Here is a 144,179-nt window from a genome sequence, read left to right on the forward strand (position 1 = left end):
ACATCGAATGAAAAAGATTACGGTCTCATACTATGCAAATGCTTATGATATAGGTAGAGAAATTATTTATATAGTATCGGAATAGGGCACTTGACATATTTCATTATGCCTTTCACCACTACAAGATATGACCTCATATAGCATCTGATAGATCATAGTCTTCCCTTATGCTGCCAACAAAATTGTTCATTTCAAGATTATCTAAATACTTATATGCACATTTTTCACAGATAGAAACATTTATGAGTGTTTCCTTAGATACGAAGAATGAGGACACAAAATAGCATATATATGCCTCCTAGATATTGCATTTAATTTCTGCAGCTAGTGTGGCATCTCAATACTACAAAAAATGATGATGGGAGGTTCTGGAAATTCCTCATGGTTTTCTTGAGGTTCTTGTTTTCAGATATTTATTAAGAAGCATCAATTCTTGAATGCTCTAATTTAAGAAGAGGAGACGCTGGTATTGAATTATAAGTGAGCCCTTAATGGCCTATCATCACTTCATATCTTCCACAACCACGTAGTTGCCCAATATTTAGCTTGATGTGATCTTGGGACAGGTTCTATAGTTCTTTAGGAACAAAATACTTTGAAGGTGATCAGAGGCATTAGTTATATATAAAGACAACACACGCACCACTTAAGTGAGATAAAGCTTGTTTATCGATTCATAAAACTTTTTGTTAGCAATATATCACCTAACTAAGCAAATAAATCTATAATTACAATTAATAGAAATTCTTAAAAGAAATAATATATATATATATTTTATTCGGTATCAAAATAAATCTATTTTATCACAAAAGAAATCTATTGTAGCACAAAATAAATCTATTCATTTAATAAATTCAAATCATAAAATTGCAAATCCTACGGATCTACTAATATTAAATTTCAAACAAAAGTAAAAGGAAATAGTCTGATTGAAGGTAGGTCGAAGCGCATAGACGCTGTCCTAAAGAAGTATTTGTTCCCACGTACGGATCTCCCGGCAATCTTCCTTAGAGATATGACGACCCTAAACTTTTTCTTCGGTACGTCTCGAAAGAAGTCAAATCGAACCCGATCGGACTTGAAGAGCTAGTGAAGAACGAAACAAAAAGAACAAAATAAACTGAATATAATTGCAAAAATAAAAATTAGAAGTGGCTAAGAGGAAGAATTTTTCTTCAGAATTTTTTTCTGATATTTTTCTCTAATTTTTCTTCTTCCGAATAGGATGTAATAGAGGGTATTTATAGAAGTATTTGAGCAGGAGCTTTTTAGTCTTTTTGCAGGTGCGTCCGCGGTAATTTCGCAAACGCCTCAGCAGGCATTTTGCTAACTTCAAACGCGCATGCGGCCGAGTCTCGGGCTGCGTGCGCATTTAAATTTTTCCAACACTTTTAACAAAAATGACTTCAAGAAACCTCTCATCTTCTTTCATATTCATTAAATATTTAACTCCTTTTAGTAAATAATATCTTGGTAAACTTCATTAAAGATTCCCTAATGGGAATATTATCGAGTCTTCCAACATCAAATAGTAGCCAAAAACTGATTTTTTGCCAAACATAAATAAAGTTCATTTTCAATCTTCTGAGCCACTTGCACTGTCACAAATTCCTTATCATCTATTTGTTTCCAATTCGCAAGATGCCAAATCCTGCCAAAAATTTTTGTGTTATCAACAATCTATCGACAATTCATAATGTATTATTAGCTGATAAAATTTTTCTACATCGCCCGAGATAATAACCTTGGCTTACAAGAGCCGGTTATGATTTCTGATTGCGTCGGAGATACCTAGCAATGATGCTGAAAAAGAGAGAGAGAGAAAAAAAAAAAGAAAAATCTGGATTAAAAATATAGATTCTCAAGCAAATACAACTGGTATGATTTCACGTGCATGGTATGTGACAGAATTCTAGAAATGGGATAACGGCGTTACTGGACCTCGGTGCAACGGCTCGGTGTCTCGAACTTCCCGCCACGGGGTTCCTTCAAGGAAAAGAGAGAGACGGAGAGAGGGATAACGGCGTTATTTCTACTCGACGGTCCTCTTAGCGGTTCTCGTATCCATTTCTTGAAATCCCCTCAACCGTTTGCATTCCCCTCTCCCTTCTCCCTCTTCTGTAGCCCATAACCTGTTCCAGTATCATTCACGGTATGTCCCGTTCTCTTTTCTTTTGTCCAATTAAACACTTCTTAATCCTTTTTTAGTCTATATCAATGTCTTTCCAACTTGAATCGAGTCTATGCAACTATGGGCGGCCGCAGTTTAAATTTCAGTGACTGATTCTATTTTGTTTGCTCCATGGCCTGATATCTGATACCACCGTTTGTATTGCCCAAGATTTTGTATAGCAAAAGATTATGACCCCAAAACAGTGTATGCCAAAAAAGAATTGTTCCCAGAGTTGATTCTTGCTTTTAACACCCCTTTTCTAATAAAGTCCGGGTGGCTTTGCCTCCCCCTTCATCAAAAAAAAGATTCTTGCTTTTAACAAGGTGGAATGTCACTGTTGAGGACAATATGTTGATTGGATTTATCATACTTTTATATCATCAGCTTTATGTTGAATCTAGTGGAAGTTTGGATAATGTGTAATCTAAGATCTTTTCGCTTATAGTTTTCTTTCTCTCTCTTTCTTTCTTCTTTTTTAAAATTTTTACATACATTATGTATTTTGGGAGGATTGCTGCAATAAGGGGGGTTGTCTTACTAATTTGCATTGTCTCTGTCAACCTGTGGAGGAATATGGAGAGGACACCAGAATACATCTGTTGCTAAGAAAGGTTGCATGATCAGAAGAAGTGCAAGAAGAGAATGCATGATTGCTTTTCGTGATGGGGTCTGTAATCAGTACAGCTGCAAATGGCATCGGTTCTGCCCTTGGAAACGCATTCATAGCTCCCGTTAGGACGGTGTTTGGCGCGTCATGCGAGTAAGTATTCATATCTTTGTGGATTGAACAGGGCCAATTGCTGATTCCTCATGTCTTAGTATAGCTGAATTTTTTATCTAGTCTAATATGCATTGCTTCTCCTTTGGTGGTGTTACCAGGTTAGCTGTTTAAAGTAAATCTAGCAATGAGTAGGTGGCAGTGTGCAGTGTTTCTAGTTGGCTTTGTGTTTTTAAACCCTTGGAGGCATGTTAAATAGATACAAACCCAATCTTTTTAATGATAAATTCTTAACATATTTCAAAAGCAGACTGCTGCTAGTATTGATGGGTTTCTAAATAATCGTCAAGATTCTTATTTGATGACATAACTATAATCACTGTCAACTCCACCTTTACAGTAGAAAGCCACGTACATGGAAAAAAAGTGAATATGATTTACACTTGGAAGCTTTTAAGAATTATTAAAGCATTCTTGCTTTTGCCCTACTATCTTTCACCAGATTCCTTGGTAAGCTTGCTGAATGCAGAAATATTGCATTTGTGTGCCATCTCTATTTGCTTATGGTTGGTTACTGTGATTTTATTTTATTTTGATTGAAGAAAAAGAAGTGTTATCTTTTCCTGCCTGTTCAAATTGCATCATAGTTCTCTTAGCCATCTGGTTGTTTTGACTTGCATAAACATGTTCTCTAGTCATTCATATTTTGTGCTAAGTTATGAGATTTTACCTTTTTTTTCCATACCTGCTGCCAACTTCTATAGAGTTACTCTTGCCTGAAATTTCAGTTTAACAGTTCTCTTGCGACTTTTATGATGTTCCCCTCTGATATTCTGACCAAAAATAGATAACTTCTGATGTCTCTATGATTTGTAACTTCCGGCCATCACGTCGGACCTCTCATGGAAATCTCATTTATGCACTATTGAAGCTCAAGATTCACTGTTTAGTGACATGTAGACAATGACATTGTTGATCTGTTTGACTCTCTGTAGGGGCATTTGTTCAGGAACATGGGACATAGTCTGCTTTATTGAGCACCTATGTATATCCAGTCTGGTGAAACTGTTCATGGTCGCAGTCCTCACGTACATAAGTAAGCTTCCTGACTACCATAAATAGCATTTATATCATCATGTAGTTCTTTAAAAAAATTGGTTACAAAGTGTTTGTGATCAGGTTTAGGTAAGACAAACTATTATTGTCTTCATTCTTAGCCAGAAAAATTATTACCATAACCTCTTATTTAGTCAGTGCCTACAACTGATGTTGCTATACTCTCTGTTCAGTTCTGCTCTTCATCTACCTCCTATTTCAAGTGGGAATCATCCAATGCATAGGGAGAAGCCTCTGTAAGATGACATGGGCAGCGTGCGAGACCTATTGGACTGCATTGGGAGAAGTTAGTTGTTTCTTGTGGCACAAGCTGAAGAACACCAAGCGTGTGTATCGCCGCCGATTTGAAGGCATGGAAGAAGGATACAGTTCTAGCAGTGATGATGACTCCTTTGTGGAGAACTATGGAAGCATAAAAGTTACTAGGAAGCGAAGGTCGGCAAGGGAGAGAAGAAACCATCGTTTGCGAAAATCATTGTATCCTATAAGGCAGAGTTCAAAATTAAGAAGTTATGGGAGTGGTAGCCACCATCATGTGAAGTTGAAAACAAGAGAGGTCTCTGTACATGTCAAGGGTTCTAGGAGAATTGGGAACTCAAGGCAGCTTCATCTGACAAACATGTCCCACTACAATGGAAAGCAGCTCTTTAAGAGGGGAAGAAGATGGTGAAGAATATTTATGCTTCTAGCAACAGAAGTATATTTTCTTATTACAAACCATTGCTAATATGCTGTGGGCTGTCATTGTTCATGTACAATAAAAACTTGATTCTGCAATTCAGGACTGAATTCAGGAAAAGTCAGAACTAGACACATATAATGACATGTTTAGGTGAAGGGAGTGGACTACTATATATAGGAGATCATTTTCTAATTTATTATTCTATATCTAAACATATTTGTGGTCAAGTCACCTATTTTTCCTTTCTTCAGGACATAAACAAGCTGAATTTATCATGAGTTGCATTTTCATTTGGTCAGTGCCAGCTTCTTCTGAAGGACATCGTATGTCCAATCTTCTTCATTTGATCAGTATTGTTACTTGTCCTCTTTGAAGGGCACATCTTTAGAATTGTTTTGTCTCTTGAGATCAAAACTTGAATGGACCTATACTTGCACATTTAGTTTGTGGATGACATAGGTTTGTTCAAGATTTTTTCAAAAGTTATACAATTTTCAAATTTTGATAGAGTTTACTGTTATTTTTTTAATTTAGTAATAATTCGTCATAATTGGCACTTTTCTTTTTGCCATCCAAAGGTTAGTTTTCTGAAAATGATATGTTGCTCTTACAATTGAAGAAATGGAAACTGAAAGATGAAAGATATTAGTAATACAATGGTTCCTTTACTTATATCATCCATGATTCCCTTATTCTTTTCTAAAAGAATTCAATGCAAATGACCATATTCTCCTTTCTTTTCACCATTCTTATTACACCCTTTTCACTTTCAAAGATTCACATAGTTCCTCTGGTTTTACCATTACTTGTAACTATATTTTGAATCAAAGATGGTGTATTCTGCAGGTTAGATTCTATTTTTGTGCTGAAGATGAGTTTTAATCTATAATTTTTTTTCCTCAAAAACTTACAAGGGCAAAAGATAATTTATATTGGGTTTTTAAGCCATCAAATTTGTATAATGCAGAATTTGTAGTAGTTATCAAATTATCTTGAATGATAAATCTCAATTAATAAAACAAAAGATGAATTAGTTACTTTGGTTGAGAACCTATTAACAAAACAAATCCTTCTTCAAAGATTTGTATAGTATATATGGGAAGAAATTTATATTTATGGCATGACTTCACTCTTCTTCATCGCTACCCAAGATTTTCCTAGTTTTACATGTTCTTTTACTTGCTTGCTTATATGACCATTCTATTGTTTTTTCCTAATTGTGGTAGGATTGTTAAAAATGTATACATATACACCCATAGAGCGTGGACTTTGGAGAGGGGTTTGTCATTTATATAGATTTTGATGCATTTTCAGTTAAATAGAATATTCAGGGGAGGAGACTTAGCATTATGATTATTCATATATCTTGTATGTATAAGTGATTCTGATTAGTGATTGTGGCAAAAGATAGTAGGGTAGAGATTTTATGCATGCTATGGATCATCCATGGTCTTGATGAACAGTTTTTCAGTAGTCACTATCAAATGATGGGAGAGAAGATGGGCTCAAATGATCAATTGGATTTTTTGGAGTGGTAACCTGATGTGATTGTAATAAGCTGTTATGATTACCTATATTTTCTAATGGAGTATTAATAAAAAAATAAAAAAAAGTGAATGATGTAATATAATTTCCTTTATCTAAATTATCTTATATATAAACCAAAAAGAATATATTCATCAAAACAAAGAGTGCTTGACAAAATTGGGAATGCACAATTTGTAATTAATAAAATTTTGTGAAATTCTTGCCAACAATGCTCCATTTGATTAGAGGATAAAAATAATTATCCCTCATATGCCACATATAATATCCGTATGGTATTGAAAATCCTGCGAAAATATTCTTTGGTCATCTTTGCATATCGTTTATGGTTGAATATAAAAATATTGGCAAATGCTAGAAAATTTAAGATAAATCAATATTTCAAGTATTAAGGTATATCTCCAAATATTTGGAATTGGATAATTATATGGAGTCCGGTCACCCTCCCTTCATCAAAAGTAAAATATTAGTTTTTTGTGGTGGGCATATGTATGTTCATGTTTGCATGGACATATTTGTTGTTGACTCCTTGGATGAACATGTAACAACAGTTGATCCAATAATTTTGGAAGATCTGAAAAATTTCAAATTGGTCCATTGCTAGAAAGAAATGCAACTATCTTGAATTTACAAAGATGAAAATGAAATGGGCTCAAAATTCAGAAAACCCCTCCTTAATTAAACACTTATAATTCTTGGATATTAAGCTTATACAAAATTAGCTCTATGACTCTGCTTATGAATGTGATACATGACCAACACAAGAGTTTACAACTATTGAGATAAACCAAATATTCACTTGATCTTAACTAAGATGAAAGGTTGGGAAAACTTGATAAGAATCATGACATCTCAAAATATTGGCCAATCTATAGGGATTGAGATACAGAATATCAGCTAGACATGGTAAAAAGGAAGAATAATTGCAATTTTTAAGCAATGACTTTTGACATTTTAGAGTTAAAAAATATATTGAGATTGTAAAAGAATGATTGAAAGATCTCATGCAATATAATCAATATTGTAGTGGTTGATGTTGTTTGACTATGTTGTAATTTATATACTTTTGGGCAATATTGTAAATTTACAATACTCAGTTGGAGTATAAAAATAACAATGACTGACCCTCATGGGTATCAGAAAAATTGAGAGCTCTTTTGATCCTATGGTGCTTTGTTTTCTCTTCCATTGTAGTTATTATAGCCATTTGATCTAGCAACTCTTCTTTCTTGAACTTCTACTCCATGTCTTCCTCTTCCAATCTTCCTTATAGGTTCCTTCCATCTTCAACATTAAAAATTATTTCTCTATTGAACTCACCTCAACAAACTATGTGACATTAAAGATGTTTCAAACCTTTCTTTAACAACCAAAAGTTCTTAGCATGGTTGAAGGTCAAATCCCATGCCCAAAATCCTCACATCCTTAATTAACATGATCTTTCGAACCAGTGTGTATTATGGTATACAACTAGATCAATGTTACCCTCTCACCAACTTATCTTGAAATGCTTCTAAATTATGTATGTGATTCCTCTAGGGAATCTTTAGTTAACCCCTAGTAGAGTTGATTAGGAGCCTGGCTTGGGCACAAAAATATCAAATTTTAAATAGGCTCGGCCCAAAATATAACCCATGATTAGCTCTAACCCCTAGGCAACTCTTAATTGATCATGCATCACTTACCATGATGCATTTCAAGACTTCAAAAAAGAGTCTCTCTCCATAGAAGATTATTTCCAACAAATTCACTCCCTTACCCATTCTCTTCGAGCAATTAAAAAATTAGTTTCAAATGTAGATATGGTCACCCAAACTCTTCATGGTTTGCCTCCAAGCTATGCAACTTTTGCGTTAATTATGATTGCAAATTACCAATTATATTTATTCATCGCTCTTCATCCTTAACTTCCTCGTAAAGAAGACCAAGGCCCCATTTGGCATAGCTGTTGGGAGTAGAGCTTTTTGAAGTAGAACTTTTATAAAAAGCTATTTACTTTTTAATAACTATATTTCTAAAATGATGTAGAACTTTAATATGTGTAAGGTAAACAAACTGAAAAAGTAATTTTGGTATGACAAAATGACCATAAAGGACATTACATAGTATTATACAATAAAGCATAATAAAATATAATATATATTAATACATAAATATATGATATAGTATAATATTACTATAATATAATATAATTTGATATTATATAAATTTATATCAATGTATTATGATATAATATAATATTATATTAATTTATAGTATAATACAATAATAAATTTATAAAATATTATAATTATTATCATTGTATATTAATATTTTATTAATTTAATATTTTGAGAAACTAATTTTTGGAAAAAAATATAGAGGCACACAATTATACTTGCAAAAGTGAGATTTTACGATTCTTTTCTTTCAAATGCTTTTCTTGTTCCTGGTTTTTTACATTCTTGATGTAGTTGTAACAAAAATATAAGAAGCAACATTCACATTTGCTCAAATATGAAATAAAATAATCAACTCCTCAACAACTTTATAAAGAAAAGAAGTCATCGAGTTATAAGTAGAGAAGCAATATGATCACGCAGAATAGCCATCTCACGATTATCCATTATTTGGCTTTGGTTTGTACTAAGTTCTTTCCATGGTTCATTAATCTTTAGACAATCAAAAGAGAGTAGATTCTCATTATCATCATAAGGTTGAAACTCAAAATCTTTGATTGCATGATTTCTAATAAAATTATGAATATCTATGGAAGTCACCACAATTTGGACTTGTTTATGATAAGAAAAGTTGGGCATGGTACTCTATATTCTCCATCTACTTTTTCAACATCCAAATGTCCTCTTAATAGTGCATCTCAGGGACGAATGTGAATGTTAAAAAGATTTTATGTATATCTCTTGATTGACTTCTACGTCGAAAATCTGGTAAATGATACCTCTCCTTTTTGTAAGGCCACATATATCCTAGCATGTGAGGATATCCTGCATCCACCAAATAATATTTACCTGCATATATATATATATATATATATTAAAGTTAAAAATGTATACCTACGATCATAATATATTTAATTAATATGCATATGTCTACATTATAAGATATTTAATTAAAATGCATACCACTAGGTGGGCGTAGAAATTGGAGCTTTTTTCTGCATATAACATTGTTGCCCAAGGTGACAAGCCAAGAGGGGGGGTGAATTGGTTTCTTCTAAATTTTGGTGCTTTAATCGTTTTCTTAATTAAGTGCGGTGGATGCTTCCTTAAACTATTTGAATGATTTAAACTAGTGCAAAGATAGAAGATGATGCAAGAATAAACGTAAGCACAAGCACAACACAAACACAACAATATATAGTGGTTCGGTGCTCTCCTTAGCACCTACGTCTACTCCTCAAGCGTCCCCTTGGGAATTCACTATAATCCCGCGGATTACAGTTGGATTGTTTTCCGGGCTCACAATCCAAAAACCTTTGTTGGTTTTGCGGGCTCACCAACGAACCTATACACTTGGTTTTCCGGGTTCACCAAAAACCTTTGTTGGTTTTACGGGCTCACCAACGAACCTATGTTGGTTTTACGGGCTCACCAACGAACCTTTACACTTTGGTTTTCCGGGCTCACCAAAAACCTATGTTGGTTTTGCGGGCTCACCAACGAACCTTTACAAAGTGTTTAACAAATAAAAAGAAAAGATTCAAACTCCTAAATGAGCATATAAAACAATATGAACTACAAAGAAGAGTTAGAAAGTATTTATCGCTTTGAAGTGGCTTTGCTCTTCTTTGTCAAGGATGCTTCACTCTTCAAGGGAGGATGGAGCTCTTGATGCCTCTTTGAAACTGCTCAATCCCTTTCTTTGATTGTTGAATGAAGCTCTTGATGAAGCTTGCCTTGCTAGGGTTCTCTCTTGAATGCACTTGATGTATTTTCCCAAAAAGCTTGCTTCCTCTGATGAATACTCCCTCTTAAATACTTCTCCAACCTCCAAATAGTCCTTTCTGACCGTTGGATTGAAGAAACTAGCCGTTTATAGCCGTTGGGAGTCCAAAAAGCATTTCTGCACAACTAGCCGTTATGTTCAGCCCGTGTTTGGGTCGGGTCAACCTGTCCTTGGGTCGACCCAACCTTCACTTGGGTCGACTCAAACATTCCTTGGGTCGACCCTCTCAGAAACCACAGAAACCTCAATTTCAGCCTTCCTTCCCATGGGTCGACCCAACCATTCTTTGGGTCGACTCAAAGTTCACTTGGGTCGACTCAACTTCTTCTTGGGTCGACCCTCTCAGTAATTCCAGAGAACCATTTTCTGTCTGTCTTTCTGTCTTACCTTTGGGTCGACCCTCTCAGGGTTTGGGTCGACTCAAGCTTGGGTCGACTCAACCACTGTGTGGGTCGACCCTCTCAGTAAATCCAGAGAGCATTCTTCTGTTGTGTTTTGAGGTTCTTTGGAGGTTGGGTCGACTCATGCTTACCTTGGGTCGACCCAACTCACTGTTCATTTGTGCCATTTTTGCAGGAGTGTGCCAGATGACTTCTTGATGTACCGGGGTCGACCCAATCAACCTGTGGGTCGACTCAAACCACACTTTGCTGCATTCTCAAGGTTAGATTCATCCAAATGAATAAGGCCATTTATCCATTTTCAATTAAACAAATATACTGAGAGTAATGAACTTATAAATGAAGTATCAATTTAACTTATAGCATGCTCTAGATAATTGCTTGTTAATCATCAAAATAACACTATCATCCTCAATCTCCCCCTTTTTGATGATTACAAAATAAAGAGTATAAGCCTATTGATACTTGTCTTTAAAATCAGTTTATAAAAGGGATTAAACTGCTGAATTTCAGTTTTTCATATATACTTGTGAAATCTCCCCCTATATCATTTAAATGTTGCCAGTTTGACTCTTTGAATTGCTCTCCCTTTCATTTATAATTCATTAGCGATGAAACTTCAAAAATTTGAGATAATATGAGTTTCAGACTATGTATCGGGGTGCGAGAGGTGCGTGCCAAATTCTGAATTTATGTGTACCAAATTCTGAAATTTGATATAAATTTTTGAGTTGATCATTTTCATTGTTGCAAATTGCTCCCCCTTGGATGTATATGCTTTCCTATATGATTTTCAATTTGTTTTACAAATTATTTCTCTTTCTTTCTTTACTTCTCCTCTTATTACTCTTTCTTTACTTCTCCCCCTTTTTGTTACTCTATTTACTCTAAAGATATCTTTACTTCTCCCTTTACTTCTCCTAAGATACTCTTTCTTTACTTCTCCCCCAAGATGATCTTTGCTTCTCCTAAAGTACTCTTTCTTTACTTCTCAAATAAAATACTCTTTCTTTTCTTAAATTGATATACTCTTTCTTTTCTTCTCCCCCTTTTTGTTATCATCAAAAAAAAAATGTATATATGGGGAAAAGATGCAATAAATACCAAACTTCAAACTTCATTGATCAAAATAGGAACATTTTAGTATATCAAAAGCAAAAGCAAATACAATAGTCCTCAATCAAAGTTTAAAGAAGCATGATAACCACCAAATACATATGAGAACCAGATACATATCCTAGTCTCTAAACAAGATCGTGAGACTCTTCCGGATCGCTTGGCTACGGCTCTCTCGGGTCCCATTTCTCCAAGATTTTGAAGTAATCTACTGTTTGGAGATGATTGGAGAAGATTTGAGAGTGGAAAATAAGGTTTTCGGAAGAGGACAAAGGGTAAACAGTGCCCTAGATAGCTCACGGGTCCCCCTTTTAACAGTGGGATCCCGACGTTGGGTCAACTCAAGAATTTTCTTGGGTTGACTCAACGTTGGGTCGACCCTATTCTGGGTTGGGTTGACCCAAGTGCAGAATTTTTCTTTTCTCTTCCTTTTTGCTTCTAAAAATTTTCTTGCTTCCAATCCTTATAAATTCTTTCTGGGACAATGATACATGAGTAAGGAATCTATAGATAACAAGTTTGACTCATGTTTCATGGATTTTTAGAAATTGGAGGAATGTATCATGAGACTACTTGCTCCCTTTTATATTTCTTCAATAAAAAGGATCACATATACCTAATTCTCTCCTTAGCGTGCAGAATCTATCTTCACTCAAGGGTTTTGTGAATATGTCCGCTAATTGTTTTTCAGTGCATATATGCTCAATACATATGTTTCCATTTTGCACATGATCCCTAATAAAATGATATCTTATTTTTATGTGTTTGGCTTTAGGAATGAGATATTAAGGACGTAAGCCAGAAGTGATCTCTAAATGTAGATTCCAAAGATATTTTTCAAATCAAGTGTAGATGGAATCTTTTTCAAGTTATTTCAAGGAGTATCAAGAATAATATTCAAAGAAGGCACGAATGAAAACTCAACATCTTTATATATATATATATATATATATTAAGTATATAACAAGATGAGAGCAATCTAATTAATTTTCAGAGTATAGTATAAGAGCAAATAAAGATCAAAACTTATATACTCGAAAAACATAAGATTATGTTGAATCCTTAATTCTTAATGACTTCAAAGTTCTTTCATGATATAAAAGTATTGGGGCATATATACCAAAACATGAATTTATGCAGTGTAGGATATAAAATTCAAGGCTTTGAAAGTTCTTTTAGAGCTCTCTTAAAAACTTTCTTTTACTCCTTTAAAGATCATAGCATCAAAATCAATTAAAATGAATTGGCTCAGGATTGAAACACCAAAGTGCAAGCCAATAAGAACTCATAAGTAGATTCCAAGATAAATTTTCAAAACTAAGACAGATGGAATCCTTTTCAATTAAATTTTCAGAAATAAATGATTTACCGATGAATACAGATGGAAATCCAACTTTCAAAAGATATTCAATGAAGCACAAAGTTTAATACCACTTTACATTTAGTATTCTTTGTCTCATCTTTAGATGCGAATTTATACGATTAAGTTCTATATGATCTCTCACTCTGAAATTTTCTTTCTCCCCCTTAATTAATCATTCCATTTGAGAGTTTAGAGTTTGAAGATAATTTTCAATAAAGAGATTGAGTATTTAAAGCTCCCCCTCAAAAGATGCATTTTCTTTCAAACCTTTTTTTTTGTTCTTCTATAATATCAAGAATGTAGAGTGATCTAGAATTTTTCAAAATTTATAGCAATCACTCTTTTTAATCTTTCAAGAATAAATTATATTTCCTCTTATTTTTTTGAATATGTATGGAAATATTAATCAGAAAATAATTCTTTTGAAGCTCAAATTTCTTTCAAAAGTAATTACATTTTCTTTCCTATAAGAATTATTGAAGTGAGTTGAAATATTCTAAGCTTTAGGATCATTAACTCTCTTCTTAAAAATAGCTTTTCTTTTTAATGATAGAAGCATTTAATTATGTAGGAGTGTATATTCAAAATATTAATTTCTTAGTCATAGTTTTTCAGCAATGTATATATGAAGCACCATAAATCTTTTTAATATCAAAATAATATCATATGTTTAGAACCATTTATTTGCAATCAAGATCATTGAAAAACGCATCATTTAGACTAATTTTAATAAACTTATAAGATAGAAAATGATATGTTTCAGATGCGTATCGGAGCAAACAATCAAGGCATCAAAATTAATTCTATTTTTCTTAGACCGTAGTTTTCATCTAGGAATCATATTGAGTTATTCCTCAAAATGATGCAATCATTGAAGCATATAATGAAAGTTACAAAAATGCAATGATAGAAGCATTTTTTAAATTAAGTTTAAGCTTTTATACAAAATCAGATTCTGAATTTCATAAAAATTTTCAAGGAGGCTTTCAGGATTATAATTTGAGATATGCATCTTCTACATTGTAGCTCATCTTAAATTATTAAGATTGAAAATACATATTTCAAGAACATTAGAGCACATCCAGAATCTTTGTAATTCATATTGAATTTTGGTACAAATTGGAGGACATTATGTACTAATGTTAGACAAGATAAAAGATAAATCAGAATCAATTCATTTTGCCTAATTTGCAAATTCAAATTATTCTTTTCTTTTATTTTTCAAAATATATTCATTAAAACAAAATGATGTTGTTGTTGGTAATAACATATTTCAATCAAATTTTATAGGCATGAACCATTACAAGTTATATTTAGGAAAGATCTTTGTTATTTGAATATTGAAAACACATAATTCATAACATCATGTTACATGCAAAACATAATATGCATTATGTCATAACATCATGTATTAAAACATTAAGAGCAAGCATGTCAAGGATCAAAATTTATTCTTTTTAAATAAACTCTCCCTATTTATATATAATTCTACACTGATTTTATCCTAAAGGTGTGTTTTCAAGTGATCGAAACTTCATTTGGTTTTTCACAAGCTTTTTATATACTTTCATTTATCTTGTCATTCATTTCCTCATTTTTGAATTTCTTCCTTTAACCACTTAGTGAACATTCTAATCTTTATTTCTTTTGGTTTTACTTTTCTATGCTCTATACTCTATTTGCTCCCTATCCGGTGGAGTTGGAAGGGGCACGAGGTACTACCACTAGCCTCCCTCTTGTGCCGTCCCTAATATGCCCTACACCGAATAGTTGGGTCAAATAGTGTCGGGTACTACCACTAGCCTCCCCATTGACACCATCCCTATGATGAGCAATATAGAAGGGTTAAAATGTTCACTTCAAACTTTTCTTGTAATTAATTACGGATTTTATCTCTTCCAAAGAAATGTTCATATTAGTCTTACAAATGTGCCAAATATATTATGCTTGTTTTGCTTTTCCTAAAGATTGAAGCATTTGCCTTTACTTAGATTTTACTTCTTCTGAGCAATGTTCATTTTCTTTTTCTTTATCTCTCTCTCTTTTTGTCATTTTCAAGTAGTTACATGAAAGAGCAGAATAAAGAATTAATCTAATATGCTGCATATAAATATATATCATGCAAACAGCATTTTCATTATGCCCAATGATTCATAGCTTATCACAAGTTATTTTGAATTAGAAACTTGAGGCATAAACTTGTGTATTTCATGGTTATGCATTATACAGGCAAAAGTGAACTTCAATTTAATCATACCATGAAACAATTATCATTAGCATGAGAATGAAGCATGATATCAAGAAGATTAGCAATTAAATGTTTAATCATGCTACCATATAATTTCAGACTATTAATTTTGCTCAACTAACTCACAAGAGAAGGGTTTAGATTACCAATGCATTTAGCATTCTTCAAGCCAAATATCTTTTAAATTCTTTACATCCTTGGCTGAAGAAAATCTCTCTTTTTTTTGTTTGCAAGGGGATGTTTATTGTATCTTTCATCGAGGTGTCCTTCAAGCTGAAATTTCTTGCTCATAAGTCCTGTATCATTAGCTAAATCTTTTTCTTTTCTTGAAGGCAATTCATTAGGTTCTCTAGGATACAAAAACATTCATACAACATATTTCTTAACTAGATGACTCAACATGAGACATGATAATAATTGAATTTGAGTCACTTTACTCAAGAGATTGCCTAAATATAAGCAAGCACAAGTCACTTGAACTAAAGAGATAACTTCATTAAGTAAAATGGTTCAAGGACAAGCATGTGAGGCAATAGAAGGATTCATCAAGGTCAAATCAAAATTTTTTTATTTTCAGAATTAATTTAGCTTAGATTCTATTTGCTTAAGATAATTATCAATAAGATATACAAGTTGAGTTTTAATCAAATTATCTTAAACAGTTGTTTCTATCAAAAATTTTGATTATTATTTAGTTTTCAACACTAATAATCATGTTTCAGGGAGTTGAGCAATCTTCTTTTAGAGCAATTAGGATTTTATTTTGACTTATGAGTGATAGTTTAAAAGAATTAATATTCATGCTTTAAAAGATTTTTATGATCAAGTTAAGCATGACATGTTACAATTAATCAGTAGAATTTGAAATAATTTTAGAGAAAGATATTAATCATGGATACAATGATTATACTAAATGAAACACTTTAAAGATCAGATTTATTAATCTTAGATTTTTAGAATAGTCTTGAGAATTACTTATAAAGAAAAAAACAATCCATTGTTATAAAACTTTTTAGTAGAATTCCTATTATGATCACGACACATTAATCATTTATGATTGAAACATATGATGCATACATGCGACTTATAGAGTAAATCATAATATATTTCAAATAATCACATAAGGAATGAGTGATATAATGATAAATTATACTCATACCTTTACAAATAATGAAATAAGATTTCATAAGTATTATGCTCAATAAAGTTTTAACATGAAGTCAGCATCAACCATTTATATTAGAGCAGAAATTTAGATTTTAAAAAACTTAAAGGAGAAGGTTATACATATTCATTCATTGTTTTCTTATTATGATGCAAGCACTAGAAAGTTTCATGCTAAAATCGTTGAGATAAGATTTAACATATGAGGCATTTAAAATCTTTGATGCAGAGAGTATCGTAATTTCATAAAAAGATAATTTCAATACATGAAGTAGAATGTTAAACCTTATACTAGATTTAATGAATAAATTGAGACTTATCTTTAATTATGTGTCAACGCACCCATTTGTATGAAAATTTCATTTATTCCATGGGTAGCTTGGCACACCTACATCTACACCCTCATATTTTCATTTTGGGTACCCAAGCTTGCTTGGGTCCTTGAGGGTTAGTGCATATGGTTCCTTTTGGAATCCAAATCTGTTTAATTGTAATAACTTTACCATTTGATTTATTCGTATTAGAACCATAGGTAAAGTTTTTATGCCCAATCTTTTTATGTTTGAAATAAGTTATCTTATTTGATGGTTTGCTTGGCGAATTGATAACCTTTTTCTTTAGGGGTTTATTATTGAGCAAAGGAATCCAGCCAAGTCTTGATTTATCAAAAACAGCATGTTGGCTTTCAAACATCGTTTTTAATCTTTCTGAACTTACAGTGAATTTGTTAATAAAAGATTTCAATTGGTTAACTTCTTCACTTAAGTTTTGATTTTCTTTAATTAAATTCTGATTTTTCTGAATCAATTCTTCCGAATTTAATCTTAAGCGTTCATTCTCAGAATTTAATTTGTCTTTCATTTCAGCGGAAGAATTTCTTTCTTCTGACATTTCCAGATTTAGCTTTTTAAGATTTTTATTTTTCGTAGCTAATTTTCTACATTCACCATACAAATCATGAAAAGCATTTAATAGTTCATCATAAGAGAATTCTTCCTGAAATTCATTAGGTGTGAAATCAGATTCAGATTTTACCTTATCTTCTTGTGCCATAAGGCATAAGTTAGTTACCTCTTGTAGTTCTTTGGAGCTAGTATCATTATTGTTGCTCCTCACTTTCATTTTCTTGCTTGACTCTTCCTTGGTCAAGGCTTTCTTGCTTTTTATCTCTTTCTTCCTTTCTTCTTGCTTCCTCTTCTTCTTTGTCTTTAGGAAGCTTTTGAATTTTTCGGTGTTTGGGAATGGGTCCTTGTTTTCATCACCGAATTCTTCATTTGATGTTCTTTCTTCCGGATTGGGAGATTCAACATCTTTTTCTGCAGGCTCACTGTTAGTGTGTAATTGAAGCACATGTGAGCTAATCTGAATTTTGTCATAAATATTTTCTAAAGTATCCCAGATTTCCTTAGCAGATAAGCATGCAGAGATTTTATTAAATTCAGTTTCATGGATAGCACAATATAGTATGTTCATAGCATTAGCATTCAATTGTGCTAAGTCTTTTTCATTAATAGTGTGAGAGAGTGAGTGAGGGCCTCTAGTAACAATGTACCATAATTCATAGTCTAAAGCTTGAATGAATATCCTCATCCTAGCTTTTCAGTATGTGTAGTTTGTGCCATTAAATAGAGGTGGTCTATCAATTAATTGTCCCTCACTCATAGAACATCCCACTTAGGTTGTCATGATCTTTAAGTCTTGATTGTGAGATCAATGAGTACTATTAGAGCACCTTGCTCTGATACCACTTGTTGCCCAAGGTGACAAGCCAAGAGGGGGGGGTGAATTGGTTTCTTCTAAATTTTGGTACTTTAATCGTTTTCTTAATTAAGTGCGGTGGATGCTTCCTTAAACTATTTGAATGATTTAAACTAGTGCAAAGATAGAAGATGATGCAAGAATAAACGTAAGCACAAGCACAACACAAACACAACAATATATAGTGGTTCGGTGCTCTCCTTAGCACCTACGTCCACTCCCCAAGCGTCCCCTTGGGAATTCACTATAATCCCGCGGATTACAGTTGGATTGTTTTCCGGGCTCACAATCCAAAAACCTTTGTTGGTTTTGCGGGCTCACCAACGAACCTATACACTTGGTTTTCCGGGTTCACCAAAAACCTTTGTTGGTTTTACGGGCTCACCAACGAACCTATGTTGGTTTTACGGGCTCACCAACGAACCTTTACACTTTGGTTTTTCGGGCTCACTAAAAACCTATGTTGGTTTTGCGGGCTCACCAACGAACCTTTACAAAGTGTTTAACAAATAAAAAGAAAAGATTCAAACTCCTAAATGAGCATATAAAACAATATGAACTACAAAGAAGAGTTAGAAAGTATTTATCGCTTTGAAGTGGCTTTGCTCTTCTTTGTCAAGGATGCTTCACTCTTCAAGGGAGGATGGAGCTCTTGATGCCTCTTTGAAACTGCTCAATCCCTTTCTTTGATTGTTGAATGAAGCTCTTGATGAAGCTTGCCTTGCTAGGGTTCTCTCTTGAATGCACTTGATGTATTTTTCCAAAAAGCTTGCTTCCTCTGATGAATACTCCCTCTTAAATACTTCTCCAACCTCCAAATAGTCCTTTCTGACCGTTGGATTGAAGAAACTAGCCGTTTATAGCCGTTGGAAGTCCAAAAAGCATTTCTGCACAACTAGCCGTTATGTTCAGCCCGTGTTTGGGTCGGCTCAACCTGTCCTTGGGTCGACCCAACCTTCACTTGGGTCGACTCAAACATTCCTTGGGTCGACCCTCTCAGAAACCACAGAAACCTCAATTTCAGCCTTTCTTCCCATGGGTCGACCCAACCATTCTTTGGGTCGACTCAAATTTCACTTGGGTCGACTCAACTTCTTCTTGGGTCGACCCTCTCAGTAATTCCAGAGAACCATTTTCTGTCTGTCTTTCTGTCTTGCCTTTGGGTCGACCCTCTCAGGGTTTGGGTCGACTCAAGCTTGGGTCGACTCAACCACTGTGTGGGTCGACCCTCTCAGTAAATCCAGAGAGCATTCTTCTGTTGTGTTTTGAGGTTCTTTGGAGGTTGGGTCGACTCATGCTTACCTTGGGTCGACCCAACTCACTGTTCATTTGTGCCATTTTTGCAGGAGTGTGCCAGATGACTTCTTGATGTACCGGGGTCGACCCAATCAATCTGTAGGTCGACTCAAACCACACTTTGCTGCATTCTCAAGGTTAGATTCATCCAAATGAACAAGGCCATTTATCCATTTTCAATTAAACAAATATACTGAGAGTAATGAACTTATAAATGAAGTATCAATTTAACTTATAGCATGCTCTAGATAATTGCTTGTTAATCATCAAAATAACACTATCATCCTCAAACATCTAAAAAAATACGAGCATTATGAGCAGTACCCTCCTATCTGGCACAAACAAAGGTGAAACGCATGTCAAAATCACAACAGGCCATAACACACTACAAGAAAATTCATCTTTTCCGACGCAAACAGAAGCGTCGCAAAAGCGTCGGCGATATCGGAGTGGCAAAAGTTTTTGCCGACGCTAAGGAAAAGCGTTGGCAAAAACAGGGCTTTTCCGACGCTAAAAAAGGCGTCGGCAAAAATACATTCGCCGACGCTTTAAAGCGTCAGGAAAGCCCAAAGCATGCGCAGTTTTGGGTTTTTGCCGACGCTTTAAAGCGTCGGCAAATGTATTTTTGCCGACGCTTTAGCGTAGGGTTTTACCGACGCTTTATGCCACAACTTTTATTTACCAATGCTTTAAAGCGTCGGGATTGCTATTTTTTTAAAAAAATAAAAATACGAATGTAAATTATAAAAACACATTATAACAATATGAACCTGTATTACATTTACATTGACACAAACATTCAAATCATTCGAAATATTTAAATTGTCATATCTTAGAATTACAATGTACTTTGCAAAATAAGAAACATATACATATCAAACTCCATAAAAACCAGTCTAGAAGGTATCAAGGACGGGATTCAGCTCCATCATCATCATCTCTATGAGCTTTTGAAGTCTCAGGAATCTGCAAAAAAAAGGGAAAACCATATATGTAAATTAATTTATTTACTTGTTTCTCTTCTAGAAAACTCTCTGATGGAATGGCTGACGCCCTTTTATGAACTCCAGCACCTTGCTCTGAGCTGTTTGAGTGTGAGTATTTTGGATTTGAATATGTTGAACCATGACTTTTAATTGGAGGGAGAGCAGTCATCTCCTGCATGCCTTCCTCTCTCTCCTCAATGATGGCTTCATTAAAGACAATTTCATTGTCCAGTAGCAATACCTCTTGTCTACAATGCCACAAAATTAAAATTAAAATACAAACTTCCAACATCAGCTGAGAATTGTCAGAGACGCATGCCAGGGAAGAAGCCAATGGGGGATAATTTCTATCTAAGAATAGATGGTAGCAATCTCAAAACTATCAAGCGAACGATAATCAAAAATTCATAAAAGGGAAAGTTGAGCTCGTAAACATTGATGATGTCAAGAAAAAGAGCGACAATACAGAATTTTGCACTCAGGCAGCTGGATTCCAAAAAATGATGGAAAAATGTCATATCAAGGTCAACTAGATGAATCTATAAAACAATGCAAGAAATTCAAAAGTCGCATGTGCGAGAGATCCTGGCACAGCATCTAGAAGTGTTTAAATATCAGTACTACAGTCTTTTGTGCCAAGCATGGCAATTTCACAAACAGACTCAACTATATAATCATTATGCATCAAAGGATTAAAATAGAAAGACCTCTTACCTTCTAGATTCCACAAGCAGAGCACGCTGTTCAGATGTTTTATCAGCACTAACATCTATCTCTCTAGCAGTATAGCTGCACAAAAATAAACAGGCTACAGCAATCAGATGATCAGCAGAGCACAAAGATCGCAATGTATCATGTATTGATACTGTAATATGCAGAAATTCAGCATTGAAAATACACCAATTACTATGAAAACTACTATTTACTAGTGAAAATTCATGAGAATACATCAAATTTATGTTAAATAGCTTCGCACAACCAAAAAAAAAGGACAAACACACATGACTGACAATCATTATTCACGACTTCTTGAGACCTAATAAGAGCTGAGTGAGTAAATCAGTCCCTCGAAGGAAGAACTGCTTGAGCTTTCTGAAACTCTTTCAGAACTGCTTGGAAATCTTTTGCAAGCTTTGCATCGGCTATCTTTTTGCTTGCCTGCATTTAGAAATTCATGTCTAAGAATCACGAAATTAAGGGGGAAAATCAGCATGATGTGTAGACCAATAGTCTTAGAGGCCTTATTAGAATGAAGCATATATACAGTATGTCACCTCTATATAGCTGGAAGTCTCAAAATAGCTGCCACTATGCCATAGTAATTTAAACACTATGCACCAGAAACAACAATCATGACCACTACATCATTTGACAAGGACAAGTTCATGAATTACCAATCAAGAGCACAGCCATGATATAGCTCTCAAAAAGGTTTAACAACCCAAGAGATCAATTATAGCAATTAAATACTAAGGCTGTCTTTGGTTCATGGATAAACCCCAAAAGTAATTGCAATCATGACCAACTACATTATTTGACAAGCACAAGCTCATGAATTACCAATAAAAAGTACAACTATGGTATACCTCTCAAATAGTTTGAACAACTCAAGAGATCAATTCCAGCAATTAATTACTAAGGCTGTCTCTGGATCATGGATAAACCCCAAAAGTCCAATACCAAAATCACATTTCGTTGAACCAAAGTAAGCTCATTTTGAACAGCAGAAACATTGTTTAATCAGAATGATGAATCAGAAACATCATCCTAATACCCCAAAAGTTGAAAGCATTTAACTTCTATACCTTTCCCTACAATAAGGACAATTCCCATGTTCAGTCAAAGAACTCTTAGGGTTGCAGTGAATTAAATGACTACCCAAAATGAACAAATGGAAGAAGGAATGAAAAAAATGGGAACAAATATATTTGCCACAAATTCATGTATGCATATGTCTGTAACAATCTACTAATACTACAATTGTGCACATACTTCCAATTCAGCTTCTTCTCTGTTTTAGCAGCTGATGCATAAACAATTTCAGCATCACCAGGCCGCCTTCCAGCCATGACCAGTGGGATTTTCTGAAAGAATTTCCAGGATTAGTAACTACAAATTCATAAGTTACCAAAAAAAATCTAAAAAAAACTACAAATACTTGTATAACAAGCAGCACAAGTTCGGATACTGTATTGATTTACTTTATTCAATGCATGGAAAATAAGAGATGATTCATCCATTTTGATCAAATTATCGCAAACAGAAGCAGTGGTACCTTTCCAGAGACCTTCTCAAATGCTGTCACCATTTCCAGCACAGATGTTCCTTTCCCAGTCCCTAGATTATACACTTCGCAGCCTGTCACTCACAAGCAACTTAATCAGAACAAAGACAGCAAGATATTACTAGTCTATATAAAGTCTTTTTTAATACCTAACTATGAATAACCGTGCAAAACCATCCAAAGAGAAGATGACAACTGCATTGAATTATATAAGTTACAAACATAAACAGATGGCTAACCTATTTAGGGAAGACAGTTCCAAAAAGAAATTAATGATTTCAGTATTGTAACCAGCAAACCCCAACCTACTCCCTTCCTCCCTACTACAACCGACTACACAAAAAAAGAAATTTATGATTTCAGTATTGTAACCAGCAAACCCCAACCCACTCCCTTCCCCCCTATTACAACCCACCAAACATGCACGCACGCACACGCATCACACAAAACTCACAAAAACCGTGAATCAGAAAAAGAAAAAGGTGAAAGAAAAAAAAAAGGCTATGGAAACGGCAAAGAAAATACTGAGTCTGTGACCCAAGGCCTCTCTCTTTTCTCTTCTCTTAGATAGCGTGGTCCAGTTCGCCGGAGAGAACCCTAATCCAATACCTTCTACGGATCCACAAAAACAAAAATCCAACAAAAGGTTTCTTCCCAAATGATCAAACACAAGAGGGATTCAATCAACAATCTGATCAAACCGAAAGAAAACAATGGATTCGAAAAAGGGGAAGAACAATCATACCTTCAAGACTCTCCCGGTCGGCGCTGCAGAGGAGAGAGTAAGAGAGGAGGTTGCGCCCCAGAGGAGGGAGGAGGAGAGGACGTCGCTTGGCGCCGAAGAGGAGGGAGAAGGATGGGACAACGGTCGGTGCCGGAGAGGAGGGAGGAGGAGGCAGAGGAGGGCTTGATATGTCGATCGAGGATGGAGGAGGAGGGCGGACGCAGGTTTTGATGGGTATTTGGTTTTCAACGACGCGAATAAGCGTCGTCTTAGAGCAACTCTACTACAACACTAAGAAGCGTCGTATATTACCGACGCTTTTAAAATGCGTCAGCTATTTTTGGCGCTCTGCGGGAAATTGCCGACGCTTGTAGTAAGCGTCGGCAAAAAAGCGTCATTAAAACCTCTTTTCCTGTAGTGACATTTTGTCTAAGAATCCTTTTTCGGTCAATATATAGTACTTGTTTGGATTGAGAAACTTGCACTGGTATATGGGTGTCATCAATTGCTCTAATGTAGTTTTTAAAATAAGGCTACCAACGACTATCATCGCGGATTTTACTTAGAATATTCTTGAACTCTCTATCAACCAAGCTAATAGTATGCTTGGACATTCTTAAAACAACATTTAAAACATGGGTAAAATATCTACTATCTGTTTCTCCGGATTGTTGTAATCTTTTTTGAACCATCCTATTCCTAAATCCATGTCCTAGAATCATCAAAAATATGGACATTGTCTCCTCAATAGAATATATCTATAAGTTTTTAAACCATATCTGACTTTCAATTCCATGCACAGATCAATAAATACATATTTTTCCATTCGAAATTGTTGTTAGCATCTATCTAGATTGTCATATAAAATCCCCGATACAAATCTACATCTGGTTTGATATAAGGTCCTACAAATCTCCTTCTCAATATATTTTGTATAATATTCAGTAACCGTACCAATAGTTGCAGTTATATAACATAAAAATTACCATCATCAACTATCTCATCTTCGTTGGAATAATTTTTCTCAGAACTATTGTCAATGCTACCCATACCTCTAGAAAAAATATTATGCAAAGAATAAAACATCCATAACAAATAAAACAAATGATATATAAACATATAATACAAATAATACAAACAATATAAAAAAATACCAACACATATCATCTATAATATCCATAAAATCAATAGCATCTATGATACATTATCCAAACATAACACAAATACATATAGTCCACCATTATTCTGCAATAGAAGTTCATAATTAAAACTACGAAACATATCACCATAATAATACATCAACAACTACTTCTGTAGGTTTGACATTCGCTTGAGCCATTCAATCTAAAGATAGGTATCTTGGAGGGCCACAAATATCTCTCGATGTTTTCTTTTAAGGAGCACCTCAGCAGCAATCAGAAGCAATTCAAGCTGTGCTACCATCTCAGGCATCGCATGCACTAGGCCCATCACCTCATCGATACTACATCCAGGTTAATCAATTATCTTAGATGACACTATACTCTTTTTCTCCACTGCATCAATAAGACGACTCAACTGCTGAGATAGTGATGCAGCACCAGTGCGGGGAAAGAGAAGAAGAAGGAAGAACAAGAGAAGGAGAAGGAAGAAGAGGTTGTAGAGATGCAGGAAGAATAGAGGAGGAGAGGAGAAAAAGAGAAGAAAGAACGTAGGGGGAAGAAAATTCCAAATTACTTCATTAAACCCTAATCATGAAAATAGTCCCTTTTTATATAGGGCCCAAATACACAATTTGCATAAAACCCCCTTACACAAAAATAACTCCTAATAAGCCCACAAATAACACAAATAAGCCCTAAAATGCAAATGAACCCAAAAATAAAATAAATAAAATAAATATGCAAATAAACGGGTCTGACTCAATCCAGGGGCTCAGGATCATCTGGATGAAGGGCTCTGATGTCCCCATCAACTCCTCTCGGGTGAGAAAAACTCGACCCCGTCGAGTACAGGTCTGTCCGGCTGTCGTACTGCTCCAGAAGATCGGGGTCAAGGCGCTGCAACTGTGCTCTGAAAATCCACATCACATCAGACTTTGGTCGACCTTTCCACCGAACAAGGTAACGTTGGTAACCACCGTTCCTGGTTGAAATAACCTGCTCATCCAATATATGTTCTAATTGTTCTCTGCGTGCATGAAATTTGGAAAGTGGTGGCTCAACAGCAGGTAATAGATCAGGGTGTCCAACATGGGCAGGTATGTCAATAAAGGGTTTAGAAGGTATGAATATTGTCTTTTTGTATGGGACTAAATCTTCAATATTAAATGTCGCACTAATCCCATAGTCATCAGGAAGATCCACAACATATGCATTCGAACTGATTTTCTTTAAGATTTTGAACGGTTCTGCACTACAAGTTTGCAATTTCTTAAACGTATTTGAAGAAAATCGTTCAAGCCTAATTCTTATCATGACGTAATCTTTTTCACTTAACTCTTAATAACGTCTGTGTAAATCAGCAAGGAATTTATATTTTAAGTTATTTAAGTGACTACAATTGCTGATTTCTTGATGCAATGAATATGGATGTGATGCAATTGATTGTGCAGACTCAACGACACTATACTGATGAGACATGAAAGACAAGTCTATGGATTGCCTAGGTTTGTAATCATGCATCACTTCGAATGGACTCATACCTATGGACTTGTTAACCGAACTATGATATGCAAACTCAACTGTCGATAATATTAAATCCCAGGTCCTAGCATATGCATTTAGGTTGAGCCTATGATGTGGAAGGTTGGGCAGAAATACTCCGGGAACTAGATCAATTGCGTGTTGGATATCATGCATCGGAGAAAGTGCATCCGGAAGATCATCAGGGACTACATCATTAAACTCCTCTAGAAGGAAAACTACTATAGGAAAATGTTCAAGATTGGACTCCACATGGGTATCTTTAGCTACAAGTGTCAATTTAGGTGACTGGCTCTCAATATCTGTCACTACCTCTTCCACAGTAGTGATGTGAAATGACTTGGTTGTACTTAGATCAATAGTCTCCCTTTGGAAATCATTTTGGACAAAATCTACTTCTATAGGTTCGTCTTCAAAGTCTTCTTCATAGTCTTCTATATTTGGTTCATAGACTTCTTCAATATATTCGACCTCTTGGCTCCTAACTTCTGGTTCAGTAATCAGGTAGGTCCTAATGGGACATTGGGATGCTATGTGGTCGAATTGTTGACACATTGAGCATTGGGTTTGGTGCCCAAGAAAATGGGAAAGGATTACAGGTGGTGCAACCAAACCGATTTTAGGTTGGGCTGCAACAGGGGCTGGCGGTGTAGGGGTCCTAGAATTTTGCATGAGTTCACGGATCTCTTGTGTGAATTCCTTGTATCCAGCCCGCATGGCAACGATTTGTTCCTTGATAGACCTCAAAATGTCGGAATTCATGGTAGCTACAGGGGTTTTAGGTTGACTGAGATAGTACTCCATATCACTACAGGTTGGCATGCAATGATGACACTGGGTGATGATGTGAAATGCAGTGTCACTAATGAAACCCTAATAACTATGATGTAGAACCAAATTTAATGCAGGACAACCTACTAATGCAATCTATTATGATTTCAGAAATCAGCAAGTCTTCACAAGAATAACTTAAAATTTAAATATTGCTGATTTTTACTTCGGTTATTCAGAATTAAGGATTAAGATTATTCAATTTAAGAAATTAGATTGCAATCAAGTAGTACAGTTGTTAAGAACCTAAAGTAATCTGATCGAATAATATCGAGAAACATCCTGTTACTAAGGTATGCTAATTTAATATCTAGATTTTTAAAGGCGAATAGAATGGGTTTGAAAGTAGGGGTTCTATATTCTAAATTTTGACAATAAAAATAAGTTTTCAAAATGTGGATATCATGCAAGAGAACCAGAACATAATTAAATGAACAAGCCAGAAAAAGTAGAAACCTATCACCTGTCGGAAAGTAGACGGCTAGAGTCGTTCGCTCGTGGCTTCTCAAGCAATGGAGACGTCGTTGGATGCAGCGCAGAAACTCAGTGGTGTTGATTGCTGAACTTAGACTGTTGCACGATTGAAGTGGACGCCGAGGAGAGATGACCGGCTAGCGGTTGAAGTTGTGGAGAGGAGATGCTGCTGGCGCACAAGTTGATAAAGAGCCTACTGAAGTTTGATGTGGGGACTGGTTGACCTTGGGTCCTCTGGAAGGGACTTCAGGGCGGGCCTGTTGCGGCCCGCAGGTAGAGGGGACTGGGGGTTGGGCCCGAAGGGGCCTGCAGCCTGATGGTCTCGAGGGCCTTGTCTGCAGGTCAAAGAGGGGGGAAGGGGTTCCAATGGGGTGAATGGGGATTTGGGTTTCAGGGAGGGGCGATGGGCGGTGAGGAGGATGGAGGAGCGCGTTGCAGCGGTGACGGTGGCGGATGGCGTAGTGGCGGCGAAGGGAGGGCGGAAGCTTCGGCGGCGGTGATGGTGAAGGCCGAGGGCGGTGGCCGCAGTCGGGGAAGCGCTGCGGTGGAGGTCTCGAGCGATGGCGGAAGGCGGACGGCTTGGCGGCGGACGATGGGGCGGCAAACCGCGGCGGAAGATGGAAGCGCCGACGTCGGAAACGGCACTGTGGTGGAGGCAGAAGCGGCGTGCGGTCAGGGGAAAAGGGCGCGGCGGAGGGTTCGGCGGGGAACTCAAGGCGGAGCGGCACCGGCGGACGCGGCGGAGACCTCGGCGGCGACGGGAGGCGGCTCGGGCTTGGGCGGCGCGGCTGGAACCAAGCGGCAGAGTGGCGGCGGCGCGACGGCGGAGGAGCGACGACTGCCACGACTCGGGGAAGACGAAGAGGTAACTTTTTTTTTCTTTCTTTCTTTCTTTTTTTTTTTTAAACCTTGGTTCCTGTCGGATTCGGGTTGTCGGGCGTGACCCGCTCTGATAACTCGTTAGTCCTCACGTGCAAGGAACGTGATTTTTTTTTTTTTTTGGGAACCGGGCTAACGGGTTACGAGTTAACGGGCTCGGTACTTACCCGTTAGGGCTTTCTTCAACCTCCCTATGGCTTCGGGCGGGCGTGCCGATAATCGTGGCGGCGGCTGCGGGCGGACGGAGGGCACAGCGGCGGCCGCGGGCTTGCGGCGACCGACGGCGACCGACCGCGGGACTCCACGGCGGCGGTCCCCTCTGCAGACATGACGCAGGCAGCCGGCCTCAGGCTTCCACGGGCGGCAACAGAGTGCCCGATGGTGGCGGAGCGCTCGGGGCACGCGGCGACACTTCGGAGGAGGCGGCGCTCGGCCTGGCGGTGGCGCGATGCAGTGGCGGTGGAGCGTGGGAGTGGTGGCCGCAAGCTTGGCGGCTGGCAGAACGGGGCCGTCGAACAGGGGTTTTCCCCTCTTTTTGTCTCTGATGAGAACCGAGAGGGAGGGAGGGACCTTCTCTCTCTCTTTTTTTTATATTTATTTATGAGCACCGAGAGATAGAGAGGAAAGGGGTGGTGGGCCGTGGGAAGTCGATGGAGAAGCAGTGTCGGGGAGGTGGAGGCGGTGGGGTGAGGCTGCGCAGCGGGGGTGGCGGTGGATTCAAGTGGCAGCAAGGGAAAAAGACGCTGTTTAGGGACCGGAACTTTGGCACAGAGGCAAAATCCGAGGCTCTGATACCAAGTTGATGCAGCACCAGTGTTGGGAAAGAGGAGAAGAAGAAAGAACAAGAGAAGGAGAAGGAAGAAGAGGTTGTAGAGACGCAGGAGGAATAGAGGAGGAGAGGAGAAAAAGAGAAGAAAGAACGTAGGGGGAAGAAAATTTCAAATTACTTCATTAAACTCTAATCATGAAAATAGTCCCTTTTATATAGGGCCCAAATACACAATTTGCATAAAACCCCCTTACACAAAAATAACTCCTAATAAGCCCACAAATAACACAAATAAGCCCTAAAATGCAAATGAACCCAGAAATAAAATAAATAAAATAAATATGCAAATAAACGGGCCTGACTCAATCCGGGGGCTCAGGATCATCTGGATGAAGGGCTCTGATGTCCCCATCAGATAGTTATGCAACACCCCCTACCTTCTTGCATTTCTTATCATGTAAATTTGGGCTAACTCTCTTCTTTCCTCTCTCCTAGATAGCATCAGATGCAAGGGTAGGGTTAACATTATCCATATCAGTGGAAAGGTCATCAATTTTATATGCAATAATATTAGGGTTCTCATCTGAGTCACCTAAGCCCTCAAACGTATCATTATTAACCCCATCCAACCTCTCATTTGCTCCAATTGTGTCCTAAACATCCTCTTGCATCGGTAAAGCTGGTGCCCAGGCCCCCTCCCTAGTGGCACTAATATCTCTGAATAACCTATCCAACTTCATGGCATGTTGCAGACCACATTCTCGGAACTTAGCTGCATCAGAAATCTCCTGCAAGTTAAGAATATATAGTTGTTAATAGTAGTTTATAAGTTAGTATAAAAAATCTTACAAACATCAAACTAGTATCATATGTACCTGCAATTTTTTTCTCACCATACATCCAGTGCATCTATTGTATTTCTAACAGGATCCCATCCAAGCTCTATTTCCATTTCCACCAATTTCATCCAAATGCTCCAATTTGTTTTCAGGTTATCCCACTTAATTTTAAATTTTTTTTAGTCATATTGATTTCCAATATTCTCATTGAATTTTTTAATTATATTGGCCCACCCTAGCTTATTGAAATGTGTTCTCGAGCGATCACCACCTTCAACTTCACCAATACATAGATCGATAAACTCTGCCATCAAATTGTCATTCCAAATGGCCTTCTTCTTCTTATCTTGGGTTGATGGACCAGCAAGGGTATGTTGGCTTTTCTTAGACATTTGTTCTTCTTACAATACAGCAACAAAGACATGAAATATTTTGTCAATCATAAGTCATGATTTCATCCATAATCATAAAGCACCCTGTAAAGCATATTTAAATATGTACAATTTACATATATATAGATTACATACATATATAATTTATTTACATATCCATTTCTTGTACATATTTAAATATGTACAATTTACATATATATATATATAGATTACATATATATAATTTACTTACATATCCATTTCTTGTACATAAATAAAATTACTCATGCATTCAAAAATATAATTAATAGGTAAATATTGCATAGATTCTATAGTGACCGCTAAAAGCAACAATTTACTACAGAATTCTAAAGATGTCAATTAAACTAATATTATATATATGAACTATCAACTTTACTTAAAAAATAAAAAAAAATAAAGTTTCATAAGAACCTACACATATTGAGCAATGACTTTGTAGACATAATGATCGATGTTGGAACTAGGATATTGAATGGACACATAAGGTCTTTATCATTAAAAAAAATATAAAAATAGTTTTATAATACTCTAAAGTAAGACATAATTTTGTAAAGAAATAACTTCTAAACTAATAGTAGAGACATAGCAAGACATAGCTTTCTAAGATAGAACTTAGAAACTATAGAAGAATTCTTCTGATATATCTAAAGGCATCGTGGTCTATGATTAAAATCGTGGTATACCGACCATGTTGTTATAGAGAGAAAATCTCTCTCTGTAACAGGATTGATCTCATGGTGTACCGTGGTCCGTATGATCAATTGGGAGATAAACAAAGAGAGCGAGAGAGAGTGGGTGGACCGTGATGTTGCAATGTCACGGTCCTCCATCACCCAGTCTCTCCCTCTCTATCTCTCTCTCATTTATCTGATGCCGACCATACTGAGAGGTGGACCGCGATGCCACAGACCAAGCTGAGAGGTGGACCGCAATGTCGCAGTCCATGATGAGAGGTCAGCATTTAGAGAAATAGAGAGAGGGATAGAGAGGGAGAGAGTGGGTAATGGAGGACAAGGGGAGAGAGGGGAAAAAGAAGATGAAGTGATAGCTTTGGAAGAATAGAACGAGTGATCAATGGAAGAGAGGGACGATGATGAGACTCCATCATGGATTGTTTCAAAAAAAATGGAGAACAAAGCTAAATTTTTTTTCTCAAACAAAAATCAAAACAATGGATAAATAAATGGAGAAAAAGGAATACCTTAATTAGAAGAAAGCCAAGGCCGATTAGGGTTTCTTATTTTCTTTATTGGAACTTCTACAAATTTTTATAATATAAAGAAATATTTTTTATAATTATAATATTTTATTATGGGTATTTTAGTCTAAAAAAAATTTATAAATCAAAACAGATTTCCGACGCATGCTAAAAGTACTTTTCTGAAGAAACTCCAAAATTTAGCTTTCTAGCAAAGCTAAAACAGCTTCCCAATTTTTTTACCAAATATCCTATTCCATCCAAAAGTATTCCACCAAAAGCTCTATCAAATGGAGCCTAAAGCCTAGCATTTTAGCTCTCTTGACCTTCTTTATGAGGGTACTTATTAGGGCCTTGCCCACCTTCTTCTCACTAGAATAAAAAAAAAAAAAATCTTCATTCGGCCTTGCCCTTCTCCTTCGCAAAAAATAGGAAAAAAACAGTCAATAGCGAAAATATAGGCTTAGTGAAAACTGGTTTACTCCACAACACCCACACCACCGCCCCCAACCCCGAGAAAAAAAAAATTGTGCAAGAACATTTCTAGACCCTATTTTGTTATTTCGGTAGCAACAAACTGCAGATTGACTATCACATCCTTCAGGGTAGTTCTATATACACCCCCCCTATTGCTCAGGACACCCCCCAAAAACCAAAAAAAAAATACCCAAACTAACCTTTAGTGTAATTACCATATTGCCCTTGAAATTTTCTCATACACCCCCCCTTCCTCCTCCTCCGTTTCGTTTTGAAAAGAAAAAAAAAAACCCCCCTCAAACCCCCCTTAAACCCCTCGATCCATTTACATCGTTTAGGCGATCTTTGAAGGAGATTTAAGCCCCATTCGAAGCATGGACAAGCAACTAGTGATTTGGGACGAAGAATCGGCCGCAAAGGTACGTGTTCCACCTTGTTTCGAAATTTTTTTTTTTCACGGTTCGTGCTCCGTTCGACACTGGATCGCCGAACAAAAGGCTTCTGTTCGGCTGCACAGTGCCGAACAGAAGCCTTCTGTTCGGCACTGTGCACCCGAACAGAAGCCTTCTGCTCGGTTGAGGGTTGCCGAACAGAAGGCTTCTGTTCGGCACTGTGCAGCCGAACAGAAGCCTTCTGGTGCCAAATCGCGTGCCGTGCTGAATTTTGTGCCGAACAGATCCTCTGATTCATTAATTCTTGGTGATAAATTATTTTATATGTAGGGCTATGCTACAACCGAATCGAGTATAATTGGATCAGAATTTGTACTGGATTACACAAGCGAATTTACAACTTACGAGGTATTATAATGTATTGTGCAATTTTGTAATAGTTTAGCGAGCTATTTTTACAACTGTGTACTTACATAAATTGTTTAATGTATAGATCTTCAAGAGTAGAGAGGACTTGTGTAATTGGTGTCGTGAAGCAGGGAGGCGAAATGGTTTTGTTGTTGTAATCAAATCATCCGATGCAGGTACCATTTCTAAGAAACCCAGAATTACGTTAGGTTGTGAGAGGGGTGGGACGTACCGAACCAAAAAAGAAAAGCGAATAAAGACTGCCTGTGGGACAAAGAAGTGTGGATGCCCTTTTGCATTAAGAGGAAAGAAATTGGATACTGCGGATGATTGGATATTACTGGTCGTATGTGGAGTGCACAATCATCCCGCTGCAGAGAATCTGGAGGGGCACTCATATGCAGGGAGATTATCTGAGCAGGAGACGGAATTGTTAGTGGATATGTCGAAGAGTTTGGTTCGTCCAAAGGACATATTATCCACATTGAAGGAAAGAGATGCCCTCAATGTTACGACTATCAAGACTATCTACAATGTACGTCAACGGTTTAAGGTTGCAGAGAAAGCCGGGAGGTCTGAAATGCAACATCTATTAGGTAAATTATCAGAGGCTAAATATATTGAGTGGCATAGGAATTGTACTAATACGGATGTTGTGCATGACTTATTTTGGGCACACCCTGGCAGCATTGATTTGTTCCGTGCATTTCCCCGTGTGTTGATAATGGATTGCACGTACAAGACGAATAGGTATCGTCTTCCGCTCTTAGAGATTGTGGGGGTGACATCTACTGACATGACATTTTCAGTTGCTTTTGTATACTTAAATTCTGAGGGGAAAAAAAGCTATACTTGGGCATTAGAGAGATTGCGCAGTGTCATAGCTGATGATGTTTTGCCTGAGTTGATTGTTACAGATAGAGACTTGGCTTTGATGAATGCAATTCATAAAGTATTTCCTACTGCTAGACATTTATTATGTAGATGGCATATTAGTAGGAATGTTTTGGCCAAGTGCAAAAAATTTTTCGAATTGAAGGAGAAATGGGATAAATTTATTATGAGTTGGAATGTACTAGTGCTGTCCTCCACGGAAGACGAGTATAATGATCGCCGGAGTGCACTGCAGAGAGAGTTCGGTACCTATCCAGATGCACTACAGTATGTGTTAGATACTTGGCTGAGCAAATACAAGGAAAGATTTGTTGCGGCGTGGACGGATACATGCAGGCACTACGGAAATGTGACGACAAATAGGTATCACAAATAAAGACTCATTTAATTTTAATTTGCCTCAATTCTTATATCTAACTTTCATTTGTTTACTAGGGTCGAGAGTGCACATGCAAAGCTCAAAAAGCAGCTTGGATCAAGCCAAGGAAGTTTCGAGTCATCTTGGACTAGAATAAATGGATTGATTGAGTTGCAGCACAGCTCCGTTAAAGCCTCATTGGAGAAGAGTTTATTGGTAGTGCAGCACAACTTCAAGCCAGCTGAATTCAAAGAGTTGCGAGGTTTCATATCTATAAGTGCGTTAAATCATGTCCTCGCCCAATCGAAACGAGCCAATTCAGTTGGGTTTGATGATTCAAATTGTGGGTGCGCTATTCGACGCACACATGGTATACCATGTGCTCACCAGATTGCGCGGTACAGGGTGGAAGGTCGGCCCATTCCTCTCGACTGCATAGATCCTCATTGGAGGAAACTTGATATTCTGCCTACCCCCCCCCCCCCCCCCCCCGTGCAGCCAATTCAGTTGAGTTGTGATGCAGAGTTAGATTTGATTGCGCTACGATTCAAGAAGTTAGATGGGGCTTCTCAATTGCAGATGATCAAGAAGTTACGAGAGATTGCAAGTCCAGATAGTACACCTCTTTTAGAGCCTGCAAAACGGAAGACTGGTTCACGTGGGCGCGCTTCAATGAAGGTTGATACGTCTACTCGACGTGACCCGTCTGCGTTTGAGTTGGTTCTATCTGGACAGGATAGTTATTCACCTGGTGTTGAGAAAGTTACCATCCGCAATCCATCTACTCAGATTCAAAAGAGGCGGCCCAAGCAAAAGGTAAGTACCAAATATTTATTTCCTTACAATAGGTATCACAACGTCTACGGGACGGTCCGTGCCGTGCCGGTATGTGATGTGCCGATACAGGACATGTCGGGACGTGCCGTGCCGAGATGTGCCGATACGGGACATGTCGGGACGTGCCGTGCCGAGATGTGCCGATACGGGACATGTCGGTACGTGCCGTGCCGAGATGTGCCGATACGGGACATGTCGGGACGTGCCGTGCCGTGCCGGTACGGGAAGTGCTGAGACGGATAACTATTTGGATATTTCTGCCATTGTTACATATTTTCTATCATTTGATATTATTTGCAGGTTTTTCGTACTAGAGCCCAGTCACATACGCCCATTATCTATATTGATGCTATTCCTTCTGCCTTGAGACCATACATCCAGCATATCAAGGATGTAAAAGCTGATGGGAATTGCGGATTTAGGGCAATAGCTGACTTACTGGGATTTGGAGAAGATGACTGGGTGCGTGTTAGGAAGGATTTATTGCAAGAGTTGCAATGTCATTCGGACCACTATCGCACATTATATGGTGTGGAAGGGACGATTGCTGAGATCACTCATGCATTATCATATTATGATGATTGTCCACCATATGACAGATGGATGACTATGCCGGACATGGGTCATCTTATAGCATCCTGCTATAATGTTGTCCTATACCATCTCTCGTTGCAACAATGTCTGACCTTCCTACCTCTCCGTTCTGTGCCAGTACCTCTTCTATCCCGCAAAGATATCGCTATCGGATTCGTAAATGGAAATCATTTTGTTGAGGTACTACGTTCACAACACTTGCGAATATTTAATTTTGCTTATTTAATTTTGCTTATTTATAATTTTGTAGCTATTAATATTTTCTTATTTCTAATTTTGAAGGTGTTCTTGTTGCCGGGACATCCCGTTCCGCCAGTAGCGACCAACTGGCGAAAATATCATCTTCCTTGTGCTACCGGATGGGAAAATTCATATGAAGCACGGATTCAACAGTTCAAAGAGAGCATCTCACCTAATGTTATAACTAGCGAGACAGTAGAGTTAGATTGATTCTTTATATATGTACAATTTTTGAAAGTTGTAAATTTTTTTGGGCTCTTAGAGTCATGTACTGTGAAACTCCATCATCAATATAAATCAAAAAATATCTGTCTTCGCATTTTTCGGGTATTGGGGGTGCTGAGGTGGCTCTCCATCAGCTGGGAATATATATGAAGACTGTTGTTTCCGTTGAGATTTCAGATGTAAACAGAAACATACTTAAGAGCTGGTGGGAGCAATCCTAGCACACAGGGGAACTAATAGACCTTTCTGATGTACAAGAACTTAACGGTGACAAGCTTGAGCAGATGATTAACACATTTGGTGGGTTTGATCTGGTTATTGGTGGAAGTCCATGTAATAATCTTTCAGGTAGCAACCGCTATAGTCGTGATGGGCTGGAGGGTAAACATTCATCTCTTGTTTATGATTATTTTCGCATCTTAGACCTTGTGAAGTGTATCATGGGGAAGAACTTCTGATTGCACCATCTCACTTTCTTGTTTTTGGGTCAGTGAATCTAGTTGTATGTTAGCTATGTATTTAAATGTTTGCCTTTGATGATTGAGGCGGATTTTCTGATAAGCAACAGTTATGTTAGCTATGTATTTAAAATGTTGAAAGATCATGAGGATGTTCTCTGTGAAACTCCATCATCAATATAAATCAAAAAATATCTGTCTTCGCATTGTCCGATTGATTGTTATGTGCACTGTTATATTTGTGTAAAATAGAACGGGCCAGGCTTTACAAAGATTACACGTAAATGTACCAAAAATATATATTTTTCATTAATATCAAAGGCTTTACAAAGATTACAAAGGCTCCATCATCAATCCCTATGACGCCATCGTCGACGCGTGTACTGCTGTACGTCCGAATGAGAGGGTGCTGGATCCGAATGAGAGGGTGCTGTACTCGGGCCAGGCTCATCACCCAGAAGTACCTGATGCATCTGAGAAATAGCATCAAATAGGTGCCCGGCACCTAGTGACGTAGCCTCTGAGGGACCCATCCGTACAATGTCGGTACTGATACCGAGTGCAGCTGCATTACGCCGCCGGTGCATGTCAGCATCATCATGACCTCCCCTAGCTCCAGAATGAGTACTCGAGCGCAGATGAGGAGGCTGAACTGCAACGTGCGTGATACGGAGATACCACTCCATGTATCCCGGTACGCTGTCTGATGGCCGGGTAACTGGGTGGCTCCTGCTCGCCTGGCTCAGCACGTGGTCCTCCCACCGCTCCCAAAGCTGATCCATATAGGAGTAATGTATCCGGTACGAGCCTGCTGTGGAACCTCTGTTGGCTCGCGTAGGGGCTAGTGGCGCTCGAGGGATGGTCTGAATACGACCAAACTGTCTAAGAACCCTTTCTGGATGATAGGGTTCTACGATATCAAGGCACTTGATGGAGCCACTAAAAAATGCGATATCAATATATGGGCGATCTCCCCGAAGCCGATGATGGGGATCCCAAATAACCTGCAAAACAAAAGATCCATTTCAGTTTTATACTATATCGCATATTAAAAGTACTGACAAACACAAGCAAATGGTAATATGATACGTACCTCATCGATGCTCAAAAGGTCCAATGACTCACGTAGAACCACTAAATGGTCCATCGTGGTACGGGATGGAGTACCGGGCATCCAGCGGTGCACGCGGGGACTGGCATCAGTATACTCGAGCGACGGGTGAGGACTGAGTGCTGGAAAATGCTCATAAATCCATGCCTGCAGAAGCGTCATATAACTACTGATCTGTCTCACTGATGACCTCGACGCAATCCCCAACTGCCGATACAAATATGCTAAGGCAGCTGTACCCCAGGCATATGTGCTCACCCTATCCAGATCCCGCAGTAAACACAGATACGCTATAGGCACCCTGGTCCCACTCTTATCAGCAAAGAGTGTGCAGCCTAACAAAAATAACAAATAGGCTCGTGCTGCACACTCTATCCTCTGCTGGCTGTCTCTATCAGATACAGAGTGAAACTGAGTCCTCAGCCACTCCATCCTCACAGACTGACCGCGCGATGACAGTACCTCCTGACGCGCGTCTCCAGCTGACACCCCCAACAACTCCACAAGTAGCTCCTCAGCATCCCGATCACTCATCCTCTCAGGAGAAACTGCTACTGAGGCACCTGCGACAGGAATCCCTAAAATGGCGGATACATCATCCAACGTGATAGTGATCTCGCCAAATGGTATATGGAAGGTGTTCGTCTCGGGCTGCCATCTCTCTACGAAGCCCGAAATCAGAATCTTATCGGTAAATCGATAAGAGCACTGTACTAACTCTATGAGGCCCGACTGCCTCAATAGTGCTTTGAACCTGGTATTTGGTTGGTTTGAAGACCACCACTTCCATTCACCAACCTTGGCAGTATGGTTCATGCACTTTAGTGGAGCCCGTTCCTGTAATATAAATGTATAATTACTACTACTTTATAAAACATCAATAAACAAAATATAATGCTATAACAAATAAACAATACCTGTTGCCTCCAGATGGAAGCTGCTATATGCGTCCTGAAACTGATCAGGACGGACTCATCCTCTGGACCTCCTGGACATGGTCCAACGGACTCATCGTCTTCGCCCCTAGCGGGCATATCATCATGCTCTGACTCAGGAGAGTCCGATGGCATATGAGCAGACTCGGGAGAAGCAATCCTAGCACAACGTCTCCTAGCTGACGCCGTAGGTCTAACTCTGGCGGGACGGGGATCCATGTCTGAAAATATAGAAATTCAATGTTAGGCTATATCAAAGAAAATAATTCAATTGCATACATAAATGTTCGGCACAAAATTCAGCACGGCACGCGATTTGGCACTAGAAGCCTTCTGTTCGGCTGCACAGTGCCGGACAGAAGGATTCTGTTCGGCTGCACAGAGCCGGACAGAAGGATTCTGTTCGGCTGCACAGAGCCGGACAGAAGGATTCTGTTCGGCTGCACAGAGCCGGACAGAACCCTTCTGTTCGGCACTGTGCAGCCGAACAGAAGGCTTCTGTTCGGCACTGTGCAGCCGAACAGAAGGCTTCTGTTCGGTTGAGGGTTGCCGAACAGAAGGCTTCTGTTCGGCACTCTTCAGCCGAGGGTTGCCGAACAGAAGGCTTCTGTTCGGCACTCTTCAGCCGAACAGAAGGGTTCTGTTCGGCGATCCAGTGCCGAACGGAGCACTGGAGGCGGGGGGGGGGGGGGGAGCTACCTCGAGGTGGTCGTGGAGGCGCCGGCGAGGTGCTCGTTGCTCGGGAGATGGCCGGGGAGGTGGTTCCGGGAGAAGCCGGCGAGGTGGTCGGAGATCGGGAGAATGCCGGCGACGAGAGGGAGAAGGGGGAACGGGGGGGTTTTGGGCGTTGGCGAGGTGCAATGCACCGACCGGCGACGAGAGGGAGAAGGGGGAGACGGCGGGAGGGGAGGGGAAGAGCGGGGTGTGGGGGGGGGGTTTGGGGGATGTAGAGAGCAATTTAGGTGAGGGGGTGGGGAGGGTGGGGGGTAATTTAGGAATTTTTAATTTTTTAGGGGTGTCCTTAGCAAATGAGGGGGTGTAGAGAGTATTTAATTTTTTTTTAATTTTTGGGGGGTGTCCTGAGCAATAGGGGGGGTGTATATAGAACCACCCCATCCTTCAGTACCATAAAACATTCAAAAGTAGAGCTAGTAGTTAATTGCTTGTAAACAACAAAACCAGTCACAATGTCACCATTCATAGATAGACTCTTATTTCAGGCACAAGCATCACCTATGTGACAAATAATTCCAGATATATCAAAAGATGGAGGGGTTGGAATATTAAAAGCAAAAGCATGCTAACCATGAAACAAGTTCCATAAAATTAACTACAGGGCACAAGCCATGCCCCAAAAAGTTTTTCAGGCCAATATGATATGTGGCCGGCGAGTTGTGATTCAATCAAACTCCTATCGCACCACAATAATCTTCACAACCCATTAATCTGTCATCACACAGGACAGAAACCACCAAAATCCTCGTCAGCCTGAGACCACGTGCGGAGCCGAAAGGCCAACGGTCACATGTAACGTTCCGCAAATTCGAAAAAGCACCAGAGTGTGTGCATCCATTCTTTTTAAAGCGGGGCCTGTTCATCTTATTTCTCAACCAGCCAACAACCCAGAACTCCACAAAATACTTCATGTTTTCCAAATGATAAGAACATTGAAGAAGCTCAAAATCTGGTCTAGATTGAAGAAGAAAAAGAGGAAAACCCATGCCCTTCAGCAAGCCAATCACTCCTGTCGCTGCTGCTCTCGCTCGACCTGCCACCCGCAACCCACCGCCCCTCCACTACCGCCATGGGCCGACTTTGCGCAATCACCAGAAGCTGTGTCACACATGTTTTCTGAGGCTTGTGTTTTCCCACCACAAAGCATAGCACATTCGCAGCTGCCGCCGGTTCTATCAGCTCAAGTTCCTTCAGAGATTGCCCCTCTTTATGTTCCTCTGCCTGCCAGCAGTGCCTCTTATCAGCAATATTTGGTTCCTTCCCCTATATATGGAGTGCCGATCCAGCCGCTTGCTTCGAGGGAGGGAAATTCTAGATTTTGGCGATGTGTTGCCGGCGTTGCAGCCCGTCTCACCCAGTGCTTGTGCACCTGTTGGCCATAGTTACATAAATGCTTGACTTTTGCATAAAGTTCAGTTTCTGGTGATGCAAATTCATGGCTGTCAGAGTAAATAATTTCTGGGTGTAAGGAATGGGAGCATAGAACACGGATGTGAAAAAGGGTTGTATAAATATTAAACTGCTTTGATTTACAGCAACTTATTTAGCAGCAAAATGAGTGTATTATACCTTGATTAATTAATGATATAAAGCAGAGGGTTTCAAAGAAAAGATGGCAGATGGCATCACCAAGATCTTCTCATATTCTTTTTTTTTTTCGATGATGAGAACTACATCTGACTTATTGAGAAACTAGGTAACTGAATGCAAAAGAAATAGGGGTGGAGCATGCCGGACTGACAGATTTCCGCACCTGCTTCTATCTCCTTTTGCTAAATTATATAGCTACAGAAACATAGCCTAAACTGTCCTGGAATATTTCCTGATTTCGTATATAGAGGTGATAGAAACCAGATTCTTGTTCAGAGCAGAACCACCTTTTATCAACTTCACACATTCTGAAAGCCTGCTATGGTGCTCCAGCAGCTGAGCCACTTCCTCCTTTAGGATCTCCATCCTTATGCACAAAAGATTGCTAAAGGAAGTAATGACATCCTTAAGCATGAGCTCTACTGCAGCTTTCCACCTGCTTGCGAAGTCCTTAACCAATGGTTCAACATGGGCGATAGCAAGCCTCTCCATACTAGAACTTTGGTCTTCGGCTGATACATATTATATGAATCTAAGTACTTCTGATATCATCCCCCACTGGAAAGTATTCACAAATAATGTTTTACTCTGAACTTACAAGCATAAGCCTTCACAAATTTGACTAGATCACTGAAATGCTCCTGAAGCAAGTCGTCCTGCAAAGTTCAAAAAGATGAAATTTTTGACATCTATATTGCCCACTAATGAAGATCTGCTGCAAAAAATTGATGCCAATGAGCTCATTTAAGTCACTACGATCTATTTCTGTAGTTTTATATAGCTGTCCCAGGGAAGAATCTGGTCAAACTATCACATTGACATTGAACCAAAAATAACTTTGCAGAAATCATCTGGGAACAGTTCAGAAACGAGATATTATGCTCTGAAATATTTTTTATCATTGAGACTACACTTAGGAATTTTATCTTATTTCTAAAAAATTGCATATTGCCATTGCACATAGTATCATGCAACTTTTCACATGTTGTCTCTAATATGCAATATGGGAACAATGCATGCAATTTTCATGCTTTTTTATGAACAAATGATAAGGCAAGAAACAACTAAGGACTTCCCAATACACATTAACCCCTAATCATGGAGGTGTGGAAGTTCATGATGGGTATTTCTCAAGTTGGGTCCTACTATGGCATTGTTCATGTTTAATTGGTACGCAAATGCATAGATTCATCGTGACAAAGGAATTAGAGAACTATACTGGTTACAATAAATTAAATTCATAAGTCATTCTATGATGCCCTTGCAGATGCCAACAAAAAATGATTCTAGAAACAAGAATTTCAGATAACAAAATTGACTGCAAATGTTGACCAGATAGCTTTATTGAATTATCTGGTGGATCAAATGATGAAAGCACTGATTGAAAAGGTGTTTTCCATCCATATTCAAAATATAGGATTTGGAATGATCAGATTCTGAAGGGAAGTGTGAAACTATTGGAGCTACCGTTGAAACAAAGAGGCATGAAACAAATTATCTTTGATTTATCCACGCCTATTTAGGCGTATTTATGTTAGCATAAGATGTCCATACAAGGGTATACAAGGGTCAAAATTGTGGACTGAGGACCCATCCTGGTCCAAGTCCAGATTGAGATGCAAACTGGACGGTCCCATCCCAACACCCGGATGGAATGGCATCCCAATAAATCTTGAGATGCCCTATTTTCTAATTTTTTTTGTTCCGCTTTTGCTCTAATAAATTTTTAGATGTTTGTAACTGTTTGTCATAACCTAGATCCTAAATTAGGTCTTATGTGCCAATACTTAGGTTACCCGTGCCTGTATTGGCACCAGCGGACTGAAAAAACTTGAAAAAATAGCAATAAATTTAAATAAACCACCACCTATCAATGATGTCATGAACAAAACAGTTATAAATTTAAGTAAAAGATATAAACAATAATTCAAAACAAGAAAGAAGAGAATGATAAAAACATAAAATAAATTAAAAATTGGTGTCCAGAGACACCAGGCCATTCAAGTGTTGGGACATAACGATTGACCAGGACAGATTGGGATGATCTAGTCTCGAGATATTTAGTGTTCTGCACCCATCCTTGATCCCAGTCTCAATCTCATCAATTCTAGGATGGCCAGGATGGACCAAGGCAAGCGGGGTCTCAAATCCATGTGTCTATATGATATTGGATACTTAGGTTCCATAGAAATATTGGAAACTCAGTCAATTAATTAAAGCAATTGATGGGGAAAAAAAATAATGCATTTCAGAAAGAATTTTGTTCCTAAAATGATCATGATATTGACATATATGTGAGAACTGGATTTGATAAGTGGGTGGCTAAGTAGCTGTTAGTAAAAGGCAACTACAACCAATTTCTAAAAACAACAATTAAACAATTTGATAAATATCTAAGCGTCTAACAACAGTTTCTTCAAGTTGGATGCCATCATTCAAGTAACATATGACAACAATAATGCATTTCCAACTTCTTACTAGTGCTCTTATTTGTGTTTTTTCAACATGAACCTTATCTAACTTAAAGAGATTCTTGATAGTACCAGAAGCACTTAAGATGGCAGGAGAATTCTATTTTTAATAGGAAAACAACATGTAAAGTACTTTCACAATAGTTTCAAATAAGATTCACCATCTCGGTACCGACCTTGTACCGGTACTATTCTATTATAGTGTCGATATACAGTACGGTATGAGATGGGGAGGTGTACTGAGTGTCGGTACGGTATGAGACTACATACTGATTTAGTACCAATACGATACAGTATGTCTAGTATGGTACGATACCGACCAGTACGGCGAGCCTTAGAACTTTCAAACATCAGACAAGAAATTTATACGTCCCATATATAAACCTCAATTTTAAAAAAGAAAAATATATCATAATTCAATTTCTAGGAAGATTCTTTGCATGATGAAGAAATGGCATATCCACAAATTCGCAAGGTTTGCTCATGTGCACCAGCTCAACTGCTCATAGAAACAAATATGACCCATAATTTTTTATGATGCCTGCAGTAAATGATAATTCAACAACAGCTGAGGAAAACTGCAAAGATATGAATCACTGTGCAATCAACTATAACCCTAATTGAACAAAAAAAAAAGTTGATATCTAGTCTGTTGGATAGTCTGCGAAGAAACAGGAAGCCAACTGCAGGTGCATGAGTAATGTAGATGCACCAAAGCACATATTAAACTTGGACCATCATGTTTAGCTCAAAAGAAACTCTGCAAAGATCAGAAGTCCTGAATATGCAATTACCTGAAATTCACTAAGAAGAGAGCCATTTTGTAATAACATGCTGTCACAATCATGAATTTAATCATGCAATAAAACTAAATTATTGCTCACTTTGACATAATCCTGCATGTCAGGAAAGGCAAAATTTCTTTTAAAAAAAAGCACATAAATAGCATGTAATTTGTAACATAAAATAGAATAAATAATAGAAGTTTACTAAGGTAAGGAAGTTATTAGCCACTTTAATCCTACAAAACATACGAAAGCGAAGTGTCTTCAAGAATACAAGCATAACTGACACAAAAATTCAATATTGTGAGTGAAAGTAAAAGAGACAACAAATATATAAAGCTCATTATGTTTTTTCTGGAGCATGATATATTGCTCAGAAGAGTTAGTTAAGCTGTCATGCATAAGTTGATCTTTTCAGTTATGTTTTCCCAAATCAACTTACAGCATTGATGAAATGTAGACTCAAATATGCTGCATGATTGAACTCCAAATAATGATCAAAGTATATTAAAATTGCAAAAAGAAACTTTAGTCATGAATATTATTTACTTCAAAAACTTAAGCACCCATCTGTACATCATTTATCTAATATTAGTAGTTTGGTACCATGCCACTAGGCTATCAACATGGCATAATTCTGCATACTGCTGGTCTGTCCATGCTGGCCCATCATATCAGTCTATGACCATGTTTGTGTATGGCATGAATGAATAGAAAATCGAAAATATACATTGCTGTTCCAGCAGAGATACTGTGTTTAATTCTACCACTTCTACTATGAGTAGCCTTTTGAATGCTAGCTGAACATAATGACTTTTGTGCAACATTGAAGGATCCTCGGTGATTATTGGTCCGATGCTTCAGGCGAAACCAATTCCCAAGGTGTGATGGGCAGTGTGTACAAGGCCTGGGTTCATATTCACTGCAGCATGCTCATCTGTGATTACTAGCGATTCCATCTTGATTGGAGATTGATAACAAGAAGGAAAATGAAAATGGACAAGTAGACTTTCAACATAAGCATCGGTTGCCTGCAGGTCCTTAGTTTAGGCGAGGGCAAGTAGGTGAGGGTATTTCCATGGCGAAGGATTCAATCCAGCCATAGGTTCCCCTACGCCTACCTTGTTACGACTTCATCCTAGTCGAAGGGCGAAGTGGAGAACGTATTATTGGGATAAGAAGCAGAATAGGCCACAGCAAGTCTAGTAGCAGTTCGACTAGCTAGGTCAGGGATAAGCAAGTGGGAGGCTAGCTCAATTGAGACTGTAGGCATCCAAATTTGGCTTTTATAATCTGTCTGTGCATTTTTAGCCCTCTTCATGTGAAGAAGGATTTTACAACAAGACCAATTGTTTATCCTAGATTTGCTTACTCCTTTTGGCAGAATGATAGGAGATAAATGCAAAAAACCCTTTTTTTGTTGGTGCATAGCCGAAGATGGTGAATCTGTGCTGGAAAAGTACCTTCCTTGTATGGTAAAGCTAGTAACTGTTTCCCGTTTTAGCAGTGCCTAAGTGTTCTGGATGTTTTTCTTTCTAATTAACACAGCAAAACTCTTCCAAGTTATTTTTCATTTGTTCTTTAATTTCTTTCTACAGGATATAAGGTCTGATTTACAGTTTACATTGTAATGACAAAAGCATCAATCAACACTGGACTATAGATTAGAAATCAATGAGAATCATAATATGTACATTACTATATGTCTCTCCACAGTATTTCCATTATTTGTAAATGACTAACAATATGCTATTAACATGAAAACATAGTTATATGTCCCCTAAAATAAATTTAGTTTACCTGTGTTGCTAACTCCAGACATATAGTTGCATTACATTAGATTCAAGGTTTAAGTGCTGGACAGTACCCATAAATACCAGATCAAAAGTAGCACCAAAATCGGATTGGCATGGAACCCATTAAATTCTTTAATGCTTTTTTATGTTACGAAAGGATTTTCTCAGTTTGTAATTTTTTTTTTTTTCGGGGGAGGCAGGGGGGCAACGCAGAGTGGAGAGCATGACCTGGCTGTGCATTAGCATGGCAATACATGGCATGCTGGCCATTGGCCAGGAAACCCCCTGAAAAGGGCACTTACATTGTTGGTTAGATTTTATGTTGAATTAGTTAAACTATGTAATGCACATGTTGAGTAGCAGTTAGCCAAAAGATTAAGGATGATTTGTGATCCTTGTTCATTTAAACATGAACACTAATATAGATCAGTTAAAATTTCTTTATGTTCAAGAATGACTGAATATCACAGCATATCTTAGCATATCAGTTGGAGACCTTATTACAAGGTTGTATATATTTCCATGCTGATTCATGCCAACCTTTTCCATAGTATTGTATTATACATGTACTGTGACATCCCTAGAGTAGCACTTACATGATTATAAATACATCAATCCATGATTGCTGCCTTACCATTTCCTTATCATAGAAAAGGCTTATTCCATCCAAACTAGAGTCACAGACTTTCAAGCCATTAAGTAATATAGAAAACTAGATCACAATCAGTTTCATCATCCTCGGACTAATGAAACTACGAAGGTAAGAATAAGTGTCACAAAAATAGTAATTCAAGATCATGTCATTACTTTGAAACATGCTTAGTAAAATGAAGCACACGTGGAAACTATGAAAAAAATGGACTCATATATATAAAAAAAAAGAATAGTTCACCATACCAGCCCAAACTAGGCGGTACAGGGCATACCGTACCGTACCGGTTCGGTACCGGTATCCAGTATGAGAGGCGTACCAATATCCGGTATGCCGAAAAGATCCCATACGGTAGTACCGACACAATGCTAGCGTGGCACGGCATGAGGTCCGATACCGAGACAGTGAATCTTTAAAAAATAGTGTTCTAGGCTTCTAGCACTCCAAAAGGCCAATTAATATCAAGAGAACAATGTATCTAAGCTAAAAATTATTTCATAGTCAAGGTTTGTCATATCGGTCCGTACCGGTGTATACCGATCGTATTGTACGATACCGATATCAAACCAGTATATTGTACAGAGGACATACCAACACTCGGTACGTCGAATTGGCTCCCATGCCAGGTGTTTTGACACTAATAATAGGATGGTATCGATATGGGGTTCAGTATTAAGACAACGAACCTTGGACCATACATAGCATCATCAAAGATGAGAGCTAATCTGCTAAAAAAAAAGGTTTAGGACTAATTGCGACTTGCTAATAAAAAATTATGATAAGCAGATATTCGGTAAGCTCTTTATAGCCTTACCACCATGACAACTTTAGGGGTTCTTTTTGCTATAGAAGTGGGCATTTGTATTGCTAAGCCTAATATTTATTGTTGATCCGTTCGCTACCAGCTTAATCTTTTGGTGTCTGGTGGTTTATTGACATGGTATCCAAGTTGTAGTTGCTAGAGGGCATGAGAGAATCCCCTCCATGGGAGTTTCTTAATTAGTCATCTTGGCCCATTGTAATTGTTGTCTTGATTTGTGTATTACCATACAAACTCATTTTAGTTGTTGTCTTGACTGTTTATCCCTCCACATGCATGATTTGTGCTACACATGAAGTGTTAACCTTAATATACATTGTTGACCTATTCCCTCCTAGCTTAAGCTTTTTGTGTCAAGCAGTCAGTAACATATAAGACTAGCTCATTCTTTAAATCAGATCCTCTGTTATTACTACAAACATGCATAGCAACTAAAATTATACTTAGGTTGTAACATCCTAAAACCTAAGAAACAAAGGAAGGTGGTTGTATATTTCATGTGAAAGAAGGATTCACCTTCCTTTGCACAAATCCATTGCTGGATCATACCGCACAGATCTCAAAGCACTCCAAACTATGCCATTCATCTGCCTGCACAAATCTCAAATCGACTAGTGGATGGTCTGACGAGGGATTCGCACGAAGGCAGGTGAATCCTTCTTTCTTGCATGCGAAGGATACAACCCTGATCCAAAAACAAAACCCTACTTATGAGCACAACTTGGCCTATACAAGATTTTAATTCTCGATACTGGCCCTATACTAGAATCTCATCGGTATAGTATATCTATCCCAAATTAACATGTGGTGCCATGTTGGAATCAATATAGCACCCATACCTTGTGTCAGTCCGAGAGCATAACGTGCCCCTATGCCGTACCTATACAATACAAAGTCAATATAGTATGCCCTATACCACTTGCTATGATCAGTACACAAAACCTCAGTGCTATAGGCCACATTGATCATAGAAATACACAAAATTTTGTGCTAAAAAGATTTATGAGTATGCTTAATACTTCATCTTTTTTGAACTATTTCACATTATTAAGGCTGAAAAATAAAAATAATGTTATTTACTTCAAAAAACTCAAATCTTTATAGAAATTCCAATGGAAAACCACTTTTAACTTTTGGCCATTAGTTTGGCCTCGAAGAAGCTACTAGTTGCAGAACTTGACTAAAAATTTTCTACTAGTTTGGCACTTTCTTTACAACTTAACTAGTGTAACTAGACACATGGATGCATTACCATCTCTTTCTTTTGCTTTGTTGACAAATGGTGAGACTGCCCTTTCATTTACTACATATATAGAATTTATCAAAGCATACCTCTATCTTCATATCTATTTTCTTATGCAATTATTTGTGAACATTTTTCAGACCTCATGTACTTGCCAATCTATCAACATATGCCTCCCATTATCATTCTTGCATTCTTCTAGTTCCTCATGTATTCCCTCCAAAGATACATCATCACCATAAAACAAATTTCAAGAATCATTAGGCAGTAACCATAGCACACGGAAATATGATGTACAAGTGGAAAGTGAAAAAACTTCAAATAGTTCTTGTTTATACAAAATAATTAAGTAACTTCAGTAAATGAAAAATCCTAATAAATAAGCTAAATTATTTGGGTATTGTAAATTTTCTGTTCAGGATAACAATTCCAGGTAGCAATTGCAAACAATAAGAAAAATCAAGGAGTTAGCTCATGCATTGAATGCCAACATTGACACGTAAAAAATACGAAACCCATATGAACATGAATATTAGGAAACAAATGCAACAAAGAATGTTTTGGATACAACATAATTGTCATCATAAATTGTATTTTAATTGCACTCACACTATCCTTTTTATAAATAGCATACGCCAAGGGCCTAACGCAGTAACAACCACTATATAGTTAATTGCACCCACACTATCCATTTTTATAAATAGCATACACCAAGGGCTTAATGCAAGAAAAACCACTATATAGGTTTAGTACTGGGTCAGTACAGTATCAGGATGCTCCTATCCCGACTCTTAGGATGGCCTAGCTACCCAATATCATACAGGGATGATCTTTTTTTTTTTAATCTTTTATTCTAAATAAATTTTTAAATATTGATATGCTTTAATGTCCTTAAACATATTTTTTGAAGTCAAATGATGGGGTGTGTTGTGCCGGTACTAATATCAATACCTATGGTTTGGATAAAATGTTTAAATCGCCAATAAATATAAGTAAAATCTCTTATCACTAATGAGTCATAAAATGTATAACAGAATCATGATTCTGAGTGAAATATCATATAACTCACTTTTAATCCCAAGGAAACTATCTGTTTGTCCTGTTTACAACTAGGTCTTAATATTGAACAAAAAAAATTGGCATGACCTTCCCATTTTTCTTATTTTTGGTGGAAAAGAAGAGGGAGTGAAGGACCTTACAAGATGCATGAGGTTTTTGATGCTAACAAGGTCAAATCATAGTAAGGACAGGCCAAATTGGGCTAAGCCACCCTCTTTACCCTCCTCTCTCTCTCTCCCACCCTCTTTACCCTCCTCTCTCTCTCTCTCTCTCTCTCTCTCTCTCTCTCTCTCTCTGACTAAGGCATGGGTGAATGAAGAAAGCAGAAGAGAACGAGGAGAGCCCTATTGTCGCTCTCCTTTCTAAACAAGGGGACCTAGTCAAGTCCTACCTAGTATTGGCTAGACTAGCTTTAGTACCGACCTATCCCGACCAATTTTGAGCACGAAGGGCAAGGCGTCCCAACTCACAAAGGAACAGTTGTCCATAGTTGTCCTACACACTATTCTCTCTATGGAATGGTATATTACCTACAGAATGGTCAGTAATGTCAATACTTGAAATCTTGGCATACACTATTTGAGAATACTCAAATCATTTTAAATCGGTACCGACCTATCTCGACCAATTTTGAGCACGAAGGGCAAGGCATCCCGACTCACAAAGGAACAGTTGTCCATAGTTGTCCTACACACTATTCTTTCTATGGAATGGTATATTACCTACAGGATGGTCAGTAATGTCAATACCTGAAATCTTGGCATACACTATTTGAGAAGACTCAAATCATTTTAAATTGTTTATGAAGTAATATTGTATTTTATAAGAGCAAATGAGAGCATCTTTAGTCAACCGCTTCATTATTTATATGAGCATATCATAATTTTTATGTTGAAAGAAAATTTGATGTTAGTGTTTAATAGAGCAACTAAATGAGGAGCCTATGACACTACAACAAAATTGAATTGTACTATATAACAATACCACGAGCCTGAAATTGCTTATATGTTACAAAAGCCAACAAATTAAATGCACAAGCAATAGCGGAGAGTGAGAAGACACATTTTTCTTTTAAAAAAAAGGCACCTTTATATTAAAGTGAAGAAAAGTAAATGGTAAAGAAATGCACAATCTGTTGTTCAAACTTTAAAGACAATAAAGAACTATTTTTCATCAAATGGTAGCTGAAATGCTAAGCGTGTATAGAAAAGTTGTAGCAAAAATGGATTTCATCATAGTGGTGCATGAAAGCAAAAGCTTATATCTCCTGATTGAGCTGACTATGTGTTTTAATTTCCAATAAGTGAAACTAATGGAAAAAATAAAATGTTTACAAAAAGCATGAGAAGTTAAGTTGAAATCCATAAATATCTGCTGGAATCCTCATCTGAAGCCAAATGCCCGGTAAGCAATCCCAAATCAAATCCTTTTTTCCGATTTCTTTACATTTCACTGTTATAGTAACCCTATATCCATAATCCATATTAGTTATACTGTGATAAATTAAATTCGGTATTTATGTGAAAAAGAAAAAAGGATGAATATATAGAAGTGTAATAGTAGAAAGCATGGTACGCCGTACCGATCCAAACCGGACAGTATGGGGCGTACCGCATTGGTTCAGTACCAGTACCCAGTATACACTCGGTACGCCAAAAAAATCGATACCACACCGTACTGACATTATGCTAGTGTGGCATCGGTACAGGGTCCGGTATCGAGATAGCAAATCTTGGTAGAAAGTATCTTTTGCTTAGAAACAACAAAATTTTCATACCAACCAAAACTGCCTATAGGAATATAGAGAAAGAAGTTAACGATTGCTAGAAGCCTCGTTTTTCATTGATCTAATGTATTTCTTTTCCTGTTCTATACTTTTGTCCCATTGAAGGAAAAGACGTAATTAGGTTCATGAAATAAATCCAGTTACTGAAATTAACATGACATTAGCAGGCCAGCCACCATTCTCTCCCCTCCACCCTTGTGTGCGGAAAGGATTTTCTAAGTATTCTGACCATTGTCTTACTACATGACACTGCAGCAGGTTGATTGATTTTGTTGGTGGTCTGATCATAGAGCATTTCTTGTTGATAAGGCTTGATATTACCATGCGCAAAGGCCTCTGTTGTATTTTTTATTACTCATGGAACTTTTGTGTTAAATTATTTCAGATCTACAAAAAGTCTAAATTGGTATTCAGGTTGTGCACAAAGAATATTTAAGATAGATTCTGCAAACAGAACTCACCATAGCAGTGTTCTAGATTCCCTTGCATACATCTAATATTGTTGAAATCAAAGTTCTCATCTTCTAGAAGCATGTATCCTATCTACAAATGATGATTATCTTATCTGTTATGTGGTTTAATCTCATGCAACCAGCTCTCTAGGTTCTCATAGACTCGGAAAGAATCTAGATGAAGAGAAGAACTGCATTTTTCTTTAAGGCAGAAATCAAAGTGCCCACTGGATGTCAAATTTCCCCAAACACCTTTCCTAAATAGCTCACAACTTGCTCATATAAGTTACTGTTCGGTGGTTTAATTCATGCACCGGAGACTCATGCTATCATCATTTATGTGCAGTGTGTAGAGGAATGCTGACATGTTGGAATTTTAGATAAAGTACATCTCATTGGCAGAACAACTAGAATGATGTAAGAAGTTCTTCTCAGAGGCCATGCTGCCAAATATATGTATGCATGTATATATGCATGTATATATGTATATGTATGTATGCATGTATATATGTATATGTATGTATGCATGTATATATGTATATGTATGTATGCATGTATATATGTATATGTATGTATGCATGTATATATGTATATGTATGTATGCATGTATATATGTATATATATATATATATATATATATATATATATATATATATGTTTGTGTGTATAAAAGGGATTAAAATAAAATGAAAAACTTTAATCCAGATGTCTAAAGTAGGATTAAATGATACCAAAATGAGGACACACAAACTGAAGTTTTCAGTGATTTCCAATATTTCATGCTTTGACAGGCCACATACTGTATTACCTTTCATGATGAAAGGATCTCTCTGTTCAGCCATGGTAGCCTACCTTCTTGTCTATAAATTAAAGTCAGTAATCAAACCCAAAGAAATAAATAATAAATACATTTGATCTTTCAAGAAGAAACTTGTATACATTTAGCTGATGAATATAAGATGGTGCATGCTGCAAAAATCCTTTATCATAGTTATGTTACCCAAATTGTAGATCTATAAGTCAGATTCACATTCATGGCAATGCAAAATTAAACTTAGAGAAAATCAATTGAATGCCACCAAGACAAGGAAAAAAGAAAGGATCCAAGTATAACAAATATGCATCACAAGACATATCCACCTAGCTCAAAGTTTGTACATGCTATATTAAAGCAAGTTGTGGTCTACGATATGAGAAGGAATTAGAATCACATCAACACAAAAAATAAAAAATAACCTCAACAATATGTACCAGAAATCATCAGCAGAATCAAAAACAGAAACACCCGTGCACCAAAACTCAGTCTTTCCCAAAAGAAAATAACGAATTTAATATTCTTTAGATTCAAAACCCTAGAACCTCTCTGAAGTGGAGAGGGATGCCAACCAAATCAGACAAAGCTGGTTGGCTTTGCTTGGTTGATTCGAAATCCAAAATCCAGCACTTTCTTGCTCAATCCCTTGTATCAAGTATGACGATTTCACAATAAACTTGAGCAATCAACAGAAAGTCATAGAGAACAAGGGGAAAAAGAAAGGGATTAAATATAAGATTCCTCCACCCAGCTCTCAATAAATAGATAAGATCTTATATAATGGACGAGATCTACAAACATGAGGAGGAAATTGTAAGTGCAGATATATGTATATTGCATTTGCAAACTGAGCTAAAATCCTAAATGTAGCAATATATACCTTGATTCCCATATTTCACACCAAATCTGCCTTTCATGACAATGTTTTCTTTTTTTTTGGAAGGAAAGCTTCCGATACCTCACGGAGATAGAAGCCTTGAAACCATTTCCGGGTTCTGGCTGCATCTTTTGCGCGAAAGAAAGATCGATCGTCATGCACGGATGTCAAAGCACTACGAACTCTGTCTACTCGGGTCTTTGAAACTCAAATATAAGGAGCCACCTTGTCCTTCCTGCAGGCGGTTCGTTAATGGGCCGGTGCGTCCGTCCATGGCACAAGGTTACTGGGACGACCTATACTGCTCAACAGATCTACTAGTTAGAAATATTTGGATTTTTGGTGAGATCAATCCTTCACCGAGATTCGTTGTGGAGCATGCCCGAGAACAAGTAGCAGAGATTATTCATGCAGACCCATCATATGAACTTTTAACAGCTCGAGGCATATGGGACTTTTTTTTTTTTTGCTTATATAGCACCTCGAACAGTATTTTTACTTGAAAGTCCCTACATTCAGTTTGATCGAGGTCAATTTCAATAGATGCGTACTATATGGTGGCAGAAGGAGAGGTGCTGGCTTCGTCATCAAAAGCTCGGACTTTAGGGTGGTAGTTGTTGGAGGCTGCCAGATCTTCGACATCTCAGTTCCGAAAATAGAGCTGAGAGTAGCATAGGCTAATCTGGGCCATGCTCAGCGCGTGTTGAAGGCTAATTCATAATGCTTAAGGGCTACTCGGCTATAGTGATTAGCTGAATTCAGTGTGGCACCAAGAGTGTAAGAGGATGCTACCTGCTTTCGGACATTTGGGCTATTATTAGTGGTGGTGTGGCCTTTCAAGCCAAACAAATTTTTAGAGGTTAATGAACCTACAAAATGATGGGTGAGTAGTCGCTTTAAAGTACCTTTTGGGTTAAAAAAACATTCGTCTAAAATATTTTAAAATTTATTATTTTTTAAGGCATCTGTATGTATTTTTTTAAATTAAAAAAAATATCGCGATCCGTGATTCGCGCGAAAGGGAGGGCTCCTTTCTTTCCCGTCGCAACGCTAGCATGGAGTGGAGTGTGAATAAATTCCTTCACCTGGAAGAAAAGCGACCCAGTTCCCTGCAGCCAGTCACTTCAAGCTACCTTTCCCCTCACCAACCTAAACCCAGGTGACCCTTCTCCTCTCTTCGTCACTCTCCTCAGTCATCGAAGAATTCCCCAGAGTAGGAGATGGGTATAGTCTTCGGCCGCGAAGAAGAAAGGCATGAAAGAAACGATGGAGATAAATATCGTGCCAGGCCAGCGAACCAGCGTTTCTCACCGGTGGCTGAAGCTCATACATCACGCGAAGCTGCGTCTCCATTTCCATCTTCTAGCTCTGTGGTCCATAGCAAACTATCTTCTCTTCCCGAGAAGAGACCGCCGATCTCGGCAGCAACAAGCACAAGATCACCGGAAAGAAACGATGGAGATTATTATCGTACCAGGCCAGCGAGCCAGCGTTTCTCACCGGTGGCTGAAGCTCGTACATCACGCGAAGCTGCGTCTCCATTTCCATCTTCTAGCTTTGTGGTCCATAGCAAACTATCTTCTCTTCCCGAGAAGAGACCGCCGATCTCGGCAGCAACAAGCACAAGATCACCGGAAAGAAACGATGGAGATTATTATCGTACCAGGCCAGCGAGCCAGCGTTTCTCACCGGTGGCTGAAGCTCATACATCACGCGAAGCTGCGTCTCCATTTCCATCTTCTAGCTTTGTGGTCCATAGCAAACTATCTTCTCTTCCCGAGAAGAGACCGCCGATCTCGGCAGCACCAAGCACAAGATCACCGGAAAAGCCTCAGGAAAGTTGTTCATCGTTTATAGTTTCTCAGGCTCCTTCTCTTCCCTTGTCACAGGCTTTCCCGTCTCCTCCTGCTCCACCTTTGAAGACTTCTCCATCCCGTTTTCCGTCTTCTTGCTCTGCTGCTGGTACCGGAGATGGCATGAAATCATCCTCCACAACTACTTCTTTTTCCGGGAAAAAGCCATTGATCTCGATAGAACCCAACAAAAGATTTCTGGAAATGCTTGGTGAAACTTCTCCACCGTCGATCTTTTCTCCATTTCCTCTTCCCTCGCCACAGGCTTCTTCCCTGTCTCCTCAGCTATTAAAGGCTTCATCAAAGATGGTAAATGTTGTTCAATCGGAGGTTTTCTCGGGTCGTTCTCCATTATCGAAGGCTTCTCCACCTCCTTCCCCATTCAAGCTTGATGAACCTGACGAAGGATTATCAGAACCACTAAAAATTGAGCAGAGGAGCAGATATGAGATCCCGAAGCATCTGAAGGAGCAGATCGAGAAGGATATGGTGCCGCCAGTGCTCAGAAGGCCATTGTCTCCATCAACTTATGCTGACTATTTTGCAACTTTACTCTATGCCGAGGACTTTTACCTAGAGGTAACAAGATTAGATTTCACTCCTTTTTCCTACTCTTGTTTCTCCGCCGCACATACATGGAGCTGGGCTCCACGAGCATCCAAGCTGATAACCTGCCAAAAAAATAGATAAAAACAATCTAATAAAAACCAACAATGCAGAGAATCGTAAATTGCTTAGTGAATGCATTTACATAAGAAACTTTAGTTTTGGTAGTACCTTATAAATTACTCCTTGGAATAATATATGGAAGACTAATTGGAAAATTCTTTACATATAACTTCTTGAAATTATATGTGCATATGTGTTATGTCAATCCTATCTTTTTTAAATAAGATATATTGTAACATGCATCCAAAAATTGTTCAAAGTTCATTTTGTTATATACTTACTTGATCCTTTTGGCTATGGTTGTTGGTTACTTGGCTTCTAGCTCACCCTTCTTTGTTATCTATTTTTCAAAGCCCACAGCATTGAAGGTGAGGCATAGAGGTTGAAAATGGAGCTTGGAGCAAGGTCCTAGACTAGTTAGACGAATATTGTCTTCATAGTTTTATTCCAAACCCTCTTTGATATTCTGATTTTATAGAATTAGTTGCACCTTGTAAAAATTTTGTGAAGTGGTTATGTTTAGTAAATTGTAATTCTCCCTTGATGTTTAACATGTCGTTTATTTGGGATTTTGGCATATAGCGAATTTAAGTTTAAAAATCTAGTTAGTTCTGAAAATTATTATCTTATCTATGTTGTTGGATTTTTGTTAGATTGGTTTTATTTATTCTTTGGGGAGCTGCCTCTAAAGGGGTTGCGTAGCTAGTGATCACGTCCAAATTTTATTATTTGGGCTCGGAAACTGGTCGATCAAACCAAAAATTTTGTTTTTGGAAAAGACTTTAATCGAGTGTATCTCACAATCCAAAAGGAATTAGATAGAGCAACAAAAGGCAAATTGATATAGGAGCCGAGTCTACCTCCTGTAAGTTTTTTATTTTTTCTTATTTATTTTTACTAGTCAAGTCTATTTTTGGAAAGCATGTGCTATTCGAACTTGGAGAGAAATTGAATCCGAATTGTACAAAGGCAGACCTCACTATTATAAGTAGGAGCTATATACCTCAATTTTTGAATCATCAATAAAAGAAAAAAGGGATCTAAATCATACTTTTGTTAATTTTTTAATATTTTTTCTAAGTTTTTTTTTTGATAGATTCAAGTTGAGTGGGTTGAGGAAATTCTTCATTCTCGTCAATTGGATCAAGTTTATATTAGAGCTTCAGTCCTCTACATTTGTAGAGGCCTTAGTTTAGGATCTAGATGATGAGTGGAACAAGCAATTAGGAGAAGAGCTATCGATACTTGAAGTATATCGAAAGACAAAGATGAGCATGGCTACTAGCTCCACCTCGATGGATGTTGAGATGAAAAGATATCTTACACAAATAAAGGAAAATATAGCCATGAAGGTAAAGATAGCCTAACTCACCTAGCTCATATCTTGATTAGTGATGCCTTCAACACAAGCACCAGCAACTTCTGTAACAAAGCTGTCTCCCACGTTTATTGATGAGGATCTATCCTCTAGCATGGAGAATGAGCAACCCACAGGCGCTTATAATCCCCCGCTTCAACCCTTCAAAGTCGAGCTCGAACGAAGATCCCTGCATATGATGAAGTTGTTGATGCAGAGAAACTGGATAACTGGTTAGACCTACTTTCTTATCTATAGATATACAAGTGTCCAAAAGATAGCTTTCATTCATCTCAAACTTTGTAGCCATGTTCTTACCTGATGGAAGTCATACATGAGAAACAACATCTCTAATCTAATGTGGAGCAAATTTAAGGGCCTAATCAAGAAACAATTCTATTCAATCAGTCATGAGGAGAATCGGTGGATCAAGTGGTAGTACCTATAGCAGGAGTATGATCAATCTGTTTAGAATTACACCACCGAGATTCACAAGAAGCCATCTCACTTAGGATCCGCATCGATGATCATGCGGTCTTCATGAAGTACGTTCGAGGTCTCTATGGGAGCATCGGGAAGGAGTTAAAGCTCTTTAAAGTTGAAGATGTTGACAATGCTAGCATGAAGGCCATGGAGATTGAGAAGAATCGGCCTAGGAAAGGCAAGAAGGGCGATGAGTTTAAAAAATGTAGTGAAGGAAGAGGGAGCAAAGCAAGAAGCAGGCCAACAGGATTTAGAAAAATTATTGCGACCATTGTAAGGAAAAGTGCTGGAAGCTTCATCCTAAGTTGTAGCCGAAGAGGAAGAAGTAAAAGAATGGGAAACCTAAGAAAGGAAAGGTGGTCCTCAATTTGGTTGAGGTTAAGAAGCTGCCTGAACTTAAGCAAGTAGATGTAAAATTGAGCCTGATAGCGAAAAAACACAGGACAAAAGCTCTGACAAACCTAGAGGCATGAAAGAAACTCTTTCACATGAAGATATAGGTGAAGTAGAGTGCCAGTGGGCTATCGTAGATCTTAAAAGTTAGAAGAACCTCATATTTGAAAGTCTAGTTCAGAAGCTAGGGTTGCAGAGCAAGCCTCACTTGTATCCCTATCTTCTTGGGTGGATTCAGAAAGATATCGACTTCAAAATCAATACGCTGCATATCTTCATACTTGTACGAGGTAACATGCAGAGTAGTTTCTTTGGATATCTACCATGTCATACTTTGGAGTCCGTGCTTTTGGGATTGAGATGCTATTTTCTATAGGTGGTAGAGAAAGTATCGTCTTATAGAGAATGGGAAGGAGTTCATGATCAATGCTTCAAGAACAAAGAAGATATGGATTTTACAACTCCTACCTAGGCAAAATGACTTGTTAATGCCTACAACAAGTTCATATTGTTGGTCATACAAGAAGCTGATATCACTCATGGTAACTCTCATGGTAGGCCAAACTTTTACCCTTTGGTTCCACAATTCGATCGATTGAGATTGAGATAGAGGGGAAGTCACCATCGTCGTCATTAATGAGGATGGATGGCAAGGAGCAATCCTACCATGGAGTCTAGATGCAAAAGTGAGGTGAGTGGTTCACTAAGATCTAGGAGCGAAAGGACATTGGATGAGGATTGTGTCATCAAAAGAAAGCATAGAAACCTGACACGGAAGAATTGAGTCTTTTTAGATTGATCAAAAGGGTCAAATTTCGAGTAAAGCCAAGTGGTTCAACCATGAGACGAAAAAGCAGTCATTTTTCTACTTACAGTTCTAATTTAGCAGGAGCTAAATCTCCTAAATAAGGAGAGTCTTGATCCAGAAGGATCATCAGACTTGACATGGACCACTTTGGCCATAATGGATAGGGTTGGATAGGGTCCATGAGCGAGATCCGTCATATCGGAAGCTGAATCAGACCTCAAACTTCCAAAGGCTATAACTTGGTCATATAATGCTCGATTGAGATGATATTTTTTGATTGGATAACTTTTCGAGATCTATGAGGTGACACTGCTCCTTAAAAGGGCCACGTGTATAGCGATCAGGCTCAAATTCTATCGTTTGAGCTCTAGAACGGGCTAGCCAAACTTTTTTTTTTCGTGAAAGACTTTGATTGATCATATCCGCCGATTTGAAAAGAATTAGGCAGAGTGATAGGGACAAAATTGATGTAAGAGTCAAGATCTACCTCCTGTAGGATTTTAGATTTTTTGTGTTTATCTCTACTAGTCATTTCAATTTTTGAAATGTTAGTTTTATTTGAACTAGAAGAGGAATCTGACCTGAATTGTACAAAGACGGACCTTGCTATTATAAATAGGGGCTATGTAGGGGTGCAAATAGGTCGGATCGGGTCATAAGTGACCCCTACCCAATCCGGTTTCTTGTTTGGGTCTTAGTTTTGGACCCAGACTCGTCGGATCAGGTCGGATCGGGTCCACTGCTATAATTTTTGATCCAACGAGTCATTCGGGTTGGGTCAGGTCCATGTATAACCCGAACCCAACCCAAAAAAATCGGGTTCAGGTCAGGTACGAGTCAGGTTCGGTTCAATCCATCCATGGCTTCATAACTTGTATTTGCATCACCATGGGCTGCAGTTCGTGGGCCTAAATAATTTTATAGATTCGGGTCGGGTCAGGTCGGGTCGTAGGATTAAAAATCCAAAATTATCCAAATTTCAAATGGGTTGGGTCGAGTCCAATTTTAAGACCAGACCCGACCCCACAGGTCCTCCAAAACGGGTCGGGTCGGGTCTAAGCGGGTTGGGTCAGGTCTAAGCGGGTCAACTCGACCCAGTTGTAGCCTTAGGGCTATGTACCTTAGTTTTTGAATCATCAATGAAAGAAAATAGGACCTAAACCATACTTTCTCCAATCATTCTATCTTTGTCTAATTTTTTTTGAGAGATTCGAGTTGGGCGAGTTGAAGAAATTCAACATTTGCCCTAGTAGAAATCTTTTAGTGGCTGGTGCTAAATAGCATGAGAATGTAATAAATTGGAGATATGTTGTGTCTTCTAGCAATTGGATTCGGACAACTAGAAGATAGTTTGGGTGCAATGGACTTTGTTTTTAAGCTATGGATTGTTGAAATTTGCACTATTATTTTGAACTTTTTCATTTCTTTTAGAAATTTTTGAGGAGTTATTCAAATTCTTTACAACTTCAAACTTTGTTGATTTCTTTTGTTCCCATATGGGAGGCCTTCTTTGCCTCCCTCTCAATTGTTAAAGCCCATACGGGGCTCAAACCGCCCTAAACCAAACAGAACTGGGTCGGAACCAACCGATTTGAGCCCTATTCCAAGCTGATAAGCCATATGGTCCTAATATGGGGTTAATATAGTTCTTTGTGCATCTAACTGGGTGGTTCACGATGGTGCCATGGACCCTGATTGCAAGTCTTTTTTTTGCTTTTTTTTTTTAACTACTGTCATGTGTAATTATGATCAGTGAGTTTCATTCTCATCATTAACAAAAATATTTGTTAGTTTTCTATATAATTACATGTCATACACTTCAAACCAAAAAGGATCTTTATCTTGCTACTACTACAGGATTTTAAAGGCGCTTAATGATTGCTATGAGTAAATATGCTTCTTAAGCAGTAGCTTGACAAATTTTGCTTCCTTTTAAAGAGTCTTGATGGGCTGCATGTGTTCTTTAAAAAACTGAACTGCTACTGCATGCTCAACAACATGCTCAGCCCATAGGGATACCATGGGATGTGTGAGTACAATACACCTGAACTGCCACTACTTTTTCAATGCTGAGATATTGATTTTCTATCTCCACTCTTTGTTTCAAATACTTGTTATTCCATCTACTTTGGTCTGTCTAATAGTTGCACTTGCCAATTTTTATAAAAAGCCAATTCCTTCCTTCTATTATTTGTTTTATATGTTATTCTTTTCTGATACATAAATATTTATATGATTTTTTCAATCAGAAATGGAGCAATTATTTATTGTCTGAAGTCACACTAGAGTTGCAGCATGATGTGGCCTTTCAGATTCAAGATTCAAGAGAGGGCAAGAAAACCAACATGAATACTCATGTAGATAGAAAAGATTTTGTAGCTTTTGAGATCGACTCACTTCCTGAAAGACGACCGTATCTTTTATCAAGAGATTTTGTCTATGTACAACCTTCAGGAAAGGAAGCAGGACCTTTCAAGGTAAATCTCTTCTATTAGATGCATGGCATTAAAGTCATTTTATCAATGCCAATATGATGCATGTTACATGGATCTGGTTGACACATACTTGATCCAATGCCTGTCAAAGATTGTCTAAAGGAGTAAGCATTGGACATTGGGTTTGGACTGAAATTAGTTTTAGAAGGCTGATGTAGATTAGGAAAATAATTAATATCATGCCCCGGGACTCAAAATTTTTCAAATATGAAGATGTGACTATCCTAGCCAATCAAAATATCATTAATATCTATCATCCTTAAAAAAAAAAACCATAACATCAAATATACCAACTAAAACTATATTGTTATCCAAATTTCTTAAATAAAAATCCAATTATGAACTTAAACCTAGCTTAACACACCTGATACTATATCTTCAAAAACACAAATAACTAAACAAAAAATGAAATGTTGTTGATGCCACATCCATGACCACCAAGTCAAAAATGGCAACTTCAAAATATTGAGTCCACTTCTAATAAGTCTACCAGAGCTCTCACTAATCACTCTAAAATATTTTGTAATAGATGGAGTGAGCTATGAAGTTCAGTAAGTGAATTCCTGCCATGATCAAACTTTATCTTCGACAAGAAAACAAATGGTTTCAAAATGAAAGACATGATTTAAATTATGAATGGAAAGGTTAAGTAGAATTTCACTAAAATTATTCTGCATCATAATTCAAAAGCAAAGTTTTCAATAAGAAATAAGATGTCACCAAAGGTTCAAACTCAATTTTATAAAAAAGGACCAAATAATTTATATAAAATTACAATTCAAATAAAAGTGTATCCTAGTATACGGGGCTCCTGCCACTACAGGTATGGGAAGGTTAAGATGTGCGGCCTTGCATCCGAATGTGGAGAGGTTGTTTTCATATTTTGAAATTGTGACACCCAGGTCATGATGGGCAACCTTATCATTACCTTATACAAAATCGCAAGTCAAATACTTGTCCAAAATAAAATGGCCAAAATACAATTTCTTTTTCAAAAACTCTTATATTCACACAGTTACATATTTTCTTATAAAGTCTCACTTATACCTTGAGGCAACATAAATCTTCTCGACAAGCGAGGCCAAATAAAACCCTCACTAGTAAGCTGGATGAGGCTACATAAATCTCACCTATGGATGGTAAAACAAACAAACCCATGTAAATCCTCCTTGCTAATACAAATGAGGCCATAGAAAATTCTCAAGATCCACATATATCACTTGGCCAAGGGTCCACATAGATCCTCATCAATCATTTGAATGAGGCCAATATACTAGGCTAGGGGTCTGCATAAATCTTTCACTTTTATTATATTTCCATTTTATAAGCTTCATAAACCCTTATGTAGCACTAATGACATGTTTTGGTGGTAACAAATCGATGTTGGTGTTCAAAACAGGCTAAAATTTCATTCATGACACAACGAACATTTCAAAATACCAATATGAAAACTGATACACATTTATAATTTTCATATTAAAACCCAAAACAACTTTAAATTAAAATGATATTAAATTTTCAAAGAAGAAATAAGTCATAAATGTTACAAAAACTCACAGTTTCAAAAGTTCTGAAACAACTTCAAAGATGAAGCTAACTACAGAATCCAAAATATTAAAAGAAACAGTTAATATTGAAGTTTAAAACCTTGAAACAACATATGGGCTTCAAATGGTACAGAATTCAGAAACACAAAGTAAACCTGAAGCTTTGAAAAGTGACTAGGGTTTTGTAGTTTTAAAACATTATTTAAGTTGAAACTAACTTATTCAAAAGATAACCTTGGATTTCAAATCATGAATTCGAGCTTGGAATCAAAGGATGAGAAGGTTACTTACAAGTCATAGATTTTGGAGAAGATCATGTACCTTGTGACCCTTCCCCTCCTTCCCCTCCCTTCATTGATCCTCCTTGACTCCATTTATAGGCAAGGTAGGTCAGTCACAAGTGGAGCCCACTAGTTAAATTCACCAACCTAGGTCAATTGCCTAAGTATCTAGGCACCACTTTGGTTGGTAGCAAGTGGGTCAAGTTGATGGAATAAGGAGGTTCAATAAGTAGTGACTCAACATGCAAATTAAGATAGGGATAGACAATCAAAGGCTTATTTACATGTAATATCGTTGAAGTAAATGCCACTCAAGAGATTACATGTAATTAAGGAAGCACCACATATTTGGATTCAATAAAAATAATTAAATTACCATTCTTTGAGAATAAAATGTTGATTTTCCAAATTTAGTTCAAAATCTCAATTTTGGCTTCAAGTCAAAATTTCAACTTGCAAATGCAGAGGTATTTCTCAAATCTTAAGGTTTTATAAATCCAATTCTACCTAAGCAATATGAAAATCTAAAAGTCATGTTAGAAAAGTCTCATAAATTAGTCTCCAAAGCATATCACCTAAATCATTGCTTGATAGCACTTAGTTCACTTTTAAGGGTTACACACATATAGATGTAAATGGATTTTTCTAGTTATTGGTTCTGCTGATACAAATAATCCTAAAGATTTGGCTAAATAAGGCTGATATCAATCAAATCTAGGCAAATTTGGAAGGACCCAACATCAAATTCAATTAAAGATATTATCAGATCCTATCCAATCATGTGGAGATTATTTTTAATTTCTACAGCTACTTTTTGTACCAATTCAAATCCTAGCAGATTACGAGGAAATCAAACAACTTTTCTATTGCATAGCGGAGACAAATATGAGTAGTCCTAGGCTATGAACTTGTACGCTGCTTGTGGAATAATATCTATATCTAAAGGAGAAACCTTAGGGGCTTCAGGGTCTGTTTGATATACTATATTAGAAATGATATACAATTGTCGATGAGAACCCAATCGCTTTACCTAATAGACATCTTAAAATGACTGTGGTTCATTTGGTTATTTGGCTTATTTGTGCCTTAAAGGCAGTTCCAGTATGGGAATTCTAGAGATTGTTCTTTATTCGCATGAGCTTAAGCTATGACCGATAATGTAGATCTTCTGACCGTCCTACCGCCTTACTTATTTCAAGGCAAGCCTCACTCTTGCTTAAATTTGCCTCGACCAGAAACCGAACAGCAATATGTGGATGGTTGATGATTTCAGCACCTAGTTGCTATTGTAGCTTTTTTCTCCGAGAAAAGTTGCTACTATAGCTCATACTTGACTTCGAGTGGGCTCTGTGCATTTGCTTCATCGGACTGTATTTGTTTCATGGAAAATAGTGGGTGCAAATTTTCTTTAAATTCAGTAACCTCTCTCTCTCCCTCTCTCATGCAACTTATCTTGTGCTAGTTTTTCCCTCACTTCATTCATAATATTGTTAAATGCTATTATTAACCTTTATCATCTGGGCATCATGATGAGAAAACTCATGCAGTTTTAATACACATTACAGTCAAGTTTATTTTTTAACGAACCAGGGGATCCTCTTTCGGGTGGTAAAGAGCAAAACTGTGGTAAAGAGCCCGATTGTGTTAGTAGAATTTGGAGATGATTTCTACAAACAGCATTCACCAACAAAGAAGTACGATGTTAGCTTCTCCTTCAACAGAGTTTGCCTTAAGCGGTTTCATCAAGCAGTCTTAGCTGCATCGGATCCTTTACTATGTAAAATCCTCTTCCCTGATCGAAGCTCCAGAAGCAGTTCCTTACATTTGCCATCCTCCGAAGTAGCAGCCTGCAGAAGCTCAAGTCATGGCCGGCTACAAGTAGTAAATCGGATTCTAAATCTCAAGGGTCCTCTGCCTTATCTCATTGAAGGGCCATTGTCAGAAACCCGAGATGGAGACCTCTCTAGTACTGGGGCTATCATTCGGGAAGCAGTTCTCCAAATTTGTAGAACTTGTGCTCGCTGCCGAATACTTGTATGTGCTCCTAGGAACAGGACATGCGATGCACTCATGAAAAAGTGGATGTTGGAGATTCCAGAGTCAGCGTTATTTCGTGCCAATGCTGCCTTCCGAGACTATCATCTTGTGCCGGATGACATTATCCCAGCATGCTTGTACGAAGGAGAGTGCTTCACTTGCCCTCCACCTTCTGAGCTCCAGCAGTTCAAGGTCATAACATCTACCTTTGTGAATAGCTTTAGGCTTCACGCTGCTGGAATTGAAGCTAACCATTTTACTCACATCTTCTTGGTTGATGCTTCTTCCGCTACGGAGCCCGAAACGATAGTGGCTCTCGCTAATCTGGTAAACAACGAGACAGTGATCGTGATCACAGGTTCATCAAATGATATTCCAGCTTGGGTACGATCAGATATAGCAAGGTGGAATGGACTGAAGCAATCACTCTTTCAGAGGCTTCTTCGGATGGAACCATACTCCAAGAAGGATCCTGTGTTTATGACACATATTGTATAAAGAATTCGAACCAGATGACAGACTGTGCAAAAAAATACTGAAGTAGATGCTATACTTCTGTTTCAGACTGAAGACTCTGTTTTGACACATCAAGTTCATGCTCGGCATTAATAAATATTGAAACATATTGTGACAAAACATGATCCCATTAGGCTGTGTTGGTCCAAGAGTTCTGCACATTGTCTCTATGACAATCCTATGAAGACTCCCGATCGAGGATCTATTTAATTATCTAGCTTAATGTTTAGCCATTTCCTGAATGTTTTAGATATGGATCATTGTTAGATCTTATTGCAACTGGTGCAGATTGTTCATCATGCTAAAATTTGCAGGGCCTTGTGGTTGCTTTGTTGATTAAGGCCACTATCGTTATGCTTCCCATATTTTGAGGGAAAATGTTGTGGTGACAAGATGGGGAAAGAAGGCCCTATTTCTTTCTCTCTCTTTTTTCATGTGTACTTATAAGAATGGCTTAAGCTTCGAGACAAGCACATAGTTACTGTTGTTTGCAGATTGCATTTTGAATTCTGTTCGTGCTTACAGGCACTAGTTAGGAAAGAAAAGATCGTTTTATCAATTGACGAATGTTTTTGTCCACATAATCTTGCAATTTAAGTCTACAATGCTACGGTGTTTATTGCAGGCTGGATATATAAAAAAATATAAAATATATAAATAAATTTACATCATCCTATTAGCTTAAGCTAATAGAAAAAATGGTGATTTTAATATGGTATCAGAGCAGAGGTCTTGAGTTTGAATTCTGTCTCCGCACTCTTTAATTTCATTATTAAAAAAATTTACATGTTGGGCTTGCCCATTAAAAAAAAGTCCGACCCATATGTGTGAGAAGAAGTATAAAAAAAATATAAAATATATAAATTAATCTACCTCATCTTGTTAGCTTAAGCTAATAGAAAAAGTGGTGATTTTAATAGCCTACTTATTCAAGCCGAGATCCAAGGAGTGTAATTAAGCCCAGCTCGATCCACGTCATTGGTTCCAAAGCAAACTCTGACATCAAAATTTATTTGTTTACATTATCTTGAGCTTAGGTTTGAACCAAGTTGTATTCTAGCCTAACGATCTGCTTGATAATTCTAAATTAAGCTAAAATCAGTTTGAACTTGAATCAAGTTCAATTCAAGCTTGAATTACTGTGCAATTGATTTTCTTTTTTGCTAACAATATTTAATTGATTCAATGAACAAAAAATATACAAAGCCTTCTCCCTACGATCCATTATTTATCATATATAAAATACATAATATGTATAACTAAATATATTTGAGCCTTGTCAAGCGGAGCTTGATCGAGCATAGTCATTTTTATCCTTGGCTTGGCATTAATTTCATGCTTGTTTTGCTGGTTCAAGCTTTGTCCATTTGGCTTCAAACCAAGCTTGATTTGAGTTATTTCAAGCAGATCTCAAGTTGCATGGTTTGTTTGGTAGTCCTCGATCCAAGAATCAGCTAATGGAGTGCATGCTTCTACCTTGCACATATTGACAAACGCTTTTTTTGATCTCCACTAATAAAAAAAAGATAAGCACACGTACACCTCTACGTCTATTTGGATTCTTGAAGATTTGATCTTTTCACCATAGATTATATTGTTAACAACAATTATCTACAAAGTTTAAGACTTGTGACAGCCTTTCCACAACCGCATGAGGGTTTGAAAACATGTCATGCCCTCGAGGCTTTAAGACGTGGCAATTGCTGCATACTCATAAAGGATTACCCCACAAGCATTCAATAACATCCAACATGATTTCATAATAGAGTAAATGAACAGTGAGATAAAATTGAAGCGACTAAAATTTCAAATTTAATAATTAACAATCCAAAAAAAATAAGAGACTTTAAAAATTTTGTTCACAACAATCTAACTATGTTCTCAAAATATTAAATCAAAGAAAGAAACATATAGAAATACTTCTATTATTTATAATGAGAAAACAAACACTAATTCTAGGTTATGTTGAAAATTTTGCTCTTGCATCTAATAACACTCTTATAAAAGTATATTGCTAGTAACTAGATCTCTGAACCTGGAAAGAAAGAAAAGACCAAATAATAAGCTCAACAACCTAGTAAGTAATCAATACCTTAAATGCATAATTCAAGTAATAAATTAAATAAAATTTTCTTGGTAATACTAAGCATATAAGCAAAATTATTATATTTTCATAAGATAATTTATACGATTGAGAATATTCATGTTTGCTCAAGTATTCACATTCATACTCATAAAAATAATTTAAAATATCATGATCTCAACTAAGACTATGACCATATTTATCCCCTTGTGGTAAGGTCACAGAAGTGCACTTATACCCTATGAAGTGGACCGATTATCATACTTATATCTTACAACGTAGACCATAATATTATATTTATATCATGCGGTAAGGCCAAAATAATGAATACCGGAGAGTCAAAGTACCAGCCTATAACTCTTATTGGTGGGTTCTAAATAATAGTCTGACTGAGAGTCAGATCCAAAACGTATTAAATATATTCATATATATATATATATATATATATATATATATATATATATATATATATATATATATATATATATATATATATATATATGTGAATAGTCAAGTTCTAAACAAGTATGCACATTCAATAGAAGTGTCCTAAACAATTATGCTTAATGTTTGGTAATAAAAATAATACTTTCAATTTAAAATTTTGTTTTCCATTTAAAATACAATTTCATAAAATGTATTAATTGCATGTTAATCAATTTACAATTTATTTGATATCAATGTTTATTTAAATGAAAAATATTGAAGAATTATATTTCTATCAAAGCATGACCACCATAAATTTTAAAATAATATTCTAAGTCTTTGATGTCTTAGGATCTAAATAAAACCTAACAATTACCCGACACAACATGATCCTAAAGATGCATGGAATCGGCCAATCTAAGAATTAATTCTGTAAATAATTTATTCAAAATTGTATATCATAAAATATATTGAATTAACTTCTAATCACTTTATCATGTTCAAAATTTTTAGATTAATATTTTGTAGAAATAAGTCCCTAAAACAGATTATATAGAATTTTAAATACTGAATGTAATATGTACACAGGAAATGTAGTAATATGAATTTTACTTGAAATTTATGTACATCTTAAATTACAAAATTTTCTGTTTGTGGATATTAATCATAAACTATAGTATACAAATTTAATAATCAGAAATCTAACTTAACGTATAGATATCCAGAAAATTATTTTTCAGAAATTTCAAATCAAATTTTTTATTTTGCAAAAAATAAGTTTCTAGAGTATAAAATAGGAAAATTTAATTACCAAGTTTAGATTATTGTTATTTATTACCCAGAAATTAATTTATGGAACTGTTAATTTCACAAAAATTAGACTACAAAGTTTATGATATTTACACACCTGAGAATATTTCTCAAGCAGCAGAACTTTCAAGTATCAGTGCCAGAACATTGATGAAATTTGAAGCCTGTGAGAATGAACTAAATACCCATTAAGCCCTGAGACAAGCAAACAAAGAATTGAAGCCATTCCAAGACACATCACCATGAAATAGATGTATGACAAGAACACTTAAAGCAGCATCAGGCAAATATCTGGCCTGATATACCTGGCATATATTACATTTATGGTGCGACTCTTAAAAGGACATCCCAGATGTAGATGATCCTACACTAGAAACTGTAGCTTAGCTAAGGATCCAAGAATGTATCTTTAGGATGAGAAGTGCATAAAATAACTTGACCTCTGACAACATTCATATATGGCTTTGAAGCAATCAATGAACATAAGCTACACCAACATTTTTTCGATGAGCGTATTATTTAAGCTCTTTCCTATAGATGAAAGAATCAAAAATATGAGACAGACAATGGAATGATGCTATTCTCAATGGCCATTCAGATTATAAAACAACCTCAAACATGTAGAGATAAAATGAGAAACAAAAAACAGAAATCTGCACCAGGGAACAAAGCACTAAGATATATTTTACGAAGATCGTGGAGATCCGTATAAATTCGAAAAATAGGGGTATATGACTCTAACATATATAGGACCTTAACTTATCCGAGTCCTTAATTTAAAGCAATCCAAACTGGATCCCGTTGTGATTGTCAACTAAAATGAATGAAAAAATTACTGACTTGGCATGTTTAACACTTTTCCTTGTGTGAATACCCATACTCAGGTGTTCCAATCTTCATGCATGGCCTCTTGAAACAGCACTCTTTTTTTTTTAAAAAAAAAAATTATAATCTGATTTAGATTATCTCTTTCTTATATAACTCTCTATTGATCTCTTCAAAAACTTTCTCCTTATCTCCCATTCGAAGGCAGTTGCAAGTTGCTCCAGCCAGTCCTCTGGGATATGAAAACCAACTATTGGCAAGCCAATGGCCTTGAGATTGTATAGACTGGGATCCATCACTGATCTTATGGGTGCATATGATGACCATGCCAATCCAACTTTATTTTCATGAACAATACTAGTCCAAAAATCTACAGACATAAACTTTAGGTCACCTCAAATCAAACATATGCATGAATGATGATTGTCTGGGCATTCCGGCCTCCTACTAACATGAACACTCCAAGAAATCTTAACAAAACTTCTCTTTTTCACAAATCAGATTCAGTCTCAAGGAACAGCTCCACCTCCTCAAGGTTGTGCAACTAGCAGCATCCTCCCATCTATTTATATGAAGGCTTTTGACACATAAGAAAAGTAATCCCAATATTTTTGTATAGTAAGGACTAGGAAGATACTTTCATCTTCTTACCACATTTCCACCATGCAATTTCTCAAAGACTATCTACCAAAATGATGAAGATTCAGAAGTTATACTTTGAAATGGAGAAATAATTACTTCAGCGGTCCAATATAACTTCCCTGAAGAAGCTATCATGGATTATAAATATTAATGGTATTTTGATTGACTTTGAGGATGACTACGTTTGAATGTTAGCTTTGTTTGATTTTGGTAGTTACACCACACGGTTAGAATAAGTTGGGATCTCCAGGTGAGACATTTTTCTGTGAAGTTCTCTAGCAAGGAAGATTTTTATTTCTTTTTTGTTGCTATCCGAGACTACCAAGTTCCAATGTAATTACAAATATGCCTCGGCTAACCAAAGTAACTTACAATGTTCACTCTAAGGAAATAACTGGTGTTCTTTCATGAAGTCACATATCAGGTTTCCTACTCAATTTAGTAAAGGTAGATAGATAATACAATTACAACCTAATCTTCTAACAATTAGCAATCTTTATAGTGGATAAACTTAAAATAATCAGAAGGTAGTTTCATGCTTCAGCATGTTCCTAATGAATCTCAAAGAGCAATAGTCAGTGCATGAATATAGTGACCACAAACAACAATATTATTTTACAAATTGCTGAATAAGGCAGCTAAAGACACCATTATACTAAATCAAGAGGAAGTTCTAATAAAGCATTTAACATGTAGAGCACAGCTTAATTTAAATTGTAGAGTGTTCAGCTCACGGATATAAACAATACCATCCAAAACTTACTCCTTTCAGATCCCTGATTTAAAACATGTAAAATTAGACATTGGCAGATCCTGATTCTTCTGGGGTTTTTGCAACAATTGAAACAGCATGGAGTCCAGATTTCAGCTCATCGGCTAACAGATCATATACCATTCGGTGGCGTTTTATAAGGCTCTGCCCGATAAACTTTGGAGAAACCACTTTGATGTTAAAATGGGTCTCCTTTGCATCCCCTTTGACACCTGCATGACCGGCATGCTGATAAGAAACATCTTGAATTTCTAAAGTACAGGCTTCCAAGGCAGATTGCAGTTTTTGCTTGATTCTATTGGCTCGTGAACCCATCTTTGCTTTCAAGCACGACCTAAAATCCACCAAATAGATCATAAGAAGGGGTAATTTAGGATCAATTGATTTCTTCAGTGGTTCATCAGACATCATTCCAATTGTATGAAAAATTTCCACAATCTATATGATACATAATACATATATTGTTGTATTTTGTCTCTAGAATTATTCCTTGTAAAAATATGAATCCATTAAATTCAAATTCATCATAATAAAGAACAGACTGTAATGGCCATTTATAGACTTGAAACACCTTTTCATCTAAAAACAATAGGAAAGCTGAACAAGAAAAAAGGGCAAGGCACAAGAACATAAAGATCACTTTTTTTGAATGACAGTAGTTCCTAAACTCACTTGTCACTAGTACAGAAGTATTTTGTAAGTCTAATAACATATTAGGAATCACTTATATAGCGCATATAAATAAGAAATATATCCTTGATTACTGAAAAGAAATATAGAAAAAGGACAAGCGACCAATGAACCAAACAAGCATATCTGCTTCTCACGATGGCTGGCCCACAAAACTACACCTTAAGAGGACTTCGCATTTTATTATGTTTAACCAAACTATCATGCCCCCGACCCGAGATTGCAGACCATAGGTCGCGGCAACCTCCGCATACTCATAGAGAACTCTCTTCACAAGCATGCAAGACATCTCATCATAATACCATAGACCACGACAGAATAAATTTAAATAACCAACGTTTAAACTTTAATTTAAATAACTAGAATCAAATTTTAATGTATCAAAGAACCAACAACATTTAAAGATCTTACATCAAACTCTAGTTACATCCTGATCTAAATTCAAATATGTCAAATTCAACCCATAATTACTCTCCAAATCATAACCCGAACCATCTTAGTTCTCAGATCTATAAAAACAGTAAGATATGGAGTAAAGAGCTAGACAACCTAATAAGCAATAAACACTTTTAACCAGATTAATCAGAAAATAAATTAAATAATTATTTACAGAAAATAAGTATATCGAATTCATTAATTCAAAACAAAATCTCAGTATGCAATATTATCAAAACATTACGAATGTCAAACTCAATCTTTCTTGAAATCAAATTCTGTTTATAAATCTAAATTCTTTCAAATCATCAAATTCATCTCGTCGACCATGAGCTATGACCACATTTTTGTTATAGTAGGGTCATAATACCGCATATCTTCTTACGGTGTTTCGTGCATCATCTTGTGGCAAAATCCTTCACGACTGCATATCTGCTTACGGTATGTCGCGCATGTTCTTGCGACAAACTTTTCCGGATAAATCAAATGCTATTGTATTAGCCCCCATTGGCGGGGTCCTTAATATAGTCAGACTGAGATTTCAAACAATCATGCAGTTAATATCTCAGTTGAAAAAAAAAAATAAGAAATCATGCGATGTTGAAATCAATTGAACAAGTTCAATATTTCCAACCATGCATCATCATAGTATTCCAAAATAAAGCATATGCAGTAATAAAATATCATTCATCAAATTCAAGAATCATAAATAATATAATTCAAATTTATTAATATAATAATTTTATAATTTGCCGATAAATTTAGAAAAAAGATTACATTACTTACCTTACAAGCAAAACCAAACTACAAATCCAATTAATTTCGAGAATCCCTTTAAGAACTTAAGACTTCGGCGAGCGCTCAACTGAACTCTCGAGTGTGCATTGTGAGACAAGATCGTTGGAAGTCAAGAGAAAAAGAAGAAGGAACCAGCGGTGGTCTAGCAGTGATGATCGGCAAAACTTGTCGGCGGTGAGGCAAAAGAGGGTGTGGGGTCTTTAAATAGCTGTTGGAGGGTTCCTAGCTCTTGTAGAAAATAGAGATGGAAGAGGAGTCCGTCTCCTACTCCAAGTCGACTGCAAATCGAATAGGGCTCTATTCTTTTTTTTTCATCTCCTACTCCAAGTCGAACAGGGCTTTATCTTTTTTCTCCATCTTCTACTCCAACTCTTATATCTAGATCGGTCAAGTGGACTAGACTTAGTTTTTTATTAGCTGGGCTGGATATTACACAAACACTGTAAGCAAATCCATTTGAATTAAAAAACCAGAGACAAGCTACCAAGGTTGGTGAAATATATACTCTGCAACTAAACCATATACAGGAATATCTTAGGATCCCCGTGATGGATCTCTTCTAGGAAGCAAGAGAAAATGAATAAATTTGTTTCACTTGATGCACAATAACTGACTGTAAACCTCCTGAATTCTCCTTTATCAGATTGATCACCATAAGATCGAACAAATACCCTCACACTTTAAAAACACAAAAGAGGGAAAAAGAAACATAACCGTTCTTCTAAAAATGCCTAAGCTTCACTTCAAAAAAAAAAGAAAGAAAAAATTCTTTTACCATAAGCATTTAAAACTATCTATTCTGAATAAAAAATGTCTCCATCTTTTCAGAGCTCCCTGTTTAAAAGAGACAGAAAAGAACTGCAGCAACTAGAAGTGGAACTGCATTTATCAATCTGTTAAATATAAAACTCTGTCAAAAAATAAAGTAATTTACTCGAAAAAGATGAAAGCGAGAGTATATTTACTTACTAAATAAGCAAATTGGATATTTATTCATAATAAAAAAAAACACAATACACTACCTCTCGGTTGACTTGTTGAATGATCAGAGAAACAGGCCATACAGATCATAATAATAAGCTTAGGAAGGCTAAAAGATAAAGCAAAGAAGCATAAAGATCACATTTATGTAAAAAATATTATTCCTAAGCACATATATACGTAGAATTCTTCAAATCTCATAAAGCGGGTTATTTATATCTGAATCAACTTGCTGGGCATCAAGTTACTGGTAACCAGTCATAAGAATATATCCTTGATCTCCTGGAAATATATATATATATAAATCGACGAGCAACAATCGAAGAAAACATGCGACCAAGTAACAGCTGCCTCCAATATTGTTGGTTCAGCAGTCCACACAACAACATCACTTGGAACAAAAGCTAAAGAAGTTATATGGTTTTTAGTCGATCATCACAATCAAATTCCTCGACAACATAAACCATAAAACATAGTAGATATATCCAGATCCAATGCTATACTTAAAACTACAACGGACTTGGTTGGTTGGTTTTTTAGGGCATAGTTTTCCGTACGGACTTCAGCATATGGCAAGAAAAGCAAAAATAAACGAATGAGAGACGTAAAAAACTTACAGTTAGAAGGAGGATGAGGATATCCTCTGGCTTTGAAGGGATTTGAGAGGCGAAGCCGAAGAGAAAGATTTTGGGTGACTTCTTGCCCGGAAGGGATAGAAAAGGGGAAGCCGAAGCGAAGACGCTTGAAATAAAGAGGCTGCCAAACGAAAAAATGATTTCGTCAATAAAATAAACTTTTTTTCCCACCCAATGATACATCCAAAAAAAAAAAAATAATAATAATAATAATAATATACCAAAGAGCGTTTGTGATCCAAAAAATTTTTTTCATAATGATACGAGGCCATCCAGTCCGCAATCCTATTAGCCTTCTATAAACATGTGAAACTCAACATCGCCTCTCATGATGGTCCGAATATTTTGAAGCAAGAGGTGGCACCCATCTCTACCATCAGTATTTTCTGGATCTAGCTGTTTATAACAAAAAAATCATTCAAAAAAATAAAATAAAATAAAGAAAAAGATCTTTCTATAATTGTCATTAAAGAATAATTAGAATTTTAACTTTACAAACGACCTTCCGATGGTTTTCCAATAAATAACAGAATTATGAAATTTTTAATGTTTAAAATCTTTTTCTTATATTTCCACGTTGTTAGACTAGCAATAAAATTTTTAATTACTAAAAATTGATATTGTGAAAAATTTCACTTTGGATGGTTTCTGTAGGAATAATAGGATTACAAGTTTTAAAATATTTAAAATCATTTTATCATTGTTATTGAATTTATAAAATGTTTTAAAAAATGAATGAATTTTAAATTTTTAAGTAGTTAAAACCATAATCTTATGCTTTCTTAATTTCAAAATGATTTTTCAGAAGGAATTAAAATTCAAATATCATAATTTCCATGTATTTTTTAAACTCTTTCCGAACTGAGCTGTCCCCACTTGGTATTAACAGTAATATTTTTATTTATATAGCTCATGCATACAGACTATCTTAATCCAATTTGCTTTGGATCTATGTAGCTTAAATGAAATATTAAATGCTGAAAATAACATTTGCAAATAATGCATGAACCCAGATTAACTAAATCAAGTTTTGAGCTTAATTAGCACAAACCAGATCACAATTTTTTTTATTTCACATCCATTTGACTCAACAAAATCCAAACAAATATAACTAATTTAAACCCATTACATTATTTTACGTTATAGCAATGTAGGCCCAATAACCCAAAAGCCAGCACCTCATGTAGTATATAACAAAGTTTAGTCTGGGGCAAGATCATATTCCTATTGGATGATATTCTGCTATGATTAGAACCTATTCGATAATAAAACCAATCTTTGTTTGAACTTTTGTGGATCATCTTAGTAACCAAAGTGTGGTGAGAGTCAAGTCAAACCTTACAACCTGCCGAAACTTGCAATTTTGTATGCAAAAATTCAAAGATTAGCCATTTGATACCTAACAAAGTGATTTGAAAAGCTTAATCCAAGCCATCTTGCAAGGGCTAAAACCAGGATTAGTTGCTACTCAATTGGTTTCACTTAAGTTACATGGTTCAACTTTTTGGTCGTTAGACAAAATTCTAAACTCGAATTTTATTAATGAATGTTTAGAAAGACAATATCGTCTTTTACTCTAGAAGATTGGATCTTGTTTATCTTTTAACATCCCAAGACTTTATAAGCAAAAAAATATTTAACTAATTGACTAATTATTAATTATTTTGGTGTTCTATCAAATCGATCCAAACTTAAGATGGCCCCGGTTTTATGGATGTATGGATCAACATTTTTCTACCCTTGCCAATTAGAGTAAGGTTCAATTTTTTCTCAACCACACCTAGAATTAATCTAATTAAACTTGACAGGAATCATATAAATTGCCATCCTAATGCTATACTTTGGTGATTTTTTCTTCTTTACAATCATCAAGATGAGCTAGGGTTGTATAAGTCTGTGACACATGAAATCATTATTATCATCACTGGCCACTCCACATTGTCGTGGCTCAAATTAAAGTCATTTTGGCTCTAACTATAGTTACAAGAACTAGCGCAAAATATGCGACATAAATTATATGTAAGACAAACACTATCAACCAACTTATTGCACTGATTAGACTTGAAACGCCAGATCCACGTAACTAAATGAATGGGTCCATGTGTCTTGTGGACCCAAAGATATAACCATGTGAGGTTCGGTGCCGCTCGACAATGAGACAAATGCCTGCAGCTAATTTGCTGATTTGAGTTGTACCCTGTAGCAATGGATGTGGTCACCTTGTTGACCAGGTCAAGTAGGGTCTTCTAATTAATGAGAACTTAGCCTCAAAAATTAGGGAATTGCATATATTTTTGATCAAATCGGTCAACTTAAACTGAGCACTGATTTATTGCAATGAAAGTAGCGGTTCAATTTTGCACCATAAAGGGCTGTGCAACCATGGATAGCTACCTTATCATCTATTTCAGAGACAACCAGCTATCATTCATTCTAGTGATGTGCCAGGTTTATCCAAAGTGACCATCTCTATTTTTGAAATAAGCGACAGTCGTCTATGTCCAAGATGGATCGCGTGGTAGCTATCCAAGACTATATAACACTCTACAGTGCAAAACACACACCACAATAGAGAGAGTGAGCAATAGATTGTCACCATTTTTTTCTTTTTTCTTTCGAAGTGGAAGGTTGCCATTTTTTCAATCCATGAATAAAAGGGTTTCTATATTAAAGAGTTCTATTAGGGTAAATTAATGGAGTGGAAAGATATTAGAGTTGGAGAAGAAATTTAAGTTATAGGGTATTCTAGAAAATTTTATTACGATGACTAAAACTTATTTCTCCGAGATTTTAATTAATTTATTTTGAATATTTTAGATATTTCGTTAAGAACGATCAAAATCACATCTATTAGCTTTCAGGAGTACTATAGGTTAATTAAATTATCCGTATCTTAGTTCTTATATATCAACCTAGCTTAACTGAAAAATCTTGAAATGTTCCAAAATTTCCTCACCTCCTTCAGCTGAGATGAACCGAAATCTCATGTTATCTCAGTAGCAATCCTTTGCTAAGAAGGCTTATGTTTTAGAGTTTAAAACCCTAGGTGTAGTCCACAAGCTCAACTATGGATTTTTGTCGCATTATAACGCATGTCAATCTCATGTAGCAAAATCAACAGCCTAGGCTTGGTGCACCTCATTACGCGACCATATGTTCATTGTCTATCCTCTAGAAACAAATACTAACCAATAGTTCAAAGATAATACCAACTTGTGGAGAGATGATTCTTACATCTTGACATATACACCTTAGCCTACGAAATATTGGAAGGTCAATCTTCTCTCTACCGTACCATGCATACCAGATACTTGCTGGCTATCAATGTGCAGTCGAGGAAATCTGTAACAAGATTCTCCAAAGACCAATTGGAAGGAACCAAGGCCACACAGTCAAAAGAAATTAGGGTAGCAACAAAGGAAAGGTCAAGTTTATTTGGTAAATTTGGCTCATACTATTCTCAAAGGCCTCCTTTGACTTAGCTACATGTTCATGGGTCACTTATTGAAAGTACTGGTAGCTAGCATGACATAGAAAGTCTATTACTTCTTAACAAAAGTCTCAGAGTACAAGAACTGTGGTACCTTGATAGACTGCAAACCTAGTTCAAAGCCAAGTCTGGAAACCAATAGGTTGAGAAATGGCATGTTACAATTGTGAGAACAAAGTTGATGACAAGTATAGAGGTTTAACCCTAAAATTACATGCATGATTTGGTGATAATTTGTTACAATCCAAGACCTTACTGAAAAAAAAGCTAGTCGAAAAATATTATTTGGATTTCTCTGTCCTGTACAAGTATCTAAAATCTATCTAGCGCATAGTTGATGTGAGACTAAATACATATCCGCACAAATCCTTACATACTCTTCCTATTTAAACCCCGACAACGTCGCCAGGCTAAAGTTCCAAATCCATTCAAATTTAATCGCAAATACTACAATTAGCCTATAGTCAGCTTCCATGAATTCATGATGCAATATCCTCTAGTCTATATAGATTGTAGGCTAAATTCGCCCCGATACCATTCGTCACAACTCAAAACCTCATCTAAAAAAACTAATCGAAAGATGTTATTTAGATTTCTCGGCCTTGCACAAGTATCCAAAATATACCCAATACATATCTAATGTAGAACTCAACATACGCCCGCACAGATTCTCATATAATTCCACAATATGACCTAGGTTGCCTACATCCTTGTTGCTCGAATATTAAACTAATAGATGAATTGTAACCTTTATGCCTTGATGGACTTTTTTTTTTTACCTAGTTCTTGCATCCAGATGGGTGATAGGTTCCATTAATTTGCTTGATAACAAGAAGATAAATGTTAGAGCTCACAAAATTCAGTTAACAGAAAATATTACCACCCACCCATTATACAACAGAAACAGTCCATCAAAATGTCAGCTAGTATGAACAGGGTGCACAGAAGTTAACAGCTAACAAAGTGCTTGCTAATACAAAAGAAAATCTACGCAAGATACGTAGACCATTATCCAAGAAGGTCTATTACTTCAACTTCTTTCATGGCATAGGGGTCTTTTGGTAATGCACAGAGACAAAAGAAGAGACAATAAAGACTTGTATTCACACTAACCAAGCAAACATGAGATACTGAGAACAAAAACAAGTTCAGAGCAAGAACAGCTACACTTTTTATTTGCACTCATACACCCAAACAATCCAGAATTACATACAGAAACCCCATTATTTCCATGCTGATAAACCCCAAAGAAATCTATCTGGCTTAGAATACAGATGAAGCTTTGAAAATGAAGAACATACTGGCCCATAACCTTTTAAATCCCCACACCAACATGTGGATAGATTGATTTAAATAGAAAGGGAATAATCTTCCCCAGCTGCAGTCACAAACCAAAGCACCCAAGCCTTCCCTTCATCTTAACCTTGGATCAAGTCCCATGATACTTCTTTGAGGTTGCATAGAAGAGAATTCAATCCATACACTCCACACTCAACTACTGAACAAAGCCTAATCTTTTCACTCTCTGTTCTTGTTGACTGCGTTCACCATTGCATTGAATACTTTCAAGAACTCGAGATTGAATCCAAATTCCTTATCCTTCCTACCCTTGGAGTGCCTCCAGAATCTTTAGTTCAATGACGAGAGGAGGGTAAGAGGGGAATGGCGAGGCACAAATCAAAGAAAGAGCGAACGGGAAAGAAACAAAGTCCTAACTACGTCATTCCAAGTCCCACAAACCCTCTTTTTTTTTTTTTTCTTCTAACGGAAACCTAAAACCCTAGCTCTCCAAAACACCGGAACTATCAGCGAGGCTCGTCCTCTCTCCTGTTTGCCGCCGCTGCTGCGGCGGCAGCGGCGGCCGCCGGCGTGCCCGACAAGGAGGCGAGAAGGTTGAGGTGGCCCTGCGCCATGGGGAGGTAGTTCCCGACCCTCGCCGCCGACGCCTCCCCGACCGTCTGCGCGGCGGCGGCGAACCTTCCGGAGAGCGACGCCTGCGGCACGACCATCTCCGGCGCCGCGAAGCTCCATACCTGCCCGAAGTCCGGCCGGGCCGGCACGGCCCAGAACCCGCCGGCTGGGCCGATCCCGGCGCCGCCGGCGTCGTCCTTGCCGACGGCGGAGTCGTCTTCCGGGCGGAGGCGCTTGCCGAGGATGAAGGGAGCGGGGGCGAGGGGCTGGGGGAGGAGGTGTTGAGCGCCGGCGGCGGCGGCGGCTGAGGAATGGGGTTTGAGGTCGAGGGGGGCGGAGGAGGTGGAGGCGGCGGAGGAGGAGTGGCGGAGGGAGACGGTGAGGGTGGAGAAGGAGGCGGGGGTGGTTCCGGTGCCGGTGGCGGCGATGATGGAGGGCTCGGCCTGGCGGAGGAGCCACTCGATGGTCTGCCCGTCTGACTTGTGCCCGAGCTCGCGCGTCAGCTGGAAGACTCGGGCGGCGCAGATGATCGGCATCCGGATCCTACGCCCGCGCCCGTCAACCTTGCTGTGCCGGTCTTTCGACGGCGCCTTCTTCCCCACCATCGCGTTTCCTGCGCCGTCGCCGTTGCTCCCCACTGCCGCCGCCGTAATCTGTGGTTGGCGCTGGTGCGAGTGGTCCGTCAGGGGGCCGCCGTTGGCCCCGCCGTCAGCTCCGCCCATGGCCCGCGGGTCAATAGAATAGAATAGAAAATAGAGCCTATGGTACCAACAGCGCGAGAGCGAGAGATAAGAGAAATATGAATAGGATGAAAGAAAAGAAGAGGGGGGGCGGGCGAAGAGGTGAAGGAGTAAAGGGGCCTAATGATTGAGAGGCAGGAGCGGGTGGAGGCAGAGGTAAGAGCACATGGGTTGATGGGACCCACGCCTCCCTTCCCCTCCCCATCCTATCATCTACTGCCACGACACGGACCCAAAAAGAGGGGGACGAGAAAGACGTTGCATTCCGGAACCGCCCTCCCATTCGCCCCATCAATTACGCTGCTGCCACCGGACCGAGCCCAGGATCCGGAGAAGCCCATCGAGTTACAATCACTCTCGGTGACCGAGGGAGATCACTGCCGATATTAGAAGGAGTAGTTGTGGTAGTTCCGGTTGGTGGTATGAGTCTGAGTCCGGGTGTGAGGAGGGGATGGAGACGGTAAACCTGGACCGGCTCCGGATATGGATATCCGGTCACTGTCGATGTCTGGTGGGGACTCAGTGGTCCAGATCCGATTCAGATACGGACCGGCGTGGGAACAATGCATCGCACCCACCAACACCCAACACGAACTTTATTGCTCTCTCTCTCTCTCTCTCTCTCTCTCTCTCTCTCTCTCTCTCTCTTTCTCCTGTTCTCCATGGACCACGGCTACTAGATCCTGGGAGGCAGCACAATAAAACGGAGAAAGAGAAATTTCAAACCATCGCGTGATGCAGCAGTACTGTACTTATCTCTTGGAGTTAAAATGTGCAGGTAAGTTCACGGGCAGGTGACAAGACCTGGGAAAGCTGGAAAGCTCCTTAGGTAAAAAGCCCCTTCGTGGGCCTAAGTATTTTACGAGAAAACGCATTCCATTCCGGCCAACCTCGGTAAATTTCCGGTTCCGGTAGTACGTGACGGGTAGAATTGTGGAATGAGAAAGATCCGGAAGAATGGGATAAGCGCAGCGGAGGGGCCATTAATTGCGATCCAGAAGGGAGAGAAAGTGACCTCTTATAGGAGAGGAGAGAAACACGCTGCTGTCCACTGACACGTGTTCAACAAGAACACATGCTTTCTCCTTTGTTTACAGTAAAAAAAAGAACGTCAGAGATGGCTCTTCTTCTTTATGAAGTGCTGGAGCCTCTAAGACTCAGTCTCAGAGGTCAGAGCTCGAGTGCAAAAAAAAAAAAAAAAAAAGTTGTTTCGGATTTGATGCCATGCCGAGAAACTGGTGTCCTTTTCCCAGGCTATTCTGACGCCATGCAGCAACAGCGCTCCCCACCAGCGAAAGAGTCTGCTCACTCCCCGTAACTTTACCCCACGCATCATACCGTACGGCGGTGTCCCAGAATCTGCCGAAGATGAGGAGGTAAACTCACACGGAAATGCTCGGATCTGGCTTGGGAGCGTTGCTGTCTCCCTACGCCTGGGAAGGCAGTGAAAAAGGAGACCGGTAAAATTCTCTCAGGCCGTCGTACGTTAACTCGCGGAGAACTTTAGACGCTCCACGTATCAGCATGGTAAATTTATTATTCAGAGAGTTTTGATTAGTACGCTTGCCAAATACTTTTCTGGATTTTTTTATTATTCACAAACTTTATTATCTATCTATATATATATAATTATTGCTGCATTTCTAATAATGATGTAAGCTTGCAGATCTGCTTTTTCACTTTCTCCGGCACTTATTACCTATTCTAGATTTCATAGGGTTCAAATTTTACCGGCTTTGTGCGGCCAACACACGATTTTTTTGCATGCAGTAGAAGATGCACTTTGTGTGGGAAAAAGGTGGTTTGAGAAAAATAACAGACCAACCCAAGATCGACTTTGACGAGAATAAATTACTATCTTTAAAATAATATTTATCTCTACTCAAATAAGTTTGTTAACGGGCTTGTGGCAAATCATTCTCAACATACAATACAGCGACTTTGAAGAAATTTCCAAAATTTTTAGAAAACTAATTCAAAACTACAAGAATAAATATTTTAAGAAAGAAGGAAGAAGCTTACCATGGTTGTAAGGCTCTATATATTTATAAAGTCTGAACAGAAATATGAGTTTTCAATTTAAATCTAAAATTTAATATTGACGGTTGCTGCACTATGGTAAATCAATACAAAAATATCTTTTTAAAGTCACGAGGCTGTAATTTTAAATTGAAGTCAATCTAGTAAAGATATCAAGAAGAGAAGTATCTTTAAAAAAATTAATTGTGAACTTTACCTCTTCCTTTTTTTATTTTATTTTATAAATGTCACAATCTATCCAACATTTTGTTTCTCTCAAAAGAAGAGAGTAGATTAGTAAAATGAAATTAACATATGTGAATATGAAAATGTAAGCACACCAAGGATTCTGGGATCTCTTGAAGAAGTGAATATTGCAATTGAAAAGACATTGGGTGGTGGGCTACGGAGCATAACTATCTCCCTCAGCTTGGGAATGCAGTGAAAAGGGTGGGAGATGTAAATGTATTTTAGATTGTGGTACATAAACTTGTAGAGACTTTACTTTGATGTGAGAATCAGCACAATAATTTTTTTTCTTGATCAATTTATAAAACTTATATAAATTAGCATTTTAGAGAGCAAGTATTTTTTATTAAAAAAAACTACAGTTGAGGCATGTCAAGCAAGAAGAATGGGAGAAAAAATAGATAATTATTGTTGGACTTTTAACAATGATGTAGACTTTCTAATCTTTTTCTTCCTTTCTCTGGCATTTATTAACTACTCTATGATTTTAGAAGCTTCTAACTTAAAACCCCACGGTATGTGGCTATATATAATATAGAATATAGACTTTGTTCCACTTAAGAAAAAGTATCTACTCCTTTCGATTTTAAAAGTAATAATGGAGCATCTAAATTAAAATTTATGCTGTTAATCATGATCTATATTGCAAAAACTATCTTGATTAATCCAAAAATCATGTACTTTAGTAGTTTCTAATCTATCTATTAAGTGGGTACATAAATGAATGATTAAAATGATATGAGATCTTATTTTGATATGATCAAAGTATTAAAAACATAAGTCTATCATGAGTAATGAGATTGATTTTCAATTCAAATACTTTATCATGTATTAAAATACTAGTATAATGAAAACTACCCATTTAGTAATATAGGTTCATCAAGGTATTGATCTTCAAGCTAAATGCTCCATTATTAATTTTGGACTTAAGAGGAATAGGTACCTTTTCATCTTGAAGGGGCATTTATATTTCATATAGTAGATAATGGAAGGAGGTATAATATGTTATTGGTGGATTTAACTTTTCCACGAGTATGTTAGGTTGCTTACAATTTGACAAAGGAAATTCACTGAACTAGCTACTCTCATCATTTTCTTGGTCCAAAATAAGATTTATAGCTCTTACTTAGGTGCTACCATTTGTTTGCCTTGTTCGGAGGCCCCTATCAACAATGATTTGATTTATCTTATCGAATCGTCGTATTTTAGGGAATTGCCAACCAAGAGTGAAGACTATGGATGGGGTATTGCTTCAACCAACGGCTTGCTGCTCACCTAAGTGCGCTAGTGCAATTAAGGAAGCTGCACAATGCCAAATGAGGTCTTTGGGCTTCCCGCATATTCATCCAGCAAATTCTTACTATTTCGTATCAAGAAATGATGTTTTGCATGAGACAAACCCAAATCCAGGATTACTTGCTAATTGCTGTCGGGGCAGTTTTAGCATCATCCGAGGAAAGAGACACTTACACAGAAGTTGAAGCTAGGGCTACAGCTTTAGCAAGAAGGCTATAGGCTTACTAAGAAAGCGAGCATTGAAAGACGTGCACCTACCTAGAGATCCAAACTCAGCTTGGCTCAACAAAAGCTCTCTTCAGGCTTTTGATTGTCGTGAGGTAGAATTGAGGTGAGTTCCTACAATAGATCAATTTAGGGAGATATGACTTAAAGTGGCTTTAGTTTAGGAGGAGGCAAAAGCAACTGCAGCAAAGCAGAATCTTTCTCAGTCCACTTATACCAAACAAAGTAGATCCTAAATTGACATTAATTTCTACCTCGATCCAAACTCTTCCAAAAACATTAGAAATAATGATCGGTGGAGTGCTAGAATCATTGGTTGTAATAAATCCCGACGCTCGAACTTCTAGCAAATCAAACACTCCTAATTTTTACACCGACACTTTCCATGCTCATTTTATACAATAAATATATTCTACCGAAAAAAATGAATATATTGTAACAATTTCACATACTTATTTTTATTAGATTTATTTTAATATATTATTTATCTATTTAAGTTAAAGATAAGTTTGTTGTAACTTTTTTGAAATTCGAAAAACTTTGGGAGTAGGGTTAAAATCAAACCTGAGCCAAGCCCATGGCGAGCCCTCCCGAAGTCCTCCGAAGGGACAATAAGAAAGGGGCTCACTTTGGCTTCATTTACGGAATTGCCAAGCGGGAACAAGGCGAGCTGTAATAAAAAATTGATGCTTTAAGATTTAAACTCATGCAACGTGAGAATAGAAAAGGCCAAGGTCATTTCGACGAGGAAATATTTTGATAGGACGGAAATGCCCCTGACCCTCCCCCTAGCTGTCATCCACTTCACTTGTGGTTAGGTATGCCATTTATTTCGGCGGCCAAGCAGCCGCCCGCCGGGGGGAAGCCGTTCATGAAGGGTGGCATGCTATGTAATTTACGCCCAATCTGGTGGCAAACACGGGAAGAGGGGGCAATGGCCATTTTGTCCAGAAGGCATAAAGGAGTCTGCTGTTCCATGAGCTACACCAGATCAGTCCCCTCCGCACCATGTAAGAGACCTCTATGTATGACGTCACGTTTATTCGCTGGGGTCCACGTTTGTGGCCGTTGGGTCCCACTTTGGGACCGCCATGTTTGGTCTATAGCGGTGCCTCTTCCCGTTTATATCTGATACCATGTAGGTTTATCCCCATTATGGAGATGGATATTTCCATCCATTGAATCTGCTCTTCATTCCTTCCACTATAGATTTCCTTCAATCAAAGATCCAATATCACTATCAATCAAAGAGCTTAGATAACACTAATGCTAGCACACAAAAAATTTCTCCCATATCTCGACAAAAAATAGACGCAATTCATGAATTTGATAATTGTTGAATTGCCGCATTAGAAAAATACACATGAATTCTATTAGCACTCTAATAGCATTGAATAACGGATAAACATGAAGTGAAGGGTTTAGAATTTGATCACACAAAATTGGACTCGGAAACTATGATCATTATTTTGTGCAATTAAGCATCATGGCATTGTTCGAACTTGACAACATCAAATAAAGTTAGGATGCACTGTGATTGAAAACGATCCTGCCATGTGTGTGTGTGTGTATATATAATGTTTATTTATGATTTTGAATAGTTTCGGACAATGCGACCTCAATGATAATCACACGAGAGCAGCCGATGAGTCCAGTACTGTTCCATCCAGGTCACAATAAGTTCTTACCTTTATAAACTTGGATGTGAAAAAAATAAGATAATCAAGGAAGAAGAAAGCAAAAGAATATTCTTAATAAAGAAAGTATACTACATTAAGACTCTTCAATGCTAAAAATCCATTAGCATTTCCTTGGATCACTCTCCAGCTACTTAGAATCCCCAACTGCCTATGCCCATGATCCACTAAGGTTGTGAGAAGGAACTTGCAAGCATACTTAATGATAAAGAACCTTATTTTTGCATATCAAAAATTAAGTTTAATTCCAATTTATAAAGTTTTTGGATCTCTAGCAGATGCCTCTAGAACTTTGAAAAAAAGAAAAGAAAAATAGGTCAAAACTTGCAGGGAATCTAACTTCTCTATTCTAGCCGATAGTCTGACTTGAAGCCAGTCCAGCTCATACAAAACCACTTCTAGTCCTGATGGAAAGCATTATGAGTTCATACTTTGGTTGATCTCCTTTCCTCTCTCTCGGTGCTCCTTCTTTTGTTACTTTATTTCTGGTCGGATTTTGTTCATCGTTGCTATCGCCCTTAATTATCAGATCTCTGTTATTACTGCTATCATCCCTATCAAATCTCCATTATTACAATTTACAGCTGATCTCCTTCCTCCCCCTTCCCTCGATCGGTTGGCCATGGCTGTGTCAGCTTGCCTCTCACTAGTGGACAAGAAGTTGGCTCAACAATTAAATGCTAGGTACTGGTGGTTGCCATACAAGAAGGGTTTGAGGTTGGAAACGAAATCCTTTAGCAATTTTTGGATTTGGTTATTCATCATGGAAAGAGAACTTTCTTCTTTCTTTAATCACGTCTATAGGTAAGACTGTCGCTGGCCCTGAATGTTGATAGAATTTTATTTGCTAGAAAATTAAGTATTTTTTTTGGTTAGGTTGTTATATTCTTTATAAATTTTGAGCAACAAAGTTTTTTTGTGACAGTGTGTGAAGGTGAAGGATAATTCTCGGAGGCAAATAAATAATTGGAAAGAAATGGAAAAACCCTCCATTTTTATAAAGGAAATTCTCTCCAAAATTCTATTAATATGTAAACTCTTATAAATTTCTATATAAATCAGAAGTATGAAGAGGACTATGTAAAAAGAGACAAGCAGGAGAATTGTTGAGAGAGCAGAGGAAGCTTGAAGAAAACTCTCTTTATTCTCGTTGAGTTCTTCTTACAGGATACAACTTATTTATAACATTACATTGACTGAATAATTGACTAATAGAGAAGGTAACGAACTAACTAAAATCAGTTAGAATAGTTAAGGTAGTTAGCAGCACACTTCTTGAAGTTCTTGGAGTTCTGGAAGCAACTCGAAGCTCTGGAAGTTAGTGTTTCTCAATACTCTCCCTCAAGATGGAGTGTATAGGCTGTGTACACCAATCTTGTGCATCAAAACATGAAACCGATTTGCTCCAAGTGCCTTCGTTAACATATCAGCAAGCTGCAAACTTTCTGAAACATGAAGGGTTCGAATTATTCCCAGTTGAAGTTTCTCTCGCACAATGTGGCAATCAATCTCGATGTATTTCGTTCTCTCATGAAACACTGGATTAGCAGCAATGTGTAACGCTGCCTGATTATCACAAAACAACAGCGCCGGTTTGGTATGTTGTATATCAAAATCTTTGAAAAGATTGATTAACCACTGAATTTCACAACATGTGGAGGCTATGGAATGGTATTCTGCCTCTGCAGAAGATCAGAAAATGGTGTGCTGCTTTTTTGATTTCCATAAAATGAGAGATTTACCAAGGAATATACAGAACCCTATGACCGATCGACGCGTATCTAAGCAGGATGCCCAATCTGCATCACAAAAAGCCTTTAGATGAAGCTCAGAATCTGATGGAAAAAACAAACCTTGTCCTGGTGTAGCCTTCAAGTATTTTAGGACTTGATATGCAGCTTCCAAGTGCGGTTGTCTGGTGATTCAAGGAACTGACTTAAAGCCTGCATAGAGTAATTTAAATCAGGCTTTGTTATAGTAAGATATAGTAGTCTTCCCACTAATCGTTGATAAACTGTGGGATCTTCAATCAACTTTTCCTCAAATCTGCTTAGTTTTAAGTTTTGTATCATAGGACATTTCACCGGTTTGGAACCAAGGTATCCAACATCCTCCAAGATCTCTAAAGCATACTTCCGTTGGTACACAGAGATTCCTTTAGAGCTTCTTGCTATATCTCAAGGCCAAGAAAGAATTTTGAAACTCCCAGGTCCTTGAGCTTGAATTCTGCATCAAGAGTTTTCCCGAGATTGTCTATGTATGGACTGTCATTCCTTGCAATGATTATGTCCTCGACATACACAAGGACTGCAGTGTAGGAGCACTCATTTTTCCGTGTAAACAAGGAATAATCTACCTTTGACTGAATGAAACCTTGGGATATAATGAATGAAGATAGTTTGGCGAACCACTGTCTTGAAGCTTGCTTCAGCCCATACAAAGATTTGTGTAAATGACAAACCATCTTCTTATCTTTCTCCCCCTGAAATTCATATCCCAGAGGCAAGTTCATATACACTTCTTCATTTAAATCCCCATGTAGAAACGCATTGTTGACATCAAGTTGGTATAAATGCCAATTTTTGATTGCAGCAATTGCTAGTAGTGTTTTGACTGTGACCATTTTAGCAACCGGAGAGAAGGTGTCATGGTAGTCTAGGCCAGCCTGCTGAGTGTAGCCCTTTGCAACTAACCTCGCTTTCTTCCTTTCCTCAGTCCCATCTGCTTTAAATTTTGTCTTGTAAATCCATTTGCAGTCTACTGCTTTCTTCCCTTTGGGCAATGGAGTCATGGTCCAAGTATGATTGTCACTGAGTGCCTTTAGCTTAGCTTCCATTGCTTTACACCATTCAGGGGGCGCAGATGCTTCAATATGGTTTTTTGGATCAGTTGAAGAGGAAATAGATAGACTGAAAGCACGGTGTGGTGAGGAGAGTCTGTTGTAGTCCAGAAAAGCATAGATATCATAGGGCTTTCCCGATTTTGCATGGGATCCTTGCTGATTTTGGAGTGATTGAAAAGGAGGAGCTGAATATGCCAAGCTGCAATGGTACTCTTTCAAATATGCTGGGGGTTGTTTGATCCTAAGAGATCGCCTAAAGTTTTGAATAGGTACAGAAGTAGACACTGGTGCTGTCTCTGAAACCAGTGTAGAATTGAACCTAGAGGATCTCCTAAGAGGATGATTTGGAAGGGAAACAATTGGTAGCTTTGATGTGGAGTAGGGTGAAGACAGAGGAGTGGAATGAACTTGATTATTAGGCATGCCATTGGGCGTGCCGGTTTCAGTATTTGGTGCAAAGAGGTAATCTTTGGGTCTAGTTGAATGTGACCAATCATAGGAAATTGCAGATGGAAAAAATATCATGTCACAAGATTGAGATGTAGAGTTCAATGCAGGGGAAACATTATGGGAAGTATTATGAAAGAGAAATATAAATTCATGGAAGACAACATCCTTGGAAATGAAAACCTTTTTGGAATTAATGTCATAAAGCTTATAACCCTTTATGCCATGAGGATAACTAATGAAAATACACTGTGTAGCTCTTGGATCAAATTTGGACCTAAATTGTTTTAGAGTTGAAGCATAACATAGACAACCAAACACCCTCAAGTGATCATAAGAAGGTTTTGAGCCAAACAAGACTTCATAGGGTGATAGCCCAGATAATTTTGGAGTCGGTAACTGATTGATAAGGTAGACTGCAGTCAAGATGCACTCTCCCCAGAAATTTAAGGGTAGGTTTGCTTGAAACCTTAATGCCCTTGCCACGTTAAGGATGTGTTGGTGTTTTCTCTCTACCACCCCATTCTGTTAAGGAGTCTCTACATAACTGAGTTGATGGATGATTTCCTTTGAAGCATAGAATTCATTCATATTGAATTTCTTACCATTATCAGATCTAATTATCTTTATCTTAGCTGAAAATTGAGTCTCGATTAAAGCATAGAAGGACTGAATGATATCTTTAGTTTGTGACTTGAATTGCATGAGGTAGACCCAAGTGCTTCTACTATAGTCATCAACAATTGTGAGGAAATATCTTGAACTATCGAGTGAAGTTGTAAGAAAGGGACCCCATATGTCATAGTGAACCACTTCAAAAGCTGTACTTGAGATATGGGTATTGTGAGTAAAACTCAGCCTTTGTTGTTTGGCCAGTGGGCAAATTTCACAATGGTTATTCAAACAAACGTTCATCTTAGGTACAAATTTGTTTATCAGACAGAGTCGAGGGAAAGACAAATGGCCTAGTCTACGGTGCCAGAGATCAAATTCATGAGTACTATCAGTTGAATTTGCAGAGGAACACAATGAAGGAGACAATGACAGTGGAGAATTCATAGTACCAGCTATAGCTTGCATGTCAGTCACTTGAAGGTGATATAAACCATCTTCAAGTCTCCCCGATCCAATTGTCCTCCAATTCAACAGGTTCTGTATGACACAGCATTTTGGCAAAAATATCAGGCAACAATTGTGTGAATTTATGAGTCTACTGACAGAGACAAGATTGAATGAGAACGTTGGAATACAGAGGACATTCGTTAAGATGAGCAACTCTGAGATTCTCACAGTTCCCACATGTGTCGCAACGGTCCATTCACCGATAGGAAGTCTGACAGTGGCATTTATACTTCCTGTGATTGTGGATAGATGAGAGATGGAGCACACCATATGGTCTGTGGCTCCGGTGTCTATAATCCAAGGTACATGGCATTGATTTCGAGCAAGAGCAGTCACTAGATGAGTGATTTTACCTGAAAAATTTGGAATGGATGATGCTCGGGTTCTATTGGTTGTCAGTTGTAAGTTTCCAACCTGATTCACCGAAGGCTCCGGAGCTTCTTTTGTGACAGAAGTCATCCCATAAGATTGTAGTTAGGGCTGCAAGATCGAAAGGATATTTTGGCACTGATCCAGAGTAATGTTCAGCTTAGAGTAGTCACACGGGGAGTCTGGGGTCGCAACACAACTGGAGGTTTGATTTGCTGCTGAAACTTTGCCCTTTGTGAAGTTAAACCCGGGCGGAAAACCATGAAGCTTGTAATATTTATCCCTTGTATGACCTGGTTTCCCGCAATGACTGCAAATGGGTCTATCTTTCTTGCGAAATGAACCCATAATGTTTTGTTTTTAAACAGGTTTTTGATTGAATGAAAGGTTGACTGACCTTTCATTGGAGTTGCTGACAAATGCAGCAGCCTCAGGACCTTGAATCATGGCAGCACGTTGTCTCTCTTCTTGGAGCACAAGGGCGAACACTCTGTTAACTAGGGGTAGAGGATCCATTAAGAGGATCTGTTCGCGAACATTTGAGTAGGAATCATCTAATCCCATCAAGAACTGGATGACCTGCTCTTCGGATTAATGCTCATTTTGCTGTCGAGGTCTGTAGTTTGCCAACTCTTCCCAAAGTTCTTTTAAGCGGGTGAAGTAAGAGATCACACTTCCATGGTTTTGAGAGAGAGATGAAATTATCTTTTGCAACTGATAAATCCTTGGACCATTGCTTTGGCTGAATCTCTTTTTCAAGTCCAACCAGATTTCCCTTGCTGTTCCATGTAGATCACACTGGTGCTTATCTCCTTTGGGATAGAGTTTAAAATCCATGTGGAGACTATCATGTTACATCTCCTCCATGCCGCATAATGTGGGTCATTTTGTGGAGGTTGAGGAATGCTTCCATCGATAAATCCTTCCTTGTTCTTGACACTCAAGGCCATAATCATCGACCTGCTCCAAGTTGAATAGTTTTCCTCATTCAAGATCAAAGAGGTGAGCTGCAAACCTGTGCTGTCACCGTAATGTAGGTAATATGGACTTGCCGGATCTTCGATTATACTCTGAGCCGGTGAAGGAGCCGAGCCGGCGTTGCTGCGAGTAGAGGTAGCCATGGGAGAGTGATCTCAATGGCTCTGATACCATGTAAAAAGAGACAAGCAGGAGAATTGTTGAGAGAACAGAGAAAGCTTGAAGAAAATTCTCTTTATTCTCTTTGAGTTCTTCTTATAGGATACAACTTATTTATAACATTACATTGACTGAATAACCGACTAATAGAGAAGGTAATGAACTAACTAAAATCAGTTAGAATAGTTAAGGTAGTTAGCAGCAGAGTTCTTGAAGTTCTTGGAGTTCTGGAAGCAACTCGAAGCTCTGGAAGTTAGTGTTTCTCAATAGACTAAAACCCTACTTCGAGCATTAAATCTAATACAAAAAATCATATTAAAAATAAGAAGATATACTAAATTATTGAACCCAAAATGTAGAAACTTCATGAAAATTAATGATGTCTCAAATTAAAAATTCACAGGAAAAATTAGGAAAATATTTGATTGTCTGAGCCAACTATATCTCTCATTGATAACAAGGGTAGAGAAGAAAAAGTGTGAGACAAAATGGAAATCAAAAGGATAATGAAGACATACACATGAGCGAGAGAGGGGGAGGAGAGGGGGGAAAAGATAGGAGAAACACCTTAATTTATGGCTCTATATTTTAATATATTCCCATTTTCCTTTCAATTATGTCTACTAATTATATGTCGATGTAGTAGTGCTAGAGTGGTAACATATAATATCAATATGTATGCTCATGAATAAGATATTACATGTGAGTATATTCTAAATAAAGGCTTGGTTTAGGTGATTTAAAAGTTCTATAATTAATTATTAATGAAAGGGCAAACATATTCAATAGAAAAATGAACTATATAGGTTATTTAATTCAAAATTAGTCATGTTTTTGAGGATATCAGTGGTAATGTCTTTGATTGAATCTGGAGCTTTAAACCACCCAAAATTTGTTAAAAGGGAGTTAATTATGTACAACCTATTGAAAAATAAGAAAAAAAAAGGAGATTGTTAGCTACTCTGTATTGTGTAAATGGTGGACCAAATAGTTTCTCATAGGATCTGTAACACTCAATTCTGTTAATAAAGAACTGGGCCTAATTCACTTGACCGGCTCGGATATAAGAGTTGAAATAGGAGACAAAAAAAAGGATAGAGCCCTATTTTGCTTAGAGTAGGTGACTGATGAAAAAAGATACAACCTTATTCAATTTGGAGTAGAAAACTGAAAAAAAAGGGGATAAAGCCTTGTTTCACATAGAGTAGCAGATAGAAAAAAAGAATAAAGCTTTGATTGGCTTAGAGTGGGAGACAGCTCCTCGTTGACCTTGATTTTCTATGAGAGATAGGACACCTAGTTTCCAATGGCTATTTAAAGACCCCTAGACCTCCTTTCGCCTCACCGCTGACAGATTTTGCCAATCACCATTGCTAGACTACTGTTGGTTTCTTCTTCTTTTCCTCTTGACTTCCAACGATTTTGGCTCATGGTACTCACCAGAGATTTCAATTGAGCGCTCGTTAGAGTCTTAGATTCTAAAAAGAATTGTTAAAATTATTTGGATCTCTAGTTTGATTTCACTCGCAAAGTAAGTAATAATCTGTCTTTTCTAGATTTTTTATTTATATAATATTATTTTTACATAAAAAATATTAATCGAATTTATATGTGATTTATAAATTTTATGAGACAGTATTTCGAATGAAAAATAGATATATAATTTGGAGTAATATTTTTCAGACTATTGTTATATTATTTATTTATCTTGCATCGTATATGCATATTTTGATTGGATTATGATATATATGTTATTTTATGAAAGGAACTTTGATATGCATTAGATTTTAACTCTCAGTTTGACTATGTTGTGAACTCTGCCAATTGGGGGTTATGCATTGATACTCTGACTATTATTGAGTTCATTGATTCTACTTTTGGCCCTACTATAGGGTATAAATGTAATATTCTAGCCCACTCCATATTGTATAAGTGTGATATTCTGGTTTACTCCATAGGATATAAGTGCAGTATTTTAGCCCACTCCGCAGGATATAAGTATGGTTCCACATAGTATAAGTGTGGCCATAGTTAAAGATTGTTAAGTTGAATGTGATTTATTTCAAATTGTATTTATGATTACATATATGAATATTTTAAAGTTATGGATTTTCATGGATTGTGTTTCGAAATGGAATTGCTTGAGTCCTTATACTGATTCATGGTAATTTGTGTTTTACTATTGTATCTTATATTATTACATAAATTATTTAGTTAGGGTATTTATTACATACTAGGCTATCAAGCTCATTATTCTTTTTTTTATAGATCGGAGAACTAAGACGGCATAGAGTTATGATCGGGAGAGTGACTAGATGCCAAATTTGATATTTTTAATTGAAACAGGATTTGACTAAAGTTTGATGTAAGATCTTCTGAATATTATTGGTTTTTTAAGACATAAAAATTTGATTCTAGTTATTTAAATTAAAATTTGAACATTGTTCATTTAAATTCATTTTGCTGCTTATTTATGATATCGTGATGAGATGCCTTGCATACTTATAGAAGGAGTTCTATATGAGTATGCGGCAGTTGCTGCAACCTCTAACTCGCGATCTCGAGTTAGGAGCATAATAATTAATATAGTATCAGAGCATAAGTGGATGAATTATAACATATAGAATTAGATATAGGATGAGCATAGGTCGGTAGACAATAGGGACATTGCGATGTAAATCTATATTCATTATAAAATAAGTTATTTGAAGAATTGAAACATCCTATTAGAGAATTCTTAAATAAAGAAAAAATATTGTACATTGTCTATTTGATACTTTTGGGTCCTTTTATTGAAAGATATTTAGTGAATCCAGAGAACATTGGTGGTTTAAATCAAAGTTGCACAGCAAAAGCATAGTGAATTGAATTATTTTGAAACTGGTCAGGTACGATAACTTTAATTTGAGAAGTGTTATGACTTGATTTGGAATAAGCATCCTCAACTCTTTGAAGACTCAGATAAGAAAATTTTGAGGATGAATTTTTTTTTTTTAACTGGGGAGGGGCAGAATGTAACACGCAACCCAACTAATAGGAAGTCGGGGCTAATTTATTTGATTGGCCCGGATGTAAAAGTTGAAGTAGGAGACAAGAAAAAAGATAGAGCCCAATCCAGCTTGGAGTAGGAGACTAAAAAAGAAGGATAGAGTCCTATTCGATTTGGAGTAGGAGACCGAAAAAAAAGGATAAAGCTCTGTTTGATGTGGAATAGCAGATGGAAAAAAATGATAAAGCTCTGTTCGAATTGGAGTGGGAGGTAGACTCCTCCTCTATCTTGATTTCTTATGAGAGCTAGAAAACCTAGCCTCCAACATCTATTTAAAGATCCCTAGATTTTTTTTCGCCTTATCACCAAAAGGTTTTGCTGATCACCACTACTAGACCACTATTGGTCCCTTCTCTTTTTTCTCTTGACTTCCAATGGTCTTGGCTCATAGTGCTCACCTTAGTTGAGCACTCGCCTGAGTCTTAGATTTTAAGAGAGATTGTCGAAATTATTTGGATTTGTAGTTTGGTTTCACTCGCAAGGTAAGTAATAACCTGTATTTTCTAGATTTTTTATTTACATAATATTGATTTTACATCAAAAAAATTATTAATCTATTTTTATATGTCTCTTTAATCTTTTATGAGATGGTGTTTCAAATGAAAAAAGTTATGTAATTCGAAATAATGTTTTTCGAACTATTGTTATATTATTTACTGATCTTACATCGTATATGTATATTTTGATTAGATTATGATATATATGTTATTTTGTAAAAAGAACTTTGATATGTATCAGATTTGAACTCTTAGTTTGACTATATTCTAAATCTTGCCAATTAAAAATTATGCATTGGCATTCTGACTATTATTGAGCTCATTGAGTCTATTTTTGGCCTCACTATAGGGTATAAATTTGGTATTTTGGTCCATTCCGCAGGATACAAATGTGGTATTCTCGTCCACTCTATAGGATGTAAGTGCGGTTCTATTTCTGCCCTAGTCATAGGGTATAAGTGTTGCTATAGTTAAAGGCTGTTGAGTTGAATGTGATTTATTTCGAATCGGATATATATTTACTTATATGAATATTTAAAAGATATAGATTTTAATGGATTGTGTTTTGAAATAGAATTGGTTTTGCCTTTACACTGATTCATAGTAATTTGTGTTTTTCTGTTGTATCTTATATTATTACATAAATTATCTAGTTACGATATTTATTACTTAGTAGGATATCAAGCTCATTATCCTTTTTTTTTCTTTTATAGATATGAGAACTAAGATGGCACAGGATTATGATCGGAAGAGTGACTAGAGGTCGAATTTGATACTTTTAATTTAGAACAGGATTTGACTAGAGTTTGATGTAAGATTGTTAGAATATTATTAGTTTTTTAAGATATCAAAATTTGATTCTAGTTATTTAAGTTAAAGTTTGAATTTTGATTATTTAAATTTGGTATACTGCTTGTTTATGATATCGTGATGAAATGCCATGCATGTTTGAAAGGAGAGTTTTCTATAAGTATGCGGCAGTTGCCACGACCCTAGGCTCGCGATCTTGGGTCGGAGGCATGACAGGATCCACTGAAGGTAAGAGATCCCCTCCTTTTTTTTCCAAAGTTAACTGAGTTGGAAAAATTAATCCATGATGCACGGTTATGGGCTTCTTTCCGCACTCCCTCGCCTTTGTTCTGTTGAGTGCAGCATCCTATCATTCCTGTCCTTCATATATCGCCATTAACATGTCCGCGAAGTATGGTTTGAGCCTTACGGTGTAGCTTGACATCCAGCTTTGGAGTAGAAAGAGAGCCTGATCAAATACTATGCGCGGGGAGGTAGCTTTGAACTGGAAGATTTTGCTATTACGCTCCTTCCAAATTCTGCAGGACACCAAGAATGCCATGTTGGAATTTTAAATTTATAAAAGATTTAAATTTACAAAAAATAAACTAGCCTTATTCCTTAAATTTTAGATGGTTTAAATATTTTAAAATGTTTATCTTTTTCTTCAGACATTTCTTTCAAAAAAATGCAACTCTTCGAAAAAGAACATTGCTTTTCGTCGGAATGTGATACTTCCGAAACATCATGTACCTTGGAAATACCCCACTATAACGATCACCCGACAAAGTTTATAAATAGTCTTTGGGTCCAGTGTATCGGATCACTCAATCCATTCCACTCATACATGTGATTCCTTGCTTCTTGAGGGAGATATATAGAGACTACAATACTTTTCTTTTCTTTCATTCTTTCTCTATTCTTTCTTTTCTATTCTTTTCTAAGCATTTGAAGAAGTCGGTCGGGTCAAGCCTTTCCAGCGATCGTGCTCATTAGAGGAGGATAGGGCTGAGTTAGGTTGTTGTACCTTAGAGATGAGATTGTTGCAGATCTGCACATACGGGGCGATTCACGTTCTTAGGGTAGTGTATATCACACGCCTCGATCTAAGCAAACTCTTTTCAGTCTTCTAATTTTATTTTAGTAGATTATTTTTTTGTAATATTTTTATAAAATAAAGATATAGTAGTTTTTAAGTAAAATATTACCAGCATGCCAGGCTATCTGCTATCTTTGTTTGTTATACCTTTTCTCCAGACAGTCCACAGCATTTCTATTGAGTTAGGAAGGTGAGGAAGGGAAAGATTTTGGGTGATTTGTTTCCATACCATGCACGAGAAAAATAAGAGATGATCCGGTGACTAAGAGTTTCTTCCAAGTTGCCACAAAGAATGCAAGCTTGCGTTGCTCCCCATTTCTTTTCCTTTGATTTTCTACAGTGAGAAGTGTTGCTGGAAATTGGACCCGGGGGCCGCCGCGAAGCCGGGGAAGGAGGAGCTCCGCTGCTACAGGGGGCGGACGGCGGTGCGCCGGCCGGCGACGTCCTCCTGGAGGGTGTAAGTCCTGCAAAAAGCCGGTGGCCGGGCTCCCCGGCGCCGGCCCTCCGACGCTTAAGTCAGAGGGGGCCAATATGTGGAGAGAGCAGGGAAGAGAGTATATGGAGAAGACAGCAAGAACATTTGGATAAGATAAAGAAGACGAAGAGGATGATGTCCTCAATTGTGTCTGTGCTTCCCGGCGGGTTCAGTCCCGGGGATCTGTTTCCGTTTTTTGTTTTCCTCTCCCCCTTGGTTCTCCCAGGTTCCCTTTTATAGGAGGGGATTACGTTACCTGGGAGGTAACCGGGGGATTTGTCCCTGTCTGTGATAATTGGACACGATTTGGCCCATTTATGGCATAGTGGAGAACGGGGCCGAATCAGACCGGAACCAGGGAGTTGTCACGGTCGATCGGACCTGTTGGAGTGGTTGAACCGCCGGCCGTAGCGGGCCTGGGGTCTGTGGATGGTAAGTGCATTTATTACCGAATGAACCGGCGGTCAGGTAGAGCCATGCGCTCTGATGGTTCAGTGATCCGGAGATCGTCTTGGGCCGTGTTCATTAAATGCCTGAGTGCATCGGAGACTTGAGGGAGTCTCATGCATTAATGGCAGGTCGTGCCGAACGCCTGCGGAGATCTTATGCCTTGATGGCTTGGAGATAGTGGCAGGTCGCAAGCCGTAGGAGTTGTCAAGTCCCTTGGACTTTAGGCGGAAGTTGAACATTTGGTTAAGGCATCGGCTCGGCAAGGGTGCCGAGCCGAGCTGGTCGCCCAATGGGGCGCCCTGTGGCGGGGCTGCTTTGAGCACTCCTGGTCGGCGCCCTTTAGGCGAGCACCTTCTAGCAGAGCGCCTCGGCGCTGTCTTTGGTCGGCACTTTCTAACCGAGCAGCTTATTTTGGTTGGGCACCTCTTGGCGCGCACTCTGGTCGACGCCCTCTAGTCGAGCGCCTTCCTGGTCGGCATCCTTTGGCCGAGCAGCTTTCTGGCCGGCACTCCTTGGCCGAGCAGCTTTCCGGTCGGCGCTCTTCGGCCGAGCGGCTTTCCGGTCGGCGTACTTCGGCCGAGCGCCTCCGTGGATGTATGACTTGGGGTTTTTCCCCCAACACTACCCCCCGACTTCCGAGCTCCAGTTGGCTACCAGCTGGAGCGCGGGAAGTAGCTTTAATTGGGTCATTACGAATTCCGAAAATTTCGATTTACTGTGCGTTTTGAGTTATTGAACGCTTCGAGGTGCCTTTAATAGGCGGCGTCTCTTCTTTCCCGAAGAGCCTCATTATTGGGACACCTTTTGCGAAGCGTCCTCGCGTCGTGGGCTCATGATGGGGCCGCACGATCTTCGATTGCGGACGCCTTTCCGCGCGATCCGATGGGGCGCTTTAGTGTCCGAAGCGCTAGCCCTAATTAAATGCGTCGTTCTGTCTTTTGGATCGACACGCGTCGCCATCTAAACAGGACACAGCGTTTTTCTCGCTAATCTGGGCCGTTGGGGAGGTCTATTTAAACTCTCCCTGGCTCCTTGTCCTCTTTCTATTGCCTTCTGCTTCCAGCTTTCCTTCCAGTCTTCCTCAGACCGAAGTTCCTTCTCTCCGGCGTTTCCCTCAGGTCCCTCTTCTTTTTGATTTCTCTCTCTTGCAATGGGTTCTTTGCCTAGCGAAGTAGTGTCCACCATGAGTGCCCTGGAGGTCGAGATGACCGAAGAGTAGTTTTTCCCTCTTTACGGGTTCCGTTTGGAACCCGCCAGGCGAAGGGATCGGGTAACCGATCCTCCGGTAGGCCGGATCGGAGTGCACTCGGAGTCACTCTGGGCCGGCCTCCGATTCCCTCTCCACGGCTTTGTGAATGAGTTGCTGGCGGTATGCCAGTTGGTTCCGGCGCAACTCACTCCAAACGCTTGGAGGACAGTGATGGGTTTCCTGTCACTGTGTTTACTGTAGGGGATTCCTACTTCTGTCAACGTCTTCCGGCGACTTTTTATTTTTAAGTCGAACCCGGGAGACGGGGAGTGGCTCTACATCGCCCTTCGGGCGGGTCGGCCACTCTTTCAAGGTGCTCCTTCGTCCATTCATGGCTGGAAGGAGAAATTCTTCTTCCTTGGTTCTGCACAGTCCTGGGGGTTTGACCCCAGGTGGAGGCCGGCCCAGCTTAAATCCATCAACAGGCTCCCCCAGCTTTCTCCGCGTGAGCAGGAGATCTTTGACACCATCCGCAGCCTTGGGGACGGGATTTTGCTGAATGGCCTCATTAGCGAGGACGCCCTGGTGAACGTGGGCTTGAGCTCGGCACGTCCTCAGGGTAAGGATAGTTACAGCAACTTTTTATTTCCTTATTGTTCTAATGTTCTAATTTTGCTTATCTTTGCAGACATCGCAAAAATGGTGACCAAGAGTGAAGTCCTTTACGCCCGCTTCCAGAAGAGGGCAGCCGAGCTCTCGGGGGAGCCCGCGGAGCCGAGAAAGAAGCAGAAGGTCTCGGTAACCTCGACTCCCTCGGCAGCGGTGGTGGCCGAGGCGGGCTCTTCCCGCCCTACGCATCCCGAGGCGGGGTCTTCTCGCCCCGCTATCTCCGAGGCGGGGCCTTCTCAGCCTGCGCGCCCTGAGGCTGATCGGAGAGAGGGCGCGGGCTCCGGGGGCTCGGGCTCCAGAACCCCGATGGCGCCCCCATGCCCGGCGCCCTTGGTGCAAGTCCCTGGTCGGCAGGACGCTCCAGTTGCCGACCAGGGGAGGAGTTCAGCGGGTCCCGTGGTTGCACGCCCCGCTGTAGTTGTGCGGCGGTTAGACCAGCCGCTCGCCCGACCCCAGCCCCTTAGTTCCCAGCCGGGGAGCGGTCAAGGAGCCTCGGGGTCGGCTCCACCTAGGCCAGATGGCGCTGGCCTCCCGGGCCCTTTGAGCTCGGAAGAACGGGTGCCCTTCGCACCCACCTGGTCGGTGTTCGAGGGCGATTCGGCCCTCGAAAACCCGCGAGTGGCGCGCGAAGTTTTTCGGCTCGCGCTGCTCCCGGCCGACCGGGCCATAATGCAGTCCATGAGCTACAACGCTTTTATGGACGCTACGCGCTGCAACTCCGTCCGGGTAAGCGAAATTTTTCGCCTGAGTAATCTGTATTGTTTTTCTACTAGCGGCGCCTTATGTTTTCCTTTTCGTCTTCTTTACAGTATTTGCACGAGACGGAGATGCTGATGCACCTGGTTCAAGAATACCGGGAGAAAGCCCGGAGGTGCCAGCGCGGCTATGAGGAGGCCCAGAGAAGGTACATGGCCGCCGAGGCGAAGTACCAAGCCTCCGAAGAGAAGTACCAGGCCTCTGAGGCCGAACAACGGGTGCTCCAAGAGAAGGTCGGAGCATCCGATGAAAGGATTCGAGCTCTGACCGCCGAGCTCGATGAAGAGAAGGGCGCGCACGCATTGGCAAGGTCCGAGCTGCGCGCCGCGGAGGCTCGATTGGCTAAGGCCGAGCAGGCGTTGGCCTCCCGCGAGCAGGAGGTGGGAAATGCCCGCCTCCGACATTCGGAGCTCGAGCAGGAGCTGAGGGGCCTCGAGCGGAGAGCCGCTTACCACGAGGCCCGGGAGATAGAGGCCCGGGAGAACGCCCAAAACGCAGTGAAGCTCTTCCGTGAGTCGGAAGAGTTTCACGAACTCATGGCTGAGGAGGGCGTGAACGGGCTGATCCAAGGCTTCCGGAATTTCCGCAATCAGCTGCGGCGGCTTCTCCCGGATTTTGATGTTAACCTGCTCCAGCCGGGAGCAGGGAGGGCGGAAACAGAGGCAGAAACTCCGGAGGCGGAGGCAGAAACTCCGGGGGCCGAGGCGACCATAGCTGTCCCCGAAGTGACCGAGGTCGCCCCCGAGGCTACTCCTATTGCTGCCGAGGCCATCGAAGAGGTACCGGCAGCCGAGCCAACCACTCCTGGTACTGCCGAGGCCGAGGTGGTCGAGCTCGAGCCTCCGATGTAATTTTGTCATTTCTTGTAAAGTCGGGATGGCTTCCCATACTTGTAAGGGCCAAACCCGGATTTTGTACTTAGCCTACGGGCCTTTTTGAAATGAATATACATTTCTTTTTTGAAAACTCGTCTGTCGTAGCCTGAAGTTTTTCTGCTCGGATCCGTTTTAGGTTCCGAGGATATGGGCTCTAGGGCCTCAGCTTTTCCCGCCACAGGGTTTGAGTTTGAGTTTGGCTTGCCGAGCTCCATTGCTCGGTCCTTCAACCAGTGGTATAGCAACGCTTGTGCTTATACCAAGGATTTAGGCTCGAAAAGTCTTTCCGAGCTCAGTCCAGAATTCGACCGAGCCCTAAGGCGGTCTCTAGGACTTAAAATTTTTGCGTAATTAGTGAACTTCGACCCTCGCATTGCCGGGGCGGACCAGATTCGTTTCCAACGAATGGGTCGAATGCTCGTCAACTCGTGACGGGAATTCACCGGACTTAGTGTAATGATATGCTGGTGTCATGAGCACTCCTTCGCCGAGGCGATTGAAGACGCTCCTCTGCTCGACGTCCGTTCTTTGAGGACATCAGTAGAGAAAAATCCAAGACAACGTAGAAGCATTAAATGAATGGGTACCTTGTACCATATGCGTCCTTGCGCCGAGACGGCTGAAGACGCTTCTCTGCTCGGACTCCATTCTTCGAGGACGTCGGCAGAGAAATTCAAAAGCAGAATAGATAATGTAAAAACATTAAGTAAATGGGTACCTTGTACCGTATGCGTCCTTGCGCCGAGGCGACTGAAGACGCTTCTCTGCTCGGACTCCGTTCTTCGAGGACGTCGGCAGAGAAATCCAGAAGCAGAATAGATAATGTAAAAAATATTAAATAAATGGGTACCTTGTACCGTGTGCGTCCTTGCGCCGAGGCGACTGAAGACGCTTCTCTGCTCGGACTCCGTTCTTCGAGGACGTCGACAGAGAAATCCAGAAGCAGAATAGATAATGTAAGAAACATTAAATAAATGGGTACCTTATACCGTAGCGTCCTTGCGCCGAGGCGACTGAAGACGCTTCTCTGCTCGGACTCCGTTCTTCGAGGACGTCGGCAGAGAAATCCAGAAGCAGAATAGATAATGTAAAAAACATTAAATAAATGGGTACCTTGTACCGTGTGCGTCCTTGCGCCGAGGCGACTGAAGACGCTTCTCTGCTCGGACTCCGTTCTTCGAGGACGTCGGCAGAGAAATCCAGAAGCAGAATAGATAATGTAAAAACATTAAGTAAATGGGTACCTTGTACCGTATGCGTCCTTGCGCCGAGGCGACTGAAGACGCTTCTCTGCTCGGACTCCGTTCTTCGAGGACGTCGGCAGAGAAATCCAGAAGCAGAATAGATAATGTAAGAAACATTAAATAAATGGGTACCTTGTACCGTATGCGTCCTGGCGCCGAGGCGACTGAAGACGCTTCTCTGCTCGGGCTCCGTTCTTCGAGGACGTCGGCAGAGAAATCCAGAAGCAGAAGGAACGAGCCGAGCTCGTTGGTTGAAGCTGGTAAAGAATGAGCCGAGCTCGTTTGGCCAATAAAGACATCCCAACGTATCGGGGTATCCCGATGAACCGGGGCATCTCGACGTCTCGAGGCATCCCGGCCGAGGTCGGGGTAGGAGCACGAGCCGAGCTCGTCCGGTCAGAGGACCGCTATTCAACAATCGATGGAGCACGAGCCGAGCTCGTCCGGTCAGAGAGGACCGCTACTCAATAAATGGAGCACGAGCCGAGCTCGTCCGGTCAGAGAGGACCGCTACTCAATAGTCGATGGAGCACGAGCCGAGCTCGTCCGGTCAGAGAGGACCGCTACTCAATAATCGATGGAGCACGAGCCGAGCTCGTCCGGTCAGAGAGGACCGCTACTCAATAGTCGATGGAGCACGAGCCGAGCTCGTCCGGTCAGAGAGGATCGCTACTCAATAGTCGATGGAGCACGAGCCGAGCTCGTCCGGTCAGAGAGGACCGCTACTCAATAATCGATGGAGCACGAGCCGAGCTCGTCCGGTCAGAGAGGACCGCTACTCAATAGTCGATGGAGCACGAGCCGAGCTCGTCCGGTCAGAGAGGACCGCTACTCAATAGTCGATGGAGCACGAGCCGAGCTCGTCCGGTCAGAAAGGACCGCTACTCATGTCTCGACGCCTTGAGCTTCCCGGTAACCGGGGCATCCCGACGTCTCGGGGCATCCTGATCGTGGCCAGGGTAGGAGAATGAGCCGAGCTCGTTGATGGAGAGCGCACCATAAACTCATGGACATCTTCAGGGAGTCCACGCAGGTACTCCATCATCCCGAGGTATCAGGGCATCCCAACCGTGGTTAGGGAAGGAGAATAAACCTGATGCCATGAGATAATCAAGAAAATTGGTGAGCTCGGAATAAGTTCGCAAACCATCAGTTTATCGTGAAATGAAATTCATAGAGTGAAATTCATAGAATGAAATTTAATGGTTGAATAATGAGGGACCCCTTAGGGTTCTACTGGTGGTACACGCGGAGATTTTCAGAGCTCTAGCTCCGCGGAATGGGAGTCCCATCTAGAGACTCCAATTGGTAAGCTTCGGGTCGGCGAATGCGCGTGACTCGGTATGGTCCCTCCCAATTCGGGGCCAGCTTCCCTCGCTCAGTTGGTCGGGAGGTTTCAGCTCTTCTTAGGACAAGGTCCCCTGGTCTGAAAGATTTGACTTTGACCCTGGCGTTGTAGTACTGAGCTGTCTTTTGTTGGTACCTCGCCATACGCACTCGGGCGACCTCCCTTGTTTCCTCGATCAGGTCGAGGTTGCCTCTGAGCTGCGAAGAATTGGAGCTAGCATCGTGGTGCTCGACTCTTGGAGAGGGGAGCCCAATCTCTAGTGGAATGACGGCCTCCGTCCCATATGTCAGGTTGAAGGGAGTCTCGCCGGTGGGGACGCGGAATGTAGTCCGGTAAGCCCACAGGACATTGTATAGGTCTTCGACCCATTGTCCTTTGGATTTGTCGAGCCTGGTTTTGAGGCCCTGCAAAATAGTACGATTTGTTACCTCGGTTTCTCCGTTTGTCTGAGGATGCGCGACCGAGGTGAAGCGGTGGTCAATGCCAAGCTCGGAGCAGAACTCTCTGAAATGGATGTTGTCGAACTGGCGACCGTTGTCAGAGATAAGGATGCGGGGGAGCCCAACTCTGCAAATGATGGACTTCCAAACGAAATTCCGCATCTTCTGCTCGGTGATCCGGGCGAGGGGCTCAGCTTCCACCCACTTAGTGAAGTAGTCGATGGAGACGACCAGGAACTTCCTTTGCCCGGTGGCCAGAGGAAATGGCCCGAGGATGTCAATTCCCCACTGGGCAAAAGGCCAAGGGGAGCTGATAGAAGTCAAAGGAGCCGAGGGCCGGCGCTGAACATTGGCGTTCCTTTGGCACCGGTCGCATCTTTGGACGAAACCCATAGCATCCTTCTGGAGTGTCGGCCAATAATATCCTTGGCGCAGAATTTTATGGGCCAAGGCTCGTCCTCCCAGATGGTTTCCACAAATTTCTTCGTGGACTTCGCGCAGGGCATAATTAGCTTCCGTTGGGCGAAGGCATCTGAGAAGGGGAGAGGTGAAGGATTTTCGATAGAGCTTTCCCTCGTATAGTATGTATCGAGTGGCGAGGCGCTTGATTCGGCGAGCCTCTCGTACATCAGCAGGGAGGGTTTCATCTTGCAGATAGCTGATGAGTCCATCCATCCAGCTTGGCTCGAGCTCGGTGCAGAGGGTCTGCTCGGGCTCGTCCGTGCTGGGCTTTTGGAGATATTTCAGGACTGCCTCTTTGGGAAGCTCGCTCATGCGAGAGGACGCCAGCTTTGATAGCTGGTCGGCCCTGAGATTCTCCGACCTGGCAATATGTTGAATGTGGAAAGAGTCCAAGGTCGAGGCGAGATTCCGTACCTTCTGGAGATACTTCTGCATGGTCGGGTCTCTGGCTTCGAAGTCGCCCACAATTTGGTTGACGACGAGCTGAGAATCACTGAAGGCCTTCAAGTCCTTCACTCCTAGCTCTTTGGCTAGCTTAAGCCTGGCGACGAGCGCTTCATACTCCGCCATATTATTGGAAGCAGGAAACTCGAGGCGCAGGGCCTGCTCGGCGACCACCCCCTCCGGGCTGGTGAGAATAAATCCTGCTCCACTACCCCCCGAGTTTGAAGAGCCATCGACATGTAGAGCCCATGTAAAACTCGGGGTCCGCTCCAGCGGTGGCTCAGGTTCAGGCTCGACCTCATCTGGTATGGTGCACTCGGCTATAAAGTCTGCGAGTGCTTGTGCTTTGATCGCCTGTCTGGGCCGGTACTCAATGTCGAATTCCCCGAGCTCAATGGCCCATTTAGTGATCCGACCCGCACGATCTGATCTTTGCAGGATCTGCTTGATCGGCTGGTCAGTCAGCACAGCCACTGTGTGAGCTTGGAAGTAGGGTCGGAGCCTCCGAGCTGAGATGACCAAAGCATAGGCGGTCTTCTCAAGCTTGGAGTATCGGGTCTCAGCATCCCTTAAGACCCGGCTGGTGTAATACACCGGTTTCTGAAGTTTTCCCTCCTCTCGGACCAGGACCGAGCTTACTGCTACAGGGGAGACAGCTAAATACAAGTAGAGGAGCTCACCCTGTTGAGGCTTCGTGAGTAGGGGAGGGGAAGCCAGCAGGTGCTTGAGCTCTTCAAAAGATTGCTGGCACTCGTCCGACCACAAAAAGTTCTTCGGCTTCTTGAGGGCTGCAAAGAATGGAAGGCAGCGCTCGGCCGAGCGGGAGATAAACCTCCCGAGGGCTGCCACTCGGCCCGTGAGCCGCTGTACCTCCTTGACCGTCCTGGGAGGCGTCATCCTTTGGAGGGCTCGGATCTTCTCTGGATTGGCCTCGATTCCTCGTTGTGTAATGATGAAGCCGAGGAATTTGCCGGAGGTGACCCCGAATGCACACTTAGCTGGGTTGAGCTTCATCTGGTACTTTCGGAGTGTGGAAAATGCTTCGTTGAGGTCGGCTATGTGGTCTTGCGCCGCCTTGCTTTTCACCAGCATGTCATCCACGCAGACCTCCATGTTTCGGCCTATTTGGTCTTTGAAGATCCGGCTGACCAGCCTTTGATAAGTCGCCCCGGCATTTTTTAGACCGAATGGCATCACTTTGTAGCAGTAGGTTCCCCCGTCGGTGATGAAGGCTGTCTTTTCCTCGTCTTCTGGTGCCATGCGGATCTGGTTATATCCGGAAAAGGCGTCCATGAATGCCAGCAGCTCGTGACCCGAGGTGGAGTCTACGAGCTGGTCGATGCTGGGAAGTAGAAAGCTGTCCTTCGGACAGGCTTTATTCAGGTCGGTGTAGTCCACGCACATACGCCACTTTCCGCTAGCTTTTTGACGAGGACCACATTGGCGAGCCATTCCGGGTAGGATATCTCCCGGATGAAGCCGGCTTCAAGGAGCTTGCCGACCTCCTCGGCTGCTGCTCGTTGTTGTTCAGGGGCGGCGCCTCGCTTCTTTTGTCGCACGGGCTTGCAGGTCGGCTTCACCTGAAGCCGGTGGACCATGACCTCCGGGTCTATCCCCGGCATGTCTACAGGCGACCAGGCGAAGACATCCATATTGTCCCGTAGGAAGTCGACGAGGCGACTCCTCTCATTTTCGCCAAGGCCAGAGCCGATCTGCACGGTTAGCTCGGGAAAGTTCTCTCGTAAGGGAACTTGAATTAACAACTCACCAGGCTCTACCCGCTCTTTCTGGGGGTTGACCCGTGCCTCCATAACTTCAGTTGAGGGCTGGTCAGTCGTTGGGGCGGGCACCTCGGCTGGTCGTTTTGCCTCGTGGGTCGCTAGGTAGCATCGTCTTGCCACCATTTGGTCCCCTCGGACTTCACCGACTCCCTGGCTGGTGGGGAATCGCATCAGCAGGTGGTGAGTTGAGACCGCTGCTCGGAGGGCGTTGAGTCCTGGCCTTCCAAGGATGGCGTTGTAAACCGAGGGCAGGCGTATCACAAGGAAGCTCATACCCACGGTACTTTCACGAGGGGCGAGCCCGGCTGTGACCAGAAGGTCGATCTCGCCCTCTACTGGGACTGAATCCCCAGTGAATCCAACTAGCGGAGCATTCATCCTCCGTAGCTGTTCTTTTGTCATCCCCATTTTACAATAAGTATCAAAATACAAAACATTCGCCGAGCTTCCATTATCAACCAGGATGCGTTTTACATCAAATTTATTTATGATCATGGAGATGACCATGGCATCATCATGGGGAGTTTCGACTCCTTCTAGATCGTCATCTGAGAAGGAGATGGCTTCAGAGGTGCGCGGGCGCTTCGAGGAGGCTCCTTCCCCTGAGGCTTCCCCAGCCGAGGTCCCTCCTCGGATAGTGTTGATGACGCCGGCGATGGGCCTATTGGCATTGGAACCTTCAGGCTGTGCTGCTCCTTCGGCTGGCTTCTTCCCTTCACGCCGGCCTTGCACAAACCGATCGAGCACCCCTCGGCGAATGAGTGCTTCGATCTCATTTCGGAGCTGATAACAATCCTCGGTATCATGGCCGTGATCCCGGTGAAAACAGCAATACTTCCGGAGATCACGCCGGATTCTGGTGTCTGGCTTTGGAGGGGGGAGCCGGATGCAATCCCGATTCTCAATCTCCATGAGGATTTCAGCCCGAGGAGCATTGAGGGGAGTATACTTTTTATACCTCCCTTCAGGTGCACGGGCCTGCAGTGGGAACCTCGGGCGGAGTGACCTCTACTGCGGCGGTCCTCTCAACCGGGGTGGACTCTTTGGGCGGGGCGGATTCTTAGCTCGTCGTGGAGACGGGCTTCTGGGTCGGCCGCGCTCCTCGCGGCGTCTTTTCTTGAGGTTCTGCTCGGTTCCACCCCGCCTAACTGCCACGGCCTCTTCTGCCTTGGCATACTTCCGCGCCCGAGCGAACATTTCTGTAAGGTCTGCTGGGAAATTCTTCTCAATCGAGAAGAGGAATCTGTAGGACCGGGCTCCAGTCTTCAGCGCCGACATGGCGATTGACTGGTCAAGCTCCCGGACTTCCCATGTTGCGGCGGTGAACCGGTCCAAGTACTCCTTGAAGGATTCTCCCTCCTTTTGTTTGATGTCAAGGAGGGAGTCAGATGTCCGCCGCTGGGGCTGGCTGGCGGCAAAGTTGCCAGCAAATTGTCTGCCGAGCTGCTCAAAGGAAGAGACAGTACTCGGCTTCAGCCCGGTAAACCAAAGCCGGGCTGGCCCTCGGAGTGTCGCCGGGAAAGCTTTGCACATCATGGCCTCCGAGGCTCCTTGTAGGGCCATTAAGACCCGGTAACTCTCCAGGTGGTCCAGGGGATCAGCCTTGCCGTTGTAGGGCTCCACCTGGGGCATCTTGAACCGTGGTGGGACCGGTTCATCTTCGATCTCCGGGGAGAAGGGAGACTTCGTAGTGAACTCGAAGTCGTTATCACGTCCTGATTTTCTCCCGTGGAGTGCCTGGATTTGGCGCTCCAACTTCTCGACCTTCTTGTCGAGTTCATCATTCTGGAGGATCGCTACAGCGGTTCCTCCGGGTGCAGGTTGCCCTGGAACCGACTCAGCTTTTGAAGGGTGTGGCCAGCCTCCGTGATCTCTGACTGGGTGCTCTCTCCAGAGGGAGGCCTGGACTTGAGAGTCCTGACCTCGAAGAGGAAGCCCGCTTGTAGGGGGCTCCGGTTGAACTGGAGTCGGGGGAGGCGGTGCTGCTGGGATGCCCCTGGGTTGCAAGCTTTGGACGGCGGTAGCCAACGCCTGTACTTGCTGCACCAGGGCATCAAATTGTTCTGGTTGAACTTGAGGTGCTGGCTCAACCGGGGGTGGTGAGTTCCGAACGGAACATTCTGGGCTTGGTGGAGGACGTCGAGAGGCGTTGGAAGCCCCTTTGCTTCTTAGCTTCATGGTAGCGAACTCGGGCCCTTCCTCTAGCGCCAACTGTTGCTGAAAATTGGACCCGGGGGCCGCCGCGAAGCCGGGGAAGGAGGAGCTCCGCTGCTACAGGGGGCGGACGGCGGTGCGCCGGCCGGCGACGTCCTCCTGGAGGGTGTAAGTCCTGCAAAAAGCCGGTGGCCGGGCTCCCCGGCGCCGGCCCTCCGATGCTTAAGTCAGAGGGGGCCAATATGTGGAGAGAGCAGGGAAGAGAGTATATGGAGAAGACAGCAAGAACATTTGGATAAGATAAAGAAGACGAAGAGGATGATGTCCTCAATTGTGTCTGTGCTTTCCGGCGGGTTCAGTCCCGGGGATCTGTTTCCGTTTTTTGTTTTCCTCTCCCCCTTGGTTCTCCCAGGTTCCCTTTTATAGGAGGGGATTACGTTACCTGGGAGGTAACCGGGGGATTTGTCCCTGTCTGTGATAATTGGGCACGATTTGGCCCATTTATGGCATAGTGGAGAACGGGGCCGAATCAGACCGGAACCAGGGAGTTGTCACGGTCGATCGGACCTGTTGGAATGGTTGAACCGCCGGCCGTAGCGGGCCTGGGGTCTGTGGATGGTAAGTGCATTTATTACCGAATGAACCGGCGGTCAGGTAGAGCCATGCGCTCTGATGGTTCAGTGATCCGGAGATCGTCTTGGGCCGTGTTCATTAAATGCCTGAGTGCATCGGAGACTTGAGGGAGTCTCATGCATTAATGGCAGGTCGTACCGAACGCCTGCGGAGATCTTATGCCTTGATGGCTTGGAGATAGTGGCAGGTCGCAAGCCGTAGGAGTTGTCAAGTCCCTTGGACTTTAGGCGGAAGTTGAACATTTGGTTAAGGCATCGGCTCGGCAAGGGTGCCGAGCCGAGCTGGTCGCCCAATGGGGCGCCCTGTGGCGGGGCTGCTTTGAGCACTCCTGGTCGGCGCCCTTTAGGCGAGCACCTTCTAGCAGAGCGCCTCGGCGCTGTCTTTGGTCGGCACTTTCTAACCGAGCAGCTTATTTTGGTTGGGCACCTCTTGGCGCGCACTCTGGTCGGCGCCCTCTAGTCGAGCGCCTTCCTGGTCGGCATCCTTTGGCCGAGCAGCTTTCTGGCCGGCACTCCTTGACCGAGCAGCTTTCCGGTCGGCGCTCTTCGGCCGAGCGGCTTTCCGGTCGGCGTACTTCGGCCGAGCGCCTCCGTGGATGTATGACTTGGGGTTTTTCCCCCAACAAGAAGTTTGTTGTGGAAGGTTAACCAGTTGAAGAGTTTGAGCATGTTTGGTAGAGGTAATTTCCAGATGATTTTGGCTATGTGGAACGTCATTCCTCCATGGATGAAGAATCTATAGCAATTTTTAACCTTGAAGATTTTGGTGCTGCACCATTTCCATTCTACTTCACCGTTTTTGCTGGTAAGGGCCGTTCCATTTACTAGTGTGCATAGTCTCCGAAGTTCTTCTAATCCTCTGGTGTTTGGAGTCGCGATGAGATTGGATCCCTCTAATGAAGATGTGAGGCTTTTTGGAGAGAAGAAAGAGTGTTGGGAAAAGTTCCTTTAGGGGCTCCTTTCTTATCCACCAGTCATGCCAAAAGGCAATTTGGCTTCCATTTTTAACCTTGCCTTTCGATGCTGGGGAAGAACCGACGTCGCACCTTCAAAATGCTTCTCCACACGGCGAGGCTGTTTTTTTGAGACTGTTGGGTGATGTTTGGCTTGGAGTTCAGTTGCTAAAATGAAGCTTCTGAATAAGTTTTCCATGGCCTGTTTTGCTCGCCAAAATATCTCCACCACCATTTCACTGGGAGACATTGGTTGAAGAGATGCAGGTTTTGTTTACTCCAAGTCCTCCAAGAAGCTTTGGATGGCAAACTTGAGACCAATTAACCATGTAGTGCCCACCCATGCAAGATTTACTTCCTCTCCATAGAAGTCTTCTTCTTTTTTATTCTATCCTTTTGATTACCTCTGAAGGGTAGGATCATTGAAGACATCCAATATTTTGGAATTGCTCCAAGCACTGCATTAACCAGTGCTAATAGAGTGGGGAGCCTATTCCAGCCATTGAGCTTTTCTCGAAGTTAAATCTTTAGTCCAGATAGAAGCTCGACGAATATAATAGGAACTTTAGATTGCATGCATGTTCCTTCTTTGCGTTGCAAAAAATAATTGTACGTGTCATCTACGAATTGGAGGCAAAGGATCTTTCCTGTGCTATTCGATGGCCCGATGCCTCTGATTACTTTGCTTGCAGCTGCAACCTTCATCAATTGGTTTAAAACATTCGCAACTCCAATGAAAAGGAATGGAGAGTGGATTGCCCTGTTTAAGACTATCTCTTTAGTTGAAATCATTCAGATGGTTCACCGTTGGTGATGATCGCCACTTTGCTTGAGCTAAGGATTCTTTCAATCTAGCAGCACCATCTTGGTCCAAACCCTCTTGCTTTGAGAAGGGATATGAGGAAGCTCCAATCAATGTTTTCAAAGGCTTTTTCCTAGTCTAATTAATTTGTATCTCAATCCTTTTTGCTTGTTTTTCTTGCAATGAGATAGAATTTTTGTTCCACAAATGTAACCATCACCTATTTGTCTCCCCTTAACAGAGGTTGTTTGCGACTGTGTGATGAGGGTGTCAAGGAGATAAAATGAGTAATTGAGCCTTGAGAGATTTGTTGAGTTGGAGCAAATACCATTGAAGAATTTACAAATATTCTTTGATCGTAGGCAAAAAATAATGATAGAAAATGGTTGGAAAGCCGTCAGGGCCTGGTGCCTTGTCCCCAAGAAGGCTGAAGAATGCCTCCTTTATCTCTTCTTCTGAAAATGGAATACCAAGCTTAGATAGGTCAGCCTGGTCTGAAGGGAGGATCAATTTCCAATCTGTTGTAACATCGATTTTAGGATTTGGCCCAAACAAACTCTCAGAAAATCCCAACGAAAACCTCTGGAATCTGCTGGGGGCTGCCAACCATTTTTCCCTGGTGTTTGATGCTGGATATTGTGTTCTTCCTTTTTCTTGTGCTTGCATGTGTGGAAAAATTTTGTGTTCGTATCTCTGTGATATAGCTACTGAATTCCTGAATGTCGTCTATGCAGGATTTTCTTTCGGTCTTGTATATAAGGATCCGTACAGATGTGTATTTAGTCCTACATCGATTATTCGCTGGATAGATTTTAGGTACTTATATAAGATCAAGAAACTTAAATAATATTTTCCGATTAGTCTTTTGAAGTGAGGTTTTGGGTTGTTACAAATGGTATCAGAGCAAACCCAGCTCATAATCTATATGGACTAGGGGACACTACTGCATGGATCCATTAAAGCTGACCACAGGTCGATCGTGGTATTTGTGATTAGATTTGAATGGATTTGAACCCTTAATTCGACAAGAACGCCAGAGCTTAAACATTAGGGATATGTGAGGACCCGTGCGGGTGCATATTTAGTCCCATATCGTTTATTTGCTGGATAGATGTTGAGTACTTATGTAGGAACGAGGAACCCAAATAATAGCTGCAAGTCTTCATTCATTTAAGATTGTTTTGTTTTTCTAATGAATTTGACTAGGACTTAAACAACTAATCAATTAAGCAACTTAAACCAAATTCTTGGCTTCAGGGCCTTCTACCCATCAAAAATAATGTGATAGCACGCTTCTCGTCATCTGATTCATGTTGATGGCACATTCCCGTTGTCAGATACTTTGTAGCGTGACTAAGGGTTGAACTATAATGACTTGAGGGTTTTTGAGGCTCCATCTAGTTTGATGGCAAGGGTACTTTACGATTGATAAAATAGGTCCGATGGCATAATAATTGCCATCTAATATCTAACAGTATTAACCCTTGTCATCGATTTTATGCTTCTAGACTACACCTATATTGTTCCCAACTTCCTCATCGGAGCTCTGATTGAGGTGATTCCACGAGAGTCGAAAATCTCTCTCACTCAATGTTAGTTGTAATAAAAGTGGGTTGTGCTGAAGTATAATGTATAGCATTTAAATCAATAGAAAACCATTTCTTTTGTATGAACCAATATTATTATATTTCAATTCTTTCTCGATATCTCCCAAAGAAAATTTCGAATTGGATCCAAAATTGACAAGTTGGCATAAGCTTGTCCATGCAGTTATGCACTCTTCAAATAGAAATCGATCTGGATGAAGCCATCTTTTATGTGAGTTAGCGTTCACCATGGTTATGGTTTTAATTTATATGAAAAATATTTCATCTTCTATGGACCCATGCGAATCTCCTCTCCTAGGAAGTGCAAGCACCACTCCTCATTAAGAGGAAAAAATTGCACGTGCTGGACTCCAGTAACTAGATTTCACACGTGCGATACATGTGCCAGATATTGAGAGATATGTTGCATTCATCATATAAGGTGTGAGGTACGTGGGTTGGAGGCCGTTTATGTAGATTTTTACTTTGTTTAAAATACAAAGTACATGAGATACAACCATTACAGACTCTAATCATATCTCATATTGCAAGATTGGAGAGTGAAAAGGAGACCTGCTTCGCTTGGAGCCAGCCTCAAGAGACCTGCCACAACCCCTTTCTTATTGTATTTAGAAGAGACGAATTGGGTGGGGCTTCCCATTCCATTTATTTTTTAAAAAAAATCGTTTCCTTCTCCGCTTCAATACCTTCTCTTTTCTCACATTATTTCAATTTCTGGCCCCTATCTCCTTTGCATTTTTTCGGTTTAAGAATGCCAATCAACGTGCTAATTATATTGGTCATACTAGGCAAAGTGCTGATGGATTCTATTTCTATACATGCAAAAATATATATTTATATGTATGTATGTTTATCGGGCACAAGCTAAGAATTTTTTAAATTGTATTGTACATATGTACATACATTAATCAGGAAAGAATAACCAAAACAACCACCTCTAGTAAATGCCGGAGTGCGGATTTTGTTTTCCAGCTATATTACAAATGAATCAGGCATGAATTGGGTTTCTTTGTTGATTTTTTATTTAATTTAATTTTTAATTTTGATGGAGAAAATATGGAACACCTCGACCTTAGGCCAGACCGACTTTCTTGACCTCAGACATGAACTGAGGTAAACGACTTTAGCTCCAACCGAGGAGTCGCAAGCAAAGGAGAACCATCAGCTTGCGTCGACCAAGGCTGACAACCCTAACAATCAATAGCCGTAGTCGTTCGTAGTCATGACAGCTCCACATCCCGCGTCAGACCTGCGCCGCACTCTGCCCACGTGGACTGAGCCCAACACTAGGGCCATACCATTGGTCGCTGCCTGGCATCATTGCACGTTACATCGGCTCAGATAATAACAAGACTAGCTCCCCTATATAAAAGGGCAACCCGGGGTAATTGAGGCACATGTATAATAAGCACTCACTATCACTCACAAAGACCACCTTCTGTTGAGATCTCTCCCTTCCAGACTGTTGCCTTGTTATTCTGACTTAGGCATCGGAGGGTCCTCCGTCGGAAACTCTCTCTCAAGTGGAGTTTTTGCAGGCTACCCAGCAGAGGAGACCAGTGCCTGACGCCTCAACCAGCCTGCTCAACTCGCCTCCAACCGACCTTAAGATTGTTCGAGCTGCACTCCCACCTTGGTTCGAATTTGGCGGCAACAAATTAGCGCTAGAAGGAGGGCCCAGCTCCCACTACATCAACTTCAATCCAAGGGAGAGACAACCAAAATGAGGTCGCGAGGAACTTGCGGCACATCGCGTGCTTCGCAATGCCGCGCTCCGATCTCCTGAGGGTCATTGCAGAGCCCCGAACCCGCTCTACCGAAATGACCTGTTGCACCTACAGACAAGGAGCAATTCGACCTTCTCACTCAATAGGTGCATGCATTGACCGCCGTGGTCTAGGGCTTGTAACAAGCAGTTGCGCGATCGAAGCCAGCCTGGTTAGAATTCAACGAGCCCAGCCCCCATTCTTAATCATGGGTGCACTGCATGCGTTTGGTCAGCCACCGCTCCCAGGACTGGGATCCTAAGCAGTCGTGTTAGAGTCAACACACTTGGTAGAGCAGCTCCGGTCAAAATGGAAAACAACGCACTCCAAGTCCTCATTCTGATGGGGATTCCGTCTAGAGCCTCTCGCCTATTCGTCTTGTGGAGATCCTGCCTCAGTGGGAAGCAACGACCTCAACTTCTCCTCGAGAAAATGGACCAGTAAATTTAGCCCTTAAAGGATAGGCGTCAGGATCAAGCGCTACCATTACACCAAAAGCAATTGCTGTTAGTGAAGTTGTAGCTCTATTTCCTTAAACAAGGCAGCGCAAAGCACCCACCACTTGGGTGCCACGGGTTCTTGAGTCAAAGGGTGGTGCTGCACCTTACTTGGGCCAACAATCACCCCCCCACCACCAGCCTATGCTTGGGAGAACTAAACCTGCGACCTCAGGCTCTGATACCAACTGTCAGGATCATGCGCTACCATTACACCAAAAGCGATTGCTGTTAGTGAAGGCGCAGCCCTATTTTCTTAACCAAGGCAGCGCAAAGCACTCACCACTTGGGTGCGACGAGTTCTCGAGTCAAAGGGTGGTGCTGCACCCCACTTGGGCCAACAATAGGCTTCGAGGACGAGCAATGACCTCAACTTCTCCTTAAAGTCTCCCTTTTTCTGGCAGATCATAGAGGAACCGATACACCTCGGTTCAAGATGCCGCAAGTGGAATCGTATGATGGCACCTCGGATCCCTTCGATCACCTTGAGAGCTTCAAAGCTCTCATGATGCTGCATGGAACCACCGATGCCATACTTTCCAAGGCGTTCCCTATGACCCTCTGCAAAGTGGCTCAGTTCTAGTTTTTCAGGCTTTGACCCGATCCATCCACTCCTTAGGGTAGCTCGCCCACCTTTTCATGACACACTTCGTCTCCAGCCGAAGACTGTGTCGCGGCTCGCACGGGTTGCTCAACATCAAGCAGAGGGAGAGAAAATCTTTCAGAGAATATGTCAATTGCTTCAATGCAGGCGATGTTGGAGGTCCGCAATTTAGATCAGTCGGTCGCGATATCTGCGACGAAGAGTGGCCTGCGGCCCTTGAGCTTCCTCTTCTCCCTAAAAAGGGCTTCTTCGATGACTTCACCGAAATGTTGGCGTAGGCCAACAAATATATCTATGCCGAGGAACCCATGGCCTTCCGCCGCGAGTCTGCCAATGGGAGACCCCCCTAGGGAAGCAAGAGAGGATGTCAGGAGCAAAGAGAGACGAGGAATATCTCACCCCGGCGTGAGAGGGACTCGCGATGGCTTAAGAGCCCTTTTCATAAGTTTGAGAGGTACAACCCGTCTCACTATCTCGAGGATCCAGATTCTCATAGAAATTGAAGGCCAAAGCTACCTACACCCTTGTCGTTGGATGAAGGCCATGGCGTTCAACAAGTATAAGAAGAAAGTACTTGCCGCTTCCACTGGGACCACAACCACGACACCGAGAAGTGACTCTAGCTTAGGAAGAGATTGAGGCACTCATCCGATATGGGTGGTTGGGTCAGTATGTCTATACTTGGCATGATCGAGAAGTGCATGCTTCCTCCTCTAGTCTGCCACCTCCAGAACTGATCGATAATCGACTGGACCGTTGGAGTCATCAACACCATCTCTGATGGTCCCACTGAGCTTCCGGAAGCCTCGAGCAGGCCGAGCTCCTTAAGAGGTCAAGGCTGCCCCAAAGAGAGAGCACGGGGGACATCATCACCTTCTCTGACGACGACCTAGGAGGGGTTCAAACTCCTCATGATGATGCCGTGGTTATTTCTCTTACTATCAAAAAAATACAATGTAAAGAGAATACTTGTCACTAATGGAAGCACGGCCGATGTGTTATTCTACAATGCTTGCCAAAGATTGAGACTACCTACCGAACAACTCCAAAATGTTAGTGTTCTCCTAGTCGGCTTCTCTGGGTATTCACTTCCCATTGAAGGGATGGTCAACCTAACCGGTCACCGCAGGACAAGAGCCCTGGAGAACACATTAAGACTAGACTTCCTTGTGGTTCGAGTACCTGCCTACAATGCGATCCTGGGCCACCCCAACTTGAATGCTTTCTATGCTATTGCGTCCATCTACCATTTGCTCATGTGATTCCCCACAAGCAGAGGGGTCGGAGAAATTTGGGGCAACCAAGCCATGGCTCGCTAATACTACATGGTTGCTCTCAAAGGAAAGAGGTCAGTAGAAACTCTACGATCAAAAGACTCGACACAAGGGATGAGTTGAAGGAACAACGAGCAGAAACCAGCCAAGGAGTTGGTGTTGATTCCCTTACAGGAAGATGATCCTGACCGAACGGTCCAGATCGGCTTCGATCTGAGTAAAGAAAACTGCGCCGAAGTGATCATCTTTCTCCATGCTAATGCAAATGTCTTTGCCTGGTCGACTGCTGATATGCCAAGCATAATCCCCAAGGTAATGGCGCACCGGCTCAACATGGACCCAGCCCACCGACCTATGTGGCAGAAAAAAAAGGAACATCATTGCGGAAAGGCAGCAGATCATCAACCAGAATGTTGACAAGCTACTAGAAGCTAGCTTCATACGCAAGGTAAGCTACCTTGACTAGATGGCTAACATTGTGCTTGTCAAAAAAGATAACAGAAAATGGCGAGCCTGCATCGACTACACTGAACAAATAAGGCTTGCCTGAAAGACAACTTTCCACTCCCAAAGATAGATCAACTCGTAGACATCACCTCGGGACACCATCTGCTGACCTTCATGGATTCTTTCTACAGGTATAACCAGATCCCAATGGCTCCCGAAGATGGGGAGAAGACATTTTTTCTTACCGATAGAGGCCACTACTGCTATAAGGTAATGCCCTTCAACTTAAAGAATGTAGGGGTCACTTACCAGCGCCTCGTCAACAAAATTTTCAAAGAGTATATCAAACGAAACATGGAGGTATATGTGGATGATATGCTCGTAAAAAGTTGGACGATGGAACAGCACATCGTCGACCTAGAAGGGACCTTTACAACTCTCAAAAATTATTAAATGAAGCTCAATCCATCGAAATGCACCTTTCGGGGTCACCTCAGAGAAAATTTTTCGGTTCATGGTGATACAACGAGACATTGAGGTGAACCTAGAGAAGATCCGAGTAGTGCAAGAGATGCAACCTTTGAAGACTGTCAAGAAAGTCCGACGCCTGTCTGGACGGATTACCGTCCTTGCGAGATTCGTTTTCAGGTTGGCGGACCCGCTGCCTCCTCTCTTCAAGGCCCTAAAGCGCCCAAAAGACTTCCAATGAACTAAGGAGTGTCCAAGAGGCCTTCGATCAGCTAAAGAAATACCTTAGCTCATCACCCCTTCACACGAAAACTACAAGTCGAAGAAATGCTCTACCTGTACTTGGCCATTTCTCCCATCGCTCTGAGTTCAATTTGGTCCGAGAGGAGGAGGGATGTCAGAAACCGACCTACTACGCAAGTTTGGATTTTGCACAATGCGAGACCAGCTATTCCAAACTAGAGAAGATGGTCTAACACTTCCATCATCTTAGCTCGAAAGCTTTGGCCATACTTTCAATCCCACTCAATCGACGTTCGACTGACCAGCCGATGAGACAAGGTTCTCCAGAAGCCTGAACATATAGGGTCGGCTAGCAAAGTGGGCGGTGGAGCTCGGAGAATTCGACTTGGAGTATTGATCTTAGCCATCTATCAAGGCGCAAGCATTGCAGACTTTTGGTGGAGTGCACAGTCTCTAATGAGGATCCTGCCGAGCTCCCCAAAAGATGAATGCCATAGTGTGACTGCAGATACTGCATGTGGACGGGTTATCGGGCCTGGGGGGGTTATGGAGCTGACTCATACTTACTATCTATTGACCCTAGAATTGATTTTGATGATCACAAAACTTTGTGGTATAATTTCTAATGTTTGTGTTGCAATAAGAATATAATTTGTTTTGTAAGGAACATAGCAAGTTGGAAGAATTCAGAAGGCCTCAAATGTTCTCAAGAAAAGTTGGAAGAAAGCTACACTTCATTGGCCCAAGTTTCAAGTTCAAAGGATTTAAGTTGGAGGAGCAATTCAAAGAAAAATCCAAAGAAACAGTCTAGGGGATGATTCAAAAGAAAATATATAAAACTTAAGAGAAATCCATTAGAAAAAGGTTCAAAGATATTAAGATGGGTTAAACATTTAGTTTGAACCTTATTTACACCTGGACAGTCTACGAGATGTCTCTTATAGTGGACGAGATGTCTCTGGGACTTAGAAAGTGGTCTGGCACACCCTCGAGCCGACTTATGACTAAGGAGAGTCGACTCCCGCAGAAGATAGAAGACTGTCTCAATGTGCCAGTGCGCAAGACGCTTCCAGCAGAGCACGAGCCGTCTCCCCGCAGTGAAGAACAGTTTAGCACTTTTTCTCCAGTCAGAACGCGAGACGCCTCCTTCAGAGCGTGAGCCATCTCCTTTAGAGAAAAGACAGAAGAGTATGTTTTGCAAGCTATGCGCGAGCCCTCTCACAAGGGTGGAACTTGAGGGAAAAGGTTTTAGTTGATTTCCTTTAAAATCAACCGGGTTTATTGGGATCCTGAAAAACAATGTGTAAGGTTTTGGTTGGTGATCCCGCAAAACCAATTGGGTTGTTTGCGATCCCGAAAAATAAACGGTATTGGGTTTGATTGTTGGGCCCAGAAAAAATAATTAATTGTATTGGGTTTCTTGTGATCCCGGAAAAAACAATGAGTTGGGTTGTGAACTCGGAAAACAACCACACTGTAATCAGGAGGATTATAGTAAATTTTCAAGAGAGCTTGGGGATTGGAATGTAGGTGCAATTAGCACCGAATCACTATACTTTTGTGTGTTTGCAATGCTTTGTCTCTTCTTTAGCGTACTTGCCTATTCATTCAATTGCAAATCTAGTTAAAATTGTTTAGGTAGTTTAACTTGCTTCATCTTCATCTACCTAACTTTGATTAGAATTGTACTCTTGATTGTATTAAGTTAGCTCCTTTGTTTAGATTATCTCTCCACTATACTTAACTTTGTTAAGCTCTTTATCTACTGCTTAATAGTTTTAATCTTGATTAGATTAGAATTAATCTGTTGCTGAAGGTTAAGTTTCCACTGTGTAATCCATATAACTTAGCTTAATTAACTCAAAAGTTTAGAAGTAATTAAAAGTTTTTAAAAGCCCAATTCACCCCCCTCTTGGGCTGCATCTATTGGGCAACCACCATTCTAGAAGGATTAACCACTGAGTATGCCCTACGGTTCGAGTTCCTCACCTCAAATAGTAAAGCTGAATATGAAGCACTCATTGCCGAGCTCAAAACTCTCCAAGGAGCTTAGGCTCTAACAATTGAAGGTCTTCAGTGATTCGCAATTGGTGGTTAGCCCAAGTACAAGGAGAATTCGAGGCTCGAGGGCTCTCAATGATCAAGTATCTACAAAAGGTAAAGGACATCAGCTCAACCTTTTGTAATTTTGATATACAACAGATCCTCCCGGTCGAAAAATGTGAGGACCCGACCTATTGTCAAAATTGGCCACCTCAGAGATTGCTGAGCTGACCAAAGCCACCTACCTCGAAGTCCCTAAAGGCGCCAAGCATCAACGAGCCTGAGGTTGTGCTCAAACTACCGTTGTCCAAGGCCGAACTGGATCGCATACACTCACCGACTTCTTAAAAGACGGAAGAGTACCTACAGACCGGGCTGGAAGCCCATTGGATAAAAGCGACATGCCAACTTTTACATCCTTCTTGATAATAAATTATCTTGGAGGTCGTCCTCGCTGCCGCTCCTCAAATGTCTCCGCCCAACCGAGGTAGACTACGCACTTCGGGAGGTGCATGAGGGAGAATCTGTGGCAATCATCCGAAGGGCAGGTCTCTGGCCTACAGGATCCTGCAGCAAGGTTACTACAGGCCGACCTGGCATAAGGATGCTTCTAACTTCGTCAAGAGGTGCGACCGGTGCCAACGCCACTCAAATGTCCAACGACAACTAGCGGCACATTGATGTCGATCAATGCCACTTGCCTATTTGTGCAATGGGGGATCAACATCCTCAGACCATTCCTAGTGGCAACCGAACAGTATAAGTTTTTTTTGTAGCAGTTGATTACTTTACCAAATAGGCAGAAATCGAGCCAGTGGCTCGGATTACCAAGGTGAAAGCTTGGAAATTCGTCTGACAGAATATAATCTGCAGGTTCAGACTTTCCTGAGTATTACATTACTGACAATAGGCATAGTTCGGCAATGCCCAATTGGAAGAGTTCTGCACCGAACATAGGATCAATCATTGATTCACTTCAGTAGCCCACACACAATGCAACGGGAAGCCGAAGTGACCAACTAGATGATCCTGCAAGGGCTGAAAGCAAGACTGGATCGGGTGAAAGTACTATGGCCTGAAGAGCTCCACAATGTCTTGTGGGCATACCAGACCACATCTCAAGCCCATACCGAGGAGATGTCCTTCGACCTTGCCTTCGGAACAGAGGAAGTGTTCCCATTGGAGATTGGACTGTCAATTCGAGTGGAGAACTTTGACGATCAGACGAATTTAGATTAGCTCCAAGCCAACCTCGACTGCTGAAAAAATCAGGGAGCGAGCTTAGATCCGCATGGCGGCATACCAGTTGAAAGTAGCTCGGTCTACAACTCAAGGATCAAAAGCAAGCTTTTCTAACTTGACGACCTTGTTCTGAGAAAGGCTGAAGCATCCCGACTAGAAGAACTCGGCAAGTTGAGCCCAAATTGGGAAGGCCCATACCGAGTGACCGAAGTTGTTCAACCTGGAGCATATCGACTGGAGCAACTCGACAATACTCCAATTCCATGGATATTGAACTCTGACAACCTTCGCGTCTATTATCAGCAAGATCCATTGTAGTTTGAGCTCATCTCTAACTAAAGATCATCTTGTTATATTTCTATCTCCAGATTGGACAATCATGATAAGCATATTCTACTTGGGACACCCGGAGATGCTTGGCCCTAATAAAGAAGATGCCTGTGGATGCCTGGAATCTCCCTAAACAAGCTCGCTCGGAATTCCTTCGAGACCCTAGTTCGGAGATGAGAAGACCGAGTCTACTTGGATTTTCTCTAAGTAGACAATCTGAGAGATGCTTCCGTAAGCATACTTCGGAGATAAGAAAACTGAGCCCACTTGAATTTTCTTTGGGTAGCCAACCCTAGAGATACCTACAGAAGCATACTCCAAAGATGAGAAGACTGAGCCCACTCGAATTTTCTCTAAGTAGCCAACCCCAAAGATGCCTCTAGGAGCATATTTCAGAGATGAGAAGATCGAGCCTACTCAGATTTTTTCTAGGAGCCCACCCCAGGATGCCTTGGAAAACATACTCTTGAAATGAGAAGACCGATCACTGCGCCAAAGGCTTGGCGAGTCAACCGACCTTTTCAAGTCGATAATGGTCCGAGCAAGAGAATCAGACACCGTGTCGAAGGCTTGGCATGCCAACCAACTCCCTTAGGTCGATAATGGCCCAAGCAAGAGAATCGGCGCCGCGCTGAAGGCTCGGTGTGTCAACTGACCTCTTCAAGTTGAGAATGGCCCGAGCCAGAGAACCGGCTGCCATGCTGAAGGTTTGGCATGCCAACCCATATCTTTAGGTCGATAATGGCCCGAGCAGAAGAACCAGCCGCCGCACCAAAGGCTTGACATGCCAATCAACCCCTTTAGATTGATAATAGCCCAAGCAGGAGTACCGACCGCTGCACCAAAGGTTCGGCATACCAACCGATCTTTTCAGTCGAGAATGGACCGAGCAAGAGAACCGGCCGCTGCATCGAAGGCTTGGTGTGCCAACCGACCCCCTTAGGTCGAGAATGACTTGACCAGGAGAATTAGCTGCTGCGTCGAAGGCTTGGCATGCCAACTAGACTCTTCGGGTTGGGAACAGCCTAAGTAGAAGACCAAGCCCACTCAAAATTTTTCAGAAGCCAAACTTCCAAAAAATCAGTCGAAAAGCCCAAGACAAGCTAAAGCTTCACGACTAGGAGGGTTCGGTGAGATGACCTCAACTCGAATAAAGAAATAAACGACAATAAGTAAAACCAAAGCCAAGTACTTCAAAATTTTTTTATTTACATTATCTTCTAGTACATGCATTAATCTCGATAGAAATAGAGCAAAAAGAGCAACAATGAAAGGTCAAGGCTTGTCGCAAATTCAAACAAAGAGCAAACAACAATACGACGCAAACCATGACTAGGGTCAAGTACTTGGGAAACTCTTTATTTTCAATAAAGTTGTAAATTTTTACACTGACCTTAGTAGAGGCCAAAACAAAAAGAAGGTACATTAAACTCGGTTCACTCGAGTGAAAAGAAAAAGCAAAAACGATGAGGTAAAGGTCTTCATTCCTCGCCTTCGCCGCCCCTGCTGCCATCGAAGAACCCAGTTCCTTCAGTTGAAAAGATGTAGATCTTCGTGAAGATTCCTGCTTGCAAGATCGTCGCCCAGGGGTTGGGTTCTCGGATGCGATCCGCGATGTCAGGCTAAGATCCAGGATAAGGAGAGCATCCCTCCAGATCAGCTCTTTCGCCTCTCCCCTCGGCACCTTCACCATTGCCGTGCCAACCTCGACACCTTCACAATCTCCAGGTCGTCGCCGTCATCGCCACCTTTTCCACACTCGCCACCATCATCATCGTTGTCAAGACTGGAGAAGTCTATCCTTAGGAAGAGATGTTGTGCCTGAGCTCGGCATTCTACAAAGCCCTTTCCGAAGACATCGGTTGCGGTCTCCATGGCCTCTTCTTTGAGTTCCTCAGAGGCGTGATATTCCTTGATCGTCTCCGCAACCTTTGCCTTCACAAGAACAGCTTCCTCCCTCGCTTCTGCGGCCTCTCACTCGACCTAGACAGCTTCTCGGCAGCTCTGCGACCTTCTGCTTAGAAGCGCAGTAGGCCTTCTTGGTCAAGGACAGTTGCCCTCCATGATCAATCCTTAGGTCTGCGTGATTGAGGCATGTGCTTCTATCTATTCGATTTTGTCTTCGGCTATCTTCATCGTCAGCTTAGCCTGCCGATCCCGCACCTCGGCAGCCTCCATCCCGCCTTGACAGACGGGTGCACTCCTCGGCTATCTCCACCCTCGCCTCGTGCTCCGAGATGCGCCGCAAGAGTATCTTGATCCTCTCGTGCACGTAGTTGACATCGAGGGCACGTTGAAGAAAAGAGGAAGTCATTTACCGAGGGAAGTGACTTGGTAAAAATTTATGAAACTTACCTGAATAATCATGGCATAGGCCTCGTCGAAGAAATTGGTGGCATTGACGGAGAATACGAGCTCCCTATCGACTCAAAGCTGTATGGCTTGAACCAGCTCCCTTGCGACCTCGAGAGTCTCTAGAGCCAAGGCGGACTCTTCGACCACCGATTGGAAGAGTCGGTTCGGGACATGCAGGCTGGGGTTAAACCATCCTCCTTGCCCAAGGCGGATGGCCTAGGGTCCGATCGACCCCACGTGCGAACCTTGAGAGATGGTCGAGCGAAGGTGGGACGTTAGTCGGGGTCCAGCAAAAATCCCCTCCGGAAGGGCTGAACCCAATCGTGAGGACCTTGACCTTAGAGTTAAGTTGTAACAATTTTCCCCGAGGAACAAGGCAACCACGAGGACAACTGGCAGGAACTGAGGCTCGACGCCGACCCTCGGCAGTGGCCTTAACGGCAAAGGCCAAGGAGGAACTGCCCCCCGACCTCTTCCATCGAGGAGCCCCATCCTCGGCAGCCACGGCTTGACTCTTCTTCCACCTTCCTCCTCTCGCGAATCAGCAAGAGATCGAACTTCATGGCGGCAAGAGTTGCAAAACAAAGACAAAGTTACTCCAGAACATCGAGGAGGAAAGACCAAAAAAACCCCAAAAAAAGCTTACCTTGGGGGTCGACTGGGCTCAGACAAGATCTTAATCAGAGGCCTCGAACAACAGCTCCTACAGGATGGGGATCTCGAATTGAGATGCCAGAAGCCTGTCCAAGTCTCTTTAATCATTATCGGACAACCTTGGGGATCGATTTAGGTCCCTCTTGAGGCACGCTCCCTCTAGTGCAACCCCCATGGCTACTCGGAATGGATGAGAAGAACCTCCCTTTCGATCCATAATGGAAGAGGAGTACCTCGAGCAACTGACGGTCTTTCTGAGGAGAAAAATACCACCATATGCTATCTTGAGGATGCCTCTTCAGGTGAAGCATCCCTCAAAAAAAGAGGACCAAGGCCCGAATGTTCCGAAGGAAATAGAGAGAAAGAAAATTGCATAAGATCTGCCAGAGTTGGCACTAGTTGGGTTGAACGAAGCAGTAGGACCCCATTCAGATTGAACAACGAAGGGGTGGAGAGGAAGTCTCAGCTCGGCCCATAGAATTCTCCTACATACAAGCCGAGCCAATAAGGACATGGGTTAGTCACCCGATCATTAAGACCAGGCCGAGCTTGAAGGTGAACTCAGGGGGCACAAAGTGTTGAGCTCGAACGAATACCTCATAGTCTGAGCTGATCAAACCTCAGGACTCAGCCTTACCCAAGGATGAAGGTTGCCAAACCTCGAGAAGAGCAGTCCAAACGGACGACTCTCCTCCAAGGCATTGGCCTCAAACCCGGCTATGGTGGACAGGAGAAAGTACGAAGGAAAATACCTAGAAAAAGATGAAGATAGACGAAGAGAAGACAAGGAAGGAGACAGAAAAGGGTCGACGCAGCCAAAAAGAAAAACCCACAGAACTTGGAGAAGCACGGAGGATGTCGACGTCGGAAGCAAAGAGTTCGTCGGGATGCCACCCAGATTCTGGACGCTCGGGTACTTAGATGGAGGGGCAGATGGTGCAAAGGTAGAGTCTAAGAGTTAGAGACGCCCTTATATAGGGGTGCTAACGGCCCTGATCGGAGCACTAGTTCGGCTATCCGACAGATCGAGCCACGTGCAGCAAAGGGTATTACACAGGCGATCCGAACAGATCGCTGCTTAATGGCGTCTTAGAGTTGCCCCGTAATGATGACTCTTAGGATAGCCCGAATCCAACGACGCTTCGAGAAGACCGGTTGACATACTTAATGTCCTGACGAAGGTCTCGCCCTTAATCGAGGCGACTGTTCGACATTCATCGCCCAAATCAGAATGTAGTTCGGCCTCGAAAATGGAGGGCAAATGATGAGAGAAATATGGGACACCTTGACCTTAAGCCAGCCGACCCTCCTAACCTTGACATGACCAAGGTGAACGACTTTAACTCCAACCTAGAAGTTGCTAGCCGAGGAGAACCATCAGCATGCGTTAACTAGGCCTAACAGCCCTAACAACCGACAGCTCTATCCATCCACAGTCGTAGCAACCTCACGTCCTACATCAGACTGCGCACACTCAGCCCATATAGACTGACCCCGCATTGTGGATGTATTACTAGCTATTGCCTGACATCATTGCCCATCACATGGCCCAGGTAACGACAAGATTAGCTCTCCTATATAAAGGGGGCAACTTGGGGGACTTAAGGTAAGCGCCTAATAATCACTCACTATCACTTAGGAGACCACTTTCTGCTGAAATTTTTTTCTTCCACACTATTGCCTCGTTATTCTGACTTAGGCATCGGAGAGTCCCTTATCAGAAACTCTTCGGCAAGTGAAATTCTTGTAGGCTACCCAACGGAGGAGACTAGTGTCGCGCCGCAACTAGCCTGCTTAGCTCGCCTCCAACCTTAGGGTCATTCAAGCTGCACTCCCGCCTCGGTCTGGATTTGGCAGCAATAGATTCAAATCTGGACGTGCTTTTCAAATTCAAGCTATTGTCACACTAATTGATAGATGCCATTATACCAGGGGTGAAAGTAGATCAAATAATATCCGTTGGGATCTGTTTTCGTATCCAAATATATCTGAATATGGATAGAAAGTTAAGCATCCAACTAATATTCGTATCCATCAAAGAAAATGGATATGGATAGACAACTATCCAATCCATATCTGAATATCCAATTTTACTTATAATCCTATTTAATTTTATATAGCACTCATGAAGTTTTTTAAAAAATAAATGACCACATTATATGCTATTACCTAATTTATCATCCATTTAGTATCTCTTTGATTTTATGGTCATAAAATTTAATTATCCGATTTCTATCGATTCCATTTAAAATAAATATGGACATGAATTTTTGATCCGACTAATATCCATATCTATATTCATCAATAAATCAATTATAGATATGAATATGCTAGTACCGATCGTTTCCAATCCGATTTTAGTATACATCATACACAATATACTCTATGTGGTTGGATTTGGTATCCTACGATTATATGATCATGTAACAAAGAGGTATCATCAGCTGCAACTAGGGCTGTTAATGAGCCGAGCTGCTCGGCTCGGCTCGGGCTCGGCTCGGTAAAGCTCGGCTCGGGCTCGGCTCGGTAGTCAAACGAGCCCGAGCCCGAGCCCAATTGAGCTCGTTTACACTCGAGCCCAAGCCTGAGCTCGAGCCTGAGCAGCTCACGAGCCCAAACAGCTCTAGTCTTCCACTGAAAAATCTTATTTCAGCACCATAATTCATAAAAATCTAATCATATAGAGAAAAATAGCTTGTTATCGAGCCCGAGCCTAAGCTCGAGCCCGATTACGAGCCCGAGCTCGGGCTCGTTCTAGAGCTCGTAATTGAAACGAGCTTTACGAGCTCAAGCCCGAGCCTTTGCTTTGTCAAGCAAGCTCGAGCGTCCGAGCCCTAAAATAGAAGCTCGTTACCGAGCCCGAGCCCGAAGCTTCTGTGAAACGAGCCGAAGCCGAGCTCTCCCAGGCTTGGGCTCGGCGTCGGGCTCGTTGACAGCCTCTAGCATGCAACGGCTGTGTATACTTACAAAAACTATGCATGGGGAATACAGCCTAAACCAAATTCTGCACCGAGTCTGAAAAGTTACCAAAAGCCAATTCATCTAGTGCCGAATAATGGATTTAGTAGGTTTGTAGAAGGTTTGCCAGCCTAAATCCTTACAATAACCTTTTGATATGAAGCAGGCACGAAATCTAAGAAAACAGTAGTATAAGAGTTGCTCAAGCAACCTGAATATATAATTTTTTTATCTCCCAGCAAAACACGGCAAGTGGAATCCCCACAATATCACTCGATATGATCTGGATTCCCGCACATCATGAGCAAGAAACATCTCTGTTGGTGTTACCATCTCTTTCCAAGAGGGAATTTTTTTTTTTCCATTGCCAAAAAGAAAAAAATGCCCTGCTCAATACCTGGGCAGGGTTACCATTTTCATGAGCAGAATGCACAAGATCAACTTGTCTAGCAACAAAGAATGTCTTATTCTTCACTAATTTCCAACAACCAGGACAACAAATATAAAATCCCAGTAGCCAAATGATCACATTATAGAGCATTCATATGTAACATTATCCAATGATTGGACAACCATCAGAAGCATCTACCTAATACAATTATTTTGTACCAATCAGAGTGCCGAGAATTCCTTCCTCAGTTTCTAATTATTTCATGGAAACTAGAAGGGCACGATAAGATGCATGTCCTGCAATATTTTATAATTCAAACAGCAGGGATCAAGGATTCATGACTGCTACCACATTATTGAATCAGGATTAGTTTAATTAATGATGCATTATTTTATGCTGCTGTGGTGACCTCGTGGATGATCATTCTAAAAATATCCAGGTTCTTTGTTTTTTTATTCAATTTGGATCATTGGAGTCAAAAACTCAATTAAGTTATTAAAGAACAGAAGTAAACAAGAATCTGTTGAGAACTCCATTCTCAGGTGGAGGAAAGGCATCATTAGCACTATCACCAAACAATTATAAAAAGGCATCTCAGTGCACAAGGCTTTTTTGGCGCACAAAGGCTTTCATTCGCTGCTGCAGGGCTGTTTCGATATTTAGAATCCATTAACATGCGATGTATAATGGAGTAACCTTACCATTGTATCACAATAGACCTAAATATAATGGCTCATAACAGCCTTGAAAACACCATTATACTATTTTACATATTAATCATCAGCATTGGAAACATGGTATTACAAACTTGGTAACTTAGTGCATGCATCATCATAGCAATCATTAGCAATTGTGAGCATCTAGTTAGCAGTATTCTAGTTATATGTAACAAGCTAAGCCTCCAAATCTCCAGAATTTACGTTCACTGAGCATTCAGCAACATGCAATCCACCTAAAGAAAGAGCATACAAGGGTGAGCTCGTTGAAGCATTACTACTCTAGTAAGCCTTATCATAACAAGATAGACCTACGGAGGCATCAGAGTAGATTTATACGAGAGCATATATTTGTTCTTATTCAAACAACATCTAATGATTGATGGTTGCTCAGAAATTGAATTCTCTTTTTTATATTAGCAGAAGATTGAAACAATGATAACACACTATATTGCAACATATTTTAAGAACATGTGTGTACTCTTTTGTCATTTTTATATTCTAATACGGCAGCATGAAAGCATACTATTAAAGTGTATGAAATAGGGTATCAAGCATATAATGTACACAGTTGGTTTTTAGTCCAACATGATGCTATAAATATTGGACAAGCATGGTGTGGCATTCATGCATGATCTTCATTTTCAAATAAATGAGGGTTTCTAAATACCATATGGCATACATGGCATCATCGCGGCATTTGTGTGTTCAAATTCCAGATAGATGTCTTCCAGTGGTAGATGGATGCTGTGCGGTGCCCATAAAAACAAGCACTTTCTTTTTTTTAGGTTCCAAGAGTTCAAAAAACCAACAAGCAGGTGACCGCTGACTCATTGCTTGACCTGGAGAGGATTGTTTTCAATAATGCAGATTATGAAGTGAGAGTTTCATGAAATCAAGACTAAATTTAATGTACCACTTCTATCATGTCTTGCTTTTATTATTTTGATTAAAAGGCAATCAAACAATTGCTCTGTGCTCTTTGTTTAATTTTTTTTAATTCAAAAGAGCAGCCTTAGTTTTTGCTCTTGTCTAATAATGGCAATATGCTATCACCAAATGTCTTATTTTCCCTTTGCTTTGAATCCATGGTTTCCAATGGCCTTCTTTGTTAAATGCATTCCAAAGCAATAAAAGACACTGGCAATTACTGTGTTAACGAGGCATTCCTTAAAATGCAACCAATATCACCCAATAATCACACGGAAAAATTACTGAAAGCCTACCATCCAAGCAAATTGCTACAATCATCACAGAAAAGGTGACCATAATAACAAAATTGATAGTCAGTTTATGGTAGGAGCAATTTGCCATAATCATCTGATTACAGCATTATAAGTTTATAACCATACAAAAACTTAATATGAATGGCATTACATGTACAGGAGTTACACTTAGCGCGTCATCATAACTTTAGGATTCATTAGAAATGAAACGTCATGATGCAGTCAGCGGCCAGGTGATTGATTATGCTACATTTAAAGCACATGCCTATAACTTAAATTTAGCAAAGCCCGTCAAGAAAAAGCTCAGGAGTTGCTTGGAATAACATTAAAGAAATGGTAAACCTCATCCCCGTCAAAGACTCCAACCTCAGTTGAGCAAACAGAGCAGCAGACAGGCCGGAATACCACATCATGTTCAAGATTTTCTGGGGACTTGTTAGAAGACATGCGGCCCTTGGGCTTCCTTGACTTCCGTTTTCCTTGCCGCAGTATCTGATCAATCTTGACCTTGCAGTTGAGAACGAACATGGCCCTGTACTGAGTCACATATTTCTCATGCCTGTGATGTCAAGATCATTAATGTAGTTAGGGATTGAACTAGATGATAACTATATCAACATGATTATTACAGATACCAGTTCAGTCATTCCCCTACCCTAGCCTGCAAACCTTTCACTGGTCACATTCACATATGCATCACCTCTAAATCTAAGGCCCAGAAATATCAAAAACAATTAAATTATTAGGTTTTATTGGGAGAACATTATATTGACCAACTCCACGACATTGACCAAATCATAAAAACAATCAACATATGAACCTTTTGAGAAAAAGTGAATGTAAGTACCTATATAAAGTTACTTTTACATCAATTAAGGCCTTCACAACTTCTGCAGATTCTAAGGCCATAATAATTCGGTGACACTATGCAAAGAGCTACAGGATGTTAGGGTACAAAAGCTAATTGCTGTTAATCCATATAACCAAGCCACTAGGCCTAATGAAACCAAGGAAATAAAACCACCAGACTCATTGTCAATGACTTGGTTTCATTCCGAGAGAGCACTATTCCAAATTTGATACATCATTAGGATACCTACCTGTGAACCTCTGAAAAAGCATGGAGTCTCGCAATTCCATTTTTTTGTTTAAGTACAAAAATCCTCACTGTTTAGTTGTCAGATAAAGTGAAAAGAGAGTTCTACAATTATAAACATCAAATGCTTCATGCCTTAAGTGCATAAATTTTTGTTCTTTGCACCAAAGCAGAAAATGGACCCTGCAAAAAGTTTCTACAAGATCTACTTTGTGGGGCATTACAACAAATTTTGCACGTCAGCAGCCTGAGAGGCCTACAGGCTACAACAGCAATGATACTTACTAGTCAGTATCTGTGCACATCTGTCACCACTCTGAAAACCCCATAAACTGTTGTCATCCATATGTTCTTGATGCAGGACTATTTCAAATTGGATCCTCAAATTTACTAATAGGTGATTATATTTTTATCCTACAATAATAATACCTCCACTATTCTGAATCGTGAAATATAATTCCAGCATTCTAATTTTGCTTTCGTAGTGGTCAACTGAATATATATTTGAACAGGTAGCTAAAATTGCAAAAGGGCATGACATATATCTGTTGCAAAACAGCAATCAATAGTACTTCATAAGAGCATACACTTCTAATTTAGTTTCATTTATGCCAAAAATCTTTAGATACTATTTATTTTGATACTGGAATCTTTTAAATTTAATTTAATACATTATGTAAGTAAAGGCTGGTTGGTTGGTACCTGGGAAATTGATTTATAATTTGAATTGTTTTTGGCAATAGTGTATTAGCTAAACAGTTATAATAACAACAATTTCATTGTGTAGCTTGTTTATGTTTTTAGTGCTGCTGCCCATTAAAACACATGTTGTTTAATAACTAATATCATCCTTCATCAGGTTTGTTTACAACAACCCTAGCACTGCAGGAGTATTTTGCATTATCCATGAAGTTACCAGTGTTTTGTAAAGTATAGATTTCGCATGAGCGGAAGTCTAAAACATGACCTGAAACTAGAACTACACCCAACTTTGTTGGGTCCAAATGGAAACAGAAGACCCAACCTATGGGCCAAATGGGTCCATCAATAATTAAATCGAACCTGATCCAATAAGATTCAGAAAAGATAAGGGTCCATGCCACACCTTCAGTTGGGTTGGGCATGAGCCATGCCACACCTGAGCCCAGCCCACTCATCAACTCATGATTTTTCATAGATTAGCCATGTTGCAAGTCTCGTACTGTTGGAGAGAGAGATACAGAGAGGAAAAAGAAAGCCACATCATGAAAAGTAACATTTCCCTTTTCATCCTTCTTTTGCAATAAAGACTACAGCAAATGAATTACCTCCAAGAGACACTCGAGATTCTTGTTGCAAATAAATATCAAGGTAATCTTGTGGAGAACAATGATATCTCTACTTCATTAATCCAAGGATATCATGAGAAATATGTGCTTGAGTCCTAAAGAAGGATAACTATTAATTCATCTTGGATTGCATCTTGCCTTCAAATGCTATCGCATGCATGCACAGGCACACATGCATAAGTACTATATATGATAAGTACACATTGGTACATATGTATAATTTACGTACGAGATGGACTTTGCTACTTCTGAAACGCAAACCATTGTCTTAATCATTTCATTATATTAAGAGAGCTAGACCCTTCAGATTTAGGGGTTCAAAAATATGCCTGTTATTCATCCTGTTTGTAAACCTCCAAATTGGTGACATTGTCCTTTGTCACCCCTGATATTTTCCTTCCAACACCACGCTGACCATCATCCATTCATCAACTCAGCCAAATAGCATCACCTTTGGTACCTTTGGAGGCAGCAACATAGTGATGTCGGATGGTGATGGAGATGATAAGGTAGGAAAAAAGGGAAAGGGGATGGGGGATGGTGAAGAAGGGGAGTCAAATAGTGGCAGATGGCAAAGCAAAGGTGTCGGAGGCTAGGAGACATTGGGGCCATAGAGTTATGTTGAATTTTTTATACATTAAACTAAATATTCCTGCTAGACTCATGTAACTAATTTAACTGCACGATAATATGGCATACTCTATAGTGAAAGAGGAAAAAAACTATCATATAGTATAACATACTAACAAGAGTGATGTATCAAATTTTTTGGAGTTGATTAATTTATATGTTCATCTCGATCTGACTGCACCTCACACATATAATACCTAAAACTGCTATTAGCACAATATGATTTGTTATATTGAAAAGACCATGTGTTTCAATTCAGGTAAAGTGAGTAAATGGAAACATCTAAGTATTTTCATTTTTTATTTTGAGTAGCATTCATATGCGCCTATTAACAATTTGATACATTACAAAATGCTGATGTCCAAGTCTTGATTCTCTACCATTGGTTAAAGATATGTTAGTGGACTTGGTTGTTCACTAGAACTTTCTTGCTTACATTACACGAACATGAAATAATTACGTATTTAATTTTCATTTCATATGCACTTATATATCTAATTTATATATCTCTTATTTCTATGAATTACTAGTATGCATTTTGAATCATTTCTTCTAATTCTACATGCTTATGCTAAAGGAAATTTGTAACCAAATAATTTTCTTTTAGTTGTAGAGGGTCCCAACTAGCCCAATTGGTAAAGATGATTGGTTTTGGATATTGGTAATTTGGGTTTCAATCCTGCCCTCACCTGACTTTAGTTGCACATCCTCCCATCCTAGTGATTGTTCGAATTTCCTAGAACCAATTTTAAATCACGATTTTTTTTATTGTCTAAATCCTATTTCGAACAAGGTATCCACTATATGGGCAATGGATTTAAATACTATTGAAACGAGATGGCACCATCAATACCATGCCATTTCAATGCGAAAATGGGACGAGACAGTGCCTGGTCGTTGGTATTTGCAAAAGGTGCATTGGCTGGCCTGATTAAAACCGGCCAATACCAGGTCTGGTTTGGCTAATATGTGGTACGAACCGCATGTCTAGATAGGAATGAGTTCGTACCAACTAGTACCAAGCCCGGTCTAGCTGATACAAAGGCCATCTCAATCAGAATGATAATTTTTTTTTCAAGAAAAGGTAATGAGGAAGGGGCTATGCTAGGTCGCGTGGATGCATCTTTTGAGGCTCCATTGGCCTCTTCTAACCAGAGCAAAGAAAGCGAGAGAGGAGGGGGAGAGAGAAAATAGATAGAAAGAAAGAAAGAAGATAAGGGTAAGGAAAGGGGACTGGATGGGGCATCTCGAGCTTAGCAACTCCCTTGCTAGTAACCTACATGTCGAAGTAGGCAGTGGATCCAATGAGGCACTCCCTCCTTTTTGGGCCAAAAATTGGCAAGAAAAAGAAAAAAAGAGGGAAATTCATGCCGGTCATTTTTGTTTGGCATAAATTTTGATAAGGTGGACAACATACTACAACATAGTGATTTTTGTTTACTGAAATATGTTTTATCTTTTTACAAAACATTATTATTTCTATATTAAAATATTATTAAAAATTAAATGGGCAATTTGTACATGTTGCTACTTTGTCGATCCATGTTGGCTTAATAAGTGTTGGTATCGGCACCGGCACTTTGGCATCACCTCTCATTCAAAATTCAGTTTAAGATTTAAAAAAAGCATCATCACCCTAATATATCTATTAAGCAACAAAGACCCAAAATATTACAAAAATGAAAGAAATAAAAAAGATTCAGTATCATACTGGTGCCCCATACTGTGAGTCAGTATGAGATAGATAAGTACCATATTGGCCCAACAGAAAACTAGTACCAATGTCAGTACTAGTATTTCAATCCCTGGTACACTAAATTGATTGGTTGGGTTGGACAAACTTTTGCCACTCCTATACTTTCTCTTTTCTACCAAAGATAAATAAATATAGATCCGTTTAGTGAACTGCAAATATTGCAAATTTTAGTTATTGTCTGTCATTATTGAGGGACTCCATGTCTATCTCTTCTTTTAAATTATATATATATATATATATATAATGCACTGAGTCCTTCAAAAAACAAAAGAAGGTCAAACATCCATCATGGCCTGATGTACAAGGAACTAGTCAATAACAAAAAGGAATTCTACAAACTTGATTGCCATGCAAGAGTTACAAAAGAATTAAATTTCCAATATATATAAAAGTAACAAACAAGATCCACAAAGAAAATCCAAGTAAAAGTGAGTGTTTGATAGCTTTCAATAGTATGTTAAGCGTTATATAAGAACATGATTGTGCTCAAGCACGAGCCATTTTTTGTTTTTTAATAGTTCTTCTTAATGAAGCTAACAAGACTTGCATTAGATGCTGATAACAACTCACTGATCTTCACAAGCACGAGGCTTATTTATATATCATAGTTGATTTATTATACAAAAAAATTACTTGTTATGATTATATGATGAATATAAATGATGTACGACAACTAAAATAATAGTAATCATGAATTATTTTGCAAAACTGATATATTGCAACTAGCTGAGAGAGTTTCCTGTAAATTACATCAGGAACAACCTAGGAAACTAATATATTTCAGCGTAGAAGTCCTTGCCATAATATTAGGTCTTCATAAATCATTTAAGATGATGACTATTACTGTATAGAAGATGATTGGACAGGATATAATTTGATTTAAGGCACCAAAGTCAAAGTCAAGAAAGTTTATCAAAATTAGAGTTAAACAGACTTCATATAGGATTCCAAAAATGACTACATGGTTGGTTCAATAAAGTATAACACCACTATGATAATTGAGAGGATTCAAGTAATTAGTTACAGATTTCATTATTATCATAAGGTACAAAGCCTGAACAATCAACACTTGTTCCAATTTGTAAACTCAAGTAATTAACTCTGACAGTCCAAAATTTAGCCATTCCATTGTGATCCAACACAATTAGGAACAAAGTAAATGATAGGAAGGTGTGCAACTGGGAGTTCCCATCCACCATGAGCTATCAAATTTTAGCATGTCCTATATTGGCCAAAGAATTGACACAAGGTCAACCTTACAAGCATATTATAGAAAGCTATAGGAGATGGATGTACTTCTGCAAGCTATTAAATCAAAAGAACACTCGGCGAACTTCAATTTTACAAAATGCTGATGCATACCTTTGGCAATCCAAGCAAAGAGTGGTGAAGCATGCAGGGCAGCTAAGAACAGCATCAGAGCTCTGACCTTTTCTTTGCTTATGAACCCATAATTCATCTTTATCATCAAGATTTGGATCGTAGAACTCCGGTTTAATAGAGTAGTCAACTTCATCATCACTTGAATCTAGGACCCCAAAAAAAAAGACTACAAAACATTTAGGTGAAGCAAAAATCACCATCTATACAAAGGATGGGAATGTTCAATAACGATGTGGAAACAAATTAGATTGCTGGCATGTACTTGTTAGAACACATCAACTTAGCATATTGTATGTAACAGTAGCAGCCAGTATCTATAGCTGACAAATAAACTCCCAGATTAAATATATTACTGAGGAGGTATGCTATGTTACAAATTTCATATCCTAATTGCAAACATCATTACAATGACCAATTGCTCAGAAGTTTTCAGTCTTTAAAAAAATCAATTTTATTTTCTTTTGGAATGGCAAGGCAATCACTTATCCCGTGATCCAAGAGTTGCAAAAGTTCTAGTCAAAAGACATAACTTGATGTATTTTTAGCTAGAATAAGTCCTTTTATATTTGCCTTACATGGCCGACTTTCATTTGTAGATGTCAGTTTAAGCACCTTTCTGTGCATTGTTTAGATCAAACCAAATTCACTTACATTATTTGTATCCTGCAATTTGTGGGTTGCCCATGCCGAGTTAAGTTATCACATACCATCATGCGATGACTTAAGTAATGCAACAACATGGCAAGCAAGTAAATCAAGTTCTGCAAACAAGTGCTTGCTTCATTAGTATGCCCTGTACAGCAGAACTCTAGCATCTATCTAAAATACTGAAATTTTTACTTGTCAACTAACCCACTAAAGAAACGTGTAGCAAAACCTTTGTAAATTTTTTTTGGTGCCAAGTATAGGCTTATCAATCTGGATTCTTTCAACATCATGCATCTACTGAGGAGGATTAGAATTATTAGAACTGATGAGATATTTGGATCCTTAGTTTCTGCGTGCTATATAATAAGCATATTTGATATACAAAATATAGAATGAAAACATTGCATTTTATTTTGTTGTGAAATGAAAAGGGGAAAAAAAATCAAATCAAGTTTAATGCAGGAGATAGATATTACATATTACTATCAGAGCATGGTTGATATAAGCTCATATCGATTCTTGATATATGAGATTAGACTGATCGCATTCATTCTGATTTTTTTGAAAAGAATCAGATCAACTCTTAATTTGTTTTTCTCATGATGTTTAGTTATATTACATATTGCAGGACAGCATGTTTCAAAGGTCAATGTCACCAAACCATGATGATGTTGTCACAAGGTGATTCTCAGAAATATCCTTCCAATATTTCATTTGTGATGATCCAACAGGGACATATTCCTTAAGAAGAGGATACATGCTTTCACCAATCAGAAAGCCAGCAATCTCAACTCTTTGCGCAATAAATGGCTATTGTAAAGAGTAAACTAGGACGAAAGTGCGTGCATCAAAGTATCTGCAGCCTTAGCAGAACGATACCAAATTGCTCCAGCGAGAGAAAACCAAGTGCAATTTGAGAAGATGGTGGGTCATATTATGAGATCTTCGCTTCTCAAAGTAATCTTTTATGTTCCTAACTCGAATAAAACGTAGAAAGAGAGAGAGAGAAACTTAACTTCGAAGGGGACCAATCATTCTAGTTTCTCCAAAACAAAAACACAAATTGGTCCCAAATCTCCTTCCTATTCACCGCCATTAACATCGACATATATAAATTCACAGCAATAACAACTTTTTTGATAACCACGAATCCCTAATCCTAACATCACTTTCAATCTGATAACTTCTGATCAGATAATGTGATAACATATTTTCTGCTTAATTCCGAATCGCTGAATATAATTTCGCCAAAAAATTTCAGATTCGACCGGTACATTAGAAGTTCCAAAAAAAAAAGAGAGAGAAAACAACAAGAAGTTACGAGAATTTACCGAGTTCTTGTGGGTCGGCCGCCGCCGATTCCGATACGCTTTCGATTTCCATCGCCTCTCTCTCTCTCGGGCGTTCCATAATTCCGACTCCTATTAGCTCTCCTCCTTTCGCAACCCACTCTAAAACCCGCTATCACAAACTTCTGCTCTCCGGGCGATTCCGAAGCTTCTTCCAAGATTTCATCTCCTTGCTAGTATTTTTCTGGGCTTCTTCAGCCGACTCGAGGCGAGAAGAGCCGGTTCTTTTGGAACCCGCGGCCCACCTTCCTTGCGGTGAGCCCACTAAGTCGGCCAATTGGGCTTCTTATGATAGCCTACCTTGGTGATGTGTCACACCTTGCTTCTCCGTGACATTTTTGTTATCTTATTGTGTTATTGGATGTATGGTTTGCACTAATATATGTGATATGGAGTTTGTAATTGAAGTTAGGGAGCAATTAGTTGAGATGGTATAGTTTTCACCCAATTTAAACTTCTAGGAGGATGTTTTTTGGATTGTTAAGTCGAATCAAACCTCTTGATCGGACCAATCCTAAGGAGATCAAGAATAGTACACATGACTAATCTTATTCAAATAGGAGAAGTGGTTATTGGTCGTCCATATCGTGGAATTTTAAGCAAATGAAAGAAGTTGTTTAAGAAAATTTCTACATATTCATGTAAAACATGTTTAGATAAAATATCAGAAATGAGAATAAACTTTTTTTTTTTTGATAATCAAACAAGTTAGTTTTTGATGTTGCCCACCATACATTGTTTTGCTTATGTCACTTGCGCATTAGGAGTAAGAAGAAATCTAAAGTATTCACAAAATTAATGAGTTTTTAAGTAATGTTAAAAGATTTAGAATAATGTAACCCCTATAGAATCCCTATAGATTTGTACCTTCTAAGCTTGCTAAAAAGAACGCATCTAAACTTCATTTTTAAACCATGTGTTGACACCAGCACCAATATTGTAGATAACTATTATTAGAATTTTAATTCTTTAGGTTTTATTTATAAACTTGAAATTCATCAAACAAATGTCAAGATGATTTACTAAATGCCCTTTTACTATTTTTCTTTTTTTATCGTTATTGTTGCAACACCCATCTGTGTAAAACAGTGTACATAGAAAACAACATTTATGAAAATTTTCAAGAATGCAATCAAAGAGTAAGGGAATCAAAAACAGAAATTGAAATATATTTACACACACATATATACATATAATAGATACATACATACATATATGCATTCATATATACGTACACATATATGTGTTATGTATGTGGAGAGAAACTTTACAAGCAAAATGTAGGATGGTTGTACAAAGAAAACCTAATGCATATAAAAATGTGATGCTTCAGTAAGGAGTTAAAGACATCTTTTGCAAAAAGACTATTAATTGGATCATAATATTTACTTGTACTTGTTCCCATATTTTTTATCAACTAAGAGAGGCTCAAGTGCATCATATGTCAAAAATCCTAGAAGCTAAAGTGCAGGAATAAGTATGTGAAAACTTACTCTATCCTTAAAATGATCCCAACCTATAATATCAAATTTTCATTTATTCTCATAATACCCCTATTAAACCTGCCAATTAAAAATATCTATTGTTTTTCAACCCCATGGATCATATATCCTAATTCCTAAGTTATTCTCAAATGCCCCTCCCCAAGGAAGCTCTATAATAGCTATCATATTCTTTTCTCTCGATAGATCACCGGTTAGAACATGCAAAGATTTTGTATATGTTATAAACTTGGTTTAGGATGAACTCCCTACAATCTACAATTATACAATCTTATTTGAGATGGACTATATTGTCATTGAAATCTGGCTCGACCTTGCGCAGGATGCAAGGTTAGAGAGCTTAGCATATCGTTTGCTTAGGTCGGTAGGGTTGGTCTGGGATCATTGCTAGTCTCCGAGTTGGTGTGGAAGAGCTGGGTGATGTCAGCCATGCTCGATTTGGTACTCCTATACCCAATCCAATCTGAAATAGAAAACACGGAAGTCTACTTGTCGGAGAGTGTTTGATGAGAGATTCTCCGATACCTAGGTCATGCGCTAATCTTAAGCAACAAAGAAGGTTTGAGGTAACGAAATGGTAGCATGGTGGTAGGATCGAAGAGAACTTATCTGGAGGCCTCCCAAGTGTGCTTTATATAGGCGAGAGCAGGCACCCATTGTCGCAGAGATAAAAGTGGACAGGATAATATCCGTTCGGACCCATTTTCATATCCAAATCTATTTCGGTATGAATAACAGCTTGAACATTCGACTAATATTCGTAACCATATGTTATCCATCAAGAAAAAATGGATATGGATATAGATAGACAATTATACAATCCATATTCGAATATCTAATTCTATTTGTAATCCTATTTAATTTTATATAGCACTCATAAACTTTTAAGAAAAATATATATTATTACCATGCTATTAATTTGATTTACCATTTGCTTAGTAATATCTTTAATTTTATGGACATAAAGTTTAATTATCTAATTTATATTCATATTTATATCCATACTTTCAATATCTGATTTATATCTGCATCTATGTAAAATAAATATAGATATAAATTTTTGCATCTGACTAATATCTGTATCTATATCTATATTTATCAAATAAAATAAATATGGATATGGATATTGTTGCCCAAGGTGACAACCCAAGAGGGGGGTGAATTGGGTTTTCTAAATTTTAAGGCCTCAAATTAATTTTTAAGTAAATGTGGTTTGGCCTATGTGATAATATAGGTGCAGTGGAAGCAATAGTAGTAAAGCTCTAAACAATTGTGATTAAGTTACTTTTAGAATTTAAGCTAGAGCAATTGCTTAAGTAAAAAAAATAAACCAAGAAGCACACAATGCAAACACAATCAAGTATAGTGGTTTGGTGCACCCCAAAGCACCTACGTCCACTTTTCAAGTGTTTCCTTGAGAATTCACTATAACCCCTCGGATTACAGTTGGATTGTTTTTCCGGGCTCACAATCCAAAAATCCTTACAATTGGTTTTACGAAATCACCAATTAACCTTACCGTTGGTTTTACGGGCTCACCAACAACCTATACCATTGGTTTTACGGGCTCACCAACAAACCTTACAATGAATGAAAAATATAAGGTTTAAAGCTCCTAAGTGAGCAAATATAACAAATATGCACTTCAAGAAGGGATAAGAAAATAATTATCGCTTTGAAGATCCTCTTCTCTTCTTTGCTGAGATTGCTTCACTCCTCAAGGGTTGGTAGAGCTCTTGAAGTCTCTTGAATTCTGCTCAACCACCTTCTTTCAGATTTTGAGATGAAGCAATGAATGAAACTCTCTTGGATTTTCTTTTCTCTTGAACGTACACTTCAATTTCCACCAAGATACCTTCCTTTGATGAATAGTGGCTCTTAAATACTTCTCCAACCTCCAATGATGACTTCCTAGTAGTTGGAATGGAGAAACTAGCCATTTATAGCCGTTGGGAGCTCAAAAAGTACTTCTGCAGAACTAGCCATTATGCTGTCAACCATGCTGGGGTTGACCCGAGCAAATATGGGGTAAGCTCAAGTTGCTGTTCATCAGTTGGGGTCGGCTCAAGCTTTTCTAGGGTTGGCCCTCTCAGTCAATTATAGAAAGTTGTTTTTGCAGTGGCTGAAGCTGGGGGTCGGCCCGAGCTTTTCTGGGGTCGATCCGAGTTACTGTTTATCTGTGCCATATGTGCCAGGATGTGCCAGAATGTTTCCAAAATGTTCCAGGGTCGACTCCATCTCTTCTAGGGTCAACTCCTACTCTGTGCCAAGTGTTCCAAAGGCGTGCCACTTCGTTCCAACGCGTGCTAAAGGTATCGGGGTCGACTCCAAACTAATTGGGGTCGACTCTAACCATGTTTTTCTACATTTTGAAGGTTAGTTATGTACATTGAAACAACAATATGATATTCAAAGCAAATTAGGATGCTAGACACAATAAGATTTTATTCTCTTGATAGTAAAAATTACAGAATTACCCTTTAAGGTAATTTCAACTTGAAACTTTATCATAATCAATTTCTAAGTTTTCTCTCTTGCTCTACTATAACCCTTATCTCGAAATTTACTCTTGAGAGTTGTTTTGATCTTGTATCCATGATGTTTTATGAATGTATCGAGTATGTATCGAGCGTATCGAGAATGTATCATTTCTTTCTTCCTTGAGTGTTTATGTACATACGCATTTGAGTTAATGGCATTAGCACTTCCATATGGCCTCAATGGCTTTGTAAGCATCAAAATAATACTAGAATCCTCAGATGTACTGGTATCTGATCCATATCCGATTCGATTTCAACCCTATATCGCCAAGTAAATCAGGCATGTGCATTAGTTGTTATAGTAATAGCCTGCACATCTTGCC

General features: G+C 39.9%; 6 protein-coding genes and 1 long non-coding RNA gene across 18 annotated transcripts; 3 read left to right on the top strand and 4 right to left on the bottom strand.

Moving 5' to 3' along the window:
* The first annotated feature begins 2,758 nt into the window (after nucleotides 1-2,758).
* Nucleotides 2,759-4,895, top strand: LOC103723523. Its single transcript, XM_008814455.3, has 3 exons — nucleotides 2,759-2,933; nucleotides 3,887-3,987; nucleotides 4,181-4,895. The coding sequence occupies exons 1-3, from the start codon at nucleotides 2,836-2,838 to the stop codon at nucleotides 4,675-4,677; spliced, it is 696 nt and encodes a 231-aa protein (XP_008812677.1). The 5' UTR covers nucleotides 2,759-2,835; the 3' UTR covers nucleotides 4,678-4,895.
* Nucleotides 4,896-27,911: 23,016 nt separating this feature from the next.
* On the top strand, nucleotides 27,912-36,489 carry LOC120105463 (alanine and glycine-rich protein-like). Its single transcript, XM_039117953.1, has 2 exons — nucleotides 27,912-28,373; nucleotides 36,316-36,489. Exons 1-2 carry the CDS (start codon nucleotides 27,912-27,914, stop codon nucleotides 36,487-36,489), a joined length of 636 nt encoding a protein of 211 aa, XP_038973881.1.
* A 3,209-nt stretch (nucleotides 36,490-39,698) lies between these two features.
* On the bottom strand, nucleotides 39,699-53,919 carry LOC103723522 (vacuolar protein sorting-associated protein 52 A-like). Of its 10 annotated transcripts, XM_039117961.1 has the most exons (5): nucleotides 53,619-53,894; nucleotides 44,126-44,227; nucleotides 41,459-41,516; nucleotides 41,148-41,372; nucleotides 39,699-40,639 (listed from the first exon to the last, which is right to left on the bottom strand). In XM_039117961.1, the coding sequence occupies exons 2-5, from the start codon at nucleotides 44,162-44,164 to the stop codon at nucleotides 40,461-40,463; spliced, it is 501 nt and encodes a 166-aa protein (XP_038973889.1). In that variant the 5' UTR covers nucleotides 44,165-44,227; nucleotides 53,619-53,894; the 3' UTR covers nucleotides 39,699-40,460. The 10 variants fall into 10 exon arrangements, 3 of the variants coding, with proteins under 3 accessions (XP_038973889.1, XP_038973890.1, XP_038973891.1); XM_039117962.1 differs by lacking the exon at nucleotides 44,126-44,227 and having other exon boundaries at nucleotides 53,619-53,893; XR_005507859.1 differs by lacking the exon at nucleotides 53,619-53,894 and having other exon boundaries at nucleotides 40,568-40,709; nucleotides 40,840-41,372; nucleotides 44,126-52,413.
* Nucleotides 53,920-54,696: 777 nt separating this feature from the next.
* On the top strand, nucleotides 54,697-66,524 carry LOC103705194 (probable RNA helicase SDE3). Its single transcript, XM_008788829.4, has 3 exons — nucleotides 54,697-56,047; nucleotides 61,428-61,655; nucleotides 65,092-66,524. The coding sequence occupies exons 1-3, from the start codon at nucleotides 54,836-54,838 to the stop codon at nucleotides 66,034-66,036; spliced, it is 2,385 nt and encodes a 794-aa protein (XP_008787051.2). The 5' UTR covers nucleotides 54,697-54,835; the 3' UTR covers nucleotides 66,037-66,524.
* LOC103705195 lies at nucleotides 65,659-75,416 on the bottom strand. Of its 2 annotated transcripts, none has more exons than XR_005507864.1 (4): nucleotides 75,373-75,416; nucleotides 75,134-75,272; nucleotides 69,471-71,946; nucleotides 65,659-66,010 (listed from the first exon to the last, which is right to left on the bottom strand). It is a non-coding gene; the product is annotated as an uncharacterized LOC103705195 (long non-coding RNA). The 2 variants fall into 2 exon arrangements; XR_005507865.1 differs by lacking the exon at nucleotides 65,659-66,010 and adding an exon at nucleotides 68,075-68,089.
* A 4,305-nt stretch (nucleotides 75,417-79,721) lies between these two features.
* Nucleotides 79,722-81,410, bottom strand: LOC103705196 (transcription factor TCP7-like). The gene has a single exon (XM_008788831.4). It carries the CDS (start codon nucleotides 81,272-81,274, stop codon nucleotides 80,447-80,449), a length of 828 nt encoding a protein of 275 aa, XP_008787053.2. The 5' UTR covers nucleotides 81,275-81,410; the 3' UTR covers nucleotides 79,722-80,446.
* Nucleotides 81,411-131,650: 50,240 nt separating this feature from the next.
* Nucleotides 131,651-140,005, bottom strand: LOC103705197 (E2F-associated phosphoprotein). Of its 2 annotated transcripts, none has more exons than XM_008788832.4 (3): nucleotides 139,797-140,005; nucleotides 137,797-137,962; nucleotides 131,651-132,183 (listed from the first exon to the last, which is right to left on the bottom strand). In XM_008788832.4, the coding sequence occupies exons 1-3, from the start codon at nucleotides 139,873-139,875 to the stop codon at nucleotides 131,928-131,930; spliced, it is 501 nt and encodes a 166-aa protein (XP_008787054.2). In that variant the 5' UTR covers nucleotides 139,876-140,005; the 3' UTR covers nucleotides 131,651-131,927. The 2 variants fall into 2 exon arrangements, with proteins under 2 accessions (XP_008787054.2, XP_038973893.1); XM_039117965.1 differs by having other exon boundaries at nucleotides 137,797-137,983; nucleotides 139,797-140,003.
* Between the last annotated feature and the right edge of the window lie 4,174 nt (nucleotides 140,006-144,179).

This window comes from Phoenix dactylifera, unplaced genomic scaffold (genome assembly GCF_009389715.1).
Source record: "Phoenix dactylifera cultivar Barhee BC4 unplaced genomic scaffold, palm_55x_up_171113_PBpolish2nd_filt_p 000292F, whole genome shotgun sequence".
Classification (NCBI taxonomy): domain Eukaryota; kingdom Viridiplantae; phylum Streptophyta; class Magnoliopsida; order Arecales; family Arecaceae; genus Phoenix; species Phoenix dactylifera.

Coding starts and splice junctions, on each gene's coding strand:
- LOC103705197 (XM_039117965.1), bottom strand. CDS start 139,875: ATGGAACGCCCGAGAGAGAGAGAGGCGATGGAAATCGAAAGCGTATCG. Junction 137,984..139,796: donor GGCCGACCCACAAGAACTCG/GTAAATTCTCGT, acceptor AATGTTTTGTAG/TCTTTTTTTTTGGGGTCCTA. Junction 132,184..137,796: donor CTTTGCTTGGATTGCCAAAG/GTATGCATCAGC, acceptor TTGACATCACAG/GCATGAGAAATATGTGACTC.
- LOC103723522 (XM_039117961.1), bottom strand. CDS start 44,164: ATGTTATTACAAAATGGCTCTCTTCTTAGTGAATTTCAG. Junction 41,517..44,125: donor CTCTTCTTAGTGAATTTCAG/GTAATTGCATAT, acceptor TGAACTTTGCAG/GACGACTTGCTTCAGGAGCA. Junction 41,373..41,458: donor ATTTGTGAAGGCTTATGCTT/GTAAGTTCAGAG, acceptor AATATGTATCAG/CCGAAGACCAAAGTTCTAGT.
- LOC120105463 (XM_039117953.1), top strand. CDS start 27,912: ATGGGCGGTGAGGAGGATGGAGGAGCGCGTTGCAGCGGTGACGGTGGC. Junction 28,374..36,315: donor GACTCGGGGAAGACGAAGAG/GTAACTTTTTTT, acceptor AAGCTTGAGCAG/ATGATTAACACATTTGGTGG.
- LOC103705194 (XM_008788829.4), top strand. CDS start 54,836: ATGGGTATAGTCTTCGGCCGCGAAGAAGAAAGGCATGAAAGAAACGAT. Junction 56,048..61,427: donor CCGAGGACTTTTACCTAGAG/GTAACAAGATTA, acceptor TTTTTCAATCAG/AAATGGAGCAATTATTTATT. Junction 61,656..65,091: donor AGGAAGCAGGACCTTTCAAG/GTAAATCTCTTC, acceptor TTAACGAACCAG/GGGATCCTCTTTCGGGTGGT.
- LOC103723523 (XM_008814455.3), top strand. CDS start 2,836: ATGGGGTCTGTAATCAGTACAGCTGCAAATGGCATCGGTTCTGCCCTT. Junction 2,934..3,886: donor GTGTTTGGCGCGTCATGCGA/GTAAGTATTCAT, acceptor GACTCTCTGTAG/GGGCATTTGTTCAGGAACAT. Junction 3,988..4,180: donor CGCAGTCCTCACGTACATAA/GTAAGCTTCCTG, acceptor CTCTCTGTTCAG/TTCTGCTCTTCATCTACCTC.
- LOC103705196 (XM_008788831.4), bottom strand. CDS start 81,274: ATGGGCGGAGCTGACGGCGGGGCCAACGGCGGCCCCCTGACGGACCAC.